General features: G+C 49.3%; 1 protein-coding gene across 1 annotated transcript; it reads right to left on the bottom strand.

The window, feature by feature from the left end:
• Positions 1 to 27,713: 27,713 nt before the first annotated feature.
• Positions 27,714 to 89,571, bottom strand: LOC141272100 (uncharacterized). The gene is made up of 7 exons (XM_073682413.1): positions 89,462 to 89,571; positions 64,696 to 64,848; positions 64,453 to 64,566; positions 64,244 to 64,367; positions 64,067 to 64,164; positions 61,864 to 61,954; positions 27,714 to 32,462 (listed from the first exon to the last, which is right to left on the bottom strand). The coding sequence occupies exons 2-7, from the start codon at positions 64,771 to 64,773 to the stop codon at positions 27,784 to 27,786; spliced, it is 5,184 nt and encodes a 1,727-aa protein (XP_073538514.1). The 5' UTR covers positions 64,774 to 64,848; positions 89,462 to 89,571; the 3' UTR covers positions 27,714 to 27,783.
• Positions 89,572 to 144,179: the final 54,608 nt, after the last annotated feature.

Here is a 144,179-nt window from a genome sequence, read left to right as displayed (position 1 = left end):
CTTAAAGAAAACTAAATAAAAATATATCTAAAAGAGTATTGGATATTTTAAGAAAATTTTAATAGGTTAGAGTAGGGCCCGGCCAGAAGAGTCTACCTTATCGTGGTGGCGGCTTTAAAAATCTTTTGGCCAAACCAAAAGCTGATGGCTATGTATGTGGCGCCGTCACATGGCCGAACGTCAGGAGAACCTGGTGGCAGCGACGTGGACGAGCGCCAGGATTCTGCAGGGATTGCATGGGGGTAAGTATAACAAGTTTTATTTTTTTTAAATACAATTAATTAACTAGGAGTGGGGGGAATCAGATGCACGGGGGGGGGTGAGAGATGCACATGGGGGGGGTGAGAGATGCACATGGGGGGGGTGAGAGATGCACATGGGGGGGGTGAGAGATGCACATGGGGGGGGTGAGAGATGCACATGGGGGGGGTGAGAGATGCACATGGGGGGGTGAGAGATGCACATGGGGGGGTGAGAGATGCACATGGGGGGGTGAGAGATGCACATGGGGGGGGTGAGAGATGCACATGGGGGGGTGAGAGATGCACATGGGGGGGGGTGAGAGATGCACATGGGGGGGGTGAGAGATGCACATGGGGGGGGTGAGAGATGCACATGGGGGGGGTGAGAGATGCACATGGGGGGGTGAGAGATGCACATGGGGGGGTGAGAGATGCACATGGGGGGGGGTGAGAGATGCACATGGGGGGGGGTGAGAGATGCACATGGGGGGGGGTGAGAGATGCACATGGGGGGGGGGTGAGAGATGCACATGGGGGGGGGTGAGAGATGCACATGGGGGGGGGTGAGAGATGCACATGGGGGGGGGTGAGAGATGCACATGGGGGGGGGTGAGAGATGCACATGGGGGGGGGTGAGAGATGCACATGGGGGGGGGTGAGAGATGCACATGGGGGGGTGAGAGATGCACATGGGGGGGGTGAGAGATGCACATGGGGGGGTGAGAGATGCACATGGGGGGGATGAGAGATGCACATGGGGGGGATGAGAGATGCACGGGGGGTGAGAGCTGCACATGGGGGGGGTGAGAGATGCACATGGGGGTTATGTTTACATAACTTTGTTGCCTTATGAAGGGCAGGGGGGGCCCCCCAAAATTTCTTGCACAGGGGCCCACTACAGTCTGTGTCCGCCCCTGGTGAAGGGGTTAATGTCCCCTGCGCCCAGTAATGGGGAATCTGCACATACCTCCACCTGCAGAGCCGCACAGGAGATATACAGTCTGAATGGAGCTGCTCCTGTAAATGATGACGTCACAGGAAAGGGCGCGCTCACAGCAGTGCACGTGTGTGATGGGTAACCAGGAATAAACTGCTGCAAGACGTGTAACGTACAGGACCTGTGATGAGGTCACAGGAGGGGAGGAGTCAGGGGGGTCACATGATCAGGTGACTGTATGCAGGACTCTGCTGGAGGAGCTGATGGTTATGTGTAGGATCATGATGGATTTACAGTGTGGTTGTAACAGAGCTGTGTGTGCTGAGCCGAGCCGAGCCCTGTGTGTGTGCGCGGAGCCGAGCCGAGCCCTGTGTGTGTGCTGTGCTGAGCCGAGCCCTGTGTGTGTGCCGAGCCGAGCCCTGTGTGTGTGCGCGGAGCCGAGCCCTGTGTGTGCGCGGAGCCGAGCCCTGTGTGTGCTGAGCCGAGCCGAGCCCTGTGTGTGCTGAGCCGAGCCGAGCCCTGTGTGTGTGCGGAGCCGAGCCCTGTGTGTGCTGTGCTGAGCCGAGCCGAGCCCTGTGTGTGTGCTGAGCCGAGCCCTGTGTGTGTGCTGAGCCGAGCCGAGCCCTGTGTGTGTGCTGAGCCGAGCCGAGCCCTGTGTGTGTGCTGAGCCGAGCCGAGCCCTGTGTGTGTGCTGAGCCGAGCCGAGCCCTGTGTGTGTGCTGAGCCGAGCCGAGCCCTGTGTGTGTGCTGAGCCGAGCCGAGCCCTGTGTGTGTGCTGAGCCGAGCCGAGCCCTGTGTGTGTGCTGAGCCGAGCCGAGCCCTGTGTGTGTGCTGAGCCGAGCCGAGCCCTGTGTGTGTGCTGAGCCGAGCCGAGCCCTGTGTGTGGGCGCGCGCTGAGCCGAGCCCTGTGTGTGGGCGCGCGCTGAGCCGAGCCCTGTGTGTGGGCGCGCGCTGAGCCGAGCCCTGTGTGTGGGCGCGCGCTGAGCCGAGCCCTGTGTGTGGGCGCGCGCTGAGCCGAGCCCTGTGTGTGGGCGCGCGCTGAGCCGAGCCCTGTGTGTGGGCGCGCGCTGAGCCGAGCCCTGTGTGTGTGCGCGCGCTGAGCCGAGCCCTGTGTGTGTGCGCGCGCTGAGCCGAGCCCTGTGTGTGTGCGCGCGCTGAGCCGAGCCCTGTGTGTGTGCGCGCGCTGAGCCGAGCCCTGTGTGTGCGCGCTGAGCCGAGCCCTGTGTGTGGGCGCGCGCTGAGCCGAGCCCTGTGTGTGTGCGCGCGCTGAGCCGAGCCCTGTGTGTGTGCGCGCGCTGAGCCGAGCCCTGTGTGTGTGCGCGCGCTGAGCCGAGCCCTGTGTGTGTGCGCGCGCTGAGCCGAGCCCTGTGTGTGGGCGCGCGCTGAGCCGAGCCCTGTGTGTGGGCGCGCGCTGAGCCGAGCCCTGTGTGTGGGCGCGCGCTGAGCCGAGCCCTGTGTGTGGGCGCGCGCTGAGCCGAGCCCTGTGTGTGGGCGCGCGCTGAGCCGAGCCCTGTGTGTGGGCGCGCGCTGAGCCGAGCCCTGTGTGTGGGCGCGCGCTGAGCCGAGCCCTGTGTGTGGGCGCGCGCTGAGCCGAGCCCTGTGTGTGGGCGCGCGCTGAGCCGAGCCCTGTGTGTGGGCGCGCGCTGAGCCGAGCCCTGTGTGTGGGCGCGCGCTGAGCCGAGCCCTGTGTGTGGGCGCGCGCTGAGCCGAGCCCTGTGTGTGGGCGCGCGCTGAGCCGAGCCCTGTGTGTGGGCGCGCGCTGAGCCGAGCCCTGTGTGTGGGCGCGCGCTGAGCCGAGCCCTGTGTGTGGGCGCGCGCTGAGCCGAGCCCTGTGTGTGTGCGCGCGCTGAGCCGAGCCCTGTGTGTGTGCGCGCGCTGAGCCGAGCCCTGTGTGTGGGCGCGCGCTGAGCCGAGCCCTGTGTGTGGGCGCGCGCTGAGCCGAGCCCTGTGTGTGGGCGCGCGCTGAGCCGAGCCCTGTGTGTGGGCGCGCGCTGAGCCGAGCCCTGTGTGTGGGCGCGCGCTGAGCCGAGCCCTGTGTGTGGGCGCGCGCTGAGCCGAGCCCTGTGTGTGGGCGCGCGCTGAGCCGAGCCCTGTGTGTGGGCGCGCGCTGAGCCGAGCCCTGTGTGTGGGCGCGCGCTGAGCCGAGCCCTGTGTGTGGGCGCGCGCTGAGCCGAGCCCTGTGTGTGGGCGCGCGCTGAGCCGAGCCCTGTGTGTGGGCGCGCGCTGAGCCGAGCCCTGTGTGTGGGCGCGCGCTGAGCCGAGCCCTGTGTGTGGGCGCGCGCGGAGCCGAGCCCTGTGTGTGGGCGCGCGCGGAGCCGAGCCCTGTGTGTGGGCGCGCGCGGAGCCGAGCCCTGTGTGTGGGCGCGCGCGGAGCCGAGCCCTGTGTGTGGGCGCGCGCGGAGCCGAGCCCTGTGTGTGGGCGCGCGCGGAGCCGAGCCCTGTGTGTGGGCGCGCGCGGAGCCGAGCCCTGTGTGTGGGCGCGCGCGGAGCCGAGCCCTGTGTGTGGGCGCGCGCGGAGCCGAGCCCTGTGTGTGGGCGCGCGCGGAGCCGAGCCCTGTGTGTGGGCGCGCGCGGAGCCGAGCCCTGTGTGTGGGCGCGCGCGGAGCCGAGCCCTGTGTGTGGGCGCGCGCGGAGCCGAGCCCTGTGTGTGGGCGCGCGCGGAGCCGAGCCCTGTGTGTGGGCGCGCGCGGAGCCGAGCCCTGTGTGTGGGCGCGCGCGGAGCCGAGCCCTGTGTGTGGGCGCGCGCGGAGCCGAGCCCTGTGTGTGGGCGCGCGCGGAGCCGAGCCCTGTGTGTGGGCGCGCGCGGAGCCGAGCCCTGTGTGTGGGCGCGCGCGGAGCCGAGCCCTGTGTGTGGGCGCGCGCGGAGCCGAGCCCTGTGTGTGGGCGCGCGCGGAGCCGAGCCCTGTGTGTGGGCGCGCGCGGAGCCGAGCCCTGTGTGTGGGCGCGCGCGGAGCCGAGCCCTGTGTGTGGGCGCGCGCGGAGCCGAGCCCTGTGTGTGGGCGCGCGCGGAGCCGAGCCCTGTGTGTGGGCGCGCGCGGAGCCGAGCCCTGTGTGTGGGCGCGCGCGGAGCCGAGCCCTGTGTGTGGGCGCGCGCGGAGCCGAGCCCTGTGTGTGGGCGCGCGCGGAGCCGAGCCCTGTGTGTGGGCGCGCGCGGAGCCGAGCCCTGTGTGTGGGCGCGCGCGGAGCCGAGCCCTGTGTGTGGGCGCGCGCGGAGCCGAGCCCTGTGTGTGGGCGCGCGCGGAGCCGAGCCCTGTGTGTGGGCGCGCGCGGAGCCGAGCCCTGTGTGTGGGCGCGCGCGGAGCCGAGCCCTGTGTGTGGGCGCGCGCGGAGCCGAGCCCTGTGTGTGGGCGCGCGCGGAGCCGAGCCCTGTGTGTGGGCGCGCGCGGAGCCGAGCCCTGTGTGTGGGCGCGCGCGGAGCCGAGCCCTGTGTGTGGGCGCGCGCGGAGCCGAGCCCTGTGTGTGGGCGCGCGCGGAGCCGAGCCCTGTGTGTGGGCGCGCGCGGAGCCGAGCCCTGTGTGTGGGCGCGCGCGGAGCCGAGCCCTGTGTGTGGGCGCGCGCGGAGCCGAGCCCTGTGTGTGGGCGCGCGCGGAGCCGAGCCCTGTGTGTGGGCGCGCGCGGAGCCGAGCCCTGTGTGTGGGCGCGCGCGGAGCCGAGCCCTGTGTGTGGGCGCGCGCGGAGCCGAGCCCTGTGTGTGGGCGCGCGCGGAGCCGAGCCCTGTGTGTGGGCGCGCGCGGAGCCGAGCCCTGTGTGTGGGCGCGCGCGGAGCCGAGCCCTGTGTGTGGGCGCGCGCGGAGCCGAGCCCTGTGTGTGGGCGCGCGCGGAGCCGAGCCCTGTGTGCGGGCGCGCGCGGAGCCGAGCCCTGTGTGCGGGCGCGCGCGGAGCCGAGCCCTGTGTGCGGGCGCGCGCGGAGCCGAGCCCTGTGTGCGGGCGCGCGCGGAGCCGAGCCCTGTGTGCGGGCGCGCGGAGCCGAGCCCTGTGTGCGCGCGCGCGGAGCCGAGCCCTGTGTGCGTGCGCGCGGAGCCGAGCCCTGTGTGCGCGCGCGGAGCCGAGCCCTGTGTGTGTGCATGACGCAAGTGAAGCAGTGTGTGCATGACGCAAGTGAAGCCAAACACAAAAATCGGACATGTGAATGAAACCTAATTCTTCTGCTTATATCCCAATATACCCCCACAGATCTTCCCTCGTGGTTGTGGAGAGTTCTTCATGTTTTTCTCCAGCTCCGACGGATTCTTATCCTTTATAGATGTGCAGCAAGGATTCGCCGATATCCTAGAGTCCTTCTAGTGGGATTTTTTTTTAATGATTTATTATTTGAACAGAGTTTTTAAAGGGAACCTGTCACCTGATGAATCCTGCCCAAACCCCATGTAATATGATATAGAGCCTCGGCTGTACAATCTGCTCTAAGTATAGTGGCATGTAAAAGTTTGGACACCCCTGGTCAAAATTACTGTTATTGTGAACGGTTAAGCAAGTTGAAGATGAAATTTATAGTCCAAAAAATTCTGACTGACATACAAGAGCTTGGCTTGAAATCCTTAGAATATAAGATCTCTATACGAAAAAGATCAGAATTTTTTTGACTATAAATTATCTCAAATCTTATGTGGATCCCACCAAGCGGACTTCACGTGTATAAGGAGATTTCTCAATTTCAAGACGATGTTGAATTTCAGCATGAATGGGAGGCTATTCATTTGAGGTGTTCGAGTGATTTAATGAAATTAGTCCTCAAAAGGAATGAAAAAGAACACGAATTCATTAGAAATGAATTAGCACAAGCTGAAACAGAAATCCACTCCTGATTCTCGGACTCGCAGGCATCAACATTTTTTTCTAAACTAAATAAGAAACTTGTTCCAATTCAATCTGAAATCAAATTTATACGTGATAAAAAAAGACTTTGAATCAGGTTGTGTTTTCACTTGGAATAAAAACAAACAAGGAAATAATACAAACAGATTTTCCCAATTCAATAAATCGTCTGTACAGAATGGATGAACAACAGACTCCGATTCTAGCATTGCAGAGGATTCGAATGATAAAATGGATACAAGTTTGAAAGTAGCCCAAGCTTCATCATCTAATGGCTCTTTAGGAAAAAAATCAGAAGGGGCAGAAAGAAATGGAAGCAACAACTTCGGCACAAAGAGGAAACAGGTCTCTTTGAGAACCAAGGATCCCCTAATTCAATTATTAATTTGACAGATCACTGTTTATCTAAAGATCATGTGGCAGTATTAAATACAGGATTAAACTATTGACTGCCAGAGAATTTTGATCCTGTTGAATTTAAAATTGACCTATTCAAGGCAACGAGGAAATTGCATTAGCACAAGGCTTTTGCCCAAAAGAGTCCATCTGAAATCACATCAGTAATTCCTGAAGGAGAGATCCCATGCAGTCCACAAATATTGGGTTTTACCGTGGTTAATCCGGACGACTGATTGGTACAAGAGGATGCCACCTTATTATATTCTTTACACTCTACACATGACTTTCGTGCAGTATCCCAGACTGAACTAGCCTCTTTGCACGATAATGATTTTTCTCCCTTTACAGGTCGTTTGCCATCTTCTTACATGCAGCCGATTTCTCCTGGAAATATGGTGGATTGTTTCCAAAGCCGCGTCATCAGGGAGGTTGAATCATTAATATATAAATCAGTATCTCCTAATTTAACGTCTAACGAATCCGCAGCACTGAATAAGATTAAATCCTGGCGTGATGTTGTCATCCGTAAGGCGGATAAGAGGGGGCAATCTTGTCCTCCTACACAGGGATGATTACATCGCAGAATCATTCACACAGTTGTCTGACACCACAACATACATTGCATTACCTGGAGACCAAACAACTAAGTATAAAAACATCTTGTGGTCTTTGCTTAGGAGATATGTTGAAAGGAGTGTTTTGTCTAAAAAAAAATGGGCAGAGAAATTGTTTCCAGAATTTCCAGATAAACCTTATTGGTATACTATACCAAAAATTCATGAATCTCCATCAAATCCCCCCTGACGTCCAATTATAGCTGCAACAAGGTTCATCACTGAGCTGCTTTCCCAGTATTTAGACTGGATGCTAAAACCGCTGTTAAAAGTGTCCCATCTTTTGTCAAGGACACATGGGATTTTATATTGGCAATAAAGGATTTTGTATGGCAGCCAGATTTCTTTTCAGTTTCTATAGATGTTGTCAGTCTATATACCAGCATTCCTAACCATCTTGGAATTGAAGCTACTAAGCATTTCTTATCACAATCCAACAAAAGTGATGAGTATATAGCTTTTGTTAGTGAAAGTTTAGAATTAATTCTTTCTCACAATAGTTTTCAATTTTTACAAAAATGGTATAAGCAAAGCACCGGCACGGCGATGAGTACACCCGTCGCTTGCGTATATGCAAATCTTTTTTTGGCTTATTTCGAGAGTAAATATATCAGTACAGTTGAGAACCCTTACATTAAATATATTAAATTATTTTTAAGATATATAGATGACATTTTCATTGTATGGGTTGGGACTGCTAAAGATATTCATGATTTTGTTTCTTATTTGATTACCATTAATACATTTAATATGCAGTTTACTTCGGAATTTGGGGGCCATACTCTTAATTTTTTGGATGTGTCTATTTCAATACAAGATGGTGAGATACCTACAACAGTCTATAAAAAGCTGACATCGACTAATTCATTTTTGCATTATTGTAGTGCCCTGTCCACACAAAAGCTGGTTTGCCTTATAGCCAATTTTTCAGGCTCAGAAAAATTTATAATATTGATGACACCTTTTTTGAGCATGCACATGAATTGATATCCTACTTTATAGATAGAGGTTATCCTGAGGCAGCACTTAATACGGCTTTGGAAAAAGCCGCAAAGATTCCCCAGTTGGATTTACTATACAGATCGAAGAATAGACAAACCCACAAACAAAATAGATTTGTGTTTGATTTCAAACATGGCCCTTTAGATGCCATCATAAGGAAAGTCATAAATAACAACTGGCACCTTACTGAGAGTGCCAAAGACCTTGCAATGACTGCTGGTCACAAACCTATTATATCTTATAAAAGGTGTCATAACAATAGGTGTCATGTATACTGTACACCTATTGGTAATTTTAAATGCGGCACTTGTTCTCTCTGTGACCGACATCTTAGATAATCCTCTAAGAATGGGGTCTATTACACATAGGGATAAAAATTGTATTCCTTTTAGATCAATGTAAATACTTTTATACCCAAAAATTACAAAAGTATTCTTGGAGTGATACCTTTATTGGCTAACCAGAAAAAGATATATGTGCAAGCTTTCAAAGCACAGAGGCTCCTTCTTCAGGCAATATTACAAATGAATTCACAAGACAAGGGGCACAACATTTAAGAGATGTTACAGTCCAACATTTGTTCATGAGGAGGAGGGGGTGATGCCTCCTAATAAGTCCAAGAGATGTCTGTGGGAATGCTTAATTATTTGGAGACCATCTGGTGGAGGTGTGCATTGACTCCATGTAGTGAGTCAAAAACGCAGGTGTTAGATTGAGTCCTGTTGTCAGTGAATTGAAGATCTTTATCAGTTTGAATTCCCAGATTCTTCTCTCCCTGTCGTCTTTGAAGTGACCTTTTAGTACTAAAACTTTTAGGTCTTTCATACAGTGTCCTTGACTAGAGAAATATTTTCCCACAGGCGTGTCCAGTTCATTCTTAATTGTGTGTCTGTGTAAATTCATCCTCGTTTGCAGCCTTTGCATAGTTTCTCCAATATAAACTCCTTTTGGGCACCTTGTACATTGTATCATGTACACCACATTGGAGGATGTACATGAAAAGACATCCATGATTTTGTAGACCTGATTTGTGTTTGGTATATGGATCTTGCCTTGAATGGTGATGAGTGCTATAAACCCAAGAAGAACGTAGATACTGTTCACAATAGGTAAGACTCCTGGTTAGGTGAAGGGTTTAATGCAGACTGACACCTGGAATGAGAATGTGTCCTGTTTAATGTTCCCGAGCAGGCCAAGGCTGCGTTGCATAGAAGGTACGTCAGAACCCAGATCAAGATTCTTTAAGCTCGTTGTACTGTCCTCAGATGGAAATGCCTTCATTACCTCCTGGATGCTGGAGATGGTCTTGTGAGGTCTGAGGTTTGCTGCTAACAACAATTCCTGTGCTTCAGAGAGCGGATCAATTGTCTCTTTACTTGTGAGTAGAGATTTAAGCACATCATCTATATAGAAGTTCTCCACAGATGGAGGAGCATCAGATTCATACTCTCTCACCTTCCTGGGCTGTCTGTCTCGGTCCACAGATTGCTGCAGCAGGTGAGGGGCTGTTGCCGAAGACATGTACCTTTGTCCGGTAGTCTATAACCTCGTTGTGGACGTCATTGTCCTTGTGTCCAATAGTTTGAGATAGTTTCCACTGTCTTCTCTAGCAGGTAGCAGCCGGTTGTCTTCACTTGAAGAATTGAACGCCGTTGACCCGAGGTTATCATCACAGGACGGGAACGTGTTTATGTTGTTACGGTTTTATAGCTGCCACTTACAGTTACTCGGCTTCTCTTTCTCCCAGTAATGATGTGGGCATGATAGAGAGTGAGTATTGCAACCATTTGGTGAGACATGAGTCTTAAATGAGAAGATCCTTGCAGGTCTCCTTTCCATGCAGACATCACCTATGATAACCCAGCCTAGATCAAAGCGTTGAGCAAATGGAGCATCATATGGCCCGTTGATTTGCCGACGTACCTTGTGTAGCCGCAGAATGTCTCTGCCAAGGAGAATCAAGATATTCACACTGTTGTCAAGAGCTGGAATCTTGTTGGCTATAGTCTTTAAATGGGGGTGATGAAGAGCAGCCTCTGGAGTTGGGATCTCCTCTCTGTTGGATGGTATCTGGTTGCACTCGACTAAAGGGGTAGGGGTATCTTTACATTGTTCTCGAGAGAAGATACTATGAGTCCATTGACTCTTCTCCCAGAGACCTCTGTAACACCACTACAGGCGCCCAGAGTGTAGGGGTGAGAGTTTCCCTTTAAGTCAAATAGATCAAAGAGTTCTGACCTTGCAAGGGATCGGTTGCCCTGATCGTCCAGAACGGTGTACGGTTTTCTCTGGATGGTCCTTAGGATGCACTTTCACCAGACATATCTTCGCACAGGACTTGTCACACAAGTCTTCTGCACAGACTTCTGTACATGAAGAAGATATTGTGGTAGGACTTGCTGCTTGCTCTTCAATTTCCCCGCCATGCATTGTGGTGGGAGAATTCGGAAGCGGTGCAGAGTCAGGTTGGAAAGGATGGAGTGCTTGTACGTGGTCCTCACTGTCGCACTCAGAACACTTAATAGAAATTTTACAGTCTTTAGCAAAGTGTTCAGTAGACGCACAACATCTGTAACATACCCCAAACTTCTTTAGAAGCTCCTTGCGTTCCTGGAGGGGTTTCTTTCTGAATCCGATGCACTTCTTTAGCGGATGTAGCATCTTATGAATGGGACATATTCGATTAGGATTTTCAACCTTTTCACATACCTCGCTCTTGTCTGGAGCTGGTGAAGGTGTGGGAAGAACATCAGTCTTTTTTACTGACACTGGACTGCTGCTTGCATGTGGACATTCATACTTGGGAGGGGATGAACCAGAGCCGCTGGGTTCGCCATGGAATAAGCTTGGGTCAGTCTTAGACTCTGCAATATTTTTGATAAACTTACAGAAGTAAGAAAATGGAGGAAAGGAGACTTGGTTTTCCCTTTTGTATTTTGTTCCAAGCATGACCCACCTATCTTGGATATTGAATGGTAGCTTAGAAACTATTGGGATTACCCCACGAGCAGAGGCCAGGCAGGTGCGGGTCTGCTTTGGCCAGATGAAGCTCTAACAGGAGGTCACTGAGCTCTTGTAATTTTAGACTGTCCTTACTGGATATTTTTGCAAAGTCATCTAGAGGCTTGAACAGGGCATTTTCTATGGCCTCAGGACTACCATAGCGTCGTTCTAGTCTCTCCCATGCAGCAGTGAGACCAGCCATTGGATTACCGATGTGGACAGATTTAGGTCTCTTGACCCGTTCTGTGGATTGTGGCCCAAGCCACCTGATCAGCAGGTCTAACTCTTCAGCAGTGGTGATGCCGAGGTCGCTAATTGCTGTTTTAAAGGTGCATTTCCAACCCCTGTAGTTTTCAAGTTGATCATCAAACTTAGTAAGACCTCACGGTGAATCATGTATCTTGCAAAGGCAGACATGTCGGTATTCTCTGAGTTTGGAAAGCCAGTTGCTGGCTGGGTAGCATTGTTCATACAGTTTGTGGTGTTTTGACCTGGGAGTGCAGGAAAGTATGGTGCAGCGTAGGCATTCAGTTCAGTAACTTGCTTAATGTACTTAGTTTTTGCCACACATGGAGCTGGAACTGTGTGGCTGACCGGAATGTGATGACTTGCCTGCATATTGGCCTGCATGTGTGCTTCTGTGTATAGGTTTTAGTGAGGTGCAGGGGCCTGGTACATTCCGGTGCACGGAGGATCAGGATGAAGGGTTGGCAACATATTGCACTGACCTTGAATGCAGGATGCTGATAAATGCTCTGCGCCCTGTTGCCCTAGAGGAACGTCTGTGGCATCAGGAATGATTGCTGGAATCAGGGGTGCACTATTTTGGCTTTGTACATAGTCTCTTGTACGCTAAAGGGGGTCTTCAGTATCAAGCTCAATTAAACTGATGCTGTCTCTTTGGCTCCTACTGCTTATTCCAGGACCTTTAACCTTGCCATGGCTGTGGCGTGTTCACATTCCTTTTCTAGGGCCTCTATTTCTGCCTTTTTACATGATGCGCTGGCTTCCATTTCTGCCGTCTTGCGTGCTGCTCCGGCTGCTTTCACTTCCATTTCCGCTTTTTGGTGTGCTGCACTGGTTTCCATTTCTGCCTTTATTTCCGCCTTTCTGCGCACTGCTTTGGCTGCCTCTACCTCCATCTCAGTTTTCTTTTGAGAAAAGGCAGCTTGTACCTCAGTGGCCTCAGTTTCTGCACGTGCGCTTATAAAGCTGTTCGCTGAGGGTTGAAGATTTTGAAGAGTGTGACTTAGATGATCGCTTTGACTGCCTGGCTGAGCCAGAAATGCCAGATGACATCTCGGCCATTAGTGCAATTCTTTCCTCTGTCTTGGCTTTAATAAAACGTACCATGCATTCTCTCTGAGTTAAGTTGTTGGAAAGCTTTCGGCTCTTTACAAGAAACAGCAGGGTTAAGTTTTTGTAAAATGGTGACATATTCATCTGTTGTTTCTATATACAGTTGATATCTGAACACAGTTGTGCAAGGGCTCCCTCTGGTGGTAGCTTGAGAGAAGCCATCTTAATTTACAGGGAGAAGGAGCACTGGGTGACTGGGTGATCTCTTATATGCTGAGAGCAGATACTCTGCTGAATGTTCTGTAGCTTTATAGAAGCTGTGGCAGGCTTTACAGATGAATCTGGAAAGTTTATTTTTACTATTCTGTCCCCACGGCTGTGCTGTAAATATATGGCTCCGTGAGACGCTGTCTCTTCAACCTGTACTTACAATGGCGATGGTAACAGCTTAACTCAGCTGCAGGCACACACACGTGAAGAATCCAGAAGAATGTTTATTTTTCTTGCATGAATCTTGTGAGAATGCATACATAGCAGCAGGTAAAAAGAAACTTTTCTTAGACAGGCTGTGAAACACATGAGCTTCTGATGGTGCCAAGATAGTGAATGAGGAAAGACAGGGAAAAAGAAGGGAGGGGTTAGCTACAACACAGTCACATGAGAGGGAGACATGGAGAGAGAAGGGACAAACTTAAGGAAGGCGAACCTTACAGCAATTCAATAACCCGCAATAAATGGAAACTGCAAGAAGTCCAAACATAGTCCATAAATTTCCCATTCAAGGGACATAACATTCAGTTTGTTAAAAGGAAGGTGCCATCGAAACAAAACTTTTCAACAATTAAAAATCTGTAAAATATTAATGTTTTGATTTTTTTTTAAATATCATTTGTTTTTAATGAAGTAAAATATGAAAAATAATTGTAAAAAGTTTAGTATTTTAAACACTAGGGGGAGCAGCTGCTGAAATTTACCATGAAAACCTAGTATACAACTAGCTCACATTACGACTGCAGTAAATGTTGGCCGAATCTGCTCACATGTGTGTGATGTCACTCCTCTCCTCCCCTTCTGGGTGTTTGCAAAAAGATAAGAAAGAATGAAGTGTAGGATCACAGTGTAGAGCCATTTTATTGGTGACTCCAAAGTGATACTGACAAGTACAGTGTCACCGAGGACGGCCGGCAGCACCGATTCTGTTACAGCAAGCCGCACTATCATAAACTGGGGTTAGATACATGGAGTGTAACACACACTGAGATTATTCACAGCACGATACACTACACATATCTAGATACAGGGCTCAGTGTGGTGTATCATATGATGGGATTAGATACACCAGTCTGCGGTGTATCGCGCATGATGGGATATGATACATCGGTTTTGGGTGTATCGCGCATGATGGGATCAGATACACCGGCCTGAGGTGTATCGCGCATGATGGAATTAGATACATCACTCTGGGGAATGTCACGCATGATGGGATCAGATACACTCATCTGGGACATATCACACTTGATGGGATTAGATACGCCGGTCTGGGGCGTATTGCGCATGTTGGGATTAGATACACTGGTCTTGGGCGTATCGTACATTTTGTTGGTTACTGCCAGTGATACTGACAAGTAAACAGTGTCACCAAGGACAGCAGGCAGCTCCGATTCTGTTAGTTGGTGCTGGTCACTGTTTCAAAAGCTGGGGTTAGATACGTGACCCTGCTCCCATAGCAGTGGACAGAGCAGTATCCCGCATTACACCACTGCTCCCATAGAACTGGACAGAGCAGGGTCACGTTTTACACCACTGCTCCCTTAGAAATGTGTAACCCTGCTCGGTCCACTTCTATATGAGCAGTGATGTAATGTGTGACCCCGCTCCGTCCACTATATTACTACTCCCATAGAAGTAGAGCAGGGTCACACATTACACAACTACTCCCATAGAAGTGGACAGAGCGGGGTCACGTTTTACGCCACTGCTCCCTTATAAATGTGTGACCCCGCTCTGTCCACTTATATATGAGCAGTGGTGTAATGTGTGACCCCACTCCGTCCACTTCTATAGGAGCAGTGGTGTAATGTGTGACCGCGCTCCATCCACTTCTATATGAGCAGTGGTGTAATGTGTGACCTCGCTTCGTCCACTTCTATAGGAGCAGTGGTGTAATGTGTGACCTTGCTCTGTCTACTTCTATAGGAGCAGTGGTGTAACGTGTGACCTCGCTCCGTCTTCTTCTATAGGAGCAGTGGTGTAACGTGTGACCTCGCTCCTTCCACTTCTATATGAGCAGTGGTGTAACGTGTGACCTCGCTCCTTCCACTTCTATAGGAGCAGTGGTGTAATGTGTGACCCCGCTTCGTCCACTTCTATAGGAGCAGTGGTGTAATGTGTGACCCCGCTCCATCCACTTCTATATGAGCAGTGGTGTAATGTGTGACCCCGCTTCGTCCACTTCTATAGGAGCAGTGGTGTAACATGTGACCTCGCTCCGTCTTCTTCTATAGGAGCAGTGGTGTAACATGTGACCTCGCTCCGTCTTCTTCTATAGGAGCAGTGGTGTAATGTGTGACCCCGCTTTGTCCACTTCTATAGGAGCAGTGGTGTAATGTGTGACCCCGCTCCGTCCACTTCTATATGAGCAGTGGTGTAATGTGTGACCCCGCTTCGTCCACTTCTATAGGAGCAGTGGTGTAACATGTGACCTCGCTCCGTCTTCTATAGCAGCAGTGGTGTAACGTGTGACCTCACTCCTTCCATTTCTATAGGAGCAGTGGTGTAATGTATGACCCCACTCCGTCCACTTTTATAGGAGCAGTGGTCTAATGTGTGACCCCGCTCTGTCTATTTCTATGGGAGCAATATTATAGTGGATGGAGCGGGGTCACACATTACACCATTGCTCCCATGGATGGAGCGGGGTCACACATTACACCACTGCTCGCATATAAGTGGACAGAGCAGGGTCATACATTACACCTCTGCTCCCTTAGAAATGTGTAACCGTGCTCTGTCCACTAGTATGGGAGCAGTGGTGTGATAGAATATATAAATGTCCAGTAGATATATGATTTCACAAGCCCCCTACATACAATAAACTTGCACTCTTTAATGCCTTTCCTTTGATACTAAAGGGTGATTACCTTAATAAATGAAAAAAACTATGTAGGGTCCCCCTATTATTTGTAACCAGCCAAGGCAAAGCAGACAGCTATGTGCTGATATTATCAGGCTGGGAAGGTCCCTAGTTATTGGACCCTTCCCAGCCTAAAAATACTATCCCACAGCCGCCCCAGGAGTGTCGCATCACATTAGATGCACCAATTCTAGCGCTTTTCCTAGCTCTTTCCAACTGCCCTGGTGCGGTGGCAACAGGGGTAATGGTAGTTGGAGTTCATGACAGCTGAGATGAGATTTGTCAAAAATCACATTCGGCATCAAGCCCTGGGGTAAGTAATGGAGAGGTGTCTATTGGACACCCCCATTACTAACCCAATAATGAAAAAAAGCAGCAGAGGCAGAGAAATAAATAGTATTTAAAAAAACACTCCCCGACACGATCCATGGTTTACCAATTTATTTTTGGGAAAAAAACAACATGCAGGTCTGCCGTAGTCCACGAATGAAAACCTGAAAAACATAAAATGAAATAAATAAAGACAAAGCACTGTCCCTCGGTCAACAATTATTATTATTTTTTTTAAAGTTACCATCCAGGTCTGACGTAGTACATGGCAACGCTCCATAGGCTGTAGCAGCAGCCACTCCAGGACCCGCTGTGCCCCTCGAGATTCGGTGGCGGTGATGAACAGTGATGTCAGTAACAACACAGCTCATCAGAGTCGCCGAGTCCTCTGTAAACGGCCCCATATAGTGCCCCACAGTATAACGGCTCCATATAGTGCCCTACAGTATAATGACCCCATATACAGTGGGTACGGAAAGTATTCAGACCTTTTTAAATGTTTCACTCTTTGTTTCATTGCAGCCATTTGGTAAATTCTAAAAAGTTATTTTTTTTTCTCATTAATGTACACTCTGCTCCCCATCTTGACTGAAAAAAAAACAGAAAAGTATACATTTTTGCAAATTTATTAAAAAAGAAAACTGAAATATCACATGGTCATAAGTATTCAGACCCTTTGCTCAGTATTGAGTAGAATCACCCTTTTGAGCTAGTACAGCCATGAGTCTTCTTGGGAATGATGCAACAAGTTTTCCACACCTGGATTTGGTGATCCTCTGACATTCTTCCTTGCAGATCCTCTCCAGTTCCGTCAGGTTGGATGGTAAACGTTGGTGAACAGCCATTTTCAGGTCTCTCTAGAGATGCTCAATTGGGTTTAGGTCAGGGCTCTGGCTGGGCCAGTCAAGAATGGTCACAGATTTGTTCTGAAGCCACTCCTTTGTTATTTTAGCTGTGTGCTTAGGGTCATTGTCTTGTTGGAAGATGAACCTTCCGCCAAGTCTGAGGTCCAGAGCACTCTGGAAGACGTTTTCATCCATCTTGGTATATATGGCCCCCTCCATCTTGGTATATATGACCCCCTCCCTCTTGGTATATATGGCTCCTACAGTCTGGTATATATGGCCTCATCTTGGTATATGGCCCCTCCATTCCATCCTGGTATATATGGTCACTCCATCCCATCCTGGTGTATATAGCCCCTCATCCCAACCTAGTATATGGTCCCTTGGTCCCTCCATCCCATCCTGGTATATATGGCTACTCCATGCCATCCTGGTATTTATGGCCCCTTAATCCCATCTTGGTATATAGGGCCCCTGGTGTGTATGGCCCCTCCATTCCATCATGGTGTATATGGCACCTCCATCCCATCCTGGTATATATGGTAAATATATGATAAATGCAGAATTGGTGCACGTGTTTCTATTATACTTATTCTGTGATTGCTCTTCACCTGGTTTTGGCTCCCACTCCTGAGAAAAAGTACTGACCAAATACTGATAGTGGGGCTGTGGCCTTACTCTGATTGTTGGTCTCATGCATTGCAATACTCATGTACTGCAGTGCCTGAGACCTGTCAGTGACTCACTGACACAGCCTGTGAGACTCTGCTTATAACTGGAACTCACAGGCCACCGTAGTCATCAGATGACTTCAGGGCACCAAGGCAACGATCGGAAGCTGCAATTACGATTGCGTGAGGTCAATCCTGCCATCTGGTATCTTTTAACGCCCTTTTAACCACTTAAATACTGCTGTCGCAATTGTCAGCGTTATTTAAGAGGTTAATCGGCTCCAAAACTGTCCGTGGCCGATACCGCAGGGTGTCAACTATCATGTACAGCTGTCACCTGCAGGAAATGCTCCCGCGGGGGAGAGGATGTGTGTTATTCAATTATTGTCGACCGCCGTTTTAAAATGGCGATCCAGGATAAGGCCCTTTAACGCATATTGGTGGTCATTAAGGGGGTTAAAGGGCTTGTCCAGTCTAAAACTACAAGTTTGCAGTCACTATATGTAACTGCGGACTTGTGAATCCTCACATTGTGCGCAATGCGCGCTGTGAGGATTCTCCGGTGTCAGCGCCAAGAACAGCAGTCATGTAACCACAAGTATAAAATAATACTCGCTATTGAACCCGTTCTACGCCTGGGTGGCGAGCATTTTTATTGGTATATGGTCTCCCATGCTGGTATGTGCTGCCCCCCTCCTTGTATTTGTGCTGCCCCCATCCTGTCTCCTATCCTGGTATGCATGGCACCTCTCACCCCCTATCCTGGTATGCATGGCACCCCTCACCCCCAATCCTGGTATGCGTGGCACAGCTCACCCCCAATCCTGGTATACATGGCACCCCTCACCCCCAATCTTGGTGTGCGTGGCACCCCTCATCCCCAATCCTGGTATGCGTGGCAACCCTCATCCCTATCCTGGTATGCATGGTACCCCATCCCTCATCCCTATCCTGGTATGTATGGTATCCCTCATTCTGGTATGCATGGTACCCTATCCCTCATCCCTATCCTGGTATGTACGGTATCCCTCATCCTGGTATGCATGGCACTCCATTCCTCATCCCCAATCCCGGTATGCATGGCACCCCTCACCCGCAATCCCGGTATGCATGGCACCCCTCATCCCCAATCCCAGTATGCGTGGCACCCCTCATCCCCAATTCTGGTATGCGTGGCACCCTTCATCCCCAATCCCAGTATGCGTAGCACCCCTCATCCCCAATCCTGGTATGCGTGGCAACCCTCATCCCTATCCTGGTATGCATGGTACCCCATCCCTCATCCCTATCCTGGTATGTATAGTATCCCTCATTCTGGTATGCATGGTACCCTATCCCTCATCCCTATCCTGGTATGTATGGTATCCCTCATCCTGGTATGCATGGCACCCCATCCCTCATCCCCAATCCCGATATGCATGGCACCCCTCACCCGCAATCCCGGTATGCATGGCACCCCTCATCCCGGTATGCATGGCACCCCTCATCCCCAATCCCAGTATGCGTGGCACCCCTCATCCCCAATCCCGGTATGCGTGGCACCCCTCATCCCCAATCCTGGTATGCGTGGCACCCTTCATCCCTTTCCTGGTATGCATGGTACCCCATCCCTCATCCCTGTCCTGGTATGTATGGTATCCCTCAACCTGGTATGAATGGTACCCCATCCCTAATCCCTATCCTGGAGTGCATGGTATTCCTCATCCTGGTATTCATGGCACCCCATCCCTCATCCCCAATCCCGGTATGCGTGGCACCCCTCATCTCCAAACCCGGTATGCGTGGCACCCCTCATCCCCAATCCCGATATGCGTGGCACCCTCACCCCCAATCCCGGTATGCGTGGCACCCCTCATCACCAATCCCGGTATGCGTGGCACCCCTCATCCCCAATCCCGGTATGCGTGGCACCCCTCACCCCCAATCCCGGTATGCGTGCCTCACCCCCAATCCCGGTATGCGTGGCACCCCTCACCCCCAATATGCGTGGCACCCCTCATCCCCAATCCCGGTATGCGTGGCACCCCTGACCAATCCCGGTATGCGTGGCACCCCTCATCCCCAATCCCGGTATGCGTGGCGCCCCTCATCCCCAATCCCGGTATGCGTGGCACCCCTCATCCCCAATCCCAGTATGCGTGGCACCCCATATCCCCAATCCCGGTATGCGTGGCACCCCTCATCCCCAATATGCGTGGCATCCCTCATCCCGATATGCGTGGCATCCCTCATCCCCAATCCCGGTATGCGTGGCTCCCTCATCCCCAATCCCGGTATGTGTGGCACCCCTCATCCCCAATCCCGGTATGCATGGCACCCCTCATCCCCAATATGCGTGGCTCCCTCATCCCCAATCCCGGTATGCGTGGCACCCCTCATCCCCAATCCCGGTATGCGTGACACCCCTCATCCCCAATCCCGGTATGCGTGGCACCCCTCTTACCAATCCCATCCCCGTATGCGTGGTACCCCTCACCCCCAATCCAGGTATGCGTGGTACCCCTCACCCCCCAATCCTGGTATGCGTGGCACCCCTCATCCCCAATCCCGGTATGCGTGACACCCCTCATCCCCAATCCCGGTATGCGTGGCACCCCTCTTACCAATCCCGTCCCCGTATGCGTGGCACCCCTCACCCCCAATCCAGGTATGCGTGGTACCCCTCACCCCCCAATCCTGGTATGTGTGGAACTCCTCACTTCACAATCCTGGCATGTGTGGCACCCCTCACCCCCAATCCTGATATACATGGTCCCCTCACCCCCCAATCCTGGTATGTGTGGTATGCCTCACCTCCCAATCCTGGTATGTGTGGTACCCCTCACCCCCTAATCCTGGTATGCGTGGTACCCCTCACCAACCAATCCTGGTATGCGTGGTACCCCTCACCCCCCAATCCTGGTATGTGTGGTACCCCTCACCTCACAATCCTGGTATGTGTGGCACCCCTCATCCCCCAATCCTGGTATGCATGGTCCCCTCATCCCTTTCACACTGTACACACATACAAAAAAAATAAAGTTATACTCACCTTTCTTCTCTGTACTCCAGCTCTGCTGCATCCTGTTCTGCCGGAGGCAGTGCGGCGCCGGAGCACCGCGCTGTCCGGCGCCATTTTGCTGAAGACACATTGTAAATGTGTCTTCAGTAAAATGGCACAGGATAGCGCTATGTGCACGCGCCGATCCGACGCCTCACGCCTGCCCCGGTCTCCGGCGAAGAGAGGCGAAACGGCAACGCTCCTCCCGGTCAGGTAACTATGCAAGTATGGCGCCAGAGATCGCGGTATGCGTTCAGTGCCTATGCATACCACGATCTCCGGCGCCATACACCTCCTCTTACCTGTAATGGCTGGATGCCTGCTTCTGTCTGGAGCCAGACTGCGCGTCACGCATGCGCAGTCTATCGAGGCTTCAGACAGAGGGACGCATCCCCGGTTATATTATAGATGCATACTCACTCACACAATGTGTCTAGATGGGCACTACCTCGCTCGATGCAAGTGTATTGAGCGAGACCGGAAACAGTCTAGAAGAATGGTTGCCGGGAGTATTCATATTGCATACTTGTGGTCACATGACCGCCATTCTCTGTGCTGACACTGGAGAATCCTTGCAGTGCGCACGATGTGAGGATTCACACAGATTGACTAAAGACTTGTAGTGTTACACAGGACAACCCCTTTAACTGAGATTTGGAAAGAACTCAAAAATCATCTGCTGTCCAATTTATCTCACCCCCTGCAGGGTCAAATTTACTGCTCATGTTCCTCCTTTACCTCCATTTAGGATTAATTGGCAATCATATACTAAATAATTGCAAGTCAAGTTTATGTATGAGATAGCCAAGATGATTGTCTATAAAATGATTGTAGGCTCCCGTTAGAACCTCTAGTTGATGCTGAGATATGCAACGTGAAAGTCAAAAGTTCAAAACATTGTTACCCATTGTCAGTGTATACAACACCATACTTCTCTTATAAAGGACATGGAAGGAGAAAACCCAAAGGCCTATTGGACCTGCACACACAGTCCAATATCTTCCAGGATTAAGCCATACTTAGTCCTACCTCTGGAACCGTGGGAGGTATTAACGCCACACTGTATACACAACGAAAGCTGGATTCCATTTACGTTTTGGGGAAAAAATGTGCTTTGTGCCGCATTGATGATAGCTTGATGGATCACTGACCCCTAGTTCCAGTTTAATATAATGCGATCTAAGAAAGAGATCTGGTGGAGTGAGTACAATCTGTATGTAGGGTGACTGGTCACCAAAATAAGGACTGGCATTACAGACCCCACATTTGTATCCTCCCAGAAGGAATATTTTTATACACCGTGCTTACAAGTGGGTACGCTTAGACATAAGAGGGTTTGCACACTTGCCAGACTAACTCCGGCCACCTTCATAATTCCTCATAGTATAGTAGATATAGGAGCAGGCCAAATAGTAGGCCTCATATAGTAGAAATGGGTGTAGGAAACAAAATATTCATAACACAAATGTGGGACAAGTTAGTGGAGGCCACTGACTACCTGCATGATCAAATTTTCCAGGTCCTTGAGGTTCTTAATGACACTAATTCAATACAGAAACAATTAATCATAGTCACTAACCAACATACTTTAGTGGTAGACTACCTCACAGCAAAAGAACGGGGAATGTGCCAAATAATTGGTTCCACCTGTTGCCATTATATTGACCCTACAGGCAATCTCTGGGTCAAAGCAGATTTACATATGTGAACGTAGAGATAAATGGTTACTAGAACACAATGCAAACAAAGACTCCTGGAGGGGGAATACATTCTCTTATTTGAATCTGACCAACTGGTTTAACCCTCAACTGGTGAGGTGAGGTTTTTGTCATGCAACTGGTGATGGGGGTTTCCTATACAAGAAAATACAAAGATCACGTTTGTTTTAATCGTTTTCTTATTGGCGATTGATTACACATGATTATAGCAAATTTTTGACACCCACAAATGGATGGAAGCTAGTGAGACACGTATCCTCATACCAGCATTTTTCAATGAATGGCAGCCGAACAAAAATTCCCTGGGGTGTGGCAAACCCCACCTCACCAGTTGAGGGTTAAGGGTTTAGTGCATTGGGTTTCTGACATTATACAGACTTGCATCCAGATTTTATTAATTTATTTATTGCACTATGTAGCTGTAAAAGTGCTGATATACTATTCGAAAGCTTTGGTAATACATATACAGTGCCTACAAGTAGTATTCAACCCCCTGCAGATTTAGCTGGTTGACACATGCGGAATTAACTTGGCATTGTGACATTTGTACTGTAGATCAGCCTGGAAGTGGGAAATGCACTGCAGCAAATTTTGTTTTTGCTTTTTTTTTTTTTTTTTTTAAAACGTTAAAAGTTAATTCAGAGTGTCATTTATTATTCAACCCCTCAAACCACAAGAATTCTGTTTGGTCCCCCTAAAGTATTAAGAAGTAGTTCAGGCACCAAGAATAATGAGCTTCACATGTGTGGATTAAAGATCTCTTTTGCCAGCCTTTTCTGACTATTTAAGACCCTCCCCAAACTTGTGAACAGCACTCAGACATGGTCAACATGGGAAAGACAAAGGAGCATTCCAAGGCCATCAGAGACAAGATCGTGGAGGGTCACAAGGCTGGCAAGGGGTACAAAACCCTTTCCAAGGAGTTGGGCCTACCAGTCTCCACTGTTGGGAGCATCATCCATAAGTGGAAGGCTTATGGAACTACTGTTAGCCTTCCACGGCCAGGACAGCCTTTGAAAGTGTCCTCCCGTGCCGAGGCCAGGCTTGTCCGAAGAGTCAAGGCTAACCCAAGGACAACAAGGAAGGAGCTCCGGGAAGATCTCATGGCAGTGGGGACATTGGTTTCAGTCAATACCATAAGTAACGTACTCCACCGCAATGGTCTCCGTTCCAGACGAGCCCGTAAGGTACCTTTACTTTCAAAGCGTCATGTCAAGGCTCGTCTACAGTTTGCTCATGATCACTTGGAGGACTCTGAGACAGACTGGTTCAAGGTTCTATGGTCTGATGAGACCAAGATCGAGATCTTTGGTGCCAACCACACACGTGACGTTTGGAGACTGGATGGCACTGCATACGACCCCAAGAATACCATCCCTACAGTCAAGCATGGTGGTGGCAGCATCATGCTGTGGGGCTGTTTCTCTGCCAAGGGGTATGGCCATCTGGTCCGCATCCATGGGAAGATGGATAGCACGGCCTACCTGGAGATTTTGGCCAAGAACCTCCGCTCCTCCATCAAGGATCTTAAGATGGGTCGTAATTTCATCTTCCAACAAGACAACGACCCAAAGCACACAGCCAAGAAAACCAAGGCCTTGTTCAAGAGGGAAAAAGTCAAGGTGTTGGAGTGGCCTAGTCAGTCTCCTGACCTTAACCCAATTGAAAACTTGTGGAAGGAGCTCAAGAATAAAGTCCACATGAGACACCCAAAGAACCTAGATAACTTGGAGAAGATCTGCATGGAGGAGTGGGCCAAGATAACTCCACAGACCTGTGCCGGCCTGATCAGGTCTTATAAAAGACGATTATTAGCTGTAATTGCAAACAAGGGTTATTCCACAAAATATTAAACATAGGGGTTGAATAATAATTGACCCACACTTTTATGTTTAAAATTTAATAAAATTCAACTGAGCAGCATAACTTTTTGGTTTGTAAGATTTATGGTTCTGTTCATAAAACCTACTCTCGTTTGCAGTTTGAAGGCTCTAACTTATTTGCATCTTATCAAACCAGCTAAATCTGCAGGGGGTTGAATACTACTTGTAGGCACTGTATGTGTCAAGAATTCCAGTACGGAATTATCCATGTATTATAGGCCCCAGATAACCACTGCTGATGGGGAGTGGGTGTCCACACTGAGGGTGAATGGGTGCAGCAAGTAAGAAGTCCCCTTATGGTTACTAGACCCATGAGACTGAATCCAGTGGGTGAATATCAACTTACTCTGTAGTAAAGGTTATACCATTTACAAAGTTGGAAACTGATATAGAAGGATAAATATTTTCCTCTATAGTCTATCTTTTTTAGTATTAACTAGTCTCAGTCTTATATTTTTTCTAATATTTCTCTTAAGGTTTCTTATTTGGTCTAATATTTTATTAACTCTTATACAATGTTTTGAGAAAACTGTGTTAGGGGTAGTATACTGAAAAAGAAATGATAGCTAACAAAATTTCATAACATGTTTGTGAGAAGAGGGCAGCTGATGGGAATTTCCAATAGGAAGTACATTTGTCTGGTAATAGTATAAGAATCCTGCTCACATGGCTTTATTCAGAGGCTTGTATATTTTCACAGATAGAACGTGTATCCATTATAATCTATAGTGCTATTCACATGTCTGTGTTTTTTTGAGGATCGCGAATCTGTACAAATTTCAAGGAGACATGTCTGTTTTTTTCTGGCAGTACGGATGAAAAGGGCCAATATCAGTATACAGGTCCGTAAAAATTACTCACAACATCAGTGCGCAGTCCCTGTTTAACACTGCAACGGATAGGAGAAACTTTGTAATTTATTTACCCATATGTTAAAATTACTGATGAAACACAGATGATAAAAACAGAAACACGGATGATAAAAACAGACTGATGAAACATGGATCGAAAACACTGATAACATATGTTCTATTTTTTGCCTATGTGATTGTGAACAAACACGGGCGTCTGAAGAAGGCCTTAGGGATTTGTTTGCTATATACCTACAAGTTGTGCTGTTGTAGGGGAAGTGATGATTTACAACGTACTCTGTTTTTCCATTGTCCCATCAGCAACAAGAGTTCCCTTCCTGTAACATTCTTAGCCTGTTAATAAAAGTTTAATTACACAAAGAGTTAACTTTAAAGCACCTTATATACTGTACATGAGTCATTTTCAGCTGTATTATGGGCTAACAGAGTAAAGAATTTCCCCATGTGTTTTTCTGCAGACAAGACTAAGAAAACAGATTATCTTTTTAAATCATCACTTTTCAACTGTAATAGGATACTATCTAATTCTCCCTTCACTATTTCTGCAAAAATCTCTAACAGATCTTTAGATTCTATGATAATATCATAACATGTAAAGAAAAAAGATTTCAACACAAAGATTTTAAACCAGATGTTTAATAATGATTGGTGAGAAGCTTGAAAGGGTTTGCCCAACGCCGCTCTGTTCTACTTGAGTGAGGAGATGCTACTGCACGTAATCGGAAGAGTTGCTGAGGCAGTTATTTGATTCTAAACTGGTCTTAATCAATGGTGGACTGCCAATGTCGGCAGAACACATGACCGCTACAGAAGCTGTCATCCAGGAAGTTCAAACAGCCCTGCCCCCTTCCGGATGTCCTAAATTCAATGGTATTTGCAGATACAATTAAACACAATGGTGGAGCCGTTTGCTCATTGCTCCACCATTCACCTGGTCCATCTCAGCTCTGGCTCAGCAGCCAAGATTATGTCACTAGATTGAGACTGCTGCCCAGAGCCTCCATTCATACGCAGCACAGACTGGAACACTGCATAGTAGAAAAGGAAGTTGTTGAATAATTTTTGGGGGCAGTACAATTTTCTGAGAATCGAGAGGCGCCATGCTGTACTGGAGGTGCACTGTGGGAGCATCTTACTGAATTAATGGGACTTTGGAAGCATCATACTGTAATAAGCGAGCCCATCACATTATATTGAGGGGCATAGCTAAACACTGTAAGAAACAATATATAGTAGTCGTGCAATCATGAAAATCACAGTACCTACAGACAATTACACCACATCGAATAAAGTGAACATATAATATTTGTTACATCAATAAAAACATGAAACCAAAAATAAAGAAACAAACAAAAGCAAAAAAGATCCTACAGGAGGAATATCGTACGCAGGATACAAACTGGTAACAGATCTATCTGAAAGGGTCCCCTCCATTATGTATCATAACAATGCACTGATAGAGTAAGTGGATGTGGAAGGACTACCTACTGTTCATAATAACAGCTAAATACATGATAGCTACCACATATTAGGGGAAAGGACTAAAGTGACAGTGCATGTAGTTAGGCATAAATAATTAATATGACTGAGACCACTAAACAACTGGTACTAAAAGTAAGTTGGTTATAGTAAAAAAAATACAAAATAAAGTGACAGTGCACCATACAGAGAACTGTATGTTAACCTGGATATGATAACCAGGTCCTTAAGAATATTGGTCTTATACATCATAAATAGAGTGCCCGGGTACACTTAATTAATTACAAAGTCAAGTAACAAATTACATGACAGCTTTAAGTCATAAAGTAACATACCACTGAGCAGAGTATCCAAGCTATTTTTAAGGACCTGGTTATCATATACAGGTTAACAAACAGTTCTCTGTAGGATCTTTTTTGCTTTTGTTTCTTTATTTTCGGTTTCATGTTTTTATTGATGTAATAAATATTATATTTTCACTTTATTTGATGTTGTATAATTGTTTGTAGGTACTGAGGGGCATAGTTGTAGCCTCATACTATATTTGTGGGCACTGTGAGGGTATCACGCTGTATTGGAGGGATGGTAGTGGCCTCATGCTATATTGGTGGAAATATGGGAGGGCATTATACTGTAATGGAGGCTGTACTGGGGGCCTGATAGAGTATTGAGATCATAGTGGTGGCACCATACTTTACTGAGAAGCACTGTCGGGGAATCACGCTGTGAAAAAATCATGGTCTCCTATGAACTCCAGCCACAGATTTGTTTTCATAGAGCAGCCATCATGACAGACACGGGTGGCCTTGGCCAGCGCCCCCTTGTAATGGCATCCCATCACTGCATTTGCTAAAAATCAGTTAGAGCTTTAGATTGTTTTCCTTTACTAATGTAGATGTGACTTTGCTTCATTATAACATTTTTCTTGTACATATTGTCAATAAAATTATTAAAAAAGGTCTAATATCTTGGTAAAATATTTCCCACTTTCTGATAATTAAAATGGCTTTTTCCCTGTGTTAGTTTTCTAAGGTCTAATAAGATCTGTTTTACCAGCAAAACATTTCCCACACCCCTAACATGGTTTTTCCACTATGTGAGTTTTCTGATGTGCAGTAAGATTTGATTCATCTTTAAACAATTTCCCACAATCTGAACATGGAAATGGCTTTTCACCTGTATGCATTCTCTGATGTCTAACAGCACTACGTTTCAAATGAAAACATTTCCCACATTCTGTACATGAAAATGGCTTCTCCCCTGTGTATTTTTTCTGATGCCCAACAAGACTATGTTTCCAATTAAAACATTTCCCACATTCTGTACATGAAAATGGCTTCTCCCCTGTGTGAATTATCTGGTGTGTAACAAGATTATATTTCCAATTAAAACATTTCCCACAGTCTGAACATGAAAATGGCTTCTCTCCCATGGTAATTTCCTGTTCTGTAACAAGTTTGGATTTCTCGCTAGGTTTCCTAGATTCTGAACTTGAAAATGCTTAATCATCAGTGTGAATTCTCTGATGTTTATCAAGTTTGGATTTCTTATTATAACATTTCCCGCAGTCTGAACATGAAAATGGCTTCTCTGCCGTGTTAATTTCCTGATCTGTAACAAGTTTGGATTTCTCACTAGGTTTCCCACATTCTGAACTTGAAAATAGCTTCTCTTCTGTGTGAATTATCTGATGTGTAACAAGTTTGGATTTCTCGCTAGGTTTCCCACATTCTGAATTTGAAAATGCTTTATCACCTGTGTGAATTCTCTGATGTGTATCAAGTGTGGATTTCTTATTATAACATTTACCGCAGTCTGAACATGAAAAGGGCTTTTCTCCAGTTTTTATTTCCTGGTCTGTAACAAGTTTGGATTTCTTGCTAGGTTTCCCACATTCTGAACTTGAAAATGCTTTATCACCAGTATGAATTCTCTGATGTGCAACAAGACTATGTTTCCAATTAAAACATTTCCCGCATTCTGAACACGCAAATGGCTTCTCACCTGTGTGATTTCTCTGATGTGCAACAAGATTTATTTTCCGATTAAAACATTTCCCACATTCTGTACATGAAAATGGCTTCTCCCCTGTGTGATTTCTCTGATGTGCAACAAGATTTCTTTTCCGATTAAAACATTTCCCACATTCTGGACATGAAAATGGCTTCTCCCCTGTGTGAATTCTCTGGTGTGTAACAAGATTATATTTCCAATTAAAACATTTCCCACAGTCTGAACATGAAAATGGCTTCTCTCCTATGGTAATTTCCTGCTCTGTAACAAGTTTGGATTTCTCGCTAGGTTTCCTAGATTCTGAACTTGAAAATGCTTTATCATCTGTGTGAATTCTCTGAGGTTTATCAAGTTTGGATTTCTTATTATAACATTTCTCGCAGTCTGAACATGAAAATGGCTTCTCTCCTGTGTTAATTTCCCGACCTGTAACAGGTTTGAATTTATCGCTAGGTTTCCCACATTCTGAACTTGAAAATAGCTTCTCTTCTGCGTGAATTATCTGATGTGTAACAAGTTTGGATTTCTCGCTAGGTTTCCCACATTCTGAATTTGAAAATGCTTTATCATCTGTGTGAATTCTCTGATGTTTATCAAGTTTGGATTTCTTATTATAACATTTCTCACAGTCTAAACAGGAAAATGGCTTCTCTCCCATTTTTATTTCCTGGTCTGTAACAAGTTTGGATTTCTTGCTAGGTTTCCCACATTCTGAACTTGAAAATGCTTTATCACCAGTATGAATTCTCTGATGTGCAACAAGACTATGTTTCCAATTAAAACATTTCCCGCATTCTGAACACGCAAATGGCTTCTCACCTGTGTGATTTCTCTGATGTGCAACAAGATTTCTTTTCCAATTAAAACATTTCCCACATTCTGTACATGAAAATGGCTTCTCCCCTGTGTGATTTCTCTGATGTGCAACAAGACTTACTTTCCAATTAAAACATTTCCCACATTCTGTACATGAAAATGGCTTCTCCCCTGTGTGATTTCTCTGATGTGCAACAAGACTTACTTTCCAATTAAAACATTTCCCACATTCTGCACATGAAAATGGCTTCTCCCCTGTGTGATTTCTCTGATGTGCAACAAGACTTCTTTTCCAATTAAAACATTTCCCACATTCTGTACATGAAAATGGCTTCTCCCCTGTGTGATTTCTCTGATGTACAACAAGACTTACTTTCCAATTAAAACATTTCCCACATTCTGAACATGAAAATGGCTTCTTCCTTGTGTGAGTTCTCTGATGTGTATCAAATTTGGATTTATTATTATAAAATTTCCCGCATTCTGAACATGAAAATGGTTTTTCTCCAATGGTAATTTCCTGCTCTGTAACAAATTTGGATTTCTCGCTATGTTTTCCACATTCTGAACTTGAAAATGCTTTATCATCTGTGTGAGTTCTCTGATGTTTATCAAGTTTGGATTTCTTATTAAAACATTTCCCGCAGTCTAAACATGAAAAGGGCTTCTCTCCTGTGTTAATTTCCTGATCTGTAACAGGTTTGAATTTATCGCTAGGTTTCCCACATTCTGAACTTGAAAACAGCTTCTCTTCTGTGTGAATTCTCTGATGTGTAACAAGTTTGGATTTCTTATTATAACATTTACCGCAGTCTAAACACGAAAATGGCTTTTCACTCGTATTAATTTCCTGATCTGTAACAAGTTTGGATTTCTCGCTAGGTTTCCCGCATTCTGAAATTGAAAATGCATTATCATCTGTGTGAATTCTCTGATGTGTAATAAGATTTGTTTTCCGCTCAAAACATTTCCCACATTCTGTACAGGAAAATGGTTTCTTCCCTGTGTTAATTTCCTGATCTGTAAGAAGTTTGGATTTCTCGCTAGGTTTCTCACATTCTGAACTTGAAAATGCTTTATCATCTGTGTGAATTCTCTGATGTTTATCAAGTTTGGATTTCTTATTATAACATTTTCCACAGTCTAAACATGAAAATGGCTTCTCTCCTGTGTTAATTTCCCGATCTGTAACAGGTTTGAATTTATCGCTAGGTTTCCCACATTCTGAATTTAAAAATGGCTTCTCTTCTGTGTGAATTCTCTGATGTGTAACAAGTTTGGATTTCTTATTATAACATTTACCGCAGTCTAAACATGAAAATGGCTTTTCACTCGAGTTAATCTCCTGATCTGTAACAAGTTTGGATTTCTTGCTAGGTTTCCCACATTCTGAAATTGAAAATGCATTATCATCTGTGTGAATTCTCTGATGTGTAACAAGATTTGTTTTCCGCTCAAAACATTTCCCACATTCTATACAGGAAAATGGCTTCTCCCCTGTGTGAATTCGCTGATGTGTATCAAGTTTAGATTTCTTATTATAACATTTCCCACAGTCTGAACATGAAAATGGCTTCTCAGCCGTGTTAATTTCCTGGTCTATAACAAGTTTGGATTCCTCGCTAGGTTTCTCACATTCTAAGCTTGAAAATGCTTTATCACCTGTGTGAATTCTCTGATGTGTATCAAGTTTGTATTTCTTATTATAACATTTCCCGCAGTCTGAACATAAATATGGTTTCTGTCCAGTTTTAATTTCCAGATCTGTAATAAGTTTGGATTTTTCGCTAGGTTTCCCACATTCTGAACTTAAAAATGCTTTCCCATCTGTGTGAAGTCTCTGATGTTTCTCAAGTTTGGATTTATTATTATAACATTTCCCACAGTCTGAACATGAAAATGGCTTCTCTCCAGTGTTTACTTCCTGATTTGTAACAACTTTGGATTTCTTGATAGGGTTTCCACATTCTGAATTTGAAAATGCTTTATCTCTTGTGTGAATTCTTTGATGTGTAACAAGATTTGTTTTCCACTCAAAACATTTCCCACATTCTCTACATGAAAATGGCTTCTCTCTTCTGCTACTTTCCAGATCTGTAACAAGTTTAGATTTTTGGCTAGGTTTCCCACATTCTGAACTTAAAAATGCTTTCCCATCTGTGTGAAGTCTCTGATGTTTATCAAGTTTGGATTTATTATTATAACATTTCCCGCAGTCTGAACATGAAAATGGCTTCTCTCCCATGTTAATTTCTTGATCTGTAACAGGTTTGGGTTTCTCACTAGGTTTCCCACATTCTGAACTTGAAAATGCTTTATCATCTGTGTGAATTCTCTGATGTGTATCAAGTTTGGATTTTTTATTATAACATTTCCCACAGTCTGAACATGAATATGGCTTCTCTTCAGTGTTTATTTCCTGATCTGTAACAACTTTGGATTTCTTGCTAGGCTTTCCACATTCTGAACTTGAAAATGCTTTATCTCTTGTGTGAATTCTTTGATGTGTAACAAGATTTGTTTTCCACTCAAAACATTTCCCACATTCTCTACATGAAAATGGCTTCTCTCTTCTGTTACTTTCCGGATCTGTAACAAGTTTAGATTTTTGGCTAGGTTTCCCACATTCTGAACTTGAAAATGCTTTATCATCTGTGTGAACTATCTGATGTGTAACAAGTTTTGATTTCTTATTATAGCATTTACCCCAGGCTGAACATGAAAATGATTCCTCTCCCGTATTAATTCCCTGATCTGTAGCAGGTTTGGATTTCTCGCTAGACTTCTCACATTCTGAACTTGAAAATGGTTTATCCCCTATGTGAATTCTCTGACGTTTACAAAGTTTGGATTTCTTGTTATAACGTTTATCACAGTCTGAACAGGAAAATGGCATCTCTTTCGTGTTAATTCCCCGATCTATAACAAGTTTGGATTTCTTGCTTTCTTCGCCACATTCTGAACTTGAAAATGGTATATCCCCTGTGTGAATACTGTGATGTGTAATAATATTTTTTTTTAGATTAAAACATTTCCCAGATTCTGTACATGAATATTGATTTTCCCTTGTGTTTTTTATCTGTTCTACGGGTAAAACTGAACATGAACATGGTTTCTCCTCTATATGAGTAATTTGATGTTCAGCAACCATAATTTGACTTTTGTCTTGCATATTGGTCTTCGCTGAAGAACAAGAAAAGACCTGTTGAGCAGATGACAGATTTTTTCTGAGAAGTGCTTGAGATGTATCTGGGATAATGACATGTTCTTCACATGTATTTGTGATACCATGTTCATCTGTAGAAGAATCTGAAAATATCAGATGCCCCTCTGAGTTTCTCGTACAGTCATCTGCCAAGAATAAAACCTATTTTATTATTTTCAAATAACATTGCATTGAAATTATGTTAAAATTTATATTATATACTTTATAACATTTCCATACAAATTGCAATGAACTTTAATTATCAACTGACACAGACAGTAGTCCATAAAGATAGGACTAATAGATTATGATATGTTACCAGTTTGTGCTCTTTCAATTGTTTCCTTCTCTCTTAAACCCATCTTCTCCATATGTTAAAGGGAATCTGTCAGCAAGATTTTACTAAGTAAACTACAGGCATTGTCAAGTTGGGGCTGTTGCACTAATTAAAATGATACCTGAGGTGAAGAAATCCATCTCGTGGTTCTTGTGTGATCAGTGTTTGCAGTTTTGAGTTTATGATATACTTGTGCTTCAGGGCGGGACTGGAGGCAGGGTCTTTCCTTGGTGCTCTAGTCCAGATCAGCAAAAAAAAGACCTGCCCACAGGCATGCCCTGAAGCACAAGTATGTTCCTCATCATAGAAACAGCCAGACAAATAGACAGCCGGACACAGTGTCACGGGTGTGTCAGATGTGACAGACAGTCGCTCTGCAGCTGGCAGCAGAAGGTCACTTCATTTGGCGTTGCAGACGCCTTCTTAAATCCTTCTCACTTTAGAACCCAGCGGCTACCTCCCTTCTGCTCTGATTGACACCCTGGCCTGGGTGTTTAAATACTTTCAGTTGCTGCAGGGAGGTGCCAGTGATATTCACATATTCCCTTGTGGAGTTATAGCTGTCAGCTTACTTCCTCTCTGGTGCTTTGGAGGACGTTTGGTGTAATCTCTCTGAAGCCTGCTCAAGCTAAGTGTCTCCCCCTGTGATTGTCTCCCTTAAAGGGGTTGTCCGGTCAAAAGTGATGAGTCTGCAGTCACTCTGTGTGACTGTAAACTTATGAATCCTCCTAGCGCAGGCACTGTGCGCTGCGGTGATTCGCCGGTATGAGACCTGGTACAGAAGGGTATGTATGTGTTATACATACCCCTGGCCAGTGGGCGCAGCCTCGCTCTCCATACACTTGTATTGAGCGAGACCACGCCTTGTAGTCGGACGTACCCAATCCTGCAATCCAATCCCGGAGGCTGCCATGTCTTTGGTTATACATGTTGATAGACGCCTTCGAGATAGGTGGGTAAGATCACCTTCTCTGGGGTTATGTCCCTCGGCTGGGGTGGCTGTCTGGAGGTGATCCACTACTGGGGGAGGTGGAGGAACCCATGCAGTTAGGGGGAGCCTCTGCTTCGTACATTTCCCCAGAGATTCGCAAAAAAAAGATGTGTTTTTTTGTGAAAAAAGGGACATTTTATTATGGCCTGTCCTTTGATGCCTAAGCAAAAGGAGACTCGGTTAACCCTTGGTAGTCTGGAGTTGGATAAGGAAGGGGTGCATTTATCATCACCCTGCAGTTCTCGGTTTATCCTGACAGCAGAGGTGGTGCTAGAGACCAAAACCGAGAACATTTCTGTGTTTGTTGTCAGTGGAGCTGGAGTTAGCATGGTTGAATCTGAGTTTGTGAGAACTCATAGTCTTGCTTGCTGTAATTTAGCTAAGCCTATTCCCATCTTCGCCATCGACTCAGCGCCACTTGCACAGAAAGCTCTGACACGGATTGTACATAATGTAAGACTGAGGGTGGAGTCGGTTCAATGTGAGATAGTCCCTTGCTATGTCCTGGACGGTCTTCCCACCACAATTGTCTTGGGTCAACCCTGGTTGGTAAAACATAATCCGTTGGTGGATTGGCAAACCAGGTCATTGAGTGGGGAGATTACTGCCATGAGAATTGTTTAGATATTTCCCTTTCTACAGTCTCTATGGAAATCTTGCCTGCATTTCTGTCTGGTTTTGAGGATGTTTTTTTCTGAGAGGGGGTGTCAGGATTTACCTCCTCATCGTGAATATGATTGTTCATTTAACCTGACCCTCGGAGCTAAACTACTAAAGTCCAGACTGTATAATCTTTCTGGCCCTAATAGACAAGCCATGAAGGATTTCAGGATTTCATTGCAGAAAGTCTGGAAAAGGGACATATCAGACCCTCATCTTCGCCCGTGGTGGCAGGGTTCTTATTCGTGAAGAAAAAAGATCACAGACTACATCCCGGTTTAGATTTCCGGGAAGTAAATCAAAAAAACATCCGCGAGCCATGCCCTCTTCCTCCGATTCCAGATTTGTTCAGCCAGGTTGTGGGAGCTAAGGTATTCTCCAAGTTGGATTTAAGGGGAGCCTATAATCTGGTTAGAATCAGAGAAGGGGATGAATGGAAAACAGCGTTCAATACCACTGAAGGGCATTTCGAGAGTCTGGTTATGCCTTTCGGTCTGACAAATTGTCATAAAAATATTAATAAAATATTAAAATTTTCTCCCAAACTTCCCTCCTTCCCTATACCATTTGTCACAAGAGAAGAGCTGACAATCTAAAGAGTGATTTCTCTGCAAATTAGCCCACACAGTAGAGGTGGCTACTAGGCAGATGGCAGTACAAAGAGAGGTGGCAAATCCAATTAACACGCGAGTGTGTTTTCCACTGGCACTGGCTTGCGACAAATTTACACGTAGATGAGATTTAGTCAGGAGCTTCAAAGGAACTCTGTCACACTACTCACAATAGCCAGCTGCAAACTAGAGACGTTTAGGCACCGACACGAAATGTGGAATATTGGAAGTTCCATAATTCTGATAATAATGGGACCCATATTTTTAGTGGCAGGGTCAGCCAAGGAACAGTATGCATAATTTTCTGTACCAGAATAACAGACCGCAGCTCTGCCATGTCCATGTATGGTCTCTAAAAAAGGTAAATTCATACTGGAAAATATGGCGTCGCTTGCACGCTTCTGCGGTAAACCAGCGATAAGTTATCCCAGAAGTTATAGATTCTAATAAAAATATGAAGACTGGAGCCCCGCCCAGCCAGGGTGGTTTAGACTTTATAAGCAACGGATCTCGTTTGATAACAGTCAAATCAATAAGTGGGGCGCCCCCCTTCAGCTATACTGAATCGTCTCTGCGAACTTTATGGTAAGTTTCTTCTTTAATCCTATTTATTTTGTGTAACTGTATATTCTGTACTGTATTGTCCCCTGTTGTAAAATCTTTAGGAAAAATATACAAACACTGCCTCCTTTTTGGATTAAATATAAAATTTAATAGTCCTGTTTCTTTTGCTCTGTAATCACTCCCTCCCCTGAACCATATACGCTACCAGAACGCAGGCGTCCGACCAGGCCTGTATTATATTTCAAACTCGGTCAGTGGTGGCAGCGAATAAAAATAATTGGGCTATCGTGAAGCTGGCAATAACCGTACGGGGGCGTATACACATATTCCATGCGTTGGAATCCAGAGGGGTATACGCCATACGCTTTCTGCTCGCTTGCTGGTAGCTACGCAGTGACTAATCGGGTTCGAGTGCGCACGAATCCCTGCTCAATCCTGTGACATCCTGACAGAGTGACGGCAGCGGTGGGATAATGTGTGATCTCCCCAGTGTCGTCCCTGTCAAAGTGACGGCAGTGGTAGGATATTGTACGATCTCCCCGATGTCGTCGCTGGCGCCACTGACACCAATGCACCTGCAGTGTTCCAGCATTTCATTAAAGGGAATCTGTCACCACTTTGGAGTTATCAGACCTCTAGTATGAGCATACAGGGTATAGAAAAGTAAATCTATACATACCTGTATGGCCCATAGTAGAGGTTTGATTGAAGAGTAGTTTTATCTTCTTGGTTTTTCACAGGCTTGACGTCCCCCGGACGCCAAGTTATCCCCGCCCATCTGTTTGTTATTCCACCAAATCCCCGCCTATGTACACGTTTATCATATTTCCCCCCCTCCCGGCACGTCACAGGGCCCAGGTAAGATACCTATTCAGACTATAAGACGGACCCCCATATTATAAAAAATATTTTTCTTCCTGTTCTCCACCACAACATTGGTCCAGTGCGTCTTAGATAGTCTGAAAAATACGGTAAATATATTTCTAAAGATGCTACTGACATGAAATTTTCACCAGTTGTTGGGAACAATCATCCAATCCAAACTAAGTTATATGTAATAATGAGAAGTGACACAGGGAAAAAGTATTGAACATACTTACTGAAATTTAATTAATACGTCATACAAAAACCTTTGTTGGTGATGACAGCTTTAAGACGCCTACTGTATGAAGAAAGTAGTCGCATGCATTGATCAGGTGTGAGTTTGCTTATTCTTCCACACAAACTCTTCAAATCCTGAAGGTTCTGTATGCCCCTTCTATGAACTTTGAGCTTTCATTCCTTATATAAATTTTCTATTGGATTCAGGTCAGGTGATTGGCTTGGTCATTCTAGCAGGTTTTCTTTCTCTGAAACCAATTGAGTTTCCGTGGCTATGTGTTTGGGATCATTGTCTTTCTGAAATGTTCACCCTCGTTTCAATTTTGGTCTCATCTGATGGACTATATTCTCCCAGTATTTCAAAGAATTGCCTAAATGTTGATCAGCAAACTTTAAACATGCTTGATCATGCTTCTTGTTCAGCAATGGAGTCTTGCGTGGTGAGTGTGAATACAGGTCGTGGAGGTTGAGAGCATTACTTTGAAACAATTGTACCTGCTGAATCTAGATCTTTCTGTAGACTTCAACATGTGGTCCTTGGCTCTTGGACAACTCTTGTGAATATTCTTTTCAGTCCTCTGTCTGAAATCTTGCAGGGAGCACCTGGTCGTGGCCGGTTTATGGTGAAATTATGTTATTTCCACTTCCGGATTATGGCCCCAACAGTGCTCACTGGAACCTTTAGTATTTTAGAAATTATTCTGTAACCAATTCCATCAGTGTATTTTAAAACAATAATGTTGCAAAGGTCTTGAGATAGCTCACTGATTTTAGCCATCATGAGATATTTCTTGTGTGGCACCTTGGTAATAAGACACCTTTTTATCGGCCAAAAGTTGAACCAGATGATATCAGTTTTCACTAGGTGACAGGATTGCTATCTAATTACTGATAGATTTCAGCTGATGTCATGACTTTCAATGACTTTTTACATCTATCTTTCTTCATGTGTTCAATATTTTTTCCCATTTCTCATTATTACACATAAATTAATTTATGGAGTTCTATGGTTTGATTTCTTTGACTGTGTGGATTGGATGGGTGGTTACCGACATTTGGTGAAAATTTCATGTTAATAGCATCTTTAGAAACATATTTACTTTGAAAATAGCTGACATGTTCAATACTTATTTCACCCACTGTAAGCCTTGACTTTGTTTTTAAATGGAAATAAGCAGTGAATACAAGAAAAAAGAACAAATCCTTTAGACTTCTTTTTATACGTGATGGAAGCCAACAGAACCAGTCGTGTGACCACCGATTGGTAAACATGTATTATTGAAATATATGATATTTTGGGCCAGCTAATTTATCATGATATTGCATGCAATAGGAGGCAGCTCCTACACCCATCTGCAAAGCATATCTAGAGCTGCACGCAGAGCTAAATAAGGTTGTAGACTGCAAATGTAACTGTCACAGACATCTGAACCCAGCCTTATCAAACTCAATGAGTCCAGCCAGGAGATGTCTGAATACCTTTTTGAGAAAATTAAAACAGTAACCCTGGGGTGGAGACAGGAACACACTTAAAGTGAAGGTGCCATGATTTAAAATTTTGCATTAATAATTACTGATTATTTAATCAATTATTTTTAATACAAAATTAGATGTACCACCAGTTTATTTATTCATTTTTACATTAGCCACTGGGGGCTGCCATTCTTATTTGGGGTGTGTGTAAGAAGCTAAGCAGCACTCTTACACACCTCACTCATGGCAGTCCTGGCCATAAGAGACAGCAGTCGGGTCACTGAACCCATCTCTAACATTAGAGGCCGCTCCTCCTGCCTCAAGCTGCGACCTGGGCACGCCCCCTGGGTGGTCCAGGTCCCAGCCTTGGGAGGGGATTACGGCCATCTTTGTGGAGCCCGCAGTCTAAGCTGTGAGCTGCACATTCCCCCCGTCATCAGAAGCACTGCTCAGTCCGTGCATGCCATGACAGGAGCTGCCAGGGAGAGAAGGCGCCGGGAGTGGAGGTCAGGGTGAGTATCTGCAGTGGGGTCCGGTGATCTCAGCCTGTCACCTGTTATCACTGCTCACAGCTGACATCTTCAGAGCAGACAGACACAGCACTGCGTGGGAGCGTGGAAGGTAAATAGAAGCGTTTATTGGTTGCTTTTTTCTTTGCATTGACTATATGGAAGCATATACCCAGGATGGGAGCATATACCTACCGAGGATGGAGCCATATACCTACCCAGGATGGAGGGGCATATACCTACCAAGGATGGGGGGGCATATACCTACCCAGGATGGAGGGGGCATATACCCAGGATGGGGGGGAATATACCTGGGAGGGGGGCATATACCCAGGATGGGTGACACCATTATACTGTGGTGTACTATATGGGGCCATTATACTGTGGGGCATTATATTGTGGGGCACTATATGGGGCCATTATACTTTGGTGCACTATATGGGGCCATTACACTGTGGGGCACTATGTGGGGCCATTATACAGAGGGCTCAGCAACTCTGATGAGCGGTGTAGTTACTGAGGTTACTGTTCATCACAGCCGCCGGGTCTTGCGAAGCGCAACAGGACCCAGGGTGGCTAATGCTACAGCCTATGGAGCGTCGTTCTCTGAACAAAGCTCCATATCCTTTGGACGTCGGATTTGGGGATAGTCGTGGGAGCGCCATGGACTACGTCGGACCTGTTTGTTTTTGTTTTTTTTTCAAAAATAAATTGATGAATCAGGGAAAGATTCGGGGAGTCTATTCAAATAACATTTATTTTTCTGTTTTTTTAGTGGGTTAGTAGTGGGGGTGTCTGATGGACCCCTCTCCATTACTAACCACAGGGCTTGGTGCCAGATGTGAATTTTGACAATTCACAGCTGTCATCAACCACAACTACCATTACCCCGATTGCCACCGCACCAAGCAATCGGGAAGGGGCAGGCAAAGAGCGACTAATATGATGCGCCAATTCTAGGGCCGCTGCGGGCTGGTACTTTTAGGCTGGGAAGGCCCCAATAACCAGGGACCTTTGCAGACTGATAATATCAGCCCGCAGCTGTCTGCTTTACCTTACCTGTTTACGAAAAATAGGGAGGGACCCCACATGTTTTTTTCATTTATTAGGGTAAACACCCTTTAATGACATATAAAAAGTACAAAAGGGTGCAAGTTTATTATATGCAGTATGTGTTATTGTGAAATTCTATATCTACTGGATATTTATTCTATTACACCCCTGCTCCCTTAGAAGTGGACAGAGCAAGGTTACACATTTCTAAGGGAGCAGTGGTATAGTGTGTGACCTGACTCTGTCCACTTCTACGGGAGTAGTAATATGGTGGATGGAGCATGGGTCACAAATTACACCACTGTTCCCATAGTAGTGGATGGAGTGGTGTCACCAGAAGCGTAGCTAGGGTTTTGGTCTGGGATGGTGAAACTTCTGAGTGGGCCCCGTAGTGTGGCTGTGTTCACACTGTGCGGTAATGAGGCAGTGACCCAAGGAAAGTTCAACTTAAGCGTCTTTATCTGCAAAAACTCAAATGCAAAAGATGTCCTTCGGATCGGAGCCGGGTGATCCAAACAGTCCGTGCAAACCCGTTGCCGTGAAAGACGGCCACGCCATTTCACTCTGAGGTGTGCCAGTTACATTGCCTTCACAAGCCTGTGTTGTGCCTTCACCCAGGCTTGCAGTGCACAGAGCTTCCTGCTCTGCAGCTTGCAAACAAACCACTGACACACCCAAACCTTTGCTGCAGGTTTTTAAATAAAACCTGTGGACATGAGCCACTTGTAAGACCCGGCTGTAGGGAGTGATCCGCCCCACTTCCATCCTGTAGATCGCTCCAAAAATAAAAGCCCCTGCCGGGTTTTCTTAATCCGACTTGGTCAAATAGCTTGAATAAGCTCCACTTACTTTTATTTTGCACTGCAACCACAGCGGTGCCTGTGACTGCAATGCACTCCAGTGGGTTCAATAGGCCTCTATGCGCATCCTGGGGGATACATACCAAACCTCGTATATGATCCCCTCTCACTGCCTCACATATCCCCCCCCTCTGTTCAAACTTGTAGGGTTGAACACCTGTCACCATACAGGGTGCCCGTGACAGGGCATCTGCATTTCCCTGTGACCTCTCCGCACAATGTTCTACTGAGAAACTGAAATTTTGCAGTGACAGGAACCATCTGGTGACTCAAGCATTCCTCTCCTTGGCATTTCTCATCCATACCAAGTGAAACTGTCACCCGAGCAAATAATAGCGTAGGGACTCCAAGGTCCACTTAAATAGCCAAGCACTCGTTCTCCGCTACGCTATAATTTTTCTCTGCCAGGGTAAGTTTCCTAGATGTTCTTCTACGTTCGCCTCCTGTGACAGCACCGCTCCTAGGCCACCCTCCGAGGAATCTGTTAGCACTATAAAGCCTTTCTTGAAGTTGGGGCTGGTGAGGACCGGCTGTCCGCATAAAGCCAACTTCATGGATTGGAACGCTTCCTGCCCTGTTGATTCCACTGAACCATGACAGACTTCTTTCCCTTTAAGAAATTGGTCAGGAGTGCCGATCCAGCAAAATTAGGTATAAACCGTCGGTAATACCCAATGATGCCGAGGAATACTCTTACCTGTCTAGTAGTAAGAGACCGGGGCCAGTTTTGAATGGCCTCGATCTTGTTTATTTGGGGTTTAATAACCCCACGGCCAATCACGTACCCCAAGTACCGAGCTTCCTTGAGACCCGCACATTTTTTTGGGTTCACCATTAATACCGCGGCTCTGAGTTAATCCACCGCTGCTTGTACCTGGGACAAGTGGGTATGCCAGTCGGTACTAAAGAAGATAATATCATCCAAATACGCTGATGCATATTTTTGATAAGGCTCTAACACTATGTCCATCAACCTCTGGAACGTAGCCGGAGCACCATGTAATCCAACAGGCAAGACGACATCGTGAAAGAGACCCTCCGGCATTATAAAGGCTGTCTTTTCTTTCGCCGACTCTGTCAGAGGCGCCTGCCAGTAACCCTTGGTCAGATCAAGCGTGGAGAAGTACTGGGCTTGCCACAGTCTCTCGATCAGCTCATCCACCCAGGGCATCACATAAAGGTCAAAAATTGACACCTCATTCGATTTTCAGAAATCGTTACAAAATCGTAACGATCCGTCCGGCTTCAGAATCAGCACAATGGCGCTAGCACACTCACTCTTGGACTCTTCGATGACTCCCAACTGGAGCATTTGTTTTACCTCACCTGCGATGGCTTGCCTCCGGCATACGGTATGGTTTCATTCGTACCCTTACCCGAGTGTCGGTGACAATGTCATGTCGGATCACAGATGTAAGGCCAGGCAGCTCTGAGAATATGTCAGTATTCTGCCGCATCAACTTCTGAGCCTTCTGTCGCTGCTGTTTCGTGAGAGCGTCGCTTATCTTTACCTCTCCCCCGGCCTCCTCCTGAGCCGGTGTCGGAGGGTCCACAGACGATTTGACCGGAGTCGCCTCCGTAATCATAAATTCCCAGTCTTTCCAGACTTTAAGCAGATTGATGTGATATACACTGCTCAAAAAAATAAAGGGAACACTCAAATAACACATCCTAGATCTGAATGAATGAAATATTCTCATTGAATACTTTGTTCTGTACAAAGTTGAATGTGCTGACAACAAAATCACACAAAAATCATCAATGTAAATCAAATTTATTAACCAATGGAGGCCTGGATTTGTAGTCATCCCCAAAATTAAAGTGGAAAAACACACTACAGGCTGATCCAACTTTGATGTAATGTCCTTAAAACAAGTCAAAATGAGGCTCAGTATTGTGTGTGGCCTCCACGTGCCTGTATGACCTCCCTACAATGCCTGGGCATGCTCCTGATGAGGTTGCAGATGGTCTCCTGTGGGATCTCGTCACAGACCTGGACTAAAGCCTCCGCCAACTCCTGGACAGTCTGTGGTGCAACATAACGTTGGTGGATGGAGCGAGACATGATGTCCCAGATGTGCTCAATCGGATTTAGGTCTGGGGAACGGGTGGGCTAGTCCATAGCTTCAATCCTTCATCTTGCAGGAACTGCTGACACACTCCAGCCACATGAGGTCTGGCATTGTCCTGCATTAGGAGGAACCCTGGGCCAATCGCACCAGCATATGGTCTCACAAGGGGTCTGAGGATCTCATCTCGGTACCTAATGGCAGTCAGGCTACCTCTGGCGAGCACATGGAGGGCTGTGCGGCCCTCCAAAGAAATGCCACCCCACACCATTACTGACCCACTGCCAAACCGGTCATGCTGAAGGATGTTGCAGGCAGCAGATCGCTCTCCACTGCATCTCCAGACTCTGTCACATGTGCTCAGTGTGAACCTGTTTTCATCTGTGAAGAGCACAGGGCGCCAGTAGCGACTTTGCCAATCCTGGTGTTCTGTGGCAAATGCCAAGCGTCGTGCACGGTGTTGGGCTGTGAGCACAACCACCATCTGTGGACCTCGGGCCCTCATACCACCCTCATGAAGTCGGTTTCTAACTGATTGTGCAGACATATGCACATTTGTGGCCAGCTGGAGGTCATTTTGCAGGGCTCTGGCAGTGCTCCTCCTTGAACAAAGGCGGAGGTAGCAGTCCTGGGGCTAGGTTGTTGCCCTCCTACGGCCCCCTCCACGTCTCCTGGTGTACTGGCCTGACTCCTGGTAGCGCCTCCAGCCTCTGGACACTACGCTGACAGACACAGCAAACCTTTTTGCCACAGCTCGCATTGATGTGCCATCCTGGATGAGCTGCACTACCTGAGCAACTTCTGTGGGTTGTAGAGTCCGTCTCATGCTACCACAAGTGTGAAAGCACAACCAACATTCAAAAGTGACCAAAATATCAGCCAGAAAGCAATGGTACTGAGATGTGGTCTGTGGTCCCCACCTGCAGAACCACTCCTTGTCTTGATAATTGCCAATAATTTCCATCTATTGTCTATTCCATTTGCACAACAGCATGTGAAATTGATTGTCAATCAGTGTTGCTTCCTAAGTGGACAGTTTGATTTCACAGAACTTTGATTTACTTGGAGTTATATTCTGTTAAGTGTTCCCTTTATTTTTTTGAGCAGTGTATTTGTTTGGGTTTCCTCTTCTTGGATTGGTATACTCTGTAATTTAACTCCCCCACCTTTTCCCTGATTTCATATGGCTCTTGCCACTTGGCCATGAGCTTACTCTCTGCGGTGGGCACTAATATTAATACCTGATCCACTTCTTTAAAGGACCTGACCGTGGCCTTTCTATTATATGCTCGACTCTGTGCAGCCTGTGCATAAAGGAGGTGTTCTTTTACTATAGGCATGAACGCCGCGATTCGGTCCTGCATACTTGCCACATGTTCTATTATACTCTTATGCGGCGTAGGCTCCTGTTCCCACGTCTTTTTGGCTACATTCAGCAGACCCCTAGGATGCCTGCCGTACAATAGCTCAAAGGGTGAGAACCCCGTGGAAATCTGTGGTATCTCGCGGACTATAAACATTAAATAGGGCAGTAACATGTCCCAACCCCTCCAATCCTTGGCTACCACTTTTTTCAACATAGACTCAAGAGTTTTGTTAAATCTCTCAACTAATCCATCGGTCTGTGGGTGGTACACAGACGTGCGTAACTGCTTTATTTTAAGCAGTTTGCACAGTTCTTTTGTCACCTTGGACATAAAGGGAGTCCCCTGATCTGTAAGGATCTCCTTAGGTAGTCCAAGGAGACAGAACATGGCAAACAGCTCCCGGCAATAAGTTTAGCGGAGGTGTGGCGAAGCGGAATGACATCCGGGTAACGGGTAGCATAGTCTACGAAAACAAGTATGTACTGGTGGCCACGAGCTGACTTTGCAATGGGCCCCATCAGATCCAACACAATCCGTTCAAATGGTACCTCTATGATAGGCAGAGGAACCAATGGACTAGGAAAGCTGGCGGTGCGTGTGGTCAGCTGATATTCCGGGCAAGATTCACAAAACCTATGTACCTCATCGTATATCCCGGGCCAAAAGAATCGCTGCAAGATACGTTCTTTAGTATTTTTAACCCCTAGGTGCCCACCCAGCTCGTGTGTGCGAGCCATCTCGAGCACCGCCTGACCATAGGACTTGGGCACTACCGGCTGTTCGACTATTTTATTTTGGATTTTGTCAATCCGGTATAACAATTCCTGGTTGACCCCCCCATACAAGGAAAAACCGCCTCTGCGCCAGGCTGCTGTGCCACCCTATTTATCATTTTCATCTGTTCTCATGCTCAGGCTATAGTGGGATCCTGGAACTGGGCTGTCCCAAAAGTACCAGGGGACACTTCCAGCTCTGCAACTTATTTGGTCTCATCGACCTCTCCTGCCAACACCTCTAGGGGAAACCTATCGGGTTTACACTCTGTTCCTAGGATGGCGATCCCTATGGCATGTATCCCTGACTCGGGATCTTCGGGTTCCGCACCCGGACACATCTTTATTCTGGGAGGGGTAATCTTACTCTCCCACAAGGACCAAAATAGGGGTAAATCTCTTCCCAGCACAGTCCCGTAGGGAAGAGTCTTTACCACTCCCACCATGTTTAACCTTTCCACGCGGAGTGGAAAAGGTGACCTCTGCCGTCTGATACTCATGGAGTTCGCCATGTATGCATACAATGCCGACTTTACCCCAGTGGGTTCTATCCCAGAGATCAATTACCCATGGGCTCCCTGAGTCCAAGAGAGCCTCCGCTCGATGTCCATTGACGTGCACCTGGCACAGATGGGATTCACCCGTTGGACTGGCGGGGTAGATGGTCCGAGCATACATAGACAACTGGCATGTGAACCCATAGTCCATGGGTTCAGGAGTCAGGGGGACAGTTGGCAGCTACATGTCCTGGCCCTAGGCATCGCCAGCACCTAATAGCAGTGGCACAGCCAGTCCTCGAGACCAATTTAGGGGAAACTGGTCTCCTGTCTCCCTCACTCCGGGGTACCCCCTCAGTATGGGCATGATTCCGACTGTCCACAGTAGAGGGACGTGACCCCCATCAAGACTCCTGGGCTTGCAGGGGCCGGTGTGCTACCCGCAGTGGGGCAGAGTCCCGTACAAAGTCCTGGGTGGCTGTATACCGCTCGATCAGGCTAACCACCTGGTCTAGGTTACCCGAGTCCCCTTGCCCCACCCAACGCTGTATGGCTGCTGGCAGAGTTTGCACCAGCCGGTCACCCACTACCTTTTCTACCATTTGGGCTGGGCTCAAAGTTTCCGTCTGGAGCCACTTTTTGGCTAACTGTAACAAGTCACATGCCTGAGAACTAGCGGATCGGGACTCCGCAAAGGAAAACTGGTACACACATTGTGCCCGCACATAAGTGTTAACCCCCAGTTGGGCAAGGATCTCACCTTTCAGCTTCCCGTAGTTCAGGGCATCCTCCCGGGTGAAGTCACGCCTTCTGGGCATCTCCCAACAGGAACAGGGCCACCATCTCAGCCCACTCAGAAATTGTCAAGCTCTTTCGCTCCGCTGTGCGTTCAAACAGTGAGGAAAGCTTCCATGTCATCCTCAGGACTTATCTTCCTCAGTGCTGACTTGACTTTGTCTCGGGCATCAGAACGAATCGGGGGTCCACGGTAGGGCCGTCTCTCGCAGGGCTGCAATTTGTGGCAAAATCAGTTCATTAGTTTTCTGCTGCTGTTGATACAGTAGCTGCTGCTCATTGTGCTAGATTTGCAGCTGCTGCTGGGTGAGTGGCAACTGCTTTAATAGCTCCTCCATGTCAGCAGGCCTGAGCTGTAGCTTTGCAGGCTTGATCATGGACATGCAGCTTTTGGGGTATGCGTCAGTTCCTACTGCCCGCATTCTCCACCATATTGTAGTGCAGCAGTGTTCACACTGTGCTGTAATGAGGCCGCGACCCAAGGGAAGTTCAACTTAAACGTATTTGCAAAAACTCACAACTCAAATGCAAAAGATGTCCTCCGGATCGCAGCTGGGTGATCCAAACAGTCCGTGCAAACCCATTGCCATGGGAGACGGCCGTGCTGTTCCCCTCTGAGGTGCGCCAGTTACGTTGCCTTCACATGCCAGTGTCTTCGGCTGAGAGAAATTATGACATGAGTAATAGGGAACTATTGGCGATCAAATTGGTGTTAGAAGAATGGCGACATTGGTTGGTTACTTTTATTACTGACCATAAGAAACTGTCATATCTCCAGTCAGCTAAACGGCTCAACCCTAGGCAAGCCAGATGGTCCCTGTTTTTTTACTAGGTTCAATTTTGTTGTCACTTTTCGTCCATGGGTCAAAAATGTCAAGGCTGATGCTTTGTCCCAGAGCTTCCCTGGCGGTGGTGACCATGCAAACCCTGTCCCGATATTACAGAAAGGTGTAGTAATTTTGGCACTGTATCCTGAACTGGAGGGTGAGGTGTTGGAGGCTCAGGGGGACGCCCCTGCCTTCTGCCCTTCAGGAAAGTTATGTGTATCATCTAATCTGCACCGCAAAGTAATTAAGGAACATCATAACTTTGTGCTTGCTGGGCATCCAGGTGGTAAGGCAACCGCGGACCTCTTCTCTCGTAGTTTTTGGCTGCCATGGTTTGGAATGTGATTGAACACTTAGCTGCTTGTAGTATTTGAACGCGTTCTAAGGTTTCGCATACCCATCCGTCTGGTACTCTCTTTTCGCTACCTATCCCTAGTAGGCCATGGACACACTTGTCCATGGATTTTATTACTGACCTACCAGTTTCTGCAGGCAAAAACGGTGTTTTTGGTGGTTGTAGATAGGTACAGTAAAATGGTTCACTTTGTCGCATTGCCTGCACTTCCAAATGCCAAGACACTTGTTCGGGCGTTCATAAATGAGATCTTGAAGCTTCACGGGATTCCCTCCGATGTGGTGTCAGATTGGGGGACCCAGTTTGTTTCCAAGTTCTGGAAGGCATTGTGTTCTCGACTGGGGGTGCAGCTGTCCTTTTCCTCTGCCTTCCACCCTCAGTCGAATGGACAGACCGACCGTGTCAATCAGAATTTGGAGACCTACCTCAGGTGTTTCGTCTCTGAAAATCAGGAGAATTGGGCATCTTACCGCTAGCAGAATTTGCCATTAATAATCAGTGTCAAGAGTCCACTGGCAGGTCACCGGTCTTCGGTGCATACGGTTATCACCCACAGTTTGGTACCTTTAGTGGGGGAAGAGCTTCAGGAGTTCCTGAGGAGGAACGGTTTGCTTCATCGCTCTCCTCGGTATGGCAGGGTGTTCTGAGTAATTTAAAGATCATGGGAGACAGGTATAAACGTATGGCTGACAGAAAACACTAGCCAGGTCCGGACATGAATGTGAATGACTTTGTGTGGTTATCTACCAGGAACATAAGATTGAAAGTTCCTTCTTGGAAGCTATAAAATAACTGCCGTCATTAACCCAGCAGCGTTTCGTCTTGAACTTCCTCAGGCCCTTAAGGTCCACAACGTGTTCCATAGGTCCTTACTCAAAAAGTATGTGGAATCTCTTGAGCCCTCACCTCTGCCACCACCCCCAGTAATGGTTGATGGTAATCTGGAGTTCCAGATTTTGAGGATTGTAGATTCTTGTCTCCAATTTCGTTCTCAACAATACTTGGTGAACTGGAAAGGCTATGGTCCAGAGGAGAGGATGTGGGTTTCAGGGTCAGAGGTGAACACTCCCAGGTTGGTTCGCTCACTCCTCATGTCTAATCCTGAGAAACCCGGCCCCGAATGTCCGGAGGCCACTCATAGAAGGGGAGTACTGTCACATGTGTGTCAGAAGGTTCAGACAATCGCCCTGCAGTTGGTTGCAGGAGATCGCTATGTTTGGCATTACAGACATCGTGTTTGAGGCTGTCTCTAGGACCCAGCGGTTACCTTCTTCTGGCTAATTAACACCCTGCCTGGGTGTATAAATACCTGCTCTGTTTCAGAGGAAGGTGCCGGCGATGTTCATTACTACTTGTGAAGGCTTTAGGAAGAGCAGTACTTCGTTATCTCTGGAGCTTGAGGATGTGTGCACATTTATTTGGAGTCGTCTACAGCTAAGCAATTTCCCCGTTTGTGCACCCTTGTTGTCTATAGTGTTTAGTGGAGATCGACTAGTGCTCGTCTCCTCCCTGCCATAGCCATACGCCAGGGAAAGACAAGGTGAGGCACGCGTGTGGCGATTGGTGAAGAGCTAATACATGGACGTTAGGGGAGACAGGGTGACACTAGATCAACCTAGGAGGTCTCCACTTCCCCCCTTTCCCTAGAGCCTGGGCTCCCTTTCCCTCTTCCCTTTGTGTTTCACTAAGTCTTTCCCACACCTTGCGTGACAGTGTGCAGGTGTGTGAATAAGTGAATGTATACACGTGGGACATTTCTAGTGATACAATTCAGGCATTAAAAAGCATAAATTATACTAAAAGCGCCACAAAAAATGATTAAAAATGACAAAACACATGTCCCTACTTGTACCTTTCACCCCTGAGATATTTTCTGCTATTAGTTTTTGTTTTTCCCTCCCCTTCTGCCAAGAGCCATAACTTTTTTATTTTTCCAGCCATATAGCCGGATGAGGGCTTGTTTTTCACGGGACGAATTGTATCGGTGCGGTGGAATTGCAAAAAAGTGCAATTCCACAATGATTTTTGGGGTTTTTTATCCACCATGTTCACTATATGGTAAAACTGGCCTGTCATTATGATTCCCCATGTCAGTAAGAGTACACAGATGCCAAACATGTAAAGTTTTTTTTTTATATTTAACCCCTTTACCCCCAAGGGTGGTTTGCACGTTAATGACCAGGCCAATTTTTACAATTCTGACCACTGTCACTTTATGAGGTAATTACTCTGGAACGCTTCAACGGATCCCCCTGATTCTGAGATTGTTGTTTCGTGACATATTGTACTTCATGATTGTGGTAAAATTTCTTCGATATCACTTGCGTTTATTTGTGAAAAAAAACAGAAATTTGGCGAAAATTTAGCAATTTTCAAAATTTTAATTTTTATGCCCTTAAATCAGAGAGATATGTCACACAAAAGAGTTAATAAATAACATTTCCCACATGTCTACTTTACATCAGCACAATTTTGGAACCCAAATTTTTCTTTGTTAGGGAGCTAAAAGGGTTAAAAGTTGACCAGTGATTTCTCATTTTTCCAACAAAATTTACAAAACCATTTTTTTAGGGACCACATCACATTTGAAGTCACTTTGAGAGGTCTTTATGACAGAAAATACCCCAAAGTGACACCATTCTAAAAACTGCACCCCTCAAGGTGCTCAAAACCACATTCAAGAACTTTATTAACCCTTCAGGTGCTCCACAGGAACTTTTGGAATGTGGAAGAAAAAAATGAACATTTAACTTTTTTCACAAAAATGTTACTTTAGACCCATTTTTTTTTTTATTTTCACAGGGGTAACAAGAAAAAATGGACCCCAAAATTTGTTGTGCAATTTCCCCTGGGCACGCAGATACCCCATATGTGGGGAAAAAACACTGTTTGGGCGCACGGCAGGGCTCGGAAGGGAAGGAGCGCTATTTGACTTTTTGATTGTAAAATTTGCTTGAATAATTAGCGGACGCCATGTTGCGTTTGGAGAGCCCCTGATGTGCCTAAACATTGGAGCTCCCCCACAAGTGACCCCATTTTGGAAACTAGACCCCTAGATGCATAGTGAGCACTTGGAACCCCCAGGTGCTTCACAAATTGATTCATAAAAATGAAAAAGTGTTTTTTTTTTTTCACTTTTACGAATCAATTTGTGAAGCACTTGGGGGTTCCAAGTGCTCACTATGCATCTGGATAGGTGCCTTGGGGGGTCTAGTTTCCAAAATGGGGTCACTTGTGGGGGAGCTCCAATGTTTGGGCACAAAGGGACTCTCCAAATGCAACATGGTGTCCGCTAACAAATTGAATGGAAAATCGGCTCAAATTGTTAGCGGACACCATGTTGCGTTTGGAGAGCCCCTGTGTGCCCAAACATTGGAGCTCCCCCACAAGTGACCCCATTTTGGAAACTAGACCCCCCAAGGCACCTATCTAGATGCATAGTGAGCACTTGGAACCCCCAGGTGCTTCACAAATTGATTCATAAAAATGAAAAAGTGGAAAAAAACACACTTTTTCATTTTTACGGATTAATTTGTGAAGCACCTGGGGGTTCCAAGTGCTCACTATGCATCTAGATAGGTGCCTTGGGGGGTCTAGTTTCCAAAATGGGGTCAATTGTGGGGGAGCCCCAACGTTTAGGCACACAGGGGCTCTCCAAACGCGACATGGTGTCCGCTAACAAATTGGAACCATGTCGCGTTTGGAGAGCCCCTGTGTGCCTAAACATTGGAGCTCCCACAAGTGCCCCCTTTTTGGAACGGATTCCTGATTTGTCAATTTTATTATGTAGTGTTATATGCCAGTTGTGTATTATAACCTGACAAACACTACACAACTGAAGTATGACAACCTGACGAACACTACGTCAGCTGTGTAGTGTTCGTTGGGTTCTCATACGTCAGAAATTAATTCAATAGTCCATGGAGGTATGGTATCTTCTGAAGCAGTCTTTCATGCAGAGGCCAGGTTTGTCGGGGCAGGTGTCACATTGGTAAATGGTGTCCTTGCGTATTCCTCTTCGGTAGCACACTCGGCACTTCTTTTGTGACTTACCCTTTTTTCTGCTGTGAGGGATCTGCCCCGGGAAATGCTGGCCCGGTACAATTCGAGGTCCTTCAGTTCCAGAAGTAGTGGGACCTGCTCCGCCACCACTGCCAAATATCAGGACCTTGATAACTGTCTCCTGAAAGTGAAGATACGACGCAGAAGTCTGGCCTGCACATTGAGACAGAAGGAAAGCGTTGTGCATTACCATCTGAACAATGTGCACGGCCAGCTTCATATACCATACCTTGGCCTTTCTCAAAGCACTGTACGGCTGGAGGACTTGATCGGAGAGATCAACTCCTGCCATGTACTTGTTGTACCCCACTACACAGTCTGGTTTGGCGACCTGTGTAGTGGAACCTCTTACAGTGCTGAGGGTGCTGCCATCACCATGTATGGTGGTCAAGAGGACATCCCTCTTGTCCTTGTACTTGACCACCAATAGGTGGTCGCTAAATTGGGTTCTGCTCTCACCCCTTCTGAGCAGCTGCTCAATTAGCGTCTTTGGGAGGCCTTTCTGATTTTTGCGGACAGTACCTCAAGCTGCGGTATGTCGCGCAGAGAGGGACTTGAAGAGTGGGATACTTGTATAAAAGTTATCCACGTACAGGTGATAACCTTTATCCAGCAGTGGGTGCACCAAGTCCCACACAATTTTCCCACTCACTCCCAGAACAGGGAGGCATTCAGGGGGTTCAATCCGGGAGTCCTTCCCTTCATAAACTCTAAACTTGTGAGTGTACCCTGAGGTACTCTCATAAAGTTTATACAGCTTGATCCCGTACCTGGACCTTTTACTGGGCAGGTACTGCCGGAATCCAAGCCGCCCCTTGAAAGCAATTAAGGACTCATCCACGCAGATGTCCCTTTGGGGCACGTACACTTCACCAAACTTATTGTTGAAGTGCTCGATGACCGGCCGAACTTTGAAAAGACGATCAAAGTTCGGGTCATCGCGTGCAGGACACCTTGCATTATCGTTGTAATGCAGGAACTTGTGGATGGCCTCAAAACGTTTCCGGATCATCACCATTCGGAACACTCCAGTATTGCCGAATCTGTTTTTTTTCAGGATCCCCATATGAAGGACCAGGCCCCAAAACTTCATCATTTCTTCTGCGTCTACAGGAGACCAGTCAGAAAATGATGAAGAGGGGTTTTGTTCCAAAAATTGATGAGCGTACACATTAGTTTGGCCCACCATGAGGTTTATAAAATCTTTGAAAAAGTCTATTTCTGTGAGGCCGGTGGTGTCAAACTTGATTCCTGATTCCGCCACGAAATCAGGAATCAATGGCTCAAAATTTTCGGGGGGCGAGGTCCATATGGGGATCAGTATTGGGGGGCGCTGGAACATCTTCTCTCCTGCGACGACTGTGGGGCGGTCCAGGAGAACCTGAGGAAGAAGAGGAGGAAGAAGAGTAGGAAGAGGAGGACGATGAGGCGTCAGAAAAGCAAAGAAATGTGGGATCCTCGCCCTCGCTGTCGGCCTCAGTGTCGGAGGCAACAAAAGAGTATGCCTCCTCCGCTGAATAGCGAGTTTGGGATGAGCCAGCCATTTTTTTTTTCCGTGTATGTGGTGCGTGTGTGTCAGTAATTTATTTAGAGTGTGTGTGTGTCAGTGTGCTTGGTGTGAACTTTTTTTTCCTGAAAAAAAAAAGAAAAAATAGAACTACCGTGGGTGGTTCAAACAGCAAGCACGAGTGCGGATCGGTGAACTATGTCACCAATCAACTCTCAGCAGCTGCTGGGTGTGTGCGCGGATGTGGTGCAAAGGTGGGGGGGGGAGAATTGACAGGGACAAGAAAAAGAAGAGAAAGAAGAGAAAGAAAAAAAAAAGAAAAAAGAAAAGTCGTGAAAACAGCGAACACAGAAAAGAAAAAAAGAAAAGTCGTGAAAACAGCGAACACAGAAAACAAAAAAAGAAAAGTCGTAAAAACAGCGAACACAGAAAAGAAAAAAAGAAAAGTCGTGAAAAGCAGCGAGCACGGACGTTGCTCAGTGACGTAGACACTGCTCAGCGCTCGGCCACTGCAGGACACCCGAAAAAAAAATTGGTAAAAAGGAGGGGGGGGGGGGAGAAGAGGGGGTGGGGTGGATGAGGGGAGAACAGAGATGCACTTACCAAAGTCTTCTCAGTTCTTCTTTCAGCAGGCCTCAGGAGCAGGATCCACAGGATAAGGAGCTGGAGACCGACGACCCAGGAGACAGGAGCAGGAGATCCAGGACCCTGGACAGCAGCCAGACGCCGAAGCTCAGTCAGCAGCCTGAAGAGGTCAGCAGGATGCCGGAGCAAGAGATCCAGGACCCTGGAGAGCGCAGAGGGATGCCAGAGCAGAAGCAGCAACTGGAGCAGGTAGGAGAGAGGTCTTGTAGTGTCACAAAAGGTTGTGGAACTACAAGGCCCAGCACAGAGTGATCAGACGTGACCGCTCTGTAGAAATCCTCACCAAATGTGAGGATCTGCAGGGTGGTCACAGGGGGGTGACAGGCAGGTCACAGGCCGGTCACCACCCGGTCAGGTACTCTGATTGATGATGACATCGATCGCACCAATCAGAGATGGCTGGGGCCTGGGCACGCACCACAGGGGGTTACAGGGAGGTGACAGGCAGGTCACAAGCCGGTCACCGCCCTGTGACCGCCGTGTCACCTGTGTTCATGTACTCTGATTGGAGCGATCGATGTCATCATCGATCGCTCCAATCAGAGCTGGCTGGGGGCTTGTATGACTTCACAGGGGGTCATGGGGAGGTGACAGGCAGGTCACAAGCCGGTCACCGCCCCGTGACGGCCCTGTTACAGCGCGGTCCCGCTGTGATCGGTGCAATCGATTTGATCGGCGATCGCACCGATCCTAGCAGTTTGGGGAGAGGGCTGGGGTTACTAGGCAACAGCCTCTTAGGAGCACCGATCCTAGGCTGCACAGCACTGTTTCCGGCAATCTGATTGCCGGAAACAGTGAGAAATGCTGTGATTGGCTGTTCAGAATTGAACAGCCAATCACAGCGATCGTGGGTCCTGGGCGGGCGGCGCCACCCCCCGAGATGCTGGCGCCATCTACCCTGAGGTAAGATGGCACCGGAATTTTAATTTTATCACCGCGACTTCGGTCGCGGTGCCGCTTTAAAGATAGGGCGTACTAATACGTATTTGGTCCATAAGTCCCAGGGCACAGATACGTATTAGCACGCCTTGGGTCGGAAAGGGTTTAAGTGGCGAAACAAAATTCATAAGTTTGTGAAAAATAAAACTTTTGTCACCATTTTCTGATACCCATAACTTTCTCATTGTTCGGGATCTGGGGCTTGATGATGACTTTTTTGCGCCCTGAGCTGAAGTTTTTATTGATACCATTTTGGGGTAGATACGATGTTTTGATCGCCTTTTATTGCAATGTTGCAGAGACCAAAAAAACGTAATTCTGGCATTTAAAGCTTTTTTCTCATTACACTGTTTATCCGATTAAATTATTTTATATTTTGATACATTGGACAATTCTGAACGCGGCGATACGAAATGTGTATTTTTTGTTTGTTTTATTTTATTTTTAATTGGGCAAAAAAGTAAGTGATTTGAACTAGTGTTATTTAAAAAAAAAATTAATTTTTTTATTTTTTTTACTTTTTGCTGTATTTAATAATCCTCTTATGAGACTTGAAGCTGCGATCATCCGATCGCTTGTGCTATAAGATAGTGTGGCTTCAGCACTGCTATGTATTATTATTATTATAGCGCCATTTATTCCATGGCGCTTTACATGTGAAAAAGGGGTATAATACAAGAACAATTACAATAATCTTGAATACAATGTGACAGCGACTGGTACAGGAGGAGCGAGGACCCTGCCCGCGAGGGCTCACAATCTATAAGGGATGGGTGAGGATACAGTAGGTGAGGGTAGAGCTGGTCGTGCAGCGGTATGGTGGAGCGGTGGTTACTGCAGGTTGTAGACTTGTCGGAAGAGGTGGGTCTTCAGGTTCCTTTTGAAGGTTTCCACGGTAGGCGAGAGTCTGATACGTTGGGGTAGAGAGTTCCAGAGTGGGGGGAAGCACGGGAGAAATCTTGTATACGGTTGTGGGAGGAGGAGATAAGAGGGGAGTAGAGAAGGAGATTTTGTGAGGATCGGAGGTTGCGTGCGGGTATGTAACGGGAGACTAGGTCAGAGATATATGGAGGAGACAGGTTGTGAATGGCTTTGTATGTCATGGTTAGGGTTTTGAACTTGAGTCTCTGAGCAATGGGGAGCCACTCGAGAGATTGACAGAGAGAAGAGGCCGGGGAATAGCGGGGGGGCAGGTGGATTAGTCGGGCAGCAGAGTTTAGGATAGATTGGAGGGGTGCGAGAGTGTTAGAGAGGAGGCCACAGAGCAGGAGGTTGCAGTAGTCAAGGCGGGAGATGATGAGGGCGTGCACTAGTGTTTTTGCAGATGCATGGTTGAGGAATGTGCGGATCCGGGATATATTTTTGAGTTGGAGTCGGCAGGAAGTGGAAAGGGCTTGGATATGTGGTTAGAAGGAGAGTTCAGAGTGCCCCAAGGCAGCGAGCTTGAGGGACTGGGGAGAGTGGGCAGCCATTGACGTTGATAGATAGGTCAGTTGGGGGGGTTGAATGAGATGGCGGAAAGATGATGAATGCTGTTTTGTCCATGTTACGTTTTAGAAATCTGGCAGAGAAGAAGGATGAAATAGCAGACAGACATTGTGGGATTTTGGTTAGTAAGGAGGTGATATCGAGTCCAGAGAGGTAGATCTGTGTGTCATCAGCATAGAGGTGATAATGAAATCCATGAGATTCTATGAGCTGTCCCAGGCCTAAGGTGTAGATGGAGAAGAGCAGCGATCCTAGAACTGAACCTTGGGGGACACCGACAGATAGGGGATGAGATGAGGAGGTGGTGTGTGAATGGGAGACACTGAATGTCCTGTCTGTTAGGTATGAGGAGATCCAGGATAGGGCCAAGTCTGTGATGCCGAGAGATGAGAGAGTCTGTAGTAAGAGGGAATGGTCCACTGTGTCAAAGGCAGATGACAGGTCTAGGAGGAGAAGGACAGAGTAGTGTCGCTTAGATTTGGCGGTTAGTAGGTCGTTGGTGACCTTAGTAAGTGCAGTTTCAGTAGAATGGTGCGGTCGGAAACCAGATTGTAGGTAGTCGAAGAGGGAGCAGGAGGAGAGGTGGGAGGACAGCTCAGAAGTAGCAGAAATCACAATCCCCTATGAATGCCAGCCACAGGCCGGGGTTCACAGGAGCATCGCAATGACAGGCACGGGGATCTTCACCAGACCGCTGGCTGTTATGACAACCCATCGGCACCCTGCGATCACGTGACTGGCAGGATCAATGACACGCTTCCTGTCTGCGTGTGTTAAATGGCACTGTCATTGATTGACAGTGGCATTAAACTGGTTAACAGCTGTGGGTGGATCTGAGACTGTTAGAGGCACTTGATGGGTGATTAGATTAACAATCAAGTGCGGGGACAGATGCCGGCTCAGTGTGTGTGCCCGCATCAAAGTCAGGGGCACGGCCAATGACGTAAATATATTTCATCCGTCATGAAGGGGTTAAAAAATATATTTTTTTTAGATGCAGAATGAATAAGTTAATATATCTATAATGTTATTTATATCAAAAATATGGAAGAAAAAAAATTCACAAAATTCACACCTAAGCAGCCCTAAAGAAGATAATCTTTTTTGGGGTTGCCATTTCAACAATTACATAGTACGCTTTAGGGCAAATAGAATAACTGAGGTTTTAATCTTTCTATACTCTTTGTTGATTGTCTGCAATGCTGTAGTCAATCACTCAATACATCGTTTGCTATAGATGGTCACAAGCTACTGAGCTCGGTGATAGCGCTGTAGACATGCAGCCAATCAACAAAGGCCAGACCAGCGGCAAGAGGAATCGCTGGTCCCTGGTAGAGTGAGTAAGGTTATGTGCATACAGAGTCTTTTTCAAAATTATTGTGCTGGAAAAATACCAAAAAAATAAAAAAATAATTGGCCATGACTAAATTCATAAATTCAGTCTTTTAAGGCTTTTTCTAACCACTGTTTTAGGTTTTCAAAGATGAAAAATGGTTTAAAGAAGTCAACAGTCCATTATTGTGGCATCTTCTTCTTAGAAGAAACTCATTATTAACACACAATAGAAAACAAGAAATGCCTTTAAAGACACGACTCCGTCATGTTCCTGAAGACTGCTCTGTAGCAAAAACGTGCATATCATAGAAACTCATTTCTTCTTTCTTGTGTCTCCGAGCCTATGGAATAATAATCTTTTATACTGGACAACCCCTGTAAATAATATGCACCCTCAGTTGATCACATAAAAAAAATTACGCCCTTATGTGAACTTAAAAATAAAAAATATATGATTCTGTGAAATGAATAAAAAAAAATAATGCATCCTGAAGGTCTAAAAATTAAATATGATCACATTGGATCTAGGATCATATTGGCATTCAGGGTTCTTTTTTTTCTATTGTATTGTTATAGGAACAGAAAAATTGAACTCCTAAAACAAAATGATCTGTCACATGACAAACACAAATAGTGATGGACAGAACCAATTGAACATAATCAGGTCTTTTTTTCCGTTAGGATGCCCAAGTTTTTAATGGAAAAAAATGAGGAGCATATTTGTTCCTGTCCTTCCAGTGAACATGATGAAACTTACAACTGAGTCTCCTAACAAATACTACAACACAAATGTGAACCTAGCCTGAGTATTCAAATTTAGAGTGGCCCCTAGAGTTAGTTCTACTGGTGGGTCCTAGGTACCCCAGTCCGACACTGACTACGTCTGATTTGGTTGACTGAGGCGGATCCCCAAGACTATGGTGGACATGCATGGCTTTTTTTTGTTTTTATTTTTTATAAATTGCTGAACCCGGGAAAGTGTGGGGGAGCGTTTATTTTAAGAAACATTTTTTTCTGTATGTGTCTTTTATTGGATTAATGGTTTAGTAGTGGGGGTGTCTGATAGAAATCTCTACATTATTAACTCCAAGGCTTGAGGCCAGCTGTGATTTTTTTAGAAATCACAGCTAACATCAACCTCAAATAACATTACCTCGATTGCCACCGCACCAGGCCAATGGGAAGAGCCTTGCAAAGCGTCAGAATTTACACATCTAATGTAATGCGCTACTTCTGGGGCGGCTGCGTGGTGATATTTTTAGGCTGCTAAGGGCCCAATAACAAGCCTTGTGAAATTATATATCTACAGGACATCATTCTATCCTACCTATATCTTTATAGAAGATTGCTTTATTAGGTTTGCAAACTACTTCCAAAGAGAATTACAGTATGTAAAAAAATGATGTTAAAAAAGCATTGCAGACAGACTGCATACACATCATATGGATGTCATACGGAGAAAAAAAAACAAACAAAAAAAACGCACAATCGCATGACATACGGAGTGGCAAACACAGGACACTCGTTCAACTCTTCAGGGTCAACATCAGACTGATTTTGCATATGCCGTGTGACTCCAGCCTAACCAGAAGGAGGGTTGTAGAGAAGATCCTTTAATATATGATCCAGAAAATTCATTGTCAGGTCCAGGAAAGACAAAATGAATTGTAGATCTGTCCTAATTTTTGCATGGAACTCTACGCTCATGGATCTAATTGGTATGTTTTATTTATTTTGTTTTGTTGCAGTAACTCTTTCAAGCAGAGCTAATTTGAGTTGAGATACAAGGGATCTCCCTATCTGCCAATGTTGGTCCAATTAAAAACAATGCATTGGAGGCAAGAACACACAGCCCGTGTCTGTGCGTGTACAATTCTTTTCTGATCTCTCAGATGCCCAGTCACAAGTTTATTACAACCACAAAAGAAAAGGGGATGTCTAAGGAAAAAGATATGCAAGTTGGGAAAAACAAAGCCATAGATTATGGATTCTGCTGAATTCCTTCACACTGGTTCTATCCAACTTTTTTGCCTTCAGTAACAAAGAAAACTTAACACAAAGACACCTCTATATCAAAGACAACGCCCTGTGTTATTGCTTTTATGAATAACACTTGTAAAGCTAATACAAAAAACACAATTAGCAAAGATATATAGATATACAAATTGTCTAGATGAGAATCAAAGCAGAGTATAAAATATTTACCATAACAGTTTTAAAACAGTTTTTGCCTTGTATGTTTTTTATTATTTCATTTATTTTTAATTATAAAAATTCAGTGCTTAAGTATAAGACTTAAATAAATTAATTCCTTGCTACTCTAAACATACCCACAGCCTCAAAGAGGGAATGTATAGCCTGCTTGTATTACCCTATATATGCCAGAGAACAAGAAGAGTACTTATCAAGTCAAATGCTTGGGAAAGTTGGGTGTGCGTCTATACTAGTTCATCATGCAGGGGAAGGGAGGGGAGGTGGCTCGATGGCCTATCACACAGCTGGCATGGCAGAAAAAAAGTGTGGTGTGAATGTGCAACAAATTTATACACAGGAAGGCCAATTTGTACTTTAAAATATGGAAAAAGGAAAAATCATACAGCTCTGCTACAAACACCATTGTTATAATTTCTTGCTTGCAAAAGCATGGGGATCACATTAATAGACAGACAATTTGCGGTTGTCAGGTTCCCTTTAAGCTGTTAAGAGTAGAATTCTGATCATACCCATGTCGTACTCGTTATAAGGTTTAATAGGACTGGTCTGACAAAGGAAGAGGGGATGGAGGTGACAGGCAAGGGGTCAGAAGCCCTATGAAGCCAGAGCTGTCAAACAATAGTGTGGAGGATGGGGGAATGTGTGGAGATAGGGAAACCAAGCAGGTGTATTTAAATGATTGGCCCCACTGTGAAGCACTGAGCAGTGGTACTTTATCAGCACAGGATGACTGTTCAAACTGAGTCTCTTAAAAAAAAAATAAATTATGGTGTAGGATGGGGGAAAGCACTTGTGCAGGGATTAACCCGTACTCTTCTTCTGAACAGGCTAGACAACAGGAAAAAACAAGCTGGATCCAGGAGGCGAGGAAAGGGTTAACCCTCTTACAATCAGAAGAACAGGAGTTTCTGATAGCAACATTGTGCACTAAGGAACATGGGTGGGGAATGGGTAAAAGAATATTTTTTGAAGTCATAGAATTTCACTTATTTGCTATTTCCTGAACTTAAGCAGCCATCTGAGCGGTGCTGTGGCAGTTGGGGGACTTAATGGAGGTAAAGTCTGCCCGACCTAGACAGTGTAGCCTCAAACAGCTCACCAATGAGAGCAAAGCATCAGTACTGCACAACAAAGTTTTCTCCACTACATCCCACAGATGTCACCCGATCTTCCCACGAGTTGTAGATCAAGCACTGTGGACTAGGACTGTGTGTCACCATGTTTTAAGCTCTAAATTGGATACAGTGAAGCAGACAGTCATGTACAATGAGGGAATCGAAGGTGGGAAGGGCATTCTAGATATCCCTACCCTCCCGTAAACCTCTTGAGTGACTGCATTCATAAGACTAACAAAAAGGCTTTGAGGTAGGTCCATGTATTGCTTCTTTATTCTTTCCTTATGGTGCAGGCTCAATTGGGACAAGTAGGACCGTTCCTATTCTTACAACTGGACAACTGCATGGCTCTCCATTGATGTTTGATTTGCGAGGGAGTAACAACTGAACTGACTCAAACCTGACTTGTGGAAACCCAAGAACATCCACAAGCTCATCAGAGCCAAGGACCTTTTGGTCCAGAGGTAACTGCTGACACAAAGACTTCATGGACTACTGTGTCCATGACTACCCCTCCAGTCATTCATGAATGCCAGGAACCTGTGCAAAATCCAAGACTGCCCAAATTGCCCCTTCTTGAAGTATATATCTTTGCAAGTTTTTTGGAAATACATGCTGGACACCCTAGAACATGAACTTAAGTATTCAGGAGGAGCCTGTTGTACCACACTGTACTTTATGGACTTTGCCCTGGGGTTCATTAGGTTTGGGCCATCCAGGAGCACTGATCACTTGTGAAATGTTTAAGGATTCTGTGTGGATTGTCAGTAGCCAGCTCATTTTGCACAGGGAGAGTATAGACATCTAGGGCTGCAGGGCTGCCTCAGGCTGATCCACAAGCTGTGCTGAGACTATTCCATCTTGGACAGTACAGAAGGACTAAACCACTCTACTGCTGATCGTCCCGCTTTATGTCATCTCTCAAAGCTTTGGGCATATGATTCTATGATTCTACCTTCCTATATCTCTCTCCCTTCCCCTTTCTGAAATCACAGTTTCTAATGTTGATTGATTTTTTAGTTTTTCTTGTACTTTTGTGTATTTTCCTTTCTGCACCTCTATGCATCCAACATCAGATATCTGAATGGGAGGTCCTATTCTTACATTACCTCTCCGAAATTATATCATAAAGCTAATCTAAGTGTAGAATTCACTTTTTGCATCTACATACTTTCTGCTACTTTACAGTTACTGTGCTGCTACAATGCCTGACCGATTTTCATAGTCATGAAAATACAGAAAAATCTTTAAATGAGAAGGTGTGTCCAAACTTTTGGTCTGTACTGTATAAAAAAAAAACAAAAAAAAAAACACACTACCATATCCTAAAAAATTCCAACACACAACTGAAGCAGCCAATGATTGAATATACTTCTCCGCAATTAGTGGTCACTACTCACCTGTGCGGTTATCAGTAGGAATCTCCTCATTACACTGCTCATCACCCCTCATATATGTCTCTGTATTATTTATGAGGGTCAGATTTTTTTCCTAAAACAAATATTGTAAAAGTTATCGAAAGATGGAGAAGAATATCGTAGAACAGAAAAGATCATAAATGAACATGACAACCAAAAATGACATGACAGTAGTAACTATTACATAGATGCAGGTCTCTTGCATAAATCCAACCCTGTCAGCTCCTAATTCTAACCAGCAGTCTCCATAGCAAAAAAAAAAAGTGAGAATATACATACATCTAATGTCTATAATCAGCTTTATACTGTCATCTCCACCAAGCATAAAACATGCACTGAATAACCACTAAACTGCAGGCACCCAATTAGTAGTGCCTTGGATCTTGTTTGGCCTTCAGAACCTCAGACATTAATTGCATCAGATTTCATTAGGTGATTAACTTATTCCACAGGAATATTAGCCCATGTCGACAGGATAGGTTTTTGCAGTAGCCGCAATTTAGATGGGTCTGACTTGCTCTTAACAGCCTGTTTACCTCATCTCATAATTAAGATCTGGGGACTGTAAAGCCCCCGTCTCACATAGCGAGATCGCTAGCTAGATTGCTGCTGTGTCACGGTTTTGGTGACGCAACAGCGACCTCACCAGCGATGTCGCTATGTGTGACACTTTGCAGCAATCAGGCCCCTGCTGTGAGGTCGCTGATCGCTGCGAAGTGTCCTGGACCATTTTTTGGTTGTTGCCCTCCCGCTGGTCAGCACACATCGCTGTGTGTGACCAGCAGGAGCAGCGATCAGGCTGGTAACCATGATAAACATCGGGTTACTAGGGGCACACGCGCACTTAGTAACCCGCTGTTTATCATGGTTACGAGCATGCTAAAGTGAGCGGTAACCTCCCGCTCACCGTAGCAGAGTGGTAACTATGATAAACAACGGGTTACTAGGTGCGCGTGTGCCCCTAGTAACCCCATGTTTATCATGGTTACCAGCCTGCTCCTGCTTCAGCAGGCTGGTAACCAGGAGCAGGACATCGTGGAAAGATTCTTTCCACGATGTCGCTGCTCCCCTGATCGTTGGTGAGCCTGCCTGTTTGACAGCTCACCAGCGACCACATAGCGACGCAGCAACGATCCCTGACAGGTCGTATCGTTGTCGGGATCATTGCAGCGTCGCTAAGTGTGACGGGGCCTTTAAGGCCAGGGAAGGAAGAAAACAAAAAACTCACTGTCATGTTCCAGGAAGCAATTTATGACTACACGTCCATTGTGACATGCTGTATTGATTGTCTTTCTACCAAGTTGAAACAGATGTCATGAAAACATGATCTTTGCCTTCCAAGATACTTCGGCAAGCCATAGTGTCCAAATAATTATCCACAGCTGACAAGTGTCCCAGGATGGACCAAGAAAACATCCCCCACACTTACTGTACCTACTGAAATCTGGCAAGAAAGGTTCATGTTGATCATGCCAAATTCTAACCCTCCCATCAGCTGGGTGCATCAGAAATCTGGATTCATATGACCATTTAATATTTTCCACTGTTCAGTGACTTAACTGCGCTCTTTTGCCCAATGATATTTTTCCTGTTTCCCTTACACATCAATGGCACTTGATCTGGCTGTCTGTTGCTATAGCCCATAAGAAACAACGGACAAGTGCATACGGACATATTAGTTGGATGCTAGCACTGTATTCAGCTGCAGTTTGCATTACACTACACCTCCTGTTCATCAGAATGATTCTTGATATTTTCATAAACAAGTTGCTTACATCCACAGGATCCGCTTTGATTGGATGCTTTTCCTTTATCACAATATTATCAGAATACTCTTGACGTAATTATACATATAAATCCTACAAAGTTAGTAGTTTTGAAATACTGGCCCTGGCTAATCTGGCACCGATGATTAATGTCTCATTTGAAGTTGCTCAGTTCAGTAGATTTTTCCACTCGAATGTGGATTCACACTTCAATTTGAACCACAGAAAACAGTACACTTAATTTCATGCTGCAGTCCGACGTCACAGCTCTAATGTCCATAGACGAAAGCTCCATGAAATAGACGACTTCTCTAATAAATTGGCCTTAATACTGGTGGATAAAACAAGACTGAACACAAGACCTTCACAGTCTTCTACTCATCATAGAGAAGATTTCATGAAACCTTCTCTTCATCTACCTGATGATCCTGAGGAACATTGGGGTTTTCTGTTGAACAGTCCTGTGGGCGATAAGGACGGGTACATCTCTCTGGAGTGGTCCTCTCACTGGATAGAACTGGAGGAAACACATACAGGGACTGAATTCATTCTTTTAAATACAGATTATGCCGTGTGTATTTAGTCCTCTCTATTACCTGGTGATGTGAGGGAGTGGGGAACCTCCATCATGATGTCCTTGTACAGATCTTTGTGTCCTTCTAAATACTCCCACTCCTCCATGGAGAAATAGACGGTGACATCCTGACACCTTATAGGAACCTGACACAAACAATAATACCTTCATCCACCTGATCCCTTCATAGCATTACTGTATAATGTCCCTATAATGTCCCAGCAGTGTCACCTCTCCAGTCATCAGCTCAATCATCTTGTGGGTGAGTTCTAGGATTCTTCCCCATCCCTCAGACACAGGGGACTGACAGCGATCATTAGAGGACTTCTCCACTACAATGTAATCCTGTGTATGGAGAGACACATTAATAAATCTCCCTACAGACATTTCCAGAGTCCGCACTGCTCCAGTTCTGTCCATCTGTTATTCCCATAGATAAGAATGATATAATGTGATGTTATCAAAATCTCTCACCTTTCCAGTAAGCTGGAAGAGGATCTCTAGGGTGAAATCAAATATCTTCTCCACCATCTTGTTCCTGTCATTATCCATCCTTGAATCCGGGTCAATCAGAAAAATTCTGTTACATAGATGAACTCCACTAAGAGCTCCTGATGTTTTGGGAATCTGAATGAGGTGAAGATGAAAAATAATGAAGAACACCATGTAAGAATACAATTTATGAAGATAAGGTGTCAGGGAGATATTAATATCAGGGAGATATTAAGAGAATATTAGCCATTTCTCCCAAGCCAATCTCCTATAGTATTTGTCCAGAGATGACAATCTACAGCGTCTCCCTGCAAATTATCACCTACAGCCAAAATAGCTTACACAAACAAATGCCAGCCAAGAAATTTTACAACCTAATTAAAATGCAAATGTATTTCCCACTGACGCAGGCCTGCGATAATTTACAGTGAGAATAGTAAAATGTACTCCCGAGCTTCGAAAAAAAATCTATAGACAGGCCGGCACCAATAAGGAATATGGAATATTGTAAGTTTCATAACTCCGATAATAATAGGACCTATATTTTTAGTGGCAGGATCAGCCAAGGAGCGATATGCTCATTTTTTTGTAGCCGAAAAACCCTCCGTGGAGCTGTGGCGCAAAAACACCAGAATAGCAGACTGCAACTATGCGATGTGTGGTCTCTAAATGAAGGTAAAATCATAATAGAAAATACGGTACCACTTTTGAGCTTCTGGGATCAACACGCGATACGTTATCCCATAAGTTAGAGTTTTTTTAATACAGACATGAAGGGTGGAGCTGAGCCCCTGTGATGTCAGCACAGGGGGGATGTGGGCAGATCTCTCCCTTCAGCATAAAACAGTTTGCTGAGGCTGGAGATTCATTCATTACCAGAGGGGTATAAGGACTATAAGCAATGGATCCTGTTCGATAACAGTCTAATCAAATCGGGGAGCCCCTCTCCACCTATATTGAATCGTGTCAGTGTTCGTAAAGTAAGTGTCCTCCTTTAACCATTATTATTTTGTGCAACTGCTTATGTATTTTAATGTCTTCTTTGTAAAATCCTTGTGTACATTTTTTCTAAACACTGTCACCCTTTTGGAATAAATATAAAATTTAAATAGTTCTGTTTCTTTTGTCCTGTAATCATTCCCTCCCCCGAAGCCATAAGCTACCAGAACGCAGGCGTCCGGCCAGGCCTGTATTATATTTCAAACTCGGCCGGTGGTGGCAGAGAATAATAATAATAATAATCGGGCTATCGTGAAGCTGACAGTGACAGTAAGGAGCGTGTACACATATTCCATGCATTGGAATCCGGAGGTGTGACGCCATACTCTCACTGGTGGCCTGTCGATACCTAAGGAGCGAGTAGTCTGGATCGTGTGCTCGCAATTCCGGACGGAATTCGTGACACAGTGACGGCACGGTGAGATATTGTGCAATCTCACCGATGTCGTCACTGTGGGAATCCCTGACGTGGGCCAAAGATGAAGGAGCATTCTTTCTTCTAGTAAGGACTGGAAATGCTTAGGCTACTAATGTCGTTAATAGACGTTTGATCAGGAAATACAAAGATTAACAGGAGACCCAGTTAGAACTGGAACAAGATAGTCATCACCTTAGCACAAAATAAATACATGCACCAGCACTGAATTCATCATGTTAGGAGGGGGTGTATTTGGAAAGGGGCGCAGGAGCTCTCTTCACAAGCAATAAATGCTGGCTATGCAACAAATAACAAAAGACTGACTCACTTCCTAACCGAAACAGAACACTGGTCTGAACAGGTGCATACTAAGAGTAGCCATCTCCATACATAACTAGCTACTCTTAGTATGCACCAGTTCGGTTTGGAAGTGTCAGTCTTTTGTTATTTATATGCATAGGACTTCTGACTGAGCACTCCACCAATCATCCCATGGCAGTTTTAATTACAGCAGGATCTACCCATATAAATGTAGGCTATCAGCCCAGAAAAGGATTCACATTAGGATAGGTTCCCAGCATAAGGTCGCCTTGTCATTGGCTACTGGGCGTGCTTGAATTGGCCAAATTATGTTCTAAAAGACTTCATTTTTTCCTATTTTCTAGAGCTGTTATGCAATTCAAATTTCATATATTTCATGTTTACACGCTTTAACGTTAAAAAATACAGCTTGCAACTTTATTTGTTGGCTATGTAACAAAGCCAGCATTTGTCTCTCTAACAGCAGCCAAGGTAAGCTCATATTGCTGCCGTTAACCATTTATATGACACTAGCTCTGACAGTGGCATTCAAATAAAGCAGCACAAACAGGCTTCCATCAGCCAAACATGGGGCACCGATGGGTTACCATGTCTGCTGCTATCTTGGTCTATTGGAGAAGCTCAGCCACTGAGTTATTCCACTATATAGTACTAGCTATAGAACCCGTTCTACACCCGGGTGGCAAGCATTTTTATTGGTATATGGTGTCCCATGCTGGTATGTGCTGCCCCCTCCTGGTATTTGTGCGGCCCCCATCCTGTCCCCACCATCCTATCCTGGTATGCATGGCACCCCTCATTCCCATCCTGGTATGCATGGCACCCCTCATCCCTATCCTCTTATGCATGGCACCCCTCATCCCTATCCTCTTATGCATGGCACCCCTCATCCCTATCCTCTTATGCATGGCACCCCTCATCCCTATCCTCTTATGCATGGCACCCCTCATCCCTATCCTCTTATGCATGGCACCCCTCATCCCTATCCTCTTATGCATGGCACCCCTCATCCCTATCCTCTTATGCATGGCACCCCTCATCCCTATCCTCTTATGCTTGGCACCCCTCATCCCTATCTTGGTATGCATGGCACCCCTCATCCCTATCTTAGTATGCATGGCACCCCTCATCCCTATCTTAGTATGCATGGCACCCCTCATCCCTATCTTAGTATGCATGGCACCCCTCGCTCCCAGTCCTGGTATGCATGGCACCCAATCCCTCATCTTAGTATGCCTGGCACCCCTCATCCTTATCCTGGTATGTATGGTACCCCTAATCCTGGTATGCATGGCACCCCATCCCTCATCCTGGTATGCATGGTACCCTGCATTCCTATCCTGGAATGTATGGTACTCCTCATCCCTATTCTGGTAAGCATGGCACCCCTCACCCCCCAATCCTGGTATGCATGGTCCCCTCACCCCCCAATCCTGGTATGCATGGTCCCCTCATCCCCCAATAATAGTATGTGTTGGGGGGGGTGAGGGGACCATGCATACCAGGATGTAATGCATTATTCCCCTCACCCCCCAATCCTGGTATGTGTGGTACCCCACATCCTGGTATGCATGGTCCCCCTCACCCCCCAATCCTAGTATGCGTGGCCCCCTCACCCCCTAATCCTGGTATGTGTGGCCCCCTCACCCCCCCAATAATGGTATGTGTTCTACCCCTCATCCTGGTATGCAATGCATTATCCCCTCACCCCCCAATCCTGGTATGTGTGGCCCCCTCACCCCCCCAATCCTGGTATGTGTGGCCCCCTCACCCCCCCAATCCTGGTATGTGTGGCCCCCTCACCCCCCCAATCCTGGTATGTGTGCCCCCCCCAATCCTGGTATGTGTGGCCCCCTCACCCCCCCCAATCCTGGTATGTGTGGCCCCCCCCAATCCTGGTATGTGTGGCCCCCTCGCCCCCCCCCAATCCTGGTATGTGTGCCCCCCCCAATCCTGGTATGTGTGCCCCCCCCAATCCTGGTATGTGTGGCCCCCTCACCCCCCCCAATCCTGGTATGTGTGCCCCCCCCCAATCCTGGTATGTGTGGCCCCCTCACCCCCCCCAATCCTGGTATCTGTGGCCCCCTCACCCCCCCAATCCTGGTATGTGTGCCCCCCCCAATCCTGGTATGTGTGGCCCCCTCACCCCCCCAATCCTGGTATGTGTGGCCCCCTCACCCCCCCAATCCTGGTATGTGTGCCCCCCCCAATCCTGGTATGTGTGGCCCCCTCACCCCCCCAATCCTGGTATGTGTGCCCCCCCAATCCTGGTATGTGTGGCCCCCTCACCCCCCCAATCCTGGTATGTGTGCCCCCCCAATCCTGGTATGTGTGGCCCCCTCACCCCCCCAATCCTGGTATGTGTGGCCCCCTCACCCCCCCCAATCCTGGTATGTGTGCCCCCCCCAATCCTGGTATGTGTGGCCCCCTCACCCCCCCCAATCCTGGTATGTGTGCCCCCCCAATCCTGGTATGTGTGGCCCCCTCACCCCCCCCAATCCTGGTATGTGTGGCCCCCCAATCCTGGTATGTGTGCCCCCCCAATCCTGGTATGTGTGGCCCCCTCACCCCCCCCAATCCTGGTATGTGTGCCCCCCCCCAATCCTGGTATGTGTGGCCCCCTCACCCCCCCAATCCTGGTATGTGTGCCCCCCCCCAATCCTGGTATGTGTGGCCCCCTCACCCCCCCAATCCTGGTATGTGTGGCCCACTCACCCCCCCAATCCTGGTATGTGTGCCCCCCCCAATCCTGGTATGTGTGGCCCACTCACCCCCCCAATCCTGGTATGTGTGCCCCCCCAATCCTGGTATGTGTGGCCCCCTCACCCCCCCAATCCTGGTATGTGTGCCCCCCCCAATCCTGGTATGTGTGGCCCCCTCACCCCCCCAATCCTGGTATGTGTGGCCCCCTCACCCCCCAATCCTGGTATGTGTGCCCCCCCCAATCCTGGTATGTGTGGCCCCCTCACCCCCCCCAATCCTGGTATGTGTGCCCCCCCAATCCTGGTATGTGTGCCCCCATCACCCCCCCAATCCTGGTAAGTGTGCCCCCCCCAATCCTGGTATGTGTGCCCCCCCAATCCTGGTATGTGTGGCCCCCTCACCCCCCCCAATCCTGGTATGTGTGCCCCCCCCAATCCTGGTATGTGTGGCCCCCTCACCCCCCCAATCCTGGTAGGTGTGCCCCCCCCAATCCTGGTATGTGTGGCCCCCTCACCCCCCCAATCCTGGTATGTGTGCCCCCCCAATTCTGGTATGTGTGGCCCCCTCACCCCCCCCAATCCTGGTATGTGTGCCCCCCCAATCCTGGTATGTGTGCCCCCCCAATCCTGGTATGTGTGGCCCCCTCACCCCCCCAATCCTGGTATGTGTGCCCCCCCCAATCCTGGTATGTGTGGCCCCCTCACCCCCCCCAATCTTGGTATGTGTGGCCCCCCCCCCAATCCTGGTATGTGTGGCCCCCTCACCCCCCTAATCCTGGTATGTGTGCCCCCCCAATCCTGGTATGTGTGGCCCCCTCACCCCCCCAATCTTGGTATGTGTGGCCCCCCCCCCCAATCCTGGTATGTGTGGCCCCCTCACCCCCCCAATCCTGGTATGTGTGCCCCCCCCAATCCTGGTATGTGTGGCCCCCTCACCCCCCCCCAATCCTGGTATGTGTGGCCCCCTCACCCCCCCCAATCCTGGTATGTGTGGCCCCCTCACCCCCCCCCAATCCTGGTATGTGTGGCCCCCTCACCCCCCCCCAATCCTGGTATGTGTGGCCCCCTCACCCCCCCCCCAATCCTGGTATGTGTGGCCCCCTCACCCCCCCCCAATCCTGGTATGTGTGGCCCTCACCCCCCCCCCAATCCTGGTATGTGTGGCCCTCACCCCCCCCCCAATCCTGGTATGTGTGGCCCCCTCACCCCCCCCCCAATCCTGGTATGTGTGGCCCCCTCACCCCCCCCCAATCCTGGTATGTGTGGCCCCCTCACCCCCCCCAATCCTGGTATGTGTGGCCCCCTCACCCCCCCCCAATCCTGGTATGTGTGGCCCCCTCACCCCCCCCAATCCTGGTATGTGTGGCCCCCTCACCCCCCCCCCAATCCTGGTATGTGTGGCCCCCCCCAATCCTGGTATGTGTGGCCCCCTCGCCCCCCCCCAATCCTGGTATGTGTGCCCCCCCCCAATCCTGGTATGTGTGCCCCCCCCAATCCTGGTATGTGTGGCCCCCTCACCCCCCCCAATCCTGGTATGTGTGCCCCCCCCAATCCTGGTATGTGTGGCCCCCTCACCCCCCCCAATCCTGGTATCTGTGGCCCCCTCACCCCCCCAATCCTGGTATGTGTGCCCCCCCCAATCCTGGTATGTGTGGCCCCCTCACCCCCCCAATCCTGGTATGTGTGGCCCCCTCACCCCCCCAATCCTGGTATGTGTGCCCCCCCCAATCCTGGTATGTGTGGCCCCCTCACCCCCCCAATCCTGGTATGTGTGCCCCCCCAATCCTGGTATGTGTGGCCCCCTCACCCCCCCAATCCTGGTATGTGTGCCCCCCCAATCCTGGTATGTGTGGCCCCCTCACCCCCCCAATCCTGGTATGTGTGGCCCCCTCACCCCCCCCAATCCTGGTATGTGTGCCCCCCCCAATCCTGGTATGTGTGGCCCCCTCACCCCCCCCAATCCTGGTATGTGTGCCCCCCCAATCCTGGTATGTGTGGCCCCCTCACCCCCCCCAATCCTGGTATGTGTGGCCCCCCAATCCTGGTATGTGTGCCCCCCCAATCCTGGTATGTGTGGCCCCCTCACCCCCCCCAATCCTGGTATGTGTGCCCCCCCCCAATCCTGGTATGTGTGGCCCCCTCACCCCCCCAATCCTGGTATGTGTGCCCCCCCCCAATCCTGGTATGTGTGGCCCCCTCACCCCCCCAATCCTGGTATGTGTGGCCCACTCACCCCCCCAATCCTGGTATGTGTGCCCCCCCCAATCCTGGTATGTGTGGCCCACTCACCCCCCCAATCCTGGTATGTGTGCCCCCCCAATCCTGGTATGTGTGGCCCCCTCACCCCCCCAATCCTGGTATGTGTGCCCCCCCCAATCCTGGTATGTGTGGCCCCCTCACCCCCCCAATCCTGGTATGTGTGGCCCCCTCACCCCCCAATCCTGGTATGTGTGCCCCCCCCAATCCTGGTATGTGTGCCCCCCCCAATCCTGGTATGTGTGGCCCCCTCACCCCCCCCAATCCTGGTATGTGTGCCCCCCCAATCCTGGTATGTGTGCCCCCATCACCCCCCCAATCCTGGTAAGTGTGCCCCCCCCAATCCTGGTATGTGTGCCCCCCCAATCCTGGTATGTGTGGCCCCCTCACCCCCCCCAATCCTGGTATGTGTGCCCCCCCCAATCCTGGTATGTGTGGCCCCCTCACCCCCCCAATCCTGGTAGGTGTGCCCCCCCCAATCCTGGTATGTGTGGCCCCCTCACCCCCCCAATCCTGGTATGTGTGCCCCCCCAATTCTGGTATGTGTGGCCCCCTCACCCCCCCCAATCCTGGTATGTGTGCCCCCCCAATCCTGGTATGTGTGCCCCCCCAATCCTGGTATGTGTGGCCCCCTCACCCCCCCAATCCTGGTATGTGTGCCCCCCCCAATCCTGGTATGTGTGGCCCCCTCACCCCCCCCAATCTTGGTATGTGTGCCCCCCCCCCCAATCCTGGTATGTGTGGCCCCCTCACCCCCCTAATCCTGGTATGTGTGCCCCCCCAATCCTGGTATGTGTGGCCCCCTCACCCCCCCCAATCTTGGTATGTGTGGCCCCCCCCCCCAATCCTGGTATGTGTGGCCCCCTCACCCCCCCAATCCTGGTATGTGTGCCCCCCCCAATCCTGGTATGTGTGGCCCCCTCACCCCCCCCCAATCCTGGTATGTGTGGCCCCCTCACCCCCCCCAATCCTGGTATGTGTGGCCCCCTCACCCCCCCCCAATCCTGGTATGTGTGGCCCCCTCACCCCCCCCCCCCAATCCTGGTATGTGTGGCCCCCTCACCCCCCCCCCAATCCTGGTATGTGTGGCCCCCTCACCCCCCCCCAATCCTGGTATGTGTGGCCCCCTCACCCCCCCCAATCCTGGTATGTGTGGCCCCCTCACCCCCCCCCAATCCTGGTATGTGTGGCCCCCTCACCCCCCCCCAATCCTGGTATGTGTGGCCCCCTCACCCCCCCCCCAATCCTGGTATGTGTGGCCCCCTCACCCCCCCCCAATCCTGGTATGTGTGGCCCTCACCCCCCCCCCAATCCTGGTATGTGTGGCCCCCTCACCCCCCCCCAATCCTGGTATGTGTGGCCCCCTCACCCCCCCCAATCCTGGTATGTGTGGCCCCCTCACCCCCCCCCAATCCTGGTATGTGTGGCCCCCTCACCCCCCCCCAATCCTGGTATGTGTGGCCCCCTCACCCCCCCCAATCCTGGTATGTGTGGCCCCCTCACCCCCCCCCCAATCCTGGTATGTGTGGCCCCCTCACCCCCCCCCAATCCTGGTATGTGTGGCCCCCTCACCCCCCCCCCAATCCTGGTATGTGTGGCCCCCTCACCCCCCCCCCAATCCTGGTATGTGTGGCCCCCTCACCCCCCCCCCAATCCTGGTATGTGTGGCCCCCTCACCCCCCCCCAATCCTGGTATGTGTGGCCCCCTCACCCCCCCCCCAATCCTGGTATGTGTGGCCCCCCCCAATCCTGGTATGTGTGGCCCCCTCACCCCCCCCAATCCTGGTATGTGTGCCCCCCCAATCCTGGTATGTGTGGCCCCCTCACCCCCACAATCCTGGTATGTGTGGCCCCCTCACCCCCCCAATCCTGGTATGTGTGCCCCCCCCAATCCTGGTATGTGTGGCCCCCTCACCCCCCCCAATCCTGGTATGTGTGCCCCCCCCAATCCTGGTATGTGTGGCCCCCTCACCCCCCCAATCCTGGTATGTGTGCCCCCCCAATCCTGGTATGTGTGGCCCCCTCACCCCCCCAATCCTGGTATGTGTGCCCCCCCAATCCTGGTATGTGTGGCCCCCTCACCCCCCCCAATCCTGGTATGTGTGCCCCCCCAATCCTGGTATGTGTGGCCCCCTCACCCCCCCCAATCCTGGTATGTGTGCCCCCCCAATCCTGGTATGTGTGGCCCCCTCACCCCCTCCAATCCTGGTGTGTGTGCCCCCCCCAATCCTGGTATGTGTGGCCCCCTCACCCCCCCCAATCCTGGTGTGTGTGCCCCCCCAATCCTGGTATGTGTGGCCCCCTCACCCCCCCCAATCCTGGTATGTGTGCCCCCCCAATCCTGGTATGTGTGCCCCCCCCCCCAATCCTGGTATGTGTGCCCCCCCCCAATCCTGGTATGTGTGCCCCCCCCAATCCTGGTATGTGTGCCCCCCCCAATCCTGGTATATGTGGCCCCCTCACCCCCCCCAATCCTGGTATGTGTGCCCCCCCCAATCCTGGTATGTGTGGCCCCCTCACCCCCCCCAATCCTGGTATGTGTGGCCCCCTCACCCCCCCCAATCCTGGTATGTGTGGCCCCCTCACCCCCCCAATCCTGGTATGTGTGGCCCCCTCACCCCCCCAATCCTGGTATGTGTGCCCCCCCCCAATCCTGTTATGCGTGGCCCCCTCACCCCCCCAATCCTGGTATGTGTGCCCCCCCAATCCTGGTATGTGTGGCCCCCTCACCCCCCCCCAATCCTGGTATGTGTGCCCCCCCCAATCCTGGTATGTGTGGCCCCCTCACCCCCCCCAATCCTGGTATGTGTGGCCCCCTCACCCCCCCCAATCCTGGTATGTGTGCCCCCCCCAATCCTGGTATGTGTGCCCCCCCCAATCCTGGTATGTGTGGCCCCCTCACCCCCCCCAATCCTGGTATGTGTGCCCCCCCCAATCCTGGTATGTGTGGCCCCCTCACCCCCCCAATCCTGGTATGTGTGCCCCCCCCAATCCTGGTATGTGTGGCCCCCTCACCCCCCCATCCTGGTATGTGTGGCCCCCTCACCCCCCCCCATCCTGGTATGTGTGGCCCCCTCACCCCCCCAATCTTGGTATGTGTGGCCCCCTCACCCCCCCCCAATCCTGGTATGTGTGCCCCCCCAATCCTGTTATGCGTGGCCCCCTCACCCCCCCCCAATCCTGGTATGTGTGCCCCCCTCAATCCTGGTATGTGTGCCCCCCCCAATCCTGGTATGTGTGGCCCCCTCACCCCCCCAATCCTGGTATGTGTGCCCCCCCAATCCTGGTATGTGTGGCCCCCTCACCCCCCCATCCTGGTATGTGTGGCCCCCTCACCCCCCCATCCTGGTATGTGTGGCCCCCTCACCCCCCCAATCTTGGTATGTGTGGCCCCCTCACCCCCCCCCAATCCTGGTATGTGTGCCCCCCCCCAATCCTGTTATGCGTGGCCCCCTCACCCCCCCCAATCCTGGTATGTGTGCCCCCCCCAATCCTGGTATGTGTGGCCCCCTCACCCCCCCCAATCCTGGTATGTGTGCCCCCCCCAATCCTGGTATGTGTGGCCCCTCCCCCCCCCCAATCCTGGTATGTGTGCCCCCCCAATCCTGGTATGTGTGGCCCCCTCACCCCCCCCAATCCTGGTATGTGTGCCCCCCCCAATCCTGGTATGTGTGGCCCCCTCACCCCCCCAATCCTGGTATGTGTGCCCCCCCAATCCTGGTATGTGTGCCCCCCCCAATCCTGGTATGTGTGGCCCCCTCACCCCCCCATCCTGGTATGTGTGGCCCCCTCACCCCCCCAATCTTGGTATGTGTGGCCCCCTCACCCCCCCCCAATCCTGGTATGTGTGCCCCCCCCCAATCCTGTTATGCGTGGCCCCCTCACCCCCCCCAATCCTGGTATGTGTGCCCCCCTCAATCCTGGTATGTGTGCCCCCCCCAATCCTGGTATGTGTGGCCCCCTCACCCCCCCAATCCTGGTATGTGTGCCCCCCCAATCCTGGTATGTGTGGCCCCCTCACCCCCCCATCCTGGTATGTGTGGCCCCCTCACCCCCCCATCCTGGTATGTGTGGCCCCCTCACCCCCCCAATCTTGGTATGTGTGGCCCCCTCACCCCCCCCAATCCTGGTATGTGTGCCCCCCCCCAATCCTGTTATGCGTGGCCCCCTCACCCCCCCCCAATCCTGGTATGTGTGCCCCCCTCAATCCTGGTATGTGTGGCCCCTCACCCCCCCCAATCCTGGTATGTGTGCCCCCCCAATCCTGGTATGTGTGGCCCCCTCACCCCCCCCAATCCTGGTATGTGTGCCCCCCCAATCCTGGTATGTGTGGCCCCTCCCCCCCCCCAATCCTGGTATGTGTGCCCCCCCAATCCTGGTATGTGTGGCCCCCTCACCCCCCCCAATCCTGGTATGTGTGCCCCCCCAATCCTGGTATGTGTGGCCCCCTCACCCCCCCAATCCTGGTATGTGTGCCCCCCCAATCCTGGTATGTGTGCCCCCCAATCCTGGTATGTGTGGCCCCCTCACCCCCCCAATCCTGGTATGTGTGCCCCCCCAATCCTGGTATGTGTGGCCCCCTCACCCCCCCCAATCCTGGTATGTGTGCCCCCCCAATCCTGGTATGTGTGGCCCCCTCACCCCCCCAATCCTGGTATGTGTGCCCCCCCCAATCCTGGTATGTGTGGTCCCCTCACCCCCCCCAATCCTGGTATGTGTGCCCCCCCCAATCCTGGTATGTGTGGTCCCCTCACCCCCCCAATCCTGGTATGTGTGCCCCCCCAATCCTGGTATGTGTGGTCCCCTCACCCGCCCCCCAATCCTGGTATGTGTGCCCCCCCAATCCTGGTATGTGTGGCCCCCTCACCCCCCCCAATCCTGGTATGTGTGCCCCCCCAATCCTGGTATGTGTGGCCCCCTCAATCCTGGTATGTGTGCCCCCTCCCAATCCTGGTATGTGTGGCCCCCTCACCCCCCCCAATCCTGGTATGTGTGGCCCCCTCACCCCCCCAATCCTGGTATGTGTGCCCCCCCCAATCCTGGTATGTGTGGCCCCCTCACCCCCCCAATCCTGGTATGTGTGCCCCCCCCCAATCCTGGTATGTGTGGCCCCCTCACCCCCCCCAATCCTGGTATGTGTGCCCCCCCCCAATCCTGGTATGTGTGGCCCCCTCACCCCCCCAATCCTGGTATGTGTGCCCCCCCCCAATCCTGGTATGTGTGGCCCCCTCACCCCCCCCAATCCTGGTATGTGTGCCCCCCCCAATCCTGGTATGTGTGGCCCCCTCACCCCCCCAATCCTGGTATGTGTGCCCCCCCCAATCCTGGTATGTGTGGCCCCCTCACCCCCCCCAATCCTGGTATGTGTGCCCCCCCAATCCTGGTATGTGTGGCCCCCTCACCCCCCCAATCCTGGTATGTGTGCCCCCCCAATCCTGGTATGTGTGGCCCCCTCACCCCCCCAATCCTGGTATGTGTGCCCCCCAATCCTGGTATGTGTGGCCCCCTCACCCCCCCAATCCTGGTATGTGTGCCCCCCTCACCCCCCAATCCTGGTATGTGTGCCCCCCCCAATCCTGGTATGTGTGGCCCCCTCACCCCCCCAATCCTGGTATGTGTGGCCCCCCCAATCCTGGTATGTGTGGCCCCCCCCAATCCTGGTATGTTGGCCCCCCCAATCCTGGTATGTGTGGCCCCCCCAATCCTGGTATGTGTGGCCCCCTCACCCCCCCCAATCCTGGTATGTGTGGCCCCCCCAATCCTGGTATGTGTGGCCCCCTCGCCCCCCCAATCCTGGTATGTGTGGCCCCCTCACCCCCCCAATCCTGGTATTGTGCCCCCCCCAATCCTGGTATGTGTGGCCCCCTTAACCCCCCCAATCCTGGTATGTGTGCCCCCCAATCCTGGTATGTGTGGCCCCCTCAATCCTGGTATGTGTGCCCCCTCCAATCCTGGTATGTGTGGCCCCCTCACCCCCCCCAATCCTGGTATGTGTGGCCCCCTCACCCCCCCCAATCCTGGTATGTGTGGCCCCCTCACCCCCCCAATCCTGGTATGTGTGCCCCCCCCAATCCTGGTATGTGTGGCCCCCTCACCCCCCCCCAATCCTGGTATGTGTGCCCCCCCCAATCCTGGTATGTGTGGCCCCCTCACCCCCCAATCCTGGTATGTGTGCCCCCCCCCCCAATCCTGGTATGTGTGGCCCCCTCACCCCCCCCAATCCCGGTATGTGTGCCCCCCCCAATCCTGGTATGTGTGGCCCCCTCACCCCCCCCAATCCCGGTATGTGTGCCCCCCCCAATCCTGGTATGTGTGGCCCCCTCACCGTATGTGTGGCCCCCCCAATCCTGGTATGTGTGCCCCCCCAATCCTGGTATGTGTGGCCCCCTCACCCCCCCAATCCTGGTATGTGTGCCCCCCTCACCCCCCCAATCCTGGTATGTGTGCCCCCCCAATCCTGGTATGTGTGGCCCCCTCACCCCCCCCAATCCTGGTATGTGTGCCCCCCCCCAATCCTGGTATGTGGCCCCCCCCAATCCTGGTATGTGTGGCCCCCCACTCCTGGTATGTGTGGCCCCCCCAATCCTGGTATGTGTGGCCCCCCAATCCTGGTATGTGTGGCCCCTCACCCCCCCCAATCCTGGTATGTGTGGCCCCCCCAATCCTGGTATGTGTGGCCCCCCCCCAATCCTGGTATGTGTGGCCCCCTCACCCCCCCAATCCTGGTATTGTGCCCCCCCCCAATCCTGGTATGTGTGGCCCCCTCACCCCCCCAATCCTGGTATGTGTGCCCCCCCAATCCTGGTATGTGTGGCCCCTCAATCCTGGTATGTGTGCCCCCTCCAATCCTGGTATGTGTGGCCCCCTCACCCCCCCCAATCCTGGTATGTGTGGCCCCCTCACCCCCCCAATCCTGGTATGTGTGGCCCCCTCACCCCCCCCAATCCTGGTATGTGTGGCCCCCTCACCCCCCCAATCCTGGTATGTGTGGCCCCCTCACCCCCCCAATCCTGGTATGTGTGCCCCCCCCAATCCTGGTAATGATGTGTGGCCCCCTCACCCCCCCAATCCTGGTATGTGTGCCCCCCCCAATCCTGGTATGTGTGGCCCCCCTCACCCCCCCCAATCCTGGTATGTGTGCCCCCCCCAATCCTGGTATGTGTGGCCCCCTCACCTCCCCCAATCCTGGTATGTGTGCCCCCCCCCAATCCTGGTATGTGTGGCCCCCTCACCCCCCCCAATCCTGGTATGTGTGCCCCCCCCAATCCTGGTATGTGTGGCCCCCTCACCCCCCCCAATCCTGGTATGTGTGCCCCCCCCAATCCTGGTATGTGTGGCCCCCTCACCCCCCCCAATCCTGGTATGTGTGCCCCCCCCCAATCCTGGTATGTGTGGCCCCCTCACCCCCCCAATCCTGGTATGTGTGCCCCCCTCACCCCCCCAATCCTGGTATGTGTGCCCCCCCCAATCCTGGTATGTGTGGCCCCCTCACCCCCCCAATCCTGGTATGTGTGCCCCCCCCCCAATCCTGGTATGTGTGGCCCCCCCCAATCCTGGTATGTGTGGCCCCCCCAATCCTGGTATGTGTGGCCCCCCCAATCCTGGTATGTGTGGCCCCCTCACCCCCCCCAATCCTGGTATGTGTGGCCCCCCCCCCCCAATCCTGGTATGTGTGGCCCCCTCACCCCCCCAATCCTGGTATGTGTGGCCCCCCCCCCCCCAATCCTGGTATGTGTGGCCCCCTCACCCCCCCCCAATCCTGGTATGTGTGGCCCCCTCACCCCCCCCCAATCCTGGTATGTGTGGCCCCCTCACCCCCCCCCCCAATCCTGGTATGTGTGGCCCCCTCACCCCCCCCAATCCTGGTATGTGTGGCCCCCCCCCCAATCCTGGTATGTGTGGCCCCCTCGCCCCCCCCAATCCTGGTATGTGTGGCCCCCTCACCCCCCCCAATCCTGGTATGTGTGGCCCCCTCACCCCCCCCCAATCCTGGTATGTGTGGCCCCCTCACCCCCCCCCCAATCCTGGTATGTGTGGCCCCCTCACCCCCCCCCAATCCTGGTATGTGTGGCCCCCTCACCCCCCCCCCAATCCTGGTATGTGTGGCCCCCTCACCCCCCCCCCAATCCTGGTATGTGTGGCCCCCTCACCCCCCCCCAATCCTGGTATGTGTGGCCCCCTCACCCCCCCCCCAATCCTGGTATGTGTGGCCCCCTCACCCCCCCCCAATCCTGGTATGTGTGGCCCCCCACCCCCCCCCCAACCGTGTGGTGTGTGCCCCTCACCCCCCCCCCAATCCTGTATGTGTGGCCCCCTCACCCCCCCCCCAATCCTGGTATGTGTGGCCCCCTCACCCCCCCCCCAATCCTGGTATGTGTGGCCCCCTCACCCCCCCCCAATCCTGGTATGTGTGGCCCCCTCACCCCCCCCCCAATCCTGGTATGTGTGGCCCCCTCACCCCCCCCCCAATCCTGGTATGTGTGGCCCCCTCACCCCCCCCCCAATCCTGGTATGTGTGGCCCCCTCACCCCCCCCCCAATCCTGGTATGTGTGGCCCCCTCACCCCCCCCCCAATCCTGGTATGTGTGGCCCCCTCACCCCCCCCCCCAATCCTGGTATGTGTGGCCCCCTCACCCCCCCCCCAATCCTGGTATGTGTGGCCCCCTCACCCCCCCCCCAATCCTGGTATGTGTGGCCCCCTCACCCCCCCCCCAATCCTGGTATGTGTGGCCCCCTCACCCCCCCCCCAATCCTGGTATATGTGGCCCCCTCACCCCCCCCCCCAATCCTGGTATATGTGGCCCCCTCACCCCCCCCCCAATCCTGGTATGTGTGGCCCCCTCACCCCCCCCCAATCCTGGTATGTGTGGCCCCCTCACCCCCCCCCAATCCTGGTATGTGTGGCCCCCTCACCCCCCCCCAATCCTGGTATGTGTGGCCCCCTCACCCCCCCAATCCTGGTATGTGTGGCCCCCTCACCCCCCCCCCAATCCTGGTATGTGTGGCCCCCTCACCCCCCCCCCAATCCTGGTATGTGTGGCACCCCTAATCCCTTTCACGCTGTACACACATACAAAAAAATAAACACTTATACTCGCCTTTCTTCCCTGTGCTCCTTTATTCCCAACGCTCCTATCGGTCAGGTAAGTATGGCGCAGGAGATCGCGGTATGCGTTCAGTGTCTACGCATACCGTGATCTCCGGCGCCATACACTCTTTTCACCTCTAACGGCTGGATGCGTGCTTTTGTCTGGAGCCAGACTGCGCGTCGCGCATGCGCAGTCTATAAAGGCTTCCGACAGACACGCATCTCCCGTTATATTATAGATAAGCAATCGGACAATCGCTGGTTATATTCCCCTAAGTCAGTTAAGAAAAAAAAGTTTAAAAAAATTCAAATCACTACCCTTTTACTTCATTAAAAAAGAAAAAAAAAAAATTGGCACTGCTGTGTTCGTTAAAGTCCAGCCTATTCAAATAAAAAATGTAATTAACTCATATGGTGAACGCCATCAAGGAGAAAAAAAAAAACAGAGAATTTTATTTTCCAGTCACCTCACCCCCCCCCCTATTACGGTACTAAAACGATCAAAACGTCATCTCTGCCCCAAACCGTTATCAGTAAAACAGTCAGCTCAAGAAAAAGAAGCCCTCACAAAGCTCAATTGCAAGAAAAATAATAAATGTTACAGGCCTTGTAACATAATGATAAACTTTTTTGTTTTGTCACAAAACTTCCTGACTATTTTTGCATTCTGGACTTGAATAACATGTTATCATGTGTGATTTCTGTAGCTATCATGTGTTGATATAACACAATGCTATTATAAAGAAGTGGAAGTAGCACAAAAGTCGCTAAATAAAGGCAGTGTAATAGTAATGAAAAAAATCCATACATTTTATCAGTCCACAGATCATGCAACAGTGGAACATTAAAAATGTTAAGTAGCAGGACGTCAGCCAGTGGCGTACCGCCTATAGAGGCAGACCACGCGACTGCTATGGGGCCCCAGCGTCCAGGGGGCCCGGAGCCGGCTGCTCTGTCCATAGACACGCCCCTCTAGATCACTGTGCTGCATGCACAGCAGAGAGGAGCTGAGCACCCGGAGCATGGTGATCATTGGAGCCTGGCTAATGGAGACAGAGGGAGCCGTCCTGGATGCAGGGGTGACACTCCGCTGACACTGCAGGTTCGCAGGGCAGCTGGGCTCTCTGTGTGAAATGACTCAGTCAGATGAGTTTCCACCTGCATGCTGATTGTTGGATGTGCAGGTGTTAAGGGAGGGGGTCGCAAATAGAATTCTGCTAACTATTTACAGGTTTATGGGGAGGAGGGCTGTGATTGTGCAAAAAGAGAGTCAGGAAGCCTCCTTCACACTGAGCTAGAGCTACTGTCACACTGTCCTGTGTCGGTCACCAAAAGGCTTGAGGAGGAACTTCTGGGACCAGAGCGGATTACAGCTGAACAATAATAAATTACTGCTTTACACACATTTATCTGCACAGCAGCTCATGCTCTCCTAGTCAGGACTTGTAAGGGTCTGTGGGATCTTATACTGTGATGGGGACTACTGAAAGGGGGTCATCATATGATTGGGGGGGGGCTTGTGGCGATCATCATATTGTGGTGGGGACTACTGTGGGGGCCAATATTATTTATTTATTTTACGGATAAGACACTTTTTCCCCCCAAATTTGGGAGGAAAAAAGGGTGTGCGTCTTATAATGAAAAGTTATGGTTACTTGGGGGGGCGGCGGCTAGGGGTCCCAAACACAGGAGGTTGGCGGCCGCTGTGGCAGTAGCAGGGCGATTCTTCGGCCCCACCCTCAGAAGAACTGTCAGTAATTCAAGGTGGTGGTGGTGGTGGTGGTGGTGGCGACGGGAGCTGGCAGAGTTCTTTAGAGATCTCGATCTGCGCATGCTCCAGCAGCCATTTTACAAAAACACAGCGCAGGGCTATGTACAGGATAGGGAACCTCGCCTCCGCTCACCGCCGACTTCTGAGGACAGGGCCGCAGCATCGCCTCGCTGAACTCGCCTAGCTCCCGCTGCCACCACCGCCTTGAATCACTGACATTTCTTCTGAGGGAGGGGCCGCAGCATCGCCCGTCTCCTGCCGCAGCCTCCTCTGCCGCCAGTCTCCGGTATGTGTGAGCCTGGCTCCTGTGACCCCTCCTCCACTACCACTGCCCCCAGGTAAAAAGGATTATAAGGCGCACCATTTTATTCAGAAAAAATATATATATTTTTTCCTATTTTGCAAAATACGGTATATATTTATTTTACTCACTTATATAACGCCATTAATTCCACAGTGTGGAAGGAAACCAGATGAAACCCACACAAACACGGGGAGAACATACAAACTCCTTGGAGATGTTGTCCTTGGTGGGATTTGAACCCAGTACCCTAGCGCTGCAAGGCTGCAGTGCTAACCACTGAGACACCATACAGTGCTAACCGCTGAGCCACCGTGCTGCTTACTGTGTGTGGGAGAAATGTGCTCACCATCATACTGTGGGTACCTTCATCATACTGTTTGGAGGTCCTGTGGAGGGCCTATGGGACCATCAAACTGTGTGAGGATCATCATACAATGTGGGTCTGTGGGGATCATCATACTTTGCGGGGACCTTCATACTGCGTGAGATGGGGATGCTGTGGGGTGTGTGTGTGTGGACCATCATACTGTGTTTGGGTGCTGTCAGAGCTATCATATTGTGTGGGTGGTTGTGTGGACATCATACTTTGCTGGGGGGACTATGGAGTCATCATACTGTGCATGTGGGGGTTACAGTAGGGGAATTTACTGTAGGGGTTATCATACAGTGTGTTGGATGCATTTTTGGGGGGTATTTAAATCTATAGGGCGATAAGAGGGTTGAGAACACTAAAAGGCTTCAGTATGGGCACATTTACTATGTATATGATACAAGACATGTCCATTTCCCTGTCTTCAAAAGTAGATAGCTATGTCTTTTTGTGACTGCGCCTATACACTGTGATTCCAGTTACGTTGCAGATTTATTTTTTTTTTTTTACGGGGAAGGGGGGCCCAATTTGGACTTTTACTATGGGGCCCCATGATTTCTATGTACGCCCCTGACGTCAGCATAGTCCACTTTATTCAGGCAGGGGATACAAATCCGCAATGTCTCAGTTTACACGGAAGAATTTATTAAGTATAAAACATCACTTTTTTCCCACTGAACCGCCAGGAAAAGCAAGACTTCTGAAAAAAAAATGAAAAAAAAACTTCCACACCAAAATCTGCTTGACTCGTGTGTCGATTATTCAGGCAGATTTCCCAGCAGTATTTTCTGGATTTGCAGTGGGGTCTTTTCACAACACATCTACAACGCGTGCAGAATTATTAGGCAAATGCGTATTTTGATCACATGATACTTTTTATACATGTTGTCCTACTCCAAGCTGCATAGGCTTGAGAGCCAACTACCAATTAAGTAAATCTGGTGATGTGCATCTCTGTAATGAGGAGCGGTGTTGACTAATTACATCAACACCCTATATAAGGTGTGCTTAATTATTAGGCAACTTCCTTTCCTTTGGCAAAATGGGTCAGAAGAGAGATTTGACGGGCTCTGAAAAGTCCAAAATTGTGAGATGTCTTGCAGAGGGATGCAGCAGTCTTGAAATTTCCAAACTTTTGAAGCGTGATCACCGAACAATCAAGCGTTTCATGGCAAATAGCCAACAGGGTCGCAAGAAGCGTGTTGGCCAAAAAAGGCGCAAAATAACTGCCCATGAATTGAGAAAAATCAAGCGTGAAGCTGCCAAGATGCCATATTTCAGAGCTGCAACGTTACTGGAGGATCAAAAAGGACAAGGTGTGCGATACTCAGGGACATGGCCAAGGTAAGGAAGGCTGAAAAACGACCACCTTTGAACAAGAAACATAAGATAAAACGTCAAGAATGGGCCAAGAAATATCTTAAGACTGATTTTTCAAAGGTTTTATGGACTGATGAAATGAGAGTGACTCTTGATGGGCCAGAGGCTGGATCAGTAAAGGGAAGAGAGCTCCACTCCGACGCCAGCAAGGTGGAGGTGGGGTGCTGGTATCATCAAAGATGAACTTGTGGGACCTTTTCGGGTTGAGGATGGAGTGAAGCTCAACTCCCAGACCTACTGCCAGTTTCTGGAAGACAACTTCTTCAAGCAGTGATACAGGAAGAAGTCGTTATCGCTCAAGAAAAACATGATTTTCATGCAGGACAATGCTCCATCATATGCATCCAACTACTCCACAGAGTGGCTGGCCAGTAAAGGTCTAAAAGAAGAAAAAATAATGACATGGCCCCCTTGTTCACCTGATCTGAACCCCATAGAGAACCTGTGGTCCATCATAAAATGTGAGATCTACAGGGAGGGAAAACAGTACACCTCTCGGAACAGTGTCTGGGAGGCTGTGGTGGCTGCTGCACGCAATGTTGATCGAAAACAGATCAAGCAATTGACAGAATCTATGGATGGAAGGCTGTTGAGTGTCATCATAAAGAAAGGTGGCTATATTGATCACTAATTTTTTTGGTTTTTGCATGTCAGAAATGTTTATTTCTAAATTTTGTGCACTGATATTGGTTTACCTGGTGAATATAAACAAGTGAAATGGGATTATATTTGGTTTTTATTAAGTTGCCTAATAATTCTGCACAGTAATAGTTACCTGCACAAACAGATATCCTCCTAAGACAGCCAAATCAAAAAAAAGCCCACTCCAACTTCCAAAAATATTAAGCTTGGATATTATTGAGTCTTTTGGGTTGATTGAGAACATAGTTGTTGATCAATAATAAAAATAATCCTCTAAAATACAACTTGCCTAATAATTCTGCACACAGTGTAATACTCATCATCCTTCCAACACACATTTTTATTAGCTTGTAAACTAGTCAGACTGGAGCGGAATTTAAGCCAGACAAGGGGTATTACAATTTACGGAGGGCATGGACTGAAGATGGAAACACCACAGGGACAAGGGTGAGGGGGTTAACCCCTATATAATCGTCTGCATGGGAGATACAACACAGGGAATAGCAGAGAGGATGCATGCGGAAGGTGAAGAAAGGGTTAAACCACTCACACAAAAGGTGAAGAGACAGTAAATTAATACTGAAAAGGAGCGGAGCATAGAGAGGAGAAGAGTTTAGGGAATGCAAGACACTAAAGGCCCCGTCACACATAACGAGATCGCTAGCGAGATCGTTATTACGTCACGGTTTTGTGATCGCTGGAGAGTCGTTTCAGGATCGCTGGGGAGCTGTCAAACATGCAGAACTTCCCAAAGATGTCGGCCGCCCCAGCGATCTAACTAACGATCTCGGCGGTCGTTGGGACGCTTTCACACAGCAACTATTTCCACGATCCACACCTTGATAGGGACTGTACTGTGTCACAAAGGCGTGCATAAAATTACGCAAAATCAGGACTCAGTCGAATGAACGGATATCAACAGCCCGGAGAATTCTGCTAGGATCTGCAATCCAGCACGAGGTCAGAAACAAAGGATGGAATCGCTATTCTGTTGCCTTCTTTATGCACGGCGGAAAATGAGAACGCTGTAGCGACCACCAATCGGGGACGAGGGGAGCGGAAAAGTCCAATTTATGCACGCCTACGTGTCTCAGTTCTGAATCGCTAACGAGGTCGGTGATAAGGTGTCAAATACAGCGATGCACACTGCCCAGCGGGAGCGCAACTACCCAGGAATGGTCCAGGAAGCTTTGTAACGATCAGCGATCTCACAACAGGGGCCTGATCGTTGCTACCTGTCAGACATAACGAGATCGCTAGCAAGATCGCTATTGCGTCACAAAAACCGTGACGTATCAACGATCTCGCTAGCGATCTCGTTATGTGTGACGGGGCCTTAAGGCCGGGGTCCCACTAGCGTATGGCATCCCATGTAAGAGCATCGGATAAGATATGCTAATGACATTCAGCTCCTGCTCTGCTGCAATCGGGAGCCGAGTGTCATTGCTCCTATCTCTCGCACAGAGACGATTGCAGCACAGCTGCGAAGGAGACGGAGAAAGCAATTTCTACATCTCCTCTGTTGCTGGCGTCGGCGGGAATCGCACTGAACTCGGGTGATATCCGAGTGCAGTGCGATATTTCACAAGCACCCATAGGCTTATTATGGGTGCGTGTGATCCAAATCCTGCATGCAATCACAGCATGCTATTTTTTTTTCAGCCCGATCACAATCCGATCGGAGCTGGAAAAAAAAAACGCCACTGAGCGCACCAGCATAGCATTAAATTGATCCGAATGCAATCCGAATTTATCGGATTGCATTTGTCCGATTTAATCGCAAGTGAGAGCAAGCCCTAACAGTGGAGAAGGCAGGAGGCACAAGGGGAGACTTTACCTTTGCAGAGGACATGAGTGAGGGGCGCAGAGGGGCTGATGGCTATGGCTCCAATTCATCAAGGTGTTTACACCAGTCCTAAGCTGCTTTGCCAAAAAGAGCAGCACATGTACTGGACATGGCTAACACAGTCCATCTAATTAATGATGCTTTACGTCAATATAGTGGCGTAACGTTTGCCAGTAATGTACTCTAGTCTCTGACTGGAGTAGATTTCTGGTGGAGGTGCACACCATTTAAAAGATGTGTCTAATTCCATCAAGTAATGTATGCCTCTTAATGAATTAGTCACATTGTACTGCAACGAGCCAGTTCATTAAAGGGGTTGTCTGGTCCATAATCAATAAGTCTACAGTCACTATGTGACTGCAGACTTATGAATCCACCCTCTAGTGCACACACTGTGTGCTGCAGGAACCGAAGGGTATGTATGAGTTATACATACCCCCGGGCCAGTGGGTGCAGCCTCGCTCTCCATACACTTGTGTGAAGTGAGGCCACGCCCACTGGCCCGGAGTATATATAAACATACCCTTCAGCTCAAGTCAGAAACTGGTTAATCCCAAAAGCATACAGTGTGTGCCCTGGGTGGATTCATAAGTCTGCAGACACACAGTGAATGCAGACATAGATTTGAACCGGACAACCCCTTTAAGACTGGTGTGCACAACGCCAGTCTTAATGAATTGAGTACAGACACTTATCTTAGCAAACATTAGGTGACTGGAATCCATTCATACCTTATAAAACCTGCACATGAAAAGAACTACATCTCCCATCAGCCCTGGGGAGTGAGACAGGAATTGGAAAGAGCCAGAGAAGTGAAGAGAGAGAGAGAGAGTAAGATGGAGGGATGTCAGTCCTGTCAGTAAGATAATGGAGAGAAGAGTATCCAATATATTAGACTGATTGACTGGCCGCCATTGTATCAGAGGAAGAAAGAACATACTCTGCTTTTCTGAAACAGCATGTGAGCATCTTAGTTGATATTTTAAATCACTGAGGGAAATAGAGGAAAGAGAGCCTCCGCCATTATATTTAAGGTAACTGACACAGATAGAGCCTCCTCCATTACATCTGAGAGAGATAGAGCCTCCTCCATTATATTTAAGGTCATTCACAGAGATGGAGCCTCCTCCATTATATCTGAGGTAACCGACAGAGCCTCCTCCATTATATCTGAGGTAACCGACAGAGATAGAGCCTCCTCCATTATATCTGAGGACACTGACAGATAGAGCCTCCTCCATTATAGCTGAGGTAACTGAGAGATAGAGCCTCCTCCATTATATCTGAGAGAGATAGAGCCTCCTCCATTATATCTGAGGACACTGACAGATAGAGCCTCCTCCATTATAGCTGAGATATGCTTAATTCATAAGTAAGAGTATATGTTGCAGTCTGTGTTCAGACAGTGATGCATGGACTGGCAGGAGGTCTCATGACCTGACCTCCACAGCCTCATATATGCTTATGAGACGGTCAAGTTAAGGTCAGGGGAACCACGGCCAGTACTGAGATCATGATACACAGACCTGTGAATGATGGTGCACAGAGCTGTTTTTACCTCAGGCCTGCAGAGCCAGAGGAAGCAGTCACCATTTTACCTGAGGTATATAAGTGATCGCACAGTTACAGCTTGTCAGCCTATACGATGATTGTTATTAATATTACGCCAACTTCAGCACTGAGACGTACTAATAATCGATGATGGGATGAGCAGAGATTACTGAAATCTTGACTCTATTACCTCTTTTGCCGTTAGGCCACCTCCCCACTATCAGTATTTGGTCAGTGTTCAGTCAGTATTTTTTCTCAGGAGTTGGAGCCAAAACCAGGTGAGGAACAATCAGAGAAAAGGTATAATAGAAACAAGTCACCAATTCTGCATTTATCGCCGATTCCTGGTTTTGGCTCCCACTCCTGAGAAAAAACACTGACCGAATACTGATAGTGGGCTTAGATAGAGGAAGGGGCTGATGTTGCACCATTGGTGTCCTGTGACACGGTTTAATGATTTGCCATGACGGTCAGAGGACTAAGAAAACGCACAATGTGCATATAGCCTATGTGCCAATTTCGCGAGGAATTGGCCTAAAAAACGCATTGCAATCCTTATCCTAAGATTTCCTATGAGATTGAGGCAGATCTGTGCACATGATCAGGATTTTTCCTGACTGAATTTCACGTACGAAAAAAGAAGCAGCACGTCCATTCTTTGTGCGTTTTTCCTATACAATGCATTGGAGAGGAAAAAAAAACGCATCAAAAACGCTGCGGATGTTCCACAACATTTTTGCTGCCAGGAGGTTCAGAACCTTGCACAAATATCTGCAAGCAATTCCTGATCGTGCGCACATAGCCTAATAAAGGTGCCACAGAATGGCTCCAATGGAAATAAAAGCGCAAAAAAAAACATAAAAATAGTTACATAAACAAAGTTAAATTGCTCGATCTCCTGGTATTTAGCCACAATGCTTCCATCAGACTGTGCAGAGAACGGCCCCTCACACGGCCACCATTCCAGAGGCAAAGTAATGGATATTAGATTAGATTAAAATAAAAAGTTATGGTTATTACAATGCAGAAATGCAAATGCACCTAAACAGCCTCAGAACTGAGGGGGTTAATGTCCCCTGCTCCCAGGAATCGCCACATACCTCCACCTGCAGAGCCGCACCCTAAATACACAGTGTGAATGGAGCTGCTCCTGCTAGTGTGCTGGACCACATCACTGAAAGGGGCGGAGCTCACACCAGGAAGCTGCAGTGCACGTGTGTGGTGGGGGAACTAGGAGGAGGGTAATGCTGCAGGAGGTGGAACCTGCAGGACATGCGATGAATGATATGTCACTGTCTTATCCAATTGGAGTAATAGTTAAAATGTAACTTTTATATTAATAGATTAAGAATAAAGATACCAACATTAAAGAAAAAGTGAGAAAAAAAATGAAGTGAGAAAAAGAAGCCTTCCCCAGCAGCTATATAAGGGTAATAACAGATGTATATACTCTCCTAGCTAAAGTGCTTTGTGTGCAGGATATTAATGCAGCCTATTAGATTTATTAGTAGAGCTAGTCACAGATGTGATTTATCTGGAATGTATTAGCATTCCTATAGTGAGAGAAAACTATCCCGGCAGCGAACTAATTTTCATTTTTCTGCGGTTTATATTTAGTCCATGATAGTTGTACCCCTTCTTTTTATTTTGTCCTAATTCTCTCAGCCTACAACTGGCTTATCCAGTCTCATTTATATTATTGACAGCTATGGAAAACCTGATGTTATCTGCAGGCTGTTTCAGCCGGACTGTCATTAGCACACCATGTATCAATCTCCTATATCAGCTGGCAAGTAGCTTATAGTTCCTGGGGACTCTGCCCTACACGTTTCTTCACTAAAGAAGCAGAGTGTGCGATGACATCTGCGGAGCCAACCCGTGTGTGTGTGTGAGAAGTGTGCGGAGCCGTATGTGTGATGTATACAAAGCTGTGTGTGACGTGAACAGAATCATGTATGTGTGACGTGTGTGGAGCCTTGTGCGTGTGTCGTGTACAGTGCGGAGCCGTGTGTGTGTGATATATGGATTGCTGTGCTGGATGAGCCAAAGTTTGTGTGTGAGAAGCTCTGGAGAGGGACAAAAGCACACACAAAATAGGGCAATACCGTCTGGCAAGGGGAAGGTATAATCAATGGTAGCATTCACCTAAATGTGTTGTGTGCAGGCGCAACACCTGTAAATGCGTCAAAAGCCGCTGCCCCGTGGCTGGAGGAAATGGTTCTTCCAGAGGTAATGGCAAAAAATGGAAGCTGGCACTTTTAGGCGAGCTGTGCTGCGGGAATGAATGAAATGGCTTGGAATTCCAAGACGGTTTTTATTAATACCAACGCCTTTCTCAAGATATAAAAACCAAAAAGTATGTGTGATGTACACAAAGCTGTGTGTGAAGTGAACAGAATCATGAATGTATGTATATGTGTGTGTGTGTGTGTGTGTTCTATGGACTGCTGTGTTGGATGAGGCAAAGTTTGTGTGTGGGGTCAGGAGGAACTGTGGATATAGCAGGAGCAGTGTGACATGTTGGGACTGAGCTTGAGGAGTTCACAATGGTGCGGTGTATGTGGTGGAGCTTTGTGCTCGTATGTATAGATATTTATGATCTGTATGAAGCATAGCCGGCTGTACGATGAGTACAATGTGTATTGAATGGAGCCATGTGTCCACAGATGTGTATAATTTGGAGTTGAGCTGTGAGCAGAGACAGGTGTACACGGAGTTTCCAGCGCAGCCGCATGTGAAAGGAAGAGTTTCCAGCATAGCCAAGTGTGAGAAGAGGAAACTCCTCACATGTGCGGTTATGCTGGAAACTCCTCTTGCGAGAGGTGTTTTTAGTGTAGCTACATGCGCTCAAGTTTTTTTTTAAGCATAGCCACGCATGTGCGAAAGAGATGTTTTCAGCATAGCTGCGCTCGCGTGAGGTGTTTCAAAATTATTCGGAAGAAAAAGACTCAGGATATATAACCATGCACACCCAATGTTGGAAAAGTGAAAAAGAAAAAATCTTTATTACATGATTACATTTAGACAACAAAAGAAAATTTTTTTAAAAGCATTTAAAACAGAAAAACATGTGCAATCTTCATATGGGGGAATTCATGATAATATGCATAAAAATAGCAATAAACCCCACTATGTTATGTGCCACAGGTGTATTTTACATCACTTATATAACATTCAATTAATGTAGACCTACTAAGCAACCCTGGCTATAAATAGCACGGCACAACCAGTCAAAATATGTGTTTATGACAAACCAAACCCTCCTAAATAATATAAGTGAATCAAGGAATGAGTAGGAGAGATGGGTTATTGGCAATGGGGGCCCATATTTTAGAGGTATTGGCCAGATTGCGTCACCAAAGTCATATATGACGTGGCACAGTTGATCCAAATATAAATAACAAGCCAGGCATTCCTGAGTGGTTAAGTCAAGAAAATAAGTAAATAAAAAATATATGGAAGGATAATTACCTGCTGGCACCAGAGACCCTACACATTATGCTGCTCAGACGCAGCTTCGTCAGGGGGTATGTTGTCTAAGAGCACATGTGTGTGTTATATAGTTGATCCCAAATGGTGTGACTAGTTTCAGGTGAGTGTTTGTCTCCCTATGGCGTGTAGACAGGCCTGTTCTTATCAGAATGTGTTCCACCCAGTCCATGCGGTAGAACGCAAACGGAAATGGGTTTAACGTCATATCCGGTCCAAAGCAGAGGGCGTCAAATACAGCCCTGAAGCTATTGTTGTCAAAGATGCGTTCCACCAGGACCATACGGTGGAACGCGGGTGGAAGTAAAGTAAACGTCATATCCAGTCAGAAGGGTAAACACGCAGAGCAATGAACCATGCACGTAGTCATAATGAAGAAGAGGCTTGCGTTCCACAATGGAACGCAAAAACCCCGGGAGCAGCGCGTCCGCTGCAGAGAATAATAGTGATCACACAAGAAAGTGCTAGCATTAACCAAAAAGAATTGCAGTCCAAACCAGGAATACTAAGAAGTCCGTATATGATCTGAGGACAATCACCAAACATGTGTGGCACCCCAGGGGTCTGGTTTCCACAGTAATAGCAGTATTACGTCTGTGAGCAGGTGGGAGGTCTCCTGGGCAGGAATCCTAAGCATGCCACACCTCCTGCCCAGTCCTGGGAGGGGAAGAACTTCCCCTATATAAACTGGGGCTGAGGCAGGGTTAGAGAGAGGAGTTCCAGACAGAGACGGAGTCTGGTCTGGACACGCAGAAACAGGGACAGATAGACATCAGGAGCTCTGTAGGAGCCAAGGAGAAGCGCCAGGGGCTGGAGCTGTGCAGAGCTCGCCCTGGGAGAAGGTACTAAAACCGGACACAGGAGTCCGAGGCTGTGGGGACTAAGATATACCCAGCAGCAGAATCCATCCGGCAGGGGATTCCAGGTCCTCTGGCCATAAAAGCCCGGAGGCTCAGTCACAACGAAGGGACCAGCACCGCCATCCCGGAGCGGAGGCTAACAGGAGGCCCCAGGTCACCAGCCATACGGGTGAGCACCACACGGTATACCCAGGGACGTGGGCTACTTGTAACCGCCGAAAGCAGGGTAGCCAGGAAGGGTACAGACTAACGGGAAGGCCTACAACTCCACTTGGCCAGGGGAACTCCGGCTTACTCGCAGACTAACCAGGCCCCAACTACTAGCCAGTACTCCCGGGGGAATTTGCCTTGTACCATCAGTAAAGACCCTGAACTGTACCCTCGCGTCTCCGTGCTTCCTTGTCGCACCATTAGTGCTGGGACATCCACACCATCACTCCCAACATCAACCTCATCCTCTGCCCTGAGGCCATACCCCTCCCGTTGGGGGTTACACCATCCACGCTGCACATCCGTACCACCGGCCTCAGCGGACTGCCCTGCAGCGGCGGCTTCATAGCCGCATTCAACGGGTGGCGTAGTCGGACACTAATACCATCATACCAATAACTGCCACTTAGTTTGACCACCCTGGGCACGGACCGGGTCACCGCCACACGAAGACTACTACCCCCATCGGATCCGGCTCCGGGTATTCCCCGCGCGCACGCGCGCCGCACTACAGCACTGGCCCAGGTCAATTTTGGCGTAGTCGGCAGGATTACGTGCCCGCAACCACCAGGTACTGCGTGCCTGAAAAAAGAGACTTTTATACTTACCTGTGGTGAAGTTTCCCGCCGTCCGGAGTCGTTTCCCGCCATCTGGAGCCGATTCCCGCCATCCGACGCCATCTTCTGCCTTCTTCCCGCCATCCGTGGAGTTTTCCCGCCATTGGACGCCATCTTGAGGGCGCCGCGCGGGAAGAAGAGGGGCGTGGACTCCGAAAGCCCGCGAGAACTGAAGCCCCGCCTCACGTCCGGACGTTGCGTAAGGTCCTGGAAGGAGCCCAGCAGACGCCGACGTCACAGGAGCGCGACGGAAGGTCCTCAACCCTGACGATCCACTGCGGAGCCGCGGCCTACGGAAGAGGATCATCGCAAGGTAGGCCACGGTCCACTGGGGGGGAGGAGGATGTCGGATACGGAGGAGAGCTTCACCGCCACAGCCGCCGCCAGCGCTACCGCTGCTGCGGTCATGCCTTTCACCATGCCCTATATCCCGGGGGCAGCCTGGCTACCCCAGTACTCAGGGGAGTCACATACCCTAAATGACTTCAGAGAAAGGCTGGATAGCCTCTTCCAGGTGTATCCCCTCACGGAGGCGCAAAAAGTGAGCATCCTGGTGGCCCAATTAATCGGGGCAGCCCAAAGGGAGGTAAAGTCCTGGCCACCTGGGAGGAAGAGGACTGTCAGAGACATACTAACCCGGCTGAAAGACACATTTGACACCCGCACCTCAGCCGAAATAAAACTAAGATTTTATGGGTGCAAACAACGGGCACATGAGAGTATAAGAGACTATGCTCTAAACCTACAAGAGGCCCTGAGAGCCATTACGCAGGCAGACCCTGACAGCGTGGGAAATGAAGATAAGCTGTTGACTGAACAATTCATTGAGGGTCTACTGTGCACCGAACCCAGTTGCGGGCAATGGCCTTACAGTACCCTGACCTGGACTTTGCACAGTTCAAGGACAGAGCCATCCGGGTGCTCCGAGAACCGGCACCAGGTGGCGCTGTGACCCACAGGCGCCCTGCTATCACTTATCACCAGGAGACGGCGCCCTTGTCTGCAGGGCCTGTGGGAGCTGATGCGCAGGCTTTAAACAGTGACCCGGCTACAGACCTGCACCATCAGGTCCAAGAGCTAACTAAAAGCGTTGCCGCGCTAACCCGAACTGTGCATTCTTTACAGGTTTCTACTGCAGGGAAGATCGAGCTGGCATCCGGACCGGAGGACATCCCGTGGCGCCGACCAAGGAGGACCCCACCGGCCAGAGGAAGACCCAGCGATCGATACAACGAGGACGGACGACCTATTTGCCGCCGCTGCAATCAACCTGGACATGTGGCAAGGTACTGTCATTTAAACGGGCACAACCTGGGGTAGAGGGCCAACCCCCAGGCATAAGACCATCAGGCCCATCAAACTGGCGTGATAAATACGTAGGGGGACGTCCAATCTTGCCTGTGGTACTGGATGGCATTCCTATGAGTGCCCTACTAGACACTGGGTCACAGGTCACCACCATCCCGTACGTGCTCTTCAAGCAGTACTGGAATGATTCGGACATAACCCGCTACCCAAACGACGACCTGAGTATCATCGCCAGCAATGGTCAGCCCGTGCCGCAGGTGGGATTCAAGGAGGTGACCATTAAAATCGGTAAAGTCGAACTGGCGGCACAAGGACTGATTATAGTGGACATAGACCGTCATGAGAGTCACCCTAGAATCACCCTGGGAACCAATGTAATTGAAAATTGTCTTGCAGAGGTGATTCTCATTTTACAGCAGGTTGCCAAGAACGCCAGTTCCGGCCAGCAGCGTGTGCTCCAAAAAGAGATCCGGGCACTGATGAAGCGGCAACAGGTGGAACTATCTGGTGGTGAGATAGGTAGCGTGAGAATGTGTGACCCGTTCCCTATTGCCATGCCCCCAAAAAGTGAGATGATGATTTGGTGCCGGGCAGCTATTGGTCTAAGAGGTAGAGACTACCAAGCAATGGTAGAACCCGTCTACTCAGACAGTAGGCCCACCATTTTGACAGCACGGGGGGTGGTCGATGTACGCCATGGGAGGGTGCCCGTTCGCATCATAAATATCGGTGAGAGAGAAGTACACCTGCCCCGGTATGCCACGCTAGCTAAATTGTTCACCATAAACCAGAATTCTGTACAGGCCGTGGAACCCTTGCCTCCATCTCAACCAGAGGGAGGTAGCGGCTCTAAGAAACCAATGGAGGACTGGTGTCAGCAACTACATCTGGGTACTGACTCCACTCCCTCACACCAGAAACAAGGAGTCTATCGGGTGGTTCAAGAGTACGAGAGAGTGTTTAGTAAACACCCGTTAGACTTCGGGCGAGTAAAGGGGGTAGAACACCACATCCCCACGGGAGACCATCCTCCCATAAAGGAGAGATACCGACCCGTACCCCCTGCACACTACCAACACGCCAAGGGGATGCTTAGAGACATGAAGGAGGCTGGGGTAATCAGGGACAGCTGTAACCCCTGGGCAGCTCCACTAGTCTTAGTGAAAAAGAAGGACAACACTATGAGAATGTGTGTAGACTACAGGAAGGTCAACCGTATCACACACAAAGATGCGTACCCGTTACCAAGGATAGAAGAGTCCTTAGCTGCATTAAAATCTGCTAACTTCTTCTCTACTTTGGATCTCACTAGCGGGTACTGGCAGGTTCCTGTAGCAGAGGCAGACCGGGAGAAGACCGCATTCACCACCCCGATGGGTCTCAGCGAATTTAACTGTATGCCGTTCGGGCTCTGCAACGCACCAGGAACCTTCCAACGGTTGATGGAATGCTGTCTGGGACACCGGAACTTCGAGACGGTCCTGTTATACCTGGACGATGTCATCGTCTATTCCAAGACCTACGAGGACCACCTGAAACACCTGGCAGAAGTGTTCGAAGCTCTGGCAAACTACGGCCTAAAGGTGAAACCCTCCAAGTGTCACCTCCTGAAACCAAAGGTGCAATACCTGGGACACGTGGTGAGTGCTGACGGAGTGGCTCCTGACCCTGATAAGATCACCGTGATTAAGGACTGGCCAAGACCCTCCAGCATAAAGGAAGCGCGGCAGTTCCTCGGGTTGGTAGGCTACTACCGAAGATTCATTCCCAGTTTCACCAAAATGGCAGCCCCTATGCAGGACCTCCTGATAGGTCAATCTCGAAAAGCCAAAAACCAGAAGCCGCCCGTCAGGTGGGAAAAGCTGGAAGAGGAGTCCTTTTGCCAGCTGAAGATGGCCCTCACGGGGGATGAAATCCTGGCATATCCAGACTACAGCCAGCCCTTTATCCTCCACACGGACGCAAGCAACATCGGGCTAGGAGCCGTGCTGTCCCAGATCCAGCAAGGAAAAGAACGGGTAATCGCTTACGCTAGCCGAAAGCTACGACCCACCGAGAGGAACCCTGAGAATTATAGCTCATTCAAGCTGGAGTTCCTGGCAGTAGTGTGGGCAGTGACCGAACGTTTCAAGCATTACCTTGCCTCCTCCAAATTCATCGTGTACACGGATAACAACCCGTTGACACACCTGGACACTGCAAGGCTCGGTGCTCTGGAACAGAGATGGATGGCTCGCCTGTCCAACTTTGAATTCACCATCAAATACCGGGCAGGACGCTCCAATGCCAACGCGGATGCCCTGTCTAGAATGCCGAACTTACCGGACGTAGGGGAAGATCCAGAAGATCTGGAAGAAGTTGAGCTCCCTGCGTTCCACCGTCATGGGATTACCCTGTATTCCCACCGTGTGAAGGACAGGCGCTCCGCGACGTTCAATCCCTTGCCCCACTACAACTGGGCGGAGACGCAAGACAGTGATGCCGCAGTCCGTCTGGTGAAGGAAATGCTGACCCAAGCCGATGCCAGTCTGGACCCAGACGCCCCAGAGGAGACTAAGCAACTGTGGAAGGAGAAAAGTAGGCTGTTCCTCTACAGGGAGAAGTTGTGCCGGAGAATGGTTAACTCTCGAACACATGAGTTGACCTGGCAGGTAGTGGTCCCCAGACGAAACGCGGCTATGATTCTGGAGGCGTACCACAACGGAGCAGGACATTTCGGGTGGAAGAAGCTGGAGTTCTTGTTGCGTGAACGGTTCTACTGGGTAGGCATGAGAGGAGCCATCGAGAGGTGGTGCAGAGACTGTGGACCGTGCCACCTAAGAAGGAAGGACCGTGCCAGCCAGAAGACTCCCTTGCAGCCCATCATCACCCGACAGCCACTGGAACTGGTAGCCCTGGACCATGTGAAACTGGCTCCAAGCAGATCTGGGTATGTCTACGCCCTCACAATCGTAGATCATTACTCCCGGTTCCTGGTGGTGGTCCCGGTCAAGGACTTAACGGCTCAAACAGCAGCTAGAGCCTTCCAGCAGCACTTCTGCCGTCCACACGGGTACCCGGACCAAGTGCTGACAGACCAAGGGCCAGCCTTCGAAGCAGAAGTCTTCCAGGAGTTCTGCAACCTGTATGGCTGCACGAAGATAAGAACAACGCCCTATCACCCTCAAACCAATGGACTCTGCGAGAAGATGAACCAGGTGGTGATAGACCTCCTGAAAACATTGCCCCTGGAAGAACGCAGTATGTGGCCTGAGAAGCTGCCTGATCTGGTGGACCTATACAACCACATCCCTGTAGATTCTACCAACTGTACCCCGGCTTACCTAATGAGAGCGAGACCTGGTAAGCTGCCTATCGACCTGGATATGGGAGTCCTGACGCCCGAGGACACCTCGCCAGAGGCAGACTGGGATACAGAACGGCAGCAGCAGTATCGGAAAGTACAGGAGAGCATCGAGCGAAGTCTGTCTCAAGCTAGAGAAAGGCAAGAGAGGGCTTATAATCAGTATGCTCCCGCTGTTCCCCTGGTACCTGGAGAGCAGGTCTTGAAGAGGAAAAGACGGCTCCACAAGTTGGACGACCAGTGGGAGAAGGACCCGTACACCGTACTGCCATCAAGCCATGAGAACCCAAAGATTTGCGTGATCAGTAAGGATGGAGGAGAAACCACAGCCGTTGTCTCCAGAGACCACCTGAAGAAGTGTCCCGAGCAGCTGCAAAGCCCTGAAGAAGAAGATCAAGAAAACCCTCAACCCGCAGAGGAAAGGGAAGAAATGATCAGGACTGTACTCGGAGACTTCCCCCGGTCTTGGACACAAGTAAACGGTGCTGTCGTGGTACCCGTCCTCACCTTTCTCCAACCAGCCCCGCAAGTGCCTACAGAGGAACCGGAAGAGCTGGAAGAGCAGCCGGCCCAAGAGGCAGAAGAGTCCACACCAGCAGTACAGGAGGATCAACCCTCTGCTAGTAGTGAGCCTGCCGTGCCCCTAGTGAGCCAAAGAGTGCGCAGAAAGCTGCCCAGCCTGCCCATAACACCTCCTACACCCTGTAGTGCAGGACCAGTTAGTGAGCTCCGTAGGTCCACTAGGGTTACCAGAGGCCAGATGCCCGTACGTTGGAGAATCTAAGTTGGCTAATTGCTTTAACTATTTTATGTTTACCTGTTTTGTTGTAGCCGTTGCTAATTATGTTTTTCAGTTACAGATTTCTTTATATGGACTGACAGGTTATGGACAGTAAGTAACCGGAACTCTGTTGTAAATATGTTTGGAGCGTAACCCAGGAATGGACTAAAGACTGTTAAAGACTCGGGGCAGGACAGACCCCTACCTGGTTACGGCTCCCTGTTCTTTGGTGAAATGGACACCCTTATTGCTTCCCGGTTACGGACACGCCGTGACCATCTCATGTATTTAATTGTTATTGTTTATACCCTGTTATGTTTTCAAAAATATGTTTAGTCCGGGAGTACTAAATTTCACTAGGGGGGAATGTGGCACCCCAGGGGTCTGGTTTCCACAGTAATAGCAGTATTACGTCTGTGAGCAGGTGGGAGGTCTCCTGGGCAGGAATCCTAAGCATGCCACACCTCCTGCCCAGTCCTGGGAGGGGAAGAACTGGGGCTGAGGCACGGTTAGACAGAGGAGTTCCAGACAGAGACGGAGTCTGGTCTGGACACGCAGAAACAGGGACAGATAGACATCAGGAGCTCTGTAGGAGCCAAGGAGAAGCGCCAGGGGCTGGAGCTGTGCAGAGCTCGCCCTGGGAGAAGGTACTAAAACCGGACACAGGAGTCCGAGGCTGTGGGGACTAAGATATACCCAGCAGCAGAATCCATCCGGCAGGGGATTCCAGGTCCTCTGGCCATAAAAGCCCGGAGGCTCAGTCACAACGAAGGGACCAGCACCGCCATCCCGGAGCGGAGGCTAACAGGAGGCCCCAGGTCACCAGCCATACGGGTGAGCACCACACGGTATACCCAGGGACGTGGGCTACTTGTAACCGCCGAAAGCAGGGTAGCCAGGAAGGGTACAGACTAACGGGAAGGCCTACAACTCCACTTGGCCAGGGGAACTACGGCTTACTCGCAGACTAACCAGGCCCCAACTACTAGCCAGTACTCCCGGGGGAATTTGCCTTGTACCATCAGTAAAGACCCTGAACTGTACCCTCGCGTCTCCGTGCTTCCTTGTCGCACCATTAGTGCTGGGACATCCACACCATCACTCCCAACATCAACCTCATCCTCTGCCCTGAGGCCATACCCCTCCCGTTGGGGGTTATACCATCCACGCTGCACATCCGTACCACCGGCCTCAGCGGACTGCCCAGCAGCCGCATTCAACGGGTGGCGTAGTCGGACACTAATACCATCATACCAATAACTGCCACTTAGTTTGACCACCCTGGGCACGGACCGGGTCACCGCCACACGAAGACTACTACCCCCATCGGATCCGGCTCCGGGTATTCCCGGCGCGCACGCGCGCCGCACTACAGCACTGGCCCAGGGGGCGCGTCACATGCATAGATACAAAGATGCATCACATAACAGAATACAGACCTGGACATATAAGACTCACTGACCAGACAGACATAAAACAACAACAAAAAAAAAACAAACAAAAAAAATTAAATTATTATTATTTATTTTTTTTAAATTAATTTTTTTTTATTTATTTTTTTTTTTTTTATTTCTTTTTATTAAGATAAAAGACAAGACATATGAATACATAAGAGACTGTGTGCAAATATGTGAAAAGATGCACACAGCTAAACAATCACAAATAATACAAGAAAATAAGTCATAAACTAATGGAACTGCACAAGTTGGCCCCGTGGGAGGGGAAAAAAAAAAAAAATGGAGAATCAAAACCCCACTAGTGGGCAAGATTCCATATACAAGAACACCATGGGAGTCTGGAAAAGTCAGAAGTGGAAAATACTCATTCGTGCCCCTCATAGCCTCTACATCAAACATTAGGGTTCAATAAGAAACTAACCCCGGGGAACTGGGTAGAATCTAAAAAATATTGATATTAAAGCTGCTGAAATGGAATTTAAAGGAGGTGCACATGCACCCCCAAAATAAACAGAGTACTGCTTATAAGGACACCATAGAAATTTAAGCCAAGTAACCAGTAAATGAGAGATCCTCATTTATGCCCTTTGGGGCCACTGTGTCAAGTGTAAAGATCCACCTGGATTCTGTCCTCAAAAGGTCCCTAGTATGATCTGAATTGCGTGGGTTAGGCTTCATTTTTTGGAGGCCTGTAACTCGCAGTTTATTAGGGCTGCTGGAATGGAATTGAAGAAAGTGCAGGGCCACCGTGGAGATGGTCCTGCCCTTTCTCAAATCCTGTTCAGCAAGATGGATATTCGAAGCGTGTTGCTGTACCCGCCTCCGAAGTTCCTGCGATGTTTGACCAACATAGACCTTGGGACAGGGACAGGTCAAAGCATAAATAACATTAGTGGACCTGCAGTTAATGTAGTCCCTCAAAGGAAATTGACGATTGTCAGTCGGGTTAGTAAAGATTTTTTCAGATGAAAAAAATGGACATGCAGAACAATTGCCGCAGGGAAAAGAGCCTTTGAGCCTATTACCACCAGAGGTATTGTACAATGGACGTAAGTAATGGCTATGAACGAGCTTGTCTTCTTTTTTGTGTACGCGTGAGGTGTTTGCAGCGGAGCAATGTGTGTGTATGATGTGTATGGAGCAGGGCCGTGTGATTGGTATGCAGCGAAGCTGTATGTGTTTGTGTGCGACATACACAGAGTGGAACTGTATGATGTGTACGGAGCGGAACTGTGTGTACATAGCAGAGCCATGTTTGACTATAAAACGGTTGCAGAATAGGTCACAAACACCAAACCCATTTCCTTTTTTGAATGGGTGTCCAAACATTTAGTTGTCTATTTTTTTACCATCACCACGATTCATACGTTAAGCAATTAAAGAAGCATTCCCATCAAACTTTTTATCTTTTCCGTCAGGGACTTTTGCAGCGACTTATGACTCATACAGGGAAAATTTAAATACCATTTCTACATAAAGCTCATAAGGATTCAGCTAGTCAGTTTTTAATCACATGATATAATAGACCTAATGGAAACAGAAGAATTAACTGGGTAGAAAGGCAAAATGAGCAATTGTAAGTACACCATGCTATATAATATGATGAGTGCAATATATTAAGATAAAAACTTCGATAAGAATGCTTCTTTAAGTATTCTGCATTTTACAGGGACGGGAAGGTCCTGATTTTGTCCAGCAGAACAGTCTTGTGTTTCTGTGAATACTCTTTTGTACACATCGGCCTCCACTATCACAGTACACCATGTTACCACTCACTCACAATACTACTGCCCTCCAAAGAGAAACACCCCACTGACAGTAAGGAGATGACTGCTCTGGTAAAATGTAAAATGAAAGATGAGCTCTAATTAGTTGCAATAGTCAATAGAATACAGTTTTTCGGTATCACAGTCGCCCGCCCGCTATTGCTTATTGTACATGATGTAATGTAAGCTATATCTTATCTGATATTGAATATTTTTCATCAGATATATTGTACATCAGAGCTTGTTTGTCACGGAATTGCTACAGGATATCCCGGGGCTAGGGGCGCCCTAGCTATCCCTGCTCCCCGTATTACTTCTGATGGTGAAGACACCGGGGCCACGTGCCTTGCTGAGCTCCTAAATCAGCCCTTATCTGTCCCCTCCCCCACACAGGGAAGTGATACGTTGTAGTGTATGAGTATATAGTGTGTAAGAATACACAAACCAGACAAACAAGGGAAGACGTACAAGGATAAATAAAAATATTAATCATACAAATATGCACTCACAAACAGTACAGAATGGAACACCAGGAAGTATAGGAAGGAAAAAACAAACAGGAGAGGATGAGGATACACACTCAGACAAATCACTAAAAACAGTCTTCTGAACAACAACACTCCAAACGCCTCCTCAAGCAGCCAACAACTCCAGAACCAGACAGTATAAACTAACACTGGCAATCTGGAAGTGCCAGAGGCGAGTATATATAGCAGAGGGGAGTGGCCAAAGCTGAACAGCTAAGACCAACAAAGCAGGAAAGCTTCAGGAATAGTTTAACCCCTGCACTACTAGTAAGGAAAAAATCTGCATTGGTTAATATGATGGTGAAGTGTTTCTAACCAGTGCAGGAGTACATGAAACCAGACACCGTGGTCTTCTGGTCCCTCTCTATCGCGGTATACCTGTGACATTGTTATTTTAGTTGTTTATTCATTTTTATTTACCCTTTCACTAAAGACGGCCATAGACATTAGTTGGCAGTCGACCAAATGATGCTTCGGTCGATCGTTTAGCCAACATCCATCTCAGCCGATTCTCCCATTATAAATGGACAGGTTTTACATTTCTTCTGGTTGCACCTTTACTACAAAAAGATGCCCAATTACAATCCATATTTCCAGACCCCCCACTTCTGTGTTTCAGGCAGCCTCCAAATTTAAGAAGCATCATTGTCAGAAGCTCCCTGTCATCTCCACCAGCTACAGGTACCTTTACTTCCAACCAGAAGAAATGTAAAATCTGTCCATTTATAATGACCACAGACAAGATAAAGATCCCCAATTCACATCAGGAGTACAAGATCCCAGGTACTTTCAGCTGCATCACATCTAATGTAGTGTATTTAATTATATGTACCATATGTCCAGCTGGAGGTCTGTATGTTGGGGAGACATGGCAAAAACTTAGGACAAGGATGAATCATCATCGCCACATATGAAAAAAAAAAAAAAATAGATCTACCTGTGGCAAAACATTTTTGTCTCCCTGATCACAACATCACAGACATGAAATTACTGGTATTAAAAGGTAATTTCAAATCTCAGAGAGACAGAAAAATCTGGGAATATAAACTGATTACATCCTTCAACACACTCAATGCTGGAATGAATGTGTTGCAGTCGCATGGATTTATGTCATTCTACATCAACTAAGGAATGTCCACTTCAGACCTATGGGGTCATCACAAAACTGACCAGACCTCAATCACCGAACAATAAAACTTTCAAAGTCCTTATCTATGAACTGCTGTAATATTTATGGCCACAGCTGTTTATCCACTCTCCTATACTCAAAGTTCTGCTTCACTTCACTTGTCTTATCTATTGCATTATTTCTGTGTCCTATTGTGTATAAATATGTGACTCTTCAGATTTCATGTTATACTAGCCTGATGAAGAGACCTGAGTAGTCTCGAAAGCTTGCAATTTGTTAACATCTTTTCAGTTAGCCATTAAAAGGTATCAACCACTGAGGACTCTCAAATCTAAATATTTTTCTATCTACTGGCTAACATGGTACAAAAATATATATTTATACAGACAATAGAAAATATTCTGCCTAGTACAGACCATTTGCTAACCCCCTTGAAGCTCAGGATCCAGGAGCTAAGGTGCCAGATTTGTGCTTACAATACTGGTATATCCAGTTTCACCCTTTTGTCAACTAAATGTAACTCTACTGCTGTTATGATTGCCTTTATTGATTATATATTTCCTTCACAGGTGGGTTTGGCCAATATTAATGTAATCTGTGTAGGGTCCTTAATTCTTCTACTTATATCCCACGTTAACCCTTGACATCTCTCCCTGCCAATAGTCATCTGGCTCCCCCATACATATTAGACTGTTAGCTGAATCCATCGATATCAGCAAGTTTGGCCCATATTAGACTAATGTGTATGGGGGCATTTTGAAAAACAAAAAGGGAAAACTAAAACATGTACACGTTGAGTATTTGGTGAGTTTTTTACCTCACTATTTGTAAGCCAAAACCAGGAGTGGGTAAAAAATGAAATAAGTCTCATAAAATTTTAACAGATTTAGCACATCCCACAATCAGCCCCTACATGAGTTCACCAACTGGAGGTATGTGACTTTGAACTAATAAAAAGCAGTATTTGGGTTTGGGTCATTCATCAGTCCTGGAAGGTACAGCTTGCAGAAACAAGCACCTTCCTCCGTTCGTCAGACATGGCGTAAATTAAATAAATTTGCAGAAACCCCTTCCCGATTTTTTACGTCAAATGTCGGGAAGTGGTTTTAGAGTGTCGGTCACCAGGGTTTCCCCATATAAAGTACTGCCACCACCATTAGGGCTTTTTTAACAGCATACTGGAATGCTGTAAAACAAAGTCCCCAATCCAGTCTGCAGATCCCAAAAAAGATCTTTTTTTCTACCCACAGACGGTGCAGTCCGGGCCGATGGGTTTCTTTGATCTTGATCTGGCACCTCCTCTCTTCTTGCAATCGCCGTCCTCCTTTCCTGCTTCATGCGGATGACACGTCCTAAGTCATCCACATAGTGTCCTCTTTCCACTCCTGTGCAAGCGCTCTTCTATCTGCCCTGCCAAGGGCAGAGAAAAGTACTGTAGTGCACATGTGCCGGAAAGGCTAAAGAGCGCCGATGATCTGGAAGCAAAGCCAGTGCATGCACACTACAGTAGTTTGATCTGTCCTTGGCACTGTGTGTATGACATAGGACGGGCCATCCATACAAAGCAGTGAAAGACGCCCATTGGAACAGACTGCCCCTTCCGTAAGTATAATAAAAGCTCTTTTTTGGGATCTGCAAACTGGAACGGGGACTTTTTTACAGCATTCCTAACATTTGCTTAACTGTAATCTGGATAAATGAGGCCCCAATAAGCAGCATCCTCAAAAAAGTATAAAAGGGAAACAAGTGTCTTGTTATGCACTTGTCTCCCCTGGGTCGGGCTCTGAATTCAAATGGAGTATGGGAAAGGATAAGTTATGTTTATCAAGGTCCCTGTTCCCCATGATGGCGCAAGTAAAACATGGCCCCACTCTCGCCTGAAAAAGATACATGTGTACTGTGGTAAATGCCTTCTGGATAGCTCCTGGTTTCAGTCACATGGCTGCCATTCATGTGCCTCATCTGTGCTCAACACATCCCAGGTAAAACAGTAAAAGTCCCAAAGAAAACAATGCCGAGGCCCCTCTACCTGTTTCAGAGACTGCAGATTGACTGCATACAACTACCCAAGGTAGGAGTGTAAGAATATTTCCTGCCATGTGTATATTTATTTTCTGGAAGACCGGACGTTTACCGGACAAACTAAAGAAGGAACTAATTTGCAGATATGGTGTTCCAGAAACCACAGAAAGTCATAGAGGTACACATTTCACTAGAGAAATAATGAATGACATTTTGTAAGCCAAGGAAATAGAGCAGGTATTCCATACCCAGTATAATCCACAAAGCAGTGGAAAAGTGGAGAGATTAAATAGGACACTTAAACTAAAAATTCAAAAGGCCATGGTTGACACAGGAAAGAACTGGATAGAGTGCTTGTCCCTTGCACTCTTTTCAGTCAGACACACTCCAAACAGAAAGACAGGCTTATCCCTTTTTTAATTCCTTTTTGGTAGTGCCCCAAAGACAGGTCTGTACTGTGTGTTACAGATGCAAAACGGTACGATGACAGCCTATGTCCAGGATTGAGAAAGCTGTGTGTTATGGGTAATCTACTGAAAAAGACATAATAGCTAACAAAATCTCATAACATGTTTGTAAGAAGAGGACAGCTGATGGAAATTTCCAATGAGAATTATATTTGTTTGTTAATGGTATGGGAATCCTGCTCACAAGGTAATAAACAGAATTGTTATGCTCACAACGGTGTACATTTATTTTCTCCGAGCGCTTGTGACTGAGAGGACCGAGTCCCATAATTTGGCCTCACTGGTGATCCCATAATCTGACTTTGAGTAAGGACACACAGCTGCAACACAGGGAACCTGTCAGGTCGGATAACGCTATACATCTAACAAATATGGGCTTAATCCGCAGGTTTATAGTGTTAGATTAGTGTTAGCCATCGTACTGAAAGTGCAGATGCTGGGAGAAAATTAACTTTATTCCTTCCTGCAGCCATTGACTTTAAGTTATACAGGTTTGCCAACGCAGATACAGTCATCACTCACAGAACTGTAAGCTGCACCTGTAAGCACGTCCCAACACATCCCAATACATGGATTGACAGCAGGTTTTGCTTCAGTGCATCAGTGCAGAGCCCCCTGTCAGTGGGCAGTGACTGTAGCCACACTGCCATGCCTGTATGACTGAAAGCTAGTGTTACGCCAATGCTGGCCTTTTTGAATGTTCCCACTCCCTCCTCCCGGCAGGGATGCCGACATACCACCCCGGCCACTCTGCAGTCTGTTCTTCCATCATCCAAACACCGCGTAGGTCTCCCGGAGGCGCGCTTAGTGCGCTTGCTGTTTCTTAACAGGGGACTGGTGTGGGAAATTCTCCCAGCCAATAGATAGAAATAGGTATTTAAGGCACGCTCCCCTGTAGGGAAGTGCCTGTACAAAACCCTCTTTAGTGTTAGCTTGTCCCTGCTAGTTAGTTTTCAGGTCCCTGAACCTATTGTTAGAACCCGAACCTGTTGCTGAACCAGTCTAGTCTGCACCTGTTCCACAACCTATCATGTTGGAGCCTGAACCTTTTGGTGAACCCATGTCATCTGTCCGAGCCTAAACCTATTCCGTCTGGACAAGCTCCAACATCCAGTCTACCTGTGATTCTGAATCCTATCCTGCCAATGTCTTCGTGCACCAGTGTCCGTCCTGTCCAGTGTTCCAGGATCTGCACTGTCTGAAGCTGCACCAGTGTCCCATTCTGTCAAGTGTTCCAGTATCCACACTGTCTGAAGTTGCATCAGTATCCGGTCCTGCCTTGGACTCCGAGTCCGTGATCCTGACTCTTGGGATCAACTATCACAGTACCGGGGACTGCCCTGGGAGTAGTACGCCAGCTACCTGCTGCTCAAGCCTAACTCCACCATCAGGAGCTCTAGCGAAAATCAGATGACCGTTTAGCCTTGCCCCTTCAAGGTTAAGCCCGGTTTAGTGGGTCCACGATTCAAGTGCGTGACAGCAACGGCTCCCATATGAGTAAACCTCATTTCATCTAGAGAGCCACAATTTCAGTATGGTGCTGAGCACCTTTCTAATGTTATTTACCTTCTACGCTTTAGATTCTATGGTAATATAACAGTATGTAAAGAATAAAAGATCTAAACACAGGGATATAGGATTTAATAGCTGATGTTTAATAATAATTGGTTAGAAGCTTTTTGTCCAGTGCCTCTCTGCTCTACTTTAGTGGGGAGACGCTACTGCACTAATCGCAGGGGCGGAACTACCGCCCGTGCAGCCGGTTCATTGAACGGGGGCCCCGAGGGAGAGGGGGCCCCTCCTGCAGGGCCGCCATCAGGGCATGACTGCCCTGACTCAAGTATGGGGCCCGGCCAGTAGGGGCCCCCTCGGAGTCCCGTTGGGGGCCCCCCTCTTGTGCGTCTCTCTACTCATGGGGCCCCCGGCCCCATGCTAAGCGCCGAGTCCGGGACATCTCAGCGCTGCGCTCCTGCGGCAGCGCCTTCATGATTCCCCTGACTTCCGGTCATGTGACGGCGGCGTCACATGGCCGGAAGTCAGGAGAACCTGGTGTCAGCGATTTGGACGAGCGCCAGGATTCTGCAGGGATCGCATGGGGGTAAGTATAACAAGTTTTATTTTTTTTAAAATACAATTAACTAGGAGTGGGGGGAATGGGAGATGCACATGTGGGGGTGGGGAGGAGATGAGAGATGCACATGTGGGGGGGATGAGAGATGCATATGTGGTGGAGGGGGATGAGAGAGGTGCACATGTGGTGGAGGGGGATGAGAGAGGTGCACATGTGGGGGAGGGGGATGAGAGAGGTGCACATGTGGGGGAGGGGGATGAGAGAGGTGCACATGTGGGGGAGGGGGATGAGAGAGGTGCACATGTGGTGGAGGGGGATGAGAGAGGTGCACATGTGGTGGAGGGGGATGAGAGAGGTGCACATGTGGGGGAGGGGGATGAGAGAGGTGCACATGTGGTGGAGGGGGGTGAGAGAGGTGCACATGTGGGGGAGGGGGGTGAGAGAGGTGCACATGTGGTGGAGGGGGATGAGAGAGGTGCACATGTGGTGGAGGGGGATAAGAGAGGTGCACATGTGGGGGAGGGGGATGAGAGAGGTGCACATGTGGTGGAGGGGGATGAGAGAGGTGCACATGTGGTGGAGGGGGATGAGAGAGGTGCACATGTGGGGGAGGGGGATGAGAGAGGTGCACATGTGGTGGAGGGGGGTGAGAGAGGTGCACATGTGGGGGAGGGGGGTGAGAGAGGTGCACATGTGGTTGAGGGGGATGAGAGAGGTGCACATGTGGTGGAGGGGGATGAGAGAGGTGCACATGTGGGGGAGGGGGATGAGAGAGGTGCACATGTGGGGGAGGGGGATGAGAGAGGTGCACATGTGGGGGAGGGGGATGAGAGAGGTGCACATGTGGGGGAGGGGGATGAGAGAGGTGCACATGTGGTGGAGGGGGATGAGAGAGGTGCACATGTGGTGGAGGGGGATGAGAGAGGGGCACATGTGGGGGAGGGGGATGAGAGATGTGCACATGGGAGTGGTGAGAGATGCACATGGGGGGATGAGAGAGGGGCACATGTGGGGGAGGGGGATGAGAGATGTGCACATGGGAGTGGTGAGAGATGCACATGGGGGGATGACAGAGGGGCACATGTGGGGGAGGGGGATGAGAGATATGCACATGGGGGGTGAGAGATGTGCACATGGGGTGGTGAGAGCTGCACATGGGGGGATGAGAGCTGCACATGGGGGAATTGGGAGAAAATGAGCTGCACATGGGGGAATTGGGAGTAGGGGGATAATGAGCTGCACATAATGAATGTGGGGTGGGGGAGAGTAAATGATGATGGGGTGGGGAGAGCACGGACATGATATAATGAATTGGGGGTGCATGTAAATAATGAATGCGGGGAGCAGGAAGTATAGAGAAGAGGGCGTTGCGGATGCAGGAGTGTAACTGGTAACAAATTGGTGGAAAGAGTAGAGGTTCTAATTAAATGATATATTAAGTGCCTATTTACAGTTAATGGGGGCACCGTGGTGGATTACAATTTATATTTGGAATGGTAGGTTGCATAATAACTAACCATATATTGATGGTGGATGCACGTCTGTATTCAGCTGCGTAATGTAGAAGTTGGGGAATGTGCTCTAGATAACTGTGTTATTTTATGCAGAGACGAGTCCTGGCTGGAAGACGTGATGGCGGTCTGTGCTGGATGAAGGAGAAAAGCGTAGCTGAAGGACTTCACCTAGAGACGTCACCAGTGAGTCAGTGTATTACATGTACACTTACACTATATACTATGTACCGGGCTCCTGTGTATAATGTCACTGGTGATCACTGTATTACCTGTACACTATATACAGAGCTCCTGTGTATAATGTCACTGGTGATCACTGTATTACCTGTACACTGACACTATATACAGAGCTCCTGTGTATAATGTCACTGGTGATCACTGTATTACCTGTACGCTATATACAGAGCTCCTGTGTATAATGTCACTGGTGATCACTGTATTACCTGTACACTATATACAGAGCTCCTGTGTATAATGTCACTGGTGATCACTGTATTACCTGTACACTGACACTATATACAGAGCTCCTGTGTATAATGTCACTGGTGATCACTAGATTACCTGGACACTTACATTATACATACCATGTATAGAGCACCCGTGTATAATGACACTTATGGTAATATTAGTAATGTGGTGGTAATATTAGTAATGTGGTGGTAATATGTGGTCTCGTCATGGTGTGGCAGTTTTTCTCCCTTCTGTGTGGTATTATTCGGTCACTATGTTGTGGTAATATGTGGTCTGGTCATGGTGTGGCGGTATTCCCTGTATGTGGTATTATTGGTCATTAAAAAAAAAATGTATATGACACATTCCCTTACAGAAAACTAAATAAAAATATATCTAAAAAGAGTATTGGATATTTTAAGAAAATTTTAATAGGTTAGAGTAGGGCCCGGCCAGAAGAGTCTACCTTATCGTGGTGGTGGCTTTAAAAATCTTTTTGCAAAAACAAAAGCTGATGGCTATGTATGTGGCGCCGTCACATGGCCGAACGTCAGGAGAACCTGGTGGCAGCGACATGGACGAGCGCCAGGATTCTGCAGGGATCGCATGGGGGTAAGTTTTATTTTTTTTAAATACAATTAATTAACTAGGAGTGGGGGGAATCAGAGATGCACAGGGGGGAATCAGAGATGCACAGGGGGATGAGGGATGCACATGGGGGGGTGAGAGATGCACATGGGGGGGATGAGAGATGCACATGGGGGGGGATGAGAGATGCACATGGGGGGATGAGAGATGCACAGGGGAGGGTGAGAGATCCACGGGGGGATGAGATGCATGGGGGGGATGAGAGATGCACGGGGGGGATGAGAGCTGCACGTGGGGGGGGTTATGTTTACATAACTTTGTTGCCTTATGAAGGGCAGGGGGGGGCCCCCAAAAAATTTCTTGCACAGGGGCCCACTACAGTCTGTGTCCGCCCCTGACTAATCGGTATAGTTGCCAAGGCAGTTATTTGATTCTAAACTGGCCTTAATCAATAGCGTACTGCCAATGTCAGCAGAACACATGGCCACTACATAACCACTGATCTGAGAGGAATGTCAAACAGCTATGTCCCCTTCCCGATGTCCCAATTTCAATGGTCTTTGCATTTACAAGATGCAGATACAATTAAACATAATGATGGAGCCGTTTGCTCAGTGCCCAATCATTTAGCTAGTGCATCTGGTCACTAGATTGAGACTGCCGCGCAGACTCAATGCACAGTAGAAAAGGGACTAGGTGAACAATTTTTTTGGGCAGAGCAATTTTCTGTGAATGGAGAGGCACCATGCTGCATTGAGGTGCACGCTGTGGGAGCATCATACTGAATTAAAAGGCACTTTGGAAGCATCATACTGTATTAGGCAAGCACATCACACAGTATTGAGGATCATATTGGCAGCCTCATACTGTATTTGTGGGCACTGTGAGGGTATCAAGCTATATTAGGGGGAATGGTAGTGGCCTCATATTATATTAGGAAAATATGGGGGACATTATATTGTATAGGAGGCTGTACTGGGGCCTAATACTGTGAGAGCATAGTGGTGGCACCATGCTTTATTGAGAAGCACTGTAGGGTAATGTAGCGCCCCGAGGGTTAGGTTGCTACAGGGGTATTGCACCTCAACCAGAGGTGTGATATTCCACTCCCTAGTAAGGATTGAGTATGGACCAGGGCTCAGATAGCTGCATACACCACACACACCCCATTTCCGGGGGGACAGCTCGACGGTGCTCCCATTGATATATATGCAGGCACAACTGACTATGTCCCTGGCTGGAGTGGGGAGGGGGGAGAGAATCCAGTGATGTAGGAGCAGAAGGGGACGGTTTCTGGAGCATAGGAAGGAGCTCATTGGTTGCAGGTCACCTGAGCTCAGACACAGTGAAGCAGATAAAAGGTGGGGGCCATCTTAGGAGGGAGTTCAGTGAGTTGAGAAAGAGAAGGAGTTCAGCCAGAGAGGGCTGACAGGGCGCTGTGGCTCAGCCTGAGCTCAGCTCCACGAGGCAGGCCTAGGGTGAAGGCCGGAGCCAGAAGGGAGAAGAGGAGAAGGAGAAGGAAGAAAGGTGGAGAGAAAGAGGAGTAGAAAGGCTCCAGAAACAAGAAGGCAGAAGGGACCCTAAGAACCCACGAGATAACGGGTGAAGGGTCGGGCAGAATAAGGGTACCGGATTCCCAAGTTGGTGGAGGTAAATCATCCCTCAGCCAAAGACCGGAGGTCGTGATCATCTATTGGTGCGACCCCCTGCTACACCCACTAGGAAGGCACCACATAGAGTCAGGGAAACCGGCGACAGGTTTCACCAAGAGAAGGCCCGAGGCAGCTGGACAGAAGTGTGGTCACTGGTGGGGCACGAGAGGCCAGAGAAAGGACAGAATGGGGTCCTGTGCCATACTCCTGAATTGCCTGGGGGTTGACCGAGCTCCTCACCTGGTGGACGCAGCACAGCTTGGGCAGTCATTCCCTGCAGAAGTGACTCGGATAACAACTGTGAGTAAAAGACCCTGGACTGCATCACTGACTCTGTGTTTCTTACCGCGCCAGCACTAACGGTACTGGAACGCCCAGCACCACAACCCCCACCATTGACTCTTACTGCGCTGAGGCTACACTCCTCCCGTGGGGAGTTATACTATTCCCTGCTGCACCCACAACACCAGCCTCAGTGGTCTGCCCCGCAGTGGTGGTTCACCCTGACCGCAATCCACGGGTGGCGTAGTCGGACATTCCAAATCTATAAATAGACTGCCACAGCATTTGGTCTGACCACCCTGAGCCACGGGATCGGGTTGCCACTACTACCCCCAGCATTGTACAAAAGCCCGGTTCCGAGTACCCCACGGCCCAGGGGGCGAGTCAGTAATCACACAGTATTGTGAGCAATGAGGGGGCATAATGTGTGTGTGGTACATAAAAAAATCATGGTCTCCTATGAACTCCAGCCACAGACTGGTTTGCATAGGATCGCCATCATGACAGACATGGGTGCCTTCGGCCAGCCCTCAGTTGTAATCGCATCCCACGTTCACTTTGCAGGTGACTGATGGGTGTGTGGAACAGCATGCCATCGGCTTGCACACTTTAAAGGGAATCTGTCACCCCCCTGGGCGAAATTAGACCACTACTATGGCCATACAGGTGATAGAAAAGTAAATCTATACTTACCCGTATGGCCAATCAGACCAGTGGTCTGATTCCAGAGAAATCTTCTTTCATAAAGTTTCTTCTCCAGAGGCTCCTGGGGACGCCAAGTAAAACCCCTCCTATCTGCTTATTATGCAGATCAATTCCCTCCTCCGGGCTAAATTATAATCCCCCCCCCTCCCCGGCACGTCAATGGGCCCTGTGACTGCCCTGTGACGTGCCCTGCTGTCCCCCCGGACGTGCATGTGTAGCGCCCCGAGGGTTCGGTTGCTACAGGGGTATTGCATGTCAACCAGAGGTGTGATATTCCACTCCCAGGTAAGGATGGAGTGTGGACCAGGGCTCAGTTAGCTGCATACACACACTCACCCCATTTCCGGGGGACAGCTCGATGGTGCTCCCATTTTATGCAGACACAACTGACCATGTCCCTGGCTGGAGTGGGGAGGGGGGAGAGAACCCAGTGATGTAGGAGCAGAAGGGGACGGTTTCTGGAGCATAGTGAGGAGCTCATTGGGTGCAGGTCACCTGAGCTCAGACACAGAGAAGCAGATAAAAGGTGGGAGCCATCTAGAGTTCAGAGAAGCAGAGCAGAGTAAAGGAGGGGAGAGCTCACAGGGGGCCGAGGCTCAGCCTGAGCTCAGCTCCACGAGGCAGGCCTAGAGAAAAGGCCGGGACCAGAGAGGAGAAGAGAAGAAGGAGAAAGAAGGAAGGAGAAGAGACAGAGGAGTAGAAAGGCTCCAGAAACAAGAAGGCAGAAGGGACCCTAAGAGAGCAGAATGGACAGCAACCGTTGCAAACACGCGTTATATCGGGTGAAGGGTCAGGCTGTGGAAGGGTACCGGATTCCCAAGTTGGTGGAAGTAAATTATCCCTCAGCCAAGAACCGGAGGTCGTGATCATTTATTGGTGCGACCCCCCGCCAAACCTGCTAGGAAGGCACCATATAGGATAGCGGGAAGCGGAGGCCAACGCTTACCCGACACGGTCCGCGGTAGCTGGACAGAAGTTTGGTCACTGGTGGGGCACGAGAGGCCAGAGAAAGGACAGAAGGGGGTCCTGTGCCATACTCCTGAATTGCCTAGGGGTTGACCGAGCTACTCACCTGGTACACGCAGCACGGCTTGGGCAGTCTTTGCTGACAGAAGTGACATGGATAACAACTGTGAGTAAAAACCCTGGACTGCACCATTGGACTCAGTGTGATCTTTGCTGCGCCTGCACCATCACCCCCAGCATCCACCTACACTGCCCTGAGGCTACACTCTTCCCGTGGGGAGTTATCCTATCACTGTGCTGCACACCAACACCAGCCTCAGCGGTCTGCCTCGCAGCAGCGGTTATCCCTGACCGCAATCCACGGGTGGCGTAGTCGGACATTCAAAACACTGATAAATAGACTGCCGCCATTTGGTCTGACCACCCTGAGCCACGGGACCGGGTTGCCACCACTACTACCCCCCAGCATCGTACAGAAGGCCCGGTTCCGGGTACCCCACGGCCCAGGGGGCGAGTCACATGCGCACAGGGCCGCTTCCAATACAAGGGCTGTGGCGCAGTGCGGGCCGGGTAGAAACAAAGTGCACGCCATGGGAGCGGCGCTTTGCGTGGCAGGGGAGAGCGCAGGGCACGTCACAGGGCCCTGTGATGTGCTGGGGAGGGGACGAAGATGATAATTTAGCCCAGAGGTGGGGATTTAGCTGCATAATAAGCAGATAGGAGGGGTTTGCTTGGCATCCCCCAGACGCCAAGCCTCTGGGGAAAACTTTATAAAAGAAGATTTCTCTGGAATCAGACCACTGCTATTGGCCATACGGGTAAGTATATATTTACTTTGCTATCACCTGTATGCCCATAGTAGTGGTCTGATATTGCCCAGTGGGGTGACAGATTCCCTTTAAAAGTCGCTGTCAATCTTTGGCAGTGGCATTTAAGTGGTTAATGGCAGTGAACAAAGTGCAGCTCCACCCGCTGCTGCTAGAGCCAGATTATGGCCGTCTATCACAACCGTCACATGCCAGCAATGTTGCAAGGTCAGCTCCTTAGCTTTCATGACAGACTGAGATCCGCCATATCATGTAATAGTACTTTAAATGTCGTACATGGGTTAGAAGTTGGGTAGTAAGCTCATCTTTGTGCCTGCTTGCCATCACCCTTCCAAATAATTGTTTTGGAATTTTTTGGGGGCCCCATTTACAGTTAATCCTATTAAAGGGAATCTGTTACCACATTTGACCTATCTAAATTATTAATATGGGCATACAGGTTATAGACTGCTGAAAAAAAAGCCATAACTGTATGCCTCATATCAGATGCCTTGTTGTTGATAAATCAGCTTTTATCATTTTATGTAAATGACCTCTTCCAGGCTATGGGGAGTGCCCTGCCTAGAAGATAACTCCGCCCTAAGAGCTTATTATAAATAGAAGGGGGAGTTAGCCATGTGATATGTAATGGCCGCCCTCTGTTTTAACTGCAAAGCTGTGTGTGATTATAACTGACACATCTAAAGGTTCCTCTCGGCTTCAGCTTCCATTTCACAGGCAGACATGGCTGCAATATTGTTGCAATACGGCAGGGCTCAGATAGAAGCATAAAATGTGTTTGCAAATTTAATTTCTCCTTTTCTGTGTAAGTTGCTTGTCTCACACTGGTAACTCCCCTTTTATTTAAAAATAAGCTCTGGAGGCAGAGTTATCGTTCAGGCAGCATCCATCCCATAGCCTGGAAGAGGTAATTTGCATATAAGAAAAACGTGGATTTCTTCGGAAAACATCAGATAGCAGATATCAAAGTATCATTTTATGCAGCTTATGACCTGCATGTCAATATAGACGGCTTACGAGACGTGATGCTACTGACAGATGCCCTTTAATTAGATGAGACAAGCTGGGCTTAGCTGTTGACAACTGTCTTGATCATGTATAGTAGCATCTCTCCGTGCCCGTCAAATAAGACAGAAGACAGCAGATTCAACTCTTAAGATGCAGTAATACTAAATATATGTTAAATATTTTATATACAAGGTTAATATATAAGTGAATTTACATATATTAATTGCATTACAATAAAAAATGGGCAATGGTAATTTTATACATTTTCTAATAATCATTTGGCGCTTTAGATTTTTTTCCCCTTTCTATTGTGTAGCATCGGCGTCTCTGCCTTCTTCCAGGCAGAGACGCCGTCCCTCTCACCTCCTCGCTCCCCGCTCTCCTTCCCAGCCTGCTGTCGGCTCTCGCAGTCCCCCGGGCACTGTGCTTAGGGCGCGCGCGCGCTCCCCCCCTCTTAAAGGGGCCGCGCGCGCCGTCCTAAGGAGTCCCCGGCCAATAGCCGAGGGTCCTCCCATATATAGGGCACCTCCTCCAAAATGGAGATACCCGAGCAAAGTTGTTGCACAGTTTCTGATCTCTGCTTCAGCCCTCAGGTCCCGCTGCTAGCCTGACTCCTCGTCCTGCCTGCCAGCTTGTTATCTGCCTGTTACCTGCCGAGCCTGCCTGCCTGCTCACCTGGAGCGCTCACCTGTTACCTGCCTGTTACCTGCCCTGTCTGCCAGTCCGCTCACCTGGGAGCATCCGCCTGTTACCTGCCCTGTCTGTCAGTCCGCTCACCTGGGAGCATCCGTCTGTTACCTGCAGTGTCCGTCAGCCCGCTCACCTGGGAGCGCTCACCTGTTACCTGCCTGTTACCTGCCCTGTCTGCCAGTCCACTCACTTGGGAGCATCTGTCTGTTACCTGCCCTGTCTGTCAGTCCGCTCACCTGGGAGCATCCGTCTGTTACCTGCAGTCTGCCTGGAGGCTCTGCCGTCACTTGCTGTGACCACCTGCCTGGTAAACCTAGAGACTACTACCTGCTCTGCTGTCACGTACCGTGACCATCTGTCAGCTAACCAGAGACTTCTGCCTGCTTGCCGTGTCAATCCGTCATACCGGTCAGTCCCAGCCATCTGACCCGTGGGAGCCACCTGCTCTCTTGCAAGGTCATCCCCAGAGTAGCACCTGGTCCCTCGGCCCGGATCCTCCCTGGTCACGGTGTCATTTGCTCCCGTCCGACCAGGGTCGGTTCGGGTTGATACTTAGTCACGCCCCTCTGGGTCCCTCCTTGCACCTCGGCACAGAGGTTCCACCACCTGGACCCGTAACAATTTGCTCGGGCCATGGAACCCGGTGGCACCCAAGCTCCCTCGCTCTCTGACCTATACCACGAAGTCTTCCGTCAGAGATCCCAACAGAAATCCATCCTGAACCACCTGCGGAGTGTCAACTCCCGCCTGGACACACTGACTGCTCCACCTGTAACCACAGCTAGTCGCACGACTCGCACCCCGGCAGCGCCGCTGCCCACCAATACCATGGCATCCTGCCCCGGACCCCGGCTTTCTGCACCTCCCGCTCTAGCTCGGGGCTTCATAAACCAGTGCACCCTGCACTTTGAACTCTTGGCTCATCATGTCCCATCTCACTGGGGAGGCACTGGCATGACTTAACCCCCTGTGGGAGAAAGGGGACCCCCTGGTGTCCGACCTGTCGTCTTTTCTCACTGCTTTCCGGAAAGTCTTCGATGAACTGGGACGTAAGACCTCATCAGCCTCCGCTCTGCTACGTCTCCGCCAAGGGAGTCTCACCGTAGGCCAATATGCCATACGGTTCCGCACCCTCGCTTCTGAGCTTGCCTGGGATAATGAGGCCCTGGTGTCCGTCTTCTGGGAGGGCCTTTCCGGTCGGTTTAAAGACGAGCTCGCCGGTCGGGACATTCCTACCACCCTGGATGACCTGGTGTCGCTGGCTACACGGATTGACATCCGGTTTCAAGAGCGCACCAAAGAGACCACCCATGAGAGAAGGTTTCCCCGCCTTGCTCCTACTTTCCAGAGACCTGTCTCCTCTTCTGTCACTCCCCGGGCACACTCACCCGAGCCCATGCAGATCGACCAGACCAAGATGGTCAAATCTCGCCAAGAGTCACGCCGAGCCGAGGGGAGCTGCTTCTATTGTGGCAGTAAGGAGCACCTGATCTGTTCCTGCCCGGAGAGGCCGGGAAACTCCAGTGTCTAGAACCACTCGGAGAGGTCGCTCTAGACAAAAGTAAGCCCTCTCCATCCCTGACTTTGTCTGTCTCTATCTCCTGGGGAGAGAACCGTCACTTTGAACTCGCCCACCTGGATTCTGGAGCCGCTGGAAACCTCATTTCCCAGTCCCTGGTTGAGAAATACCGCATTCCCACCAAACCTCTGGCTGAACCATTGTCAGTCGCCTCCGTGGATGGAAGACTCCTTCCAGTGACCATCCTGCTCGTCACGGAACCCAAAACCCTGCAGGTGGGAATGCTGCACTCTGAGGTAATCTCCTTCCATGTGCTACCCGGACTCTCCCACTCCCTATTGCTAGGCCTACCTTGGCTCCAGACACATGAACCCGTGTTGAACTGGCAATCCGGTGAAGTACTCCAGTGGGGGCCGGCCTGCCATAAGACCTGCCTGGTTCCGGTTCGTCCACCACCTACCCCAGCTAATTGACCCGGTCTTCCGGCTCCTTACTGGCCCTATGCTGACGTCTTCAGTAAAAAGGAAGCAGAGACATTGCCACCTCATAGGCCATATGATTGCCCGATCGACCTGATACCTGGCGCCACTCCACCCTGTGGGCGTATTTATCCGTTGTCTGCGGCTGAAACCCGGGCCATGTCTGAATACATAGAGGAGAATCTGGCTAGGGGATTCATCTGGAAGTCTACTTCCCCGGCTGGAGCCGGATTCTTCTTTGTCAAAAAAAAAGGATGGCTCGCTACACCCCTGTATTGACTATAGAGGACTCAATCAGATCACGGTTAAAAATAAATACCCCCTGCCGCTCATCTCCAAGTTATTTGATCGCCTTAAAGGCGCCAGGATCTTTTCCCAGCTGGATCTACGTGGAGCGTATAACCTGGTCCGTATCCGTCAAGGAGACGAGTGGAAAACGGCATTTAATACCCGGGACGGACACTATGAGTACAGTGTGATGCCCTTCGGCCTCTGCAATGCTCTCGCCGTCTTCCAAGAACTGGTCAACGACATCTTCCGTGACCTTCTTTACTCCTGCGTGGTGGTATACCTGGACGACATCTTGGTCTTCTCTCCGGATCTTCCCACACACCGGAGGGATGTTCGTCAGGTCCTGCTTAGGCTCAGGCAGAACCACCTCTATGCTAAATACGAGAAGTGCCTTTTCGAGCAGACCTCACTTCCATTCCTGGGCTATGTTATCTCCCAGACAGGCTTGCGAATAGATCCCGAGAAGCTCTCTGCTGTCCTAAAGTGGCCCCGTCCGAAGGGGTTGAAGGCTATACAGCGATTCCTGGGCTTTGCTAATTACTATCGTCTCTTCATTCCACACTTCTCGTCTCGGACTGCTCCCATATCTGCGCTCACCCGTAAGGGAGCAAATCCCAAGGTATGGCCGCCCGAAGCTGAAGAGGCCTTCCTTTCCCTGAAGCAAGCCTTCTCCTCTGCCCCTGTGCTGCACCGTCCGGACTGCAGCAAACAGTTCTACCTGGAGGTTGATGCTTCCTCCTCTGGAGCCGGAGCGGTGCTCACCCAAAAGTCTTCATCCGGGAGAATGGTAACCTGCGGCTTTTTCTCCAAAATCTTCTCCTCCTCTGAGCGCAACTACTCCATAGAAGACCGAGAATTGCTAGCCGTCAAATTGGCGCTGGAGGAGTGGCGCTATCTGCTTGAAGGGGCTCTATACCCGGTGATCATCTACACAGATCACAAAAATCTGGCATATCTCCAAAATGCCCAGAGACTTAATCCACGTCAGGCCCGGTGGTCTTTGTTTTTTGCCCGCTTCGATTTCATCCTTCATTTCCGCCCGGCGGACAAGAATGTCAAAGCTGATGCCTTGTCCCGATCCTTCCTGTCCTCCGATCAAGAGGAGGAGCCTATGCACATTATCATCCCCTCCAAGGTGATGAATGTGGCCCCCTTGGATTTGACTCGTCTTCCACCCGGCAAGACGTTCGTAGCGGTTCCTGACCGTGAGAAGGTTCTTCGCTGGGGTCATTCTTCTAAACTAGCTGGCCATGCTGGCCAAAAGAACACCTTCCTGCTCATTTCCCGGCATTACTGGTAGTCTACCCTGCCTAAGGATGTGGTAGACTTCGTCTCTGCCTGTTCTTCTTGTGCCCGCAACAAAGTTCCCAGACACTTACCAGCCGGTCATCTCCTGCCGCTTCCCATACCTGTTGCCCCGTGGCAACACATCGCTATGGACTTCATTACCGATCTCCCTGTTTCTGCCGGATGTACTGTCATTTGGGTGATCGCGGACCGCTTTTCTAAAATGGCCCACTTCATTCCCCTGCCTGGTCTCCCTTCTGCACTTGAGCTGGCTAAGGACTTTGTCCGCCATATCTTCCGTCTCCATGGCCTACCCCTCCACATCGTGTCGGATCGAGGGGTTCAGTTCACCTCACGCTTCTGGAGAGCCACATGTAAACTGCTGGATGTCACCCTGGATTTCTCCTCCGCTTACCACCCTCAGTCCAATGGTCAAGTGGAGCCGATCAATCAGATCCTTACCAGCTACCTCCGGCACTTTGTTAATGCTCACCATTCTGATTGGGTGGACCTCCTTCCTTGGGCCGAATTCTCTTATAATAACCACGAGAGCGAATCCTCTTCCAAGTCCCCGTTCTTTATTGTCTATGGCCAACACCCCCGGATTCCGTTTCCTGTCTCCGCTTCTGTGGACAACCCTGCCGCGGAGTCTCTTGTCAGCGAGTTTTCTACCATTTGGGAGAGTACTAGGTCCGCACTTCTTCAGTCCGCCGAGCGGATGAAGAGATATGCTGATAAGAGACGTCTGGATCCGCCTCAATTCCATCCGGGAGACAAGGTTTGGCTCTCCTCCAAACATGTGCGGCTCAAGATACCCTCCTACAAGTTAGGTCCTCGCTTCATCGGCCCTTTCGAAATCCTCAAGCAAATTAATGCAGTGGCCTACAAGTTAAAACTCCCGGCCACCTTACGGATTCCCAACTCCTTCCACGTATCTCTCCTCAAACCCGTTGTCTTTAACTCTTTTTCCAACAATCCAGGTACTTCCCCTGCTCCAGTTTCCGCTGAGGACGTCTTTGAGGTAGAGAGTATTCTGGCCACTAAGAGGGTAAGAGGGAGAACTTTTTTTCTGGTGGATTGGAAGGGGTTTGGCCCAGAGGAGAGAACTTGGGAACCCAGGGAGAACAGCCACGCCCCGCTTCTCCTTGAAAAATTCCTTTCTGGCCCAAAAAAGGGGGGGCGTAAGGAGGGGGTACTGTAGCATCGGCGTCTCTGCCTTCTTCCAGGCAGAGACGCCGTTCCTCTCATCTTCTCGCTCCCCGCTCTCCTTCCCAGCCTGCTGTCGGCGCGCGCAGCCCTGTAGCTTCGGCGTCTCTGCCTCCTGCCGGGCTGAGACGCCGTCCCTCTCACCACGCTCCCCGCTCTCCTTCTCAGCCTGCTGTCTGCGGGCGCAGTCCCCCGGGCACTGTGCTTAGGGCGCGCGCGCGCTCCCCCTCTCTTAAAGGGGCCGCGCGCGCTGTCCTAAGGAGTCCCCGGCCAATAGCCGAGGGTCCTCCCATATATAGGGCACCTCCTCCAAAATGGAGGTGCCCGAGCAAAGTTGTTGCACAGTTTCTGATCTCTGCTTCATCCCTCAGGTCCCGCTGCTAGCCTGACTCCTCGTCCTGCCTGCCAGCCTGTTATCTGCCCATTACCTGCCGAGCCTGCCTGCCTGCTCACCTGGAGCTCTCACCTGTTACCTGCCTGTTACCTGCCCTGTCTGCCAGTCCGCTCACCTGGGAGCATCCACCTGTTACCTGCCCTGTCTGTCAGTCCACTCACCTGGGAGCATCCTTCTGTTACCTGCAGTGTCCTTCAGCCCACTCACCTGGGAGCGCTCACCTGTTACCTGCCTGTTACCTGCCCTGTCTGCTAGTCCGCTCACCTGGGAGCATCCGTCTGTTACCTGCAGTCTGCCTGGAGGCTCTGCCGTCACTTGCTGTGACCACCTGCCTGGTAAACCTAGAGACTACTACCTGCTCTGCTGTCACGTACCGTGACCTCCTGTCAGCTAACCAGAGACTTCTGCCTGCTTGCCGTGTCCATCCGTCATACCGGTCAGTCCCAGCCATCTGACCCGTGGGAGCCACCTGCTCTCTTGCAAGGTCGTCCCCAGAGTAGCACCTAGTCCCTCGGCCCGGATCCTCCCTGGTCACGGTGTCGTTTGCTGCCGTCCGACCAGGGTCGGTTCGGGTTGATACTTAGTCACGCCCCTCTGGGTCCCTCCTTGCACCGCGGCACAGAGGTTCCACCACCCGGACCCGTAACATGTTATACATGTGACTTTGCTTCAATATAATATTTTTTTTACACGTCAATAAAATTCTTTAAAAAAAAAGGTGTTACCAGTTTATCTCTAATATATTTTCCACATTCATAAAAATGGCTTCTCCCCTGTGTGAATTCTTTGATGTATAACAAGTTTGAATTTTAACATTTCCCACTGTCTGAACAAGAAAATGGATTCTCTCTTGTGTTAATTCATTGATCTATTGGATTTCTCGCTTGGTTTCCCACATTCTGAGTTTGAAAATGCTAAACCTCTTCACAATCTTGGATGTATAGGTACACACGTGGTCAGAATTGTTGGTACCCCTCGTTTAATGAAAGAAAAACCCACAATGGTCACAGAAATACCTTGAATCTGAGAAAAGTAATAATAAATTAAAAATCTATGAAAATGAACAAATGAAAGTCAGACATTGATTTTCAACCCTGCTTCCACAGAATTTTTAAAAAAAATTAAACTGCTGAAATAGGCCTGGACAGAAATGATTGTACCCCTGAAAATAATGTGACAAAAGGGACATGTTCAATCAAGTTGTGTCCACTAATTAGCATCACAGGTGTCTACAATCTTGTAATCAGTCAGTGGGCCTGTATATAGGGCTACAGATACTCACTGTGTTGTTTGGTGACATGGTGTGTACCACACTCAACATGGACCAGAGGAATCAAAGGAAAGAGTTGTCTCAGGAGATTAGAAAGAAAATTATAGACAAGCATGTTAAAGGTAAAGGTTATAAGACCATCTCCAAGCAGCTTGATGTTCCTGTGACTACAGTTGCACATATTATTCAGAAATTTAAGATCTATGGGACTGTAGCCAACCTCCCTGGACATGGCCGTAGGAGGAAAATTGCTGACAAATCAAAGAGACGGATAATATGAATGGTAACAAAAGAGCCCAGGATAACTTCTAAAGAGATTAAATGTGAACTTCAAGCTCAAGGAACATCAGTGTCAGATCGTACCATCTGTCATTGTTTGATCCAAAGTGGACTTCATGGGAGACGAACAAAGAGAACACCATTGTTGAAAAAAAAATCATAAAAAAGCCAAACTACATGTTGACAAGCCACAACGCTTCTGGGAGAATGTCCTATGGACAGATGAGACAAATATGGAAGTTTTTGGCAAGGCACATCAGCTCTATGTTCACAGATGGAAAAATGAAGCATATCAAGAAAAGAACACTCCCTACTGTGAAACATGGAGGAGGCTCTGTTATGTTCTGGGGCTGCTTTGCTGCATCTGGCACAGGGTGTCTTGAATCTGTGCAGGGTACAATGAAATCTCAAGACTATCAAGGGATTCTAGAGAGAAATGTGCTGCCCAGTGTCAGAAAGCTTGGTCTCAGTCGCAGGTCATGGGTCTTGCAACAGGATAATGACCCAAAACATACAGCTAAAAACACCCAAGAATGGCAAAGAGCAAAACATTGGACTATTCTGAAGTGGCCTTCTATGAGCCCTGACCTAAATCCTATTGAGCATCTTTAGAAAGAGCTGAAACATGCCGTCTGGAAAAGGCAACCTTCAAACATGAGACAACTGAAGCAGTTTACTCATGAGGAGTGGGCCAAAATACCTGTCGAGAGGTGCAGAAGTCTCATTGACAGTTACAGGAATCGTTTGATTGCAGTGATTGCCTCAAAAGGTTGTTCAACAAAATATTAAGTTAAGAGTACGATCATTTCTGTCCAGGCCTATTTCAGGAGTTTAATTTTTTTAAAATTCTGTGGAAGCAGGGTTGAAAAGCAATGTCTGACTTTCATTTGTTTATTTTCATAGATTTTTAATTTATTATTACTTTTGTCAGATTCAAGTTATTTCTGTGATCATTGTGGGTTTTTCTTTCATTAAACGAGGGGTACCAACAATTTTGACCACGTGTGTACGTCCATGTTCATGTCCTTACCTTTGATGAGGAATCTGACGCTGAGCCTGCATCTTTCCCTGCACATACCGTGGCATGTAAAAGTTTGGGCACCCCTGGTCAAAATTACTGTTATTGTGAACAGTTAAGCAAGTTGAATAAGAAATGATCTTTAAAAGGTCTAAAGCGAAAGTTGACACATTGCATTTGCATTTTAGGCAAAAAAATGTATTGTCATTTTTTATTTTAAAAATTACAAAATGAAAATAGCCTGGTGCAAAAGTTTGGGCACCCTTGGAGATTTGTGTGCTCAGATAACTTTGACCAAGGTTTCAGACCTTAATTAGGGTTATAACCAACAAACACCCTCAACTCATAAGAAAGATCCCCTCCAATCTGAACATGTCCAATCACAAAAAATAGAGGGAGCAACAGATCTAGATAATTTATATAGCAAATTTTATTAGAAAAATATTTTAAAAGTAGTTATACAAATATTAAATTATACATGAAAGTAGGACTTGGCACAGCACAAAGGTATCCGGAGACCAGTGAGCAAACCTATACAGCGGTGTAACCTCACCCCTAAGTTTCAGGTATGGATACAGTGAATAGTAGTGCCAGCTCTATAATCTGCCCTATGATCACCATAGTAAATCAGTTAGATATATAAATATGGGTAGTAAGAGTATGAGCAGTGTAATTATATGAATACATCAATAGGCATAGTTAAAGAATCCATTACCTGTAGACATGGTGGGTGGCCGTGAATAGGAAGCTCACTTGGAACCTCGACGCGCATTTCACCACTACTGCAGTTTCGTCAGGAGGTGTAGAATGCACTCCAGTGTCAGGGTTTTATATATGTGGCTATCGTTTGATTGGCTGGGTGTATGGGGTCGGCGCATCCCCGTCATGTTGCCACGTCACCAGGGAGATTGCGCACCCTGTGCGCGTCACCACCGCCACGTGACCCGGTCATGTGACCTGGACCGTAGCTGTGGCGACGCGTCACAGTATGGGAGCACTTCTCCCCAGGGAACGCATGCACATCCAGCTTGTAGTGAGTACCCAATAGCATGATTATACTGTATATAAATGGGTCTAATGAGGGTAAATACCTTGTCTCGTAATATATGCATAAGATACAAATATTATTATAGTCATATCATTGTGACTGTGTAATGAAGATAGAATGAAGCATACATAATGGAGAATCTTAGATATTACCGTGCAATTAAACCTATAATAACTGTCCGCCGCAGTAGTAATGTCCGGTAGGTAATGCAGTTAGGAGATATTTGTTGGACTATAGTTCATACTCCAAAATAGGGGTCTCAAGCATAGTAGATCAAATGATTTACATGTTGTATTCAAGTCGTTCTTGTAACCAAGGAGTTGATGGAAGTGTGTTATCTTCCACAGACATGGTCCAGCTGCATCCTCGCGACCTAGGCTTTTTTCTGTCGCATCTCCCCGGGTCACATAGGAAGATAAAACAAGACTAAAGTAAGTACAGTGCCCAACTTATCCGTCGAAAGCATTACTGAGCCTAAACTGCCCTGACACTGTAGATGCCAAAAAAGACATAAAAAATGACACAAAAAAAACAAAAATTGACTTTTTTAAAATTCGCGCATTCACGAAAAGGGTTTGAAACTCACATATTCATTAAGACTATTCGGAGCCGTAGTATTCAGGGCTACTATCCATTTGGTTTCTTCTTTTAGCAGTTCTCCCTTGTAATTGCCTCCCCTAATTCCCAATTGCACTAGATCGATCTCACGTACTTTAAAATATTTGGGATTGCTATTGTGACATTTTTTAAAGTGTTTGGGGATGGTCTTAGGCTGCGTGCCCACTATGCGTTTTTCAAGCGTTTTTTGCCGCGGAATTTCTGCAGCGAAAACGCTTAAAAAACGCTCGGTAATACGTGCCCCATGGTCCACAATGATAATCCGCATGTGCTGTGCACATGCTGCGGAAATTTCCGCTGCGGATTATCATTGCGGAAAAATATGCAGCATGTCCATTAATTTTGCGGACACGCAGCGTAATTGCTGCCATTGACTTGCATTGGAACGCATATTATCCGTGTCAGCACATTTGCAGATACGGATATTATGCGATTCTATGTGCGGATGGTACCCGGGTTTGGAGAAGAGGAGACTCTCATCCAGACTCGGGTACCATAGAACCTGTTAAAAAAAAAAATTTTAAATAAAAAATAAAGATTATATTTACCTTCTGATGGCCCCCGGTGTTTTCTCCGCTCCGTCTGGTCTGTTGTATGGGTCGCGGTGGTGTGAAAGGACCTGCCATGACGTAATTCAGTCATGTGATAGGTCACGCGACCGCTGACGTCGTCGATCGCGTGACCTGTCACATGACTCAATGACGTCATCGCAGGTCATTTCACACCACCACGACCCATACAACAGACAAGTTTTTTTTAACTATTACTTGGTCACACTATATAAATCCATGCCGGTTGCATGGATTTATATAGTGTAACCAAGTTGTCAAGCACTTTCCCAAGTGATGCTAAAATCGCTTGGAAAAGCGCTTGATAACCCGCATGCAAAAAATGCATGCAAAAACGCTTGACAAACGCTTCTACCTGGCAGGAAAAACGCATGTAAAATCCGCATGCGTTTTTCCTGCCAGGGAGAAGCGGAAAAAATATGCAGCATTTATGCATCGTGGGCACTTAGCCTTAAGGATACCCAGGTCTGTAATTTCTGCAGCATTTTTAATATCCCTAATGTGTTCCAATGTTCTAACTCGCAGTTCACGGGTCGTCATCCCTATATATATCCAACTGCATGGACAATGAGCATAATAAATAACATTGTCAGTTTTACAGTTAATGTGATGGATTATTGTGAAAGATTTACTTCCATCACTGTTGGAGAATGAAAAGGATCTTTCCATGTATTTACATGCCAGACATCCTCCACATTGAAAGGTTCCCCATCATGGGCCTACCCTGTCTGAAAAAAAGCTTTTCTGTGGTGCTATGTAATGGCTTTTTGTAATTAGGTCCTTCAGATTTCTGGACCTCTCCAAGTGATGGACGGACGGCTCGGAAGATGTTTCGCTAGGTCCTCATCGGTTAATAAAACTGACCAGTGTTTATGCAACATCTGTGAGATGTTGTGTTATGGCTTGTTCACTATCATCATTAGGAAAGGCCAGGTGATGCAAATTTCCCAGCTTTATAAAAACCCAGCCTCCTCTAACCTTGTGCCAAAATACAGCAGCAATGAGTTCTTCTATGCAGCTGCTTAGCATTCTGAAAATGAAGATAGTGCAGGCCCACAAAGCAGGAGCAAGCCACAAGAAGATAGCAAACCGTTTTCAAGTTACGATTTCCTCAGTTTGAAATATAATTAAGAAATGGCAGGTAACAAGAAGAGTGGAGGTCAAGATAAGGTCTGGAAGACAAAACAAAATTTCAGTGAGAGCTGCTCATAAGATTGCTAGAGAGGCAAATCAGAACCACCACTTGACTGAAAAAGACCTTCAGAAAGATGTAGCAGACTCTGGAGTTGTGGTACATTTCTACTGTTCAAAGACACCTGCACATTTTAAGAAATTCTTGATGCAAACAAAACACCATCTGTAAAAAAGCTGAAATTGAAAAGAAGATGGCTTCTACAAATGGATAATGATCCAACACATGAAACAGGTAAGTATGTATAGTGTGTCCACCAAAGTTACATTAACACCTATAAGCATGACACACAACCACAATATAATAAAATATAACGTTTATTAAAAATGTTAAGCTATGACAAAAATTCAAATTGTATGGAGAAGAATGTGACGCGCCCCTGGGCCTGTGCTGAGTAGCGTTGCGCACGCGGGGGCCTACCCGGAGCTGGATCTGAGAGGGGTAGTAGTTTCGTGGCGGTGACCCGGTCCGTGCCCAGGGAGTCAAACTGAGCGGCAGTATTTAGCAGTAGATGTTAGAATGTTCGACTACGCCACCCGTTGAATGCGGTCATGAGATCGCCGCTGCAGGGCAGACCGCTGAGGCCGGTGATACGGTTGTGCAGCGGGGATGGTATAACCCCCAACGGGAGGGATATGGCCTCAGGGCAGCGGACGTGGATGATGAAACACTCAGAGACGGTGCGGTGTAGTTCAGGGTCTTTACTGGTGGCAAAGGTAGACCCTCCCGGAGTACTGGCTAGCGATCGGGGCCTGGTCAGTCTGTGAGCAGATGGAATCTCCCCTGGCCAGGTGGAGTTGTAGGCCTCCCCAACTAATCGTACTCTTCTGGCTACCTTGCTAGAGGCTGATAAAAGTAGCCCACGTCCCTGAGTGTACCGTGTGGTGCTCACCCGTATGGCCGGTGGCTCGGGGCCTTCTGGTAGCTTCCGCTCCACGACGGCGGTGCTGGTCCCTTGCGTGTGACCGTGCCTTCGGGTTTCTTGGCCAGAGGACCTGAAATCCCCTGCCGGGCGGTTTCTGCTGCTGGGTAAGGATTAGTCCCCACAGCCTCGGACTCCGGGTCCGGTAAGAACTCTTCAATCAGGGCGAGCTCTACAGCTTCCAGCCCCTGACCTCTTTTAGCACAGCTCCCACAGAGCTCCTGATCTTTCTTTCCCTAAAGCTGCTCCTCTCCAGACCAGACTATGTCTCTGTCTGGGACTCCTCTTCTTCTCTCTAACCCTGCCTCAGCCCTAGTTTTATATAGGGGAAGTTCTTCCCCTCCCAGGACTGGGCAGGAGGTGTGGCATGCATAGGATTCCTGACCAGGAGACCTCCCACCTGCTCTCAGACGTAATATTGCTATTACTGTGGAAACCAGACCCCTGGGGTGCCACATTCCCCCCTAGTAAAATTTAGTACTCCGGGACTAAACATATTTTTGTAAACATAACAAGTTATAAACAGAAACAGTACAATAAAGAAAAACACATTAGGATGGTCACGGCGTGTCCGCAACCGGGTGCAGTTTTTGAAGAAAACAAGGGTGTCCATTTCAACAAGGAACAGGGAGCCGTAACCAGGTAGGGGTCTGTCCTACCCCGAGTCTTTAACAGTCTTAGTCCTTTCCTGGGTTACGCTCCAAACATATGTACAAAGGATTCCGGATAATCCATAAACGACACCTATAAAATAACTAAAAATACACAATTATTTACAGGCAACAATAAACAGGTAAATACAAATAAACAGTCTAAACACTTAGATCCTCCAACGTACGGGCAACTGGCCTCTAGTGGCTCTAGTGGACCTACGGAGCTGACTGACTGGTCCTGAGCTACCAGGTGTAGGAGCTGTCAAAGGTAAACTGGGCAGCTGTCTACGGGCTCTTTGGCTCACTAGGGGTACGGCAGGCTCACTATAAGCAGAGGGTTGATCCTCCTGGTCTGCTTGTGTGGGGTCTTCTGCCTCCTGGACCGGCTGCTCTTCCAGCTCTACCTGTTTCTCCGTAGGTACTTGAGATGCTGGTTGGAGGAAGGTGAGGACGGGTACCACAACAGCGCCATTGACTTGAGTCCAAGACCGAGGGAAGTCTCCGAGCACAGTACTGACCATATCTCCCCTTTCCTCTGCGGGTCGAGGGTCTTCTTGTTCTTCTTCAGGGCTTCGTAGCTGTTCGGGACACTTCTTCAGGTGATCTCGGGAGACAATGGCTGTGGTTTCTCCTCCGTCCTTACTGATTATGCAGACTTTCGGGTTCTCATGGCTTGAGGGCAGTACGGTGTACGGGTCCTTCTCCCACTGGTCGTCCAACTTGTGGAGGCGTCTCTTCCTCTTCAAGACCTGCTCTCCAGGTACCAGGGGAACAGCGGGAGCATACTGGTTGTAAGTCTTCTCCTGTCTTTCTCTAGCTTGACAGAGACTTCGCTCCACGCTCTCCTGTACTTTCCGGTACTGCTGCTGCCTTTCTGTGTCCCAGTCTGCTTCTGGTGAAGTGTCCTCGGGTGTCAGGACTCCCATCTCCAGATCAACAGGAAGCTTACCAGGTCTTGCTCTCATTAGGTAAGCCGGGGTACAGTTGGTAGAACCTACCGGGATGTGGTTGTATAGGTCCACCAGATCAGGCAGTTTCTCAGGCCACAGACTGCGTTCCTCCAGGGGCAATGTTTTCAGAAGATCTATCACCACCTGGTTCATTTTCTCGCAGAGCCCATTGGTTTGCGGATGATAGGGTGTTGTTCTTATCTTCCGGCAGCCATACAGAGTACAGAACTCCTGGAAGACTTCCGCTTCAAAGGCAGGTCCCTGGTCCGTCTGCACCTGCTCCGGGTATCCGTGTGGACGGCAGAAGTGCTGCTGGAAGGCTCTAGCTGCTGTTTGAGCCATTAAGTCCTTGATGGGGACGACAACCAAGAACCGGGAGTAGTGATCCACGATGGTTAACGCATAGACGTAGCCACTTCTGCTGGGGGTCAGTTTTACATGATCCAAGGCTACCAGTTCCAACGGCTGCCTGGTGACGATGGACTGCAGGGGAGTCTTCTGGCTGGCACGGTCCTTCCTTCTTAGGTTGCATGGGCCACAGTCTCTGCACCACCTCTCGATGGTTCCTCTCATGCCTACCCAGTGGAACCGCCCGCGCAGCAGGAACTCCAGCTTCTTCCATCCGAAGTGCCCAGCTCTGTCGTGGTATGCCTCCAGTACCATTGCCGCGTCTCTTCTTGGCACCACTACTTGCCAGATCAGTTCATGCGTCCGAGAGTTAACCATTCTGCGGCACAACTTCCCCTTGTAAAGGAACAGTCGACTCTTCTCAATCCACAGTTGCTTGGCCTCCTCCGGAGCGTCTGGGTCAAGGCGGGCATCTGGCTGAGTCAGCATCTCCTTCACCAGTCGGACGGCGGGGTCACTGTCTTGCGTTTCCGCCCAGTTGTAATGAGGTAAGGGGTTGAACGTAGCGGATTGCTTACCCCTTACACGGTGGGAATACTGGATAGTCCCATGACGGTGGAACGCGGGGAGTTCAACTTCTTCCAATTCCTCTGGATCTTCCCCTACGTCCGGTAGGTTTGGCATTCTGGACAGGGCATCCGCGTTGGTATTGGAGCGTCCTGCCCGGTATTTGATCGTGAACTCATAGTTGGACAGGCGGGCCATCCATCTCTGCTCCAGGGCACCGAGTCTTGCAGTGTCCAGGTGTGTCAACGGGTTGTTATCCGTGTACACGGTGAACCGGGAAAAGGCGAGGTAGTGCTTAAAGCGTTCGGTGACTGCCCACACCACTGCCAGGAACTCTAGCTTGAATGAGCTGTAATTCTCAGGGTTTCTTTCGGTGGGTCGCAGTTTTCGGCTGGCGTAAGCAATTACCCGTTCTCTCCCCTGCTGGATCTGGGACAGTACGGCTCCTAGCCCGATGTTACTTGCGTCGGTGTAGAGGATAAAGGGCTGGCTGTAATCAGGGTACGCCAGGATTTCATCCCCCTTGAGGGCCATCTTCAGCTGGCGGAAGGACTCTTCTTCCAGCTTCTCCCATCTGAAGGGCGGCTTTTTATTCTTCGCCTTCCTGGACTGGCCTATCAGGAGGTCCTGCATAGGAGCTGCCTTTTTGGTGAAACCGGGAATGAATCTTCGGTAGTAGCCTACCAACCCGAGGAACTGCCGCACTTCCTTTACGCTGGAGGGGCTTGGCCATTCCTTAATCGCGGTGATCTTATCAGGGTCGGGAGCCACTCCGTCAGCACTCACCACGTGTCCCAGGTACTGCACCTTTGGTTTCAGGAGGTGACACTTGGAGGGTTTCACCTTTAGGCCGTAGTTTGCCAGAGCTTCGAACACTTCTGCCAGGTGTTTCAGGTGGTCCTCGTAGGTCTTGGAATAGACTATAACATCGTCCAGGTACAGCAGGACCGTCTCAAAGTTCCGGTGTCCCAGACAGCATTCCATCAATCGTTGGAAGGTTCCTGGTGCGTTGTAGAGTCCGAACGGCATGCAGGTAAACTCGCTAAGTCCCATCGGGGTGGTGAATGCGGTCTTCTCCCGGTCCGCCTCTGCTACAGGAACCTGCCAGTACCCGCTAGTGAGATCCAAAGTAGAGAAGAAGTTAGCAGATTTTAAAGCAGCCAAAGACTCCTCTATCCTTGGTAAGGGGTACGCATCTTTGTGTGTGATACGGTTGATTTTCCGGTAATCTACACACATTCTCATGGTGTTGTCTTTCTTTTTAACCAAGACTAGTGGAGCTGCCCAGGGGCTACAGCTATCCCTGATTACCCCAGCCTCCTTCATGTCTCTAAGCATCACCTTGGCGTGTTGGTAGTGTGCAGGGGGTACGGGTCGGTATCTCTCCTTTATGGGAGGATGGTCTCCCGTGGGGATGTGGTGTTCTACCCCCTTTACTCGCCCGAAGTCTAACGGGTGTTTACTAAACACTCTCTCGTACTCTTGAACCACCCGATAGACTCCCTGTTTCTGGTGTGAGGGAGTGGAGTCAGTACCCAAATGTAGTTGCTGACACCAGTCCTCTATTGTTTTCTTAGAGCCGTTACCTTCCTCTGGTTGAGATGGAGGCAAGGGTTCCACGGCCTGTACAGAATTCTGGTTTATGGTGAACAATTTAGCTAGCGTGGCATACCGGGGCAGGTGTACTTCTCTCTTCCCGATGTTTATTATGCGAACGGGCACCCTCCCATGGCGTACATCAACCACCCCCCGTGCTGTCAAAATGGTGGGCCTACTGTCTGAGTAGACGGGTTCTACCATTGCTTGGTAGTCTCTACCCCTTAGACCAATAGCTGCCCGGCACCAAATCATCATTTCACTTTTTGGGGCCATGGCAATAGGTAAAGGGTCACACATTCTCACGCTTCCAATCTCACCCCCGGAGAGTTCCACCTGTTGCCGTCGCATCAGTGCCCGGATCTCTTTTTGGAGCACTCGCTGCTGGCCGGAGCTGGCGTTCTTGGCAACCTGCTGTAAAATGAAAATCACCTCTGCAAGACAATTTTCAATCACATTAGTTCCTAGCGTTATCTTTGGGTGACTCTCGCGCTTGTCAATGTCTACAATGATCAGTCCCTGTGCTGCCAGTTCGACTCTACCGATTTTAATGGTCATCTCTTTGAATCCGATCTGTGGCACGGGTTGACCATTGCTGGCGATGATACTCAAGTCGTCGTCAGGGTAGCGGGTTATATCCGAGTCATTCCAGTACTGCTTGAAGAGCACGTACGGGATGGTGGTGACCTGTGACCCGGTGTCAAGTAGGGCACTCATAGGAATGCCATCCAGTACCACAGGCAAGACTGGACGTCCTCCCACATATTTGTCACGCCAGTTCGATGGGCCTGGTGATCTTATTCCTAGGGGTCGGCCCTCTACCCCAGGTTGTGCCAGTTTAAAGGACAGTACCTTGCCATATGTCCGGGTTGATTGCAGCGGCGTCAGATGGGTTGTCCGTCCTCGTTGTATCGGTCGCTGGGTCTTCCTCTGGCCGGTGGGGTCCTCCTTGGTCGACGGCACGGGATGTCCTTCGGTCCGGATGCCAGCTGGATCTTCCCTGGAGCAGAAACCTGTAACGACTGCACAGTTCGGGTTAGCGCGGCAACGCTTTTAGCTAGCTCTTGGACCTGATGGTGCAGGTCTGGAGCCGGGTCATTGTTCAAAGCCTGCGCATCAGCTCCCACAGGCCCTGCCGACAAGGGCGCCGCCTCCTGGTGGTAAGCGGTAGTAGGGCGCCTGTAGGTCACAACGCCACCCGGTGCCGGTTCTCGGAGCACCCGAATGGCTCTGTCCTTGAACTGTGCAAAGTCCAGATGAGGATCCTGTAAGGCCATTGCCCGCAACTGGGTTCGGTGGGCATTGCAATATAGTCCCTCTATAAATTGTTCGGTCAACAGCCTGTCCTCGTCTCCCACGCCGTCAGGGTCGGTCTGCTTAATGGCTCTCAGGGCCTCTTGTAGGTTTAAAGCATAGTCTCTTATACTCTCATGTGCTCGCTGTTTGCACCCGTAGAATCTAAGCTTAATCTCGGCTGAGGTGCGGGTATCAAAGGTGTCCTTCAGCCGGGTTAATATCCCTGCGACAGTCCTCCTCCCAGGTGGCCAGGACTTTACCTCCCTTTGGGCTGCCCCGGTTAGTTGGGCCACCAGGATGCTCACTTTTTGCTCTTCTGTGAGGGGGTACACCTGGAAGAGGCTATCCAGCTTTTCTCTAAAGTCATTCAGGGTATGTGACTCCCCTGAGTACTGGGGTAGCCAGGCTGCCCCCGGGATATAGGGCATCGTGAAAGGCATGACCGCTGCAGCGGTGGCGCTGGCGGTGGCTGTGGCAGTGAAGCTCTCCTCCGTATCCGACATCCTCCTCCCCCCTAGTGGACCGTGGCCTACCTTGCGATGATCCTCTTCCGTAGGCCGCGGCTCCGCAGTGGATCGTCAGGGTCGAGGACCTTCCGTCGCGCTCCTGTGACGTCGGCGTCTGCTGGGCTCCTTCCAGGACCTTACGCAACGTCCGGACGTGAGGCGGAGCTCCAGTTCTCGCGCGCTTTCGGAGTCCACGCCCCTCTTCTTCCCGCGCGGCATCTTCAAGATGGCGTCCAACGGCGGGAAAACTCCACGGATGGCGGGAAGAAGGCAGAAGATGGCGTCCAACGGCGGGAAAACTCCACGGATGGCGGGAAGAAGGTAGAAGATGGCGTCGGATGGCGGGAATCTTCACCACAGGTAAGTTTAAAAGTCTCTTTTTCAGGCACGCAGTACCCGGTGGTTGCGGGCACGAAATCCTGCTGACTACGCCAAAAGTTGACGCGCCCCTGGGCCTGTGCTGAGTAGCGTTGCGCACGCGGGGGCCTACCCGGAGCCGGATCTGAGAGGGGTAGTAGTTTCGTGGCGGTGACCCGGTCCGTGCCCAGGGAGTCAAACTGAGCGGCAGTATTTAGCAGTAGATGTTAGAATGTTCGACTACGCCACCCGTTGAATGCGGTCATGAGACCGCCGCTGCAGGGCAGACCGCTGAGGCCGGTGATAGGGTTGTGCAGCGGGGATGGTATAACCCCCAACGGGAGGGGTATGGCCTCAGGGCAGCGGACGTGGATGATGAAACACTCAGAGACGGTGCGGTGTAGTTCAGGGTCTTTACTGGTGGCAAAGGTAGACCCTCCCGGAGTACTGGCTAGCGATCGGGGCCTGGTCAGTCTGTGAGCAGATGGAATCTCCCCTGGCCAGGTGGAGTTGTAGGCCTCCCCAACTAATCGTACTCTTCTGGCTACCTTGCTAGAGGCTGATAAAAGTAGCCCACGTCCCTGAGTGTACCGTGTGGTGCTCACCCGTATGGCCGGTGACTCGGGGCCTTCTGGTAGCTTCCGCTCCACGACGGCGGTGCTGGTCCCTTGCGTGTGACCGTGCCTTCGGGTTTCTTGGCCAGAGGACCTGAAATCCCCTGCCGGGCGGTTTCTGCTGCTGGGTAAGGATTAGTCCCCACAGCCTCGGACTCCGGGTCCGGTAAGAACTCTTCAATCAGGGCGAGCTCTACAGCTTCCAGCCCCTGACCTCTTTTAGCACAGCTCCCACAGAGCTCCTGATCTTTCTTTCCCTAAAGCTGCTCCTCTCCAGACCAGACTATGTCTCTGTCTGGGACTCCTCTTCTTCTCTCTAACCCTGCCTCAGCCCTAGTTTTATATAGGGGAAGTTCTTCCCCTCCCAGGACTGGGCAGGAGGTGTGGCATGCATAGGATTCCTGACCAGGAGACCTCCCACCTGCTCTCAGACGTAATATTGCTATTACTGTGGAAACCAGACCCCTGGGGTGCCACAAATGCCCAAAAGAAAAGGGCACTGGGGTAACAGTACATATGTTGGCAAAAAGATGCCAAGCTGTACTAACACACTGCAATCGGGTGTACAACAAACATGCATGTGTACCATAATACATGTAAAAGGTATCCAAGTAAAAGTATCAAGTCCATAAAGTGCCTAGTGCTATGAGATAACGGTACCAACAGTACTAAAAATACAAACTATACAGTACAGTTCATGCAACATAACCAGGTGCAGGCATTTAAGGTATTAGAGAAGTGCCAAAGGAAGGTAATCCAGCCCTGTCCATTGCTACTAAATGAGTGTAGTGCAAAGTAATGGGCACTGAAGTCTTAATTAAGCATGGACACTTTGGGGACAGCATTTCCTACATATTCCCTGTTCTATTACATATTCTTGTCTGTGGCACACTTCATAGTACCATAGTAAAATAGTTTTTAAGGTTGAAGGAAGACTAAGTCCATCTAGTTCAACCCACAGCCTAACATGTTGATCCAGAGGAAGGCAAAAAAACCATGTGGCAAACACTAAGCTCCACATTGGGGAAAAAAAAATCCTTCCTGACTCCATACGACAATCAGACTAGTTCCCTGGATCAAATCCCTATCAAGGAATCTAGTTTTTATAACCTGTAATATTATACTTTTCAAGAAAGGCATCCATGCCCTTCTTAAATTTTAGTAGAGAATCACTCATTATGACGCACCCCTGGGCCTGTGTCGCGCAGCGTTGCGCACGCGGGAGCTTACCCGGAGCCGGATCTGTTGAGGGTTGTAGTCTCGTGGCGGTGACCCGGTCCGAGCCCAGGGAGTCAGACTAAGTGGCGCTGTATTAGTGGTAGATGTTGTACGACTACGCCACCCGTTGAATGCAGCGAAGGAGCTGCCGCTGCAGGGCAGACCGCTGAGGCCGGTGGTAGGATTGTGCAGCGTGATAGTATCACCCCCAACAGGAGGGGTATGGCCTCAAGGCAGCCGACGTGGATGATGGGGGTAGCAGGAACCACTCGGAGACGGTACGGTGTAGTTCAGGGTCTTTACTGGTGACAAAGATAGACCCTCCCGGAGTACTGGCTAGCGATTGGGGCCTGGTCAGTCCTTGAGCAGATGGGATCTCCCCTGGCCAGGCGGAGTTGTAGGCCTCCCAAACTAACTGTACTCTTCTGGCTACCTTGCTAGAGGCGGGTATAAGTAGCCCACGTCCCTGAGTGTACTGTGTGGTGCTCACCCGTATGGCCGGTGACTCGGGGCCTTCTAGTAGCTTCCGCTCCACGACGGCGGTGCTGGTCCCACGCGTGTGACCGTGCCTTCGGGTTTCTTGGCCAGAGGACCTGAAATCCCCTGCCGGTCGGTTTCTGCTGCTGGATAGGAGTTAGTCCCCACAGCCTCGGACTCCGGGTCCGGTGATAGCTTCTCAGTCAGGGCGAGCTCTGCAGCTGCCAGCCCCTGACTCTTTGTAGTACTGCTCCCACAGAGCTCCTGTTGTTTCTTCCTATGCTGCTTCTCTTCTCTGTCTCTACTTCTTCTCTACTCACTAACCCTGCCTCAGCCCTAGGTTTATATAGGGGAAGTTCTTCCCCTCCCAGGACTGGGCAGGAGGTGTGGCATGCACAGGATCCCTGACCAAGAGACCTCCCACCTGCTCTCAGACATAACATTGCCGTTACTGTGGAAACCAGACCCCTGGGGTGCCACATTCCCCCCTAGTGAAATTTAGTACTCCGGGACTAAACATATTTTTAGAAAAACATAACAAGGTATAAACAATAATAATACAATAAGAAAAACACATAAAGATGGTTACGGCGTGTCCGCAACCGGGTGCAGTCTTTGAAGAAAAGCAAGGTGTCCATTTCACCAAAACAGGGAGACGTAACCAGGTAGGGGTCTGTCCTGCCCCGAGTCCTTAACAGTCTTTAGTCCATTCCTAGGTTACGCTCCAACCATGTACAAGGATTCCCGGTAAATCCACCAAGGACCCCTATAAATAACTAGAAACACATAATTATACACAAGCAACAAGAAAAACAGGTAACCACAAATAAAACAATTTATACACTTCAAATCCTCCAACGTGCGGGTAACTGGCCTCTAGTGGCCCTAGTGGACCTACGGAGCTGACTGTCTAGCCCTGAACTACAGGGTGTAGGAGCTGTCAAGGGTAAACTTGGCAGCTGTCTACCGGCTCTTTGGCTCACTAGGGGTACGGCAGGCTCACTATAAGCAGAGGGTTGATCCTCCTGTTCTGCTTGTGTGGAGTCTTCTGCCTCCTGGACCGGCTGCTCTTCCAGCTCTACCTGTTGCTCCGTTGGCACTTGGGATGCTGGTTGGAGGAACGTGAGGACGGGTACCACAACTGCACCATTGACTTGAGTCCAGGACCGAGGGAAGTCTCCGAGCACAGTACTAACCATATCCTCCCTTTCCTCTACGGGTCGATGGTCTTCTTGTTCCTCTTCAGGGTTCCGTAGCTGTTCAGGACACTTCTTCAGGTGATCCCGGGATACAATGGCTATGGTCTCCCCTCCGTCTTTACTGATGGTACAGACTTTCGGGTTCTCGTGGCTTGAGGGCAGTACGGTGTACGGGTCCTTCTCCCACTGGTCGTCCAACTTGTGGAGCCGTCTTTTCCTCTTCAAGACCTGCTCTCCGGGTACCAGGGGAACAGCGGGAGCATACTGGTTGTAAGTTTTCTCTTGTCTTTCCCTAGCCTGACAGAGACTTCGCTCCATGCTCTCCTGTACTTTCCGGTACTGCTGCTGCCTCTCTGTGTCCCAGTCTGCTTCTGGGGAAGTGTCCTCGGGTGTCAGGACTCCCATTTCCAGGTCAACAGGTGACTTACCAGGTCTCGCCCTCATTAGGTAAGCCGGGGTACAGTTGGTGGAACCTACCGGGATGTGGTTGTATAGGTCCACCAGATCGGGCAGCTTCTCAGGCCACAGACTGCGTTCTTCCAGGGGCAACGTTTTCAGGAGATCCATTACCACCTGGTTCATTTTCTCACAAAGTCCATTAGTTTGCGGATGATAGGGTGTCGTCCTTATCTTCCGGCAGCCATACAGATTGCAGAATTCCTGGAAGACCTCCGCTTCAAAGGCAGGTCCCTGGTCCGTCAGCACTTGGTCCGGGTACCCGTGTGGACGGCAGAAGTGCTGCTGGAAGGCTCTAGCTGCTGTTTGAGCCGTTAAGTCCTTAACGGGGACGACAACCAAGAACCGGGAGTAATGATCCACAATGGTTAACGCGTAGACGTAGCCACTTCTGCTTGGGGTCAGTTTTACATGATCCAAGGCTACCAGTTCCAACGGCTGCCGGGTGACGATGGACTGCAGGGGAGTCTTCTGGCTGGCACGGTCCTTCCTTCTTAGGTTGCACGGGCCACAGTCTCTGCACCACCTCTCGATGGTTCCCCTCATGCCTACCCAGTGGAACCGCCCACGCAGCAGGAACTCCAGCTTCTTCCATCCGAAGTGTCCAGCCCCGTCGTGGTATGCCTCCATCACCATGGCTGCGTCTCTCCGTGGCACCACTACTTGCCAGATTAGTTCATGCGTCCGGGAGTTAACCATTCTGCGGCACAACTTCCCCTTGTAAAGGAACAGTCGACTCTTCTCAGCCCACAGTTGCTTGGCTTCCTCCGGAGCGTCTGGGTCAAGGCGAGCCTCTGGCCGAGTCAGCATCTCCTTTACCAGCCGGACGGCAGGGTCACTGTCTTGCGTTTCCTCCCAGTTGTAGTGAGGCAAGGGGTAAAACGTAGCGGCTTGCTTACTCCTTACCCGATGGGAATACTGGATAGTCCCATGACGGTGGAACGCGGGGAGTTCGACTTCTTCCAGTCCCTCTGGATCTTCTCCTTCGTCCGGTAGGTTTGGCATCCTGGACAGGGCGTCCGCGTTGGTATTGGAGCGTCCTGCCCGGTATTTGATTGTGAACTCGTAGTTGGACAGACGGGCCATCCATCTCTGCTCTAGGGCACCGAGTCTTGCCGTGTCCAGGTGTGTCAACGGGTTGTTATCCGTGTACACGGTGAACAGGGAAGAAGCGAGGTAGTGCTTAAAGCGTTCGGTGACTGCCCACACCACTGCCAGGAACTCTAGCTTAAATGAGCTGTAATTCTCAGGGTTTCTTTCGGTGGGTCGCAGTTTTCGGCTAGTGTAAGCGATTACTCGTTCTTTCCCCTGCTGGATCTGGGACAGTACGGCTCCTAGCCCGATGTTACTTGCGTCGGTGTAGAGGATAAAGGGCTGGCTGTAATCAGGGTACGCCAGGATTTCATCCCCCGTGAGGGCCATCTTCAGCTGGCGGAAGGACTCTTCTTCTAACTTCTCCCATTTGAAGGGCGGCTTCTGGTTCTTGGCCTTCCGGGACTGGCCTATCAGGAGGTCCTGCATAGGAGCTGCCTTTTTGGTGAAACCGGGGATGAATCTGCGGTAATAGCCTACCAACCCGAGGAACTGCCGCACTTCCTTTACACTGGAGGGACTTGGCCATTCCTTAATTGCGGTGATCTTATCAGGGTCGGGAGCCACTCCGTCAGCGCTCACCACGTGTCCCAGGTACTGCACCTTTGGTTTCAAGAGGTGACACTTGGAGGGTTTTACCTTTAAGCCGTAGCTTGCCAGAGCTTCGAACACTTCCGCCAGGTGTTTCAGGTGGTCCTCATAAGTCTTGGAATATACGATGACATCGTCCAGGTACAACAGGACTGTCTCGAAGTTTCTGTGGCCCAGACAGCACTCCATTAATCGTTGGAAGGTTCCCGGTGCGTTGCAGAGTCCGAACGGCATACAGGTAAACTCGCTAAGTCCCATCGGGGTGGTGAATGCGGTCTTCTCCCGGTCCGCCTCTGCTACAGGAACCTGCCAGTACCCGCTAGTGAGATCCAAGGTAGAGAAGAAGTTAGCAGATCTTAAAGCAGCCAAAGACTCCTCTATCCTTGGTAAGGGGTACGCATCCTTGTGTGTGATACGGTTAATTTTCCGGTAATCTACACACATCCTCATGGTGTTGTCTTTCTTTTTGACTAAGACTAGTGGAGCTGCCCAGGGGCTACAGCTATCCCTGATCACCCCAGCCTCCTTCATGTCCCTAAGCATCCCCTTGGCGTGTTGGTAGTGTGCAGGGGGTACGGGTCGATACCTCTCTTTTATGGGAAGATGGTCTCCCGTGGGGATGTGGTGTTCTACCCCCTTGACTCGCCCGAAGTCTAACGGGTGTTTACTAAACACTCTCTCGTACTCTTGAACCACCCGATAGACTCCCTGTTTCTGGTGTGAGGGAGTGGAGTCAGTACCCAAATGTAGTTGCTGACACCAGTCCTCCATTGTTTCTTTAGAGCCGTTACCTTCCTCCGGGGAAGATGGAGGCAAGGGTTCTACGGACTGTATGGAATTTTGATTGATGGTATACAATTTGGCTAGCGTGGCATACCGGGGCAGGTACACTTCCCTCTTCCCGATATTTATTATGCGAACGGGCACCCTCCCATGGCGTACATTGACCACCCCCCGTGCTGTCAAAATGGTGGGCCTACTGTCTGAGTAAACTGGTTCTACCATTGCCTGGTAATCTCTACCTCTCAGACCAATAGCTGCCCGGCACCAAATCATCATTTCACTTTTTGGGGGCATGGCAATAGGGAAAGGGTCACACATTCTTACGCTACCAATCTCACCACCGGAGAGTTCTATCTGTTGCCGTCGCATCAGTGCCCGGATCTCTTTCTGGAGCACTCGCTGCTGGCCGGAGCTGGCGTTCTTGGCAACCTGTTGTAAAAGGAAAATCACCTCTGCAAGACAATTTTCAATTACATTAGTTCCTAGAGTTATCTTTGGGTGACTCTCGTGTTTGTCAATGTCTACAATGATCAGTCCCTGTGCTGCCAGTTCGACTCTACCGATTTTAATGGTCACCTCTTTAAATCCAATCTGTGGCACGGGCTGACCATTGCTGGCGATGATACTCAAGTCGTCGTCAGGGTAGCGGGTGATATCCGAGTCATTCCAGTACTGCTTGAAGAGCACGTACGGGATAGGTGGTGACCTGTGACCCGGTGTCCAATAGGGCACTCATAGGGATGCCATCCAGTACCACAGGCAAGACTGGACGTCCTCCCACATATCTGTCGCGCCAGTTCGATGGGCCTGATGATCTTTTTCCTGGGGTTTGGCCCTCTACCCCAGGGTGTGCCAGTTTAAAGGACAGTACCTTGCCATATGTCCGGGTTGATTGCAGCGGCGGCAGATGGGTTGTCCGTCCTCGTTGTATCGGTCGCTGGGTCTTCCTCTGGCCCGTGGGGTCCTCCTTGGTCGACGCCACGGGATGTCCTCCGGTCCGGATGCCAGCTGGATCTTCCCTGGAGTGGAAACCTGTAAAGACTGCACAGTTCGGGTTAGCGCGGCAACGCTTTTAGCTAGCTCTTGGACCTGATGGTGCAGGTCTGGAGCCGGGTCATTGTTCAAAGCCTGCGCATCAGCTCCCACAGGCCCTGCCGACAAGGGTGCCGCCTCCTGGTGGTAAGTGGTAGTGGGGCGTCTCTGGGTCACAACGCCACCTGGTGCCGGTTCTCGGAGCACCCGGATGGCTCTGTCCTTGAACTGTGCAAATCCCAGATGAGGGTCCTGTAAGGCCATTGCCCGCAACTGGGTTCGGTGGGCATTGCAATATAAACCCTCTATAAATTGTTCAGTCAACAGCCTGTCCTCGTCTCCCACGCCGTCAGGGTCGGTCTGCTTAATGGCTCTCAGGGCCTCTTGTAGGTTCAGGGCATAGTCCCTTATACTCTCATGTGCCCGCTGTTTGCACCCGTAGAATCTAAGCTTGATCTCGGCTGAGGTGCGGGTATCAAAGGTGTCCCTCAGCCGGGTTAGTATCTCTGCGACAGTCCTCCTCCCAGGTGGCCAGGACTTTACCTCCCTTTGGGCTGCCCCGGTTAATTGGGCCACCAGGATGCTCACTTTTTGCTCCTCTGTGAGGGGATACACCTGGAAGAGGCTATCCAGCTTTTCTCTAAAGTCATGCAGGGTATGTCACTCCCCTGAGTACTGGGGTAGCCAGGCTGCCCCCGGGATATAGGGCATGGTGAAAGGCATGACCGCAACGGCGGTGGCGCTGGCGGGGGTTGAAGCGGTGAAGCTCTCCTCCGTATCCGACATCCTTCTCCCCCCTAGTGGACCGTGGCCTACCTTGCGATGATCCTCTTCCGTAGGCCGCGGCTCCGCAGTGGATCGTCAGGGTTGAGGACCTTCCGTCGCGCTACTGTGACGTCAGCGTCTGCTGGGCTCCTTCCAGGACCTTACGCGACGTCTGGACGTGAGGCGGGGCTTCAGTTCTCGCGCGCTTTTGGAGTCCACGCCCCTCTTCTTCCCGCGCGGCGTCTTCAAGATGGCGTCCAACGGCGGGAAAACTCCACGGAAGGCGGGAAGAAGGCTGAAAATGGCGCCGGATGGCGGGAATCTTCACCACTGGTAAGTTTGAACAGTCTTTTTCAGGCACGCAGTACCCGGTGGTTGCGGGCACGAAATCCTGCCGACTACGCCAAAGTTGACGCACCCCTGGGCCTGTGTCGCGCAGAGTTGCGCACGCGGGAGCTTACCCGGAGCCGGATCTGTTGAGGGTTGTAGTCTCGTGG

The sequence above is a fragment of the Phyllobates terribilis genome, unplaced genomic scaffold, assembly GCF_046119375.1.
Source record: "Phyllobates terribilis strain yellow unplaced genomic scaffold, ASM4611937v1 Scaffold_5__5_contigs__length_657084704, whole genome shotgun sequence".
NCBI lineage: Eukaryota > Metazoa > Chordata > Amphibia > Anura > Dendrobatidae > Phyllobates > Phyllobates terribilis.
The sequence above is the reverse complement of the archived record's forward strand: the minus strand, read 5'-3'. Positions and strand labels throughout refer to the sequence as shown.

What these genes read in the sequence shown, in the direction of transcription:
- LOC141272100 (XM_073682413.1), bottom strand. Translation starts at nt 64,773, where the DNA reads ATGGATAATGACAGGAACAAGATGGTGGAGAAGATATTTGATTTCACC. An exon ending in TTGAGCTGATGACTGGAGAG is followed by an intron (nt 64,368 to 64,452) that starts GTGACACTGCTG and finishes TGTTTGTGTCAG; the next exon opens with GTTCCTATAAGGTGTCAGGA. An exon ending in ATGTTCCTCAGGATCATCAG is followed by an intron (nt 61,955 to 64,066) that starts GTAGATGAAGAG and finishes TATTTGTTTTAG; the next exon opens with GAAAAAAATCTGACCCTCAT.